At 45.4% G+C, this 104567-nt stretch overlaps 1 protein-coding gene across 1 annotated transcript; it reads right to left on the minus strand.

Moving 5' to 3' along the window:
* Nucleotides 1–409: 409 nt before the first annotated feature.
* STK10 (serine/threonine kinase 10) lies at nt 410–104309 on the minus strand. Its single transcript, XM_056851198.1, has 19 exons — nt 104154–104309; nt 66652–66816; nt 36459–36507; nt 34805–34954; nt 31128–31200; nt 29925–30119; nt 25422–25503; nt 23959–24093; nt 19190–19777; nt 16828–16958; nt 11549–11672; nt 7549–7728; nt 6126–6218; nt 5845–5974; nt 5197–5321; nt 3231–3419; nt 2584–2709; nt 903–1016; nt 410–573 (listed from the first exon to the last, which is right to left on the minus strand). The coding sequence occupies exons 1-19, from the start codon at nt 104307–104309 to the stop codon at nt 433–435; spliced, it is 2946 nt and encodes a 981-aa protein (XP_056707176.1). The 3' UTR covers nt 410–432.
* Between the last annotated feature and the right edge of the window lie 258 nt (nt 104310–104567).

The raw sequence follows: 104567 nt of genomic DNA on the forward strand, positions 1-104567 counted from the left end.
AACAGCTATGGTAATGGCATTTAGCAGTCTCTGCACATATTTTCAGTTTCTAGCATCTACTGCTTCAGTAGACAGTAAGAGAACACCAGGCAACAAATTCACTGTCAAGCAGTGGTTTTATAGCAAGCATCATGAACTCTGCACATGGCCTTATTAGCTTTCCCCCATGAAGCTCATTTGCAGCTCTCCTAGTGCAATTGGTCAGCAGCAGCCAGTGCCACTTCAACTTGGATCCATCCCCTCCAGTGGAGCCAGACAAGAGGGGGCACTCCACTGGCCACATTTGTTGTCTCACGAGCAGCTGAACAGGAGACACTGATCTGAAAATTAGTGGGCGCAGAACGAAAAGGGAGCCCCCGCTGTCTTTTGTTGGCTTCCCCCCCAATTGTGAACAGCTGAACAGCTGGCAAACCTTGCCTGCTAATTCAAGGGTTACGAAGTCTCTGCAGAGTTGAATGGGACAAATTTGGCTGGTTTGTTTGGTGAGGCTGGAGTGTGACCATTGGCCTCTTCACTGAGTCTGAAGAACATCTCCTGCTCGCGCTTCTTCTGATTCAGTTCCTCTTCCAATGCCTGAAAAGGGAGGAGAGTCACATTAACGGCAGTGACTCATGGCAACAATCTGGCTCCTCTCAGACACTCTACCAACCTTTGCACGCCAGACTCTCAACTGAAGAGAAAAATCAGACTACCCCAGAATAAATATCCCACCATAAATTTACTTGCAAAAACTCAGATATGTGTTTTCCTAACCCCTCCCCCCCACCACCAAAATTCCCAGGTTATAAGAACATATGGCATAGCGGTATACTTGATTTGGCAACATGATCAGAAATTCAAAGTAAACGTTGAAATTTTGCCACATTTAAAATCCGTGTGAAGTTTTTATTCAAAATTGTTACCTTCTTGCGCGGCCTCAGCTTATCTCGCCACTCCTTCAGGTTCAGGTTGTGGTTTTCATCCAAGGCCTTCAATTTCTGGGTCTCGTGTTCAACTAAAAGGTGACACTTCTCGTTCTGTACAGATTTAGCACCACAGAAAGAAATGCAAAAGTTTTCACAGGGCACATAGAAGCAATAGCAAACATTAGCAGCTGAACTCGCTTGTTATCTCTTTTCTCAGTAGGAAAGAGACAGATCTCTCAACTACAGTGAAGGCTCTTCTCATTCCAGATACCTTATTTTTCACAAAGCCAGTGAGTGTAGAATGCCATACAGGATAAGGAGACCAGAATCGAAATCCTTGCTCAGCCATAAAAGTAATTAGGAGGTTTTGATCAACATACCTCCCCTCCCCCTTTCTCTATACCAAGAAATTCAGCTTTGTGTACTCCCACTTTCAAAAGTGAGACAGATGAGAAAGCCAGAGACAAGGCCTTCTCTGGCGTGGCACCTGAACTTGTAGAACTCCTTCTCAGCTAGCTGCAGATGGCAGGGCCCCCTGAAGATTATTGTAATGACTGAGAAGGTTTATTTGGGAATAGGCGGATCTTAAGGTCTACAGGTCCCTGTCCACATAGGGTTTTAAAGATCAATACCAGCACCTTGAATTGGATCTGTAAGCAGACTGGGAGCCAGGTAGTAGGTAGTATTTGAGCTTCCCCAACTTCCCAGACTGTTTTAGCAGTCCTGTATGGCTCCTTCACTGTATTTTGATATTTTATCTTCACAGAAATTACATGGAACAATGCATACATCTTTGTTGCTTTATTACCTTTTATATCTTGCACTATGCTACAACGTGGCATAAAAAGTTTTAAATGCATAAATAATATGCCTCACAGGTTGGCTGTGAGGATAAAACAGGATACAGCCTTGAGTTCTTCGGAAGACGAATGGGATACGAAGGTCATAACTCCAGCTGGAGTATTGGATCAGGTTCAAGGTGCTGGTTTTGACCTTTAAAGCCTTACACAGTCTGGGACCTTCGTGCCTTCAGGACTGCCTCTCCTGGTACACCCTCCCCCAAAGAGCATTACGTTCACTGAATTATAACTAGTTGGTGGTCCCTGGCCCTAAGTGTGTGCGGCTGTCTTCGACAAGGGCCAGGGCCTTCCGAGTAGCATCAGGGCCCTGAGGGACCCTAAAAAGTTCCGCGGGACCTGCATGACAGAACTATTCCACCAGGCCTATAATTGAGGGCAGCCGCAGGTTGTCATCAGTGCTGGCCTCCCTATTCCTCCTCCACTGCTTGAACTTGTGCCGATGTCAACTACTTGGCTGTGCTTTCAGTGCCTATTATGATTGGTAGCGCCATCTTGTTACTTATATTTAAATGTGTATTATTATGTGACATTGTTTTAGAGTTTTAGGAGATTTTATGGTTTTACTACATTTTATGTTACCTGCCCTGAGCCCGGCCGGGAATGAAGCCGGTCTATATATTTAAACAAACAAATAAATAACATGGCAATACAAAAAATATGCTATTTTCCGGTTTTGTTCAGGAACTGTTGTCAGACAGCACAACCCAATTTTTCACCGAGGAATAAAGGATTACTGTACAGGCCAATTTACTGCATGTGACGCTCCTCTCTCCGACTAACATGCGTATCTATAAAACTGAGCCACAGTATGGAGTTACCTGTAACTGCTGGAGTTCATTCATGTTGCTCTCACACTGGGCAATCATATCCTTCATCTGCATCTCATGTTTCTGCTGCTGTTGCAATCGCTCTGCTTTCTGCCTCTTTTCCTCCTGCTGAGCGAACTGTAACATAAAGGGAGCACCCGTTATCATCCAGAGTATGTTCAGAGGAGCTCAAAAGTGCTTCTGAGCTAAAAAAAAATCTGCTTCTGTCCTAGGAGATAGGGTCCTAAAAGCCATGTACACTTTGATATCTGTTTGTAGGAACAATGGCCTATCAATAGGAGTTGATTTTAGAAGAGGCTGGGTTAGCTGCACTACAGGAGTCCAGAGTTATAACCCTCCCAGCCTTCAGCAAAACATAAAAGCTGGTTTCCTGGGCCTCCGTGCTGTTTGAACCCTCTTGGCGGTAACTGACCTCCTTCATTTTGCACTGGAGCTTAAATGTCAATGATGGCTGAAGAAGCTCTGTAAGTACCTATCAAGGCCCAAGTCTAGTAACTTCTGCCAGTACAGGCTGTTGAGAAGGTTCAGAGCACATTTTATAACCCTACAATCATCAAACATCTTCCTTCCAGGGACTCCAATAAATGTACAGCCGATGTCACAATCTAATCCCCATCTCTCCTTCCAGTAAACTCCACCTGTTTTATTTTTTCCCTCTGTTCGGAGGGACTTCCACTGGAATTGATATGGAGACTCTTCTTATACATGGCCATACGGGTCTTCCCTTCACTTCTCTGGATTTTGGGGAGACGGCCTCTCTCTTGCTGTTGCCGAATCTTTAGCTGTTCTATCATTCGCTGGTTATACCGCTGCATCTGCTCACGCTCCTGGAATGACAACAGCCATGGGTGGGGGAAGGAGGAGACAAGTTATGCAAGACAAATCATATTAAAAGAGGACTCTGGGACTCTTGAGGCATATTGCTAAACTAAAGAGCCCTGCATACAGCCCTCACCTCTCTGCATCCCTAACACATCTGATGTTTTCTTGAAGGAGCTGAACTTGCACCTTGCCCTGAAGATGCTCTCAGGCAAAATATACACACAGTCCAGGCTAGCCCAATCCTGTCAGATCTTGGAAGCTAAGCAAGGTCAGCCCTGGTCAGTATTTGGATGGGAGACCACGAAGGAATACCAGGGCTGCTATGCAGAAGCAGGCAATAGAAAACCACCTCTGAACATCTCTTGCCTTGAAAAACCCTACAGGTTGTCATAAGGCAACTGTGACTTGATGGAAACACACACACACAAAAACAGAGAAGAGACCGTAATAGATGGTGTCAAAGCAAGCTAATAATCCTTCACTAAAAGATGAATATGATTAAGTATCTCATTTAGACCTTCCATGATTTATGGCTTACTACCACATTTTTGATTTAACAAACTTGGTCTTGCCTGTAAGAAGCTTTCTAAAATATTCCTGCTGAAATATTTTTTTCTTGGCTTCTCATTTTAACAATGTAATTTGTGCAATGAATTCAGTCAAAGGAGGGGGTCCTCTCCAAAAAACTTGTCTTTTTGCTTCAAACCTGTCTCTGCCTCCTCTTCCTGAATCCATAGAGAACTGCTTCAAAAATGGTTATAGAGGGACAAGAGGCATATCAAAACAGCCAAGCATCATGCTTCTTTGCACTGTGTGTGTGTGTGTTAAGTGCCGTCAAGTCGCTTCTGACTCATGGCGACCCTATGAATGAAAGTCCTCCAAAATGTCCTATCTTTGACAGCCTTGCTTTGCACTGCTTCTGACTAAAGTATTCATCTATCTGTCCTTGCATAAGTGATACTATACCCAAAGGGGAAATTTACTATGTCTGCCTGAACAAGAAGCAACACAGCGATCTCTCACTTGGGCTCTTAGAAACTACTGGTGCAGTTTCAAGTAGTGATACTGCAGTACTTGCAAATAATGTTGACAGTCAGATTTACGCATTTTTACTCAGATTTATGCATTTACGCAGATTTACTCAAGTCAAGAACTTCATATGCTTGCACTGGTAAATGGGTTCACAATTTAAAATGAGCAGTATTTCTAGTGAATTTACACCTGCAGTGTGGAAATGGTGATCACATAGGCAGCTGGCCGGTAGCTATTTCGGGTGCATGCTTGGAACTTACTGGATTGTTGAGTTTGATGAGAATTGTAGTTTCGATTCATTTTGAGAAGTCATGAAAAAGTCCAGTTCTAGTCACTCCCAGCTGGAAATCATGCTGGGAAGGGTTGGGCAGAGCAATTTAGAGGGAAAGAGAGGTCTCAGTTATGGCCTACCTTATACTTAAAGAACCCTCCGTTGCATGTGGTGACTTCCCCTCCATTCACAAAAGTAAGTTTTGTGGCTAGGGGAAGGGGGCACTGTGGAATTCTCACAAATACCCACTGACCGTTTTCAGGTGTTCAACAGGATACATGCAAAAATGTGAGAAATTCTGGATCAAATACAGAGATGATCACACATCGCTAGGTTCAAGTCTTCAACACTTGCCCCAATACTCCATCTACCATTCAGCCAAGTAGCAAGCGAACCATTCTGTAGAGATCTGTTAAGGTTAATTTCTATCTGCTAGGTGATATGAAGTCTTATAGCTAGAAAAACCTAAGCTTAGCTACCTTCTCATGTTTTCGGAGCAGTTCGTGTCTTTGAAGGAAATACTGATCTTTCAGCTGCTGTTTAATAAGTTGGTGTTTCTCCTGTAGATGGTGCTCTTCTAGTTCCCAGACGGTGGCTTCCCGATCTGAGGAAGACAAAAAATAAAGATATATCATCACTTCACAAGGAAAGAAAAAAGTTCCAGTTCATGGGGCTCTGTCATTCCGAAAGAAAGAGCCTACTGCTCATGTTTTCTGTGGTAAAAAACAAAAACAAATACAGACTCCCCACAGAAGACAAAATACCACAGGACAGACCCTGCAGTGAGAAGACTAACAAGCCTGTTACACATCAGCAGATATCTGGTTAAGACTAGAGAAGGGTGAGATTTCTGTGATAACACCCCCGCTCCTGCTCATCTTGGATTCCAGCTTGACCAAACCAAGCTTTTTGAAGATAAATAATCAAAAAGCTGATTTGCTAGTAATAATATTAATGAATCATGTGTGAATTATTTCCTTTCATTATGTATAGTATTGTAACTTGTAGCTATGTCAGTGCTGACACGGAGGGAAATAAGCATTTCAAATGAAAACTGGTTCTTTCACGTTTGTTTTTTCTCTGACCACTTCCTTCCAAACCTATCTGAACAGGAGAAAACCTGTCACCTCTCATGAGCTGCTGTTTCTTGTTAAGGCATTCCCGCTCCTTGTCGCAGATCTCCTTTCGATTCTGGGTTGTGATATTATTCATGGCCTGTTCCAGATCCTCAGACTGTTTGGCCAGAAACTCCTGTTCCTAGAAAGGAAGAATAACGAAGTGAACGCTCTTGGATGGCACGCATCACAGTGCCTCCCTCTGATATCTTTTCACACACTTTGGGAGGTTGCTACTCAGAAGTGTCACAAGGGCCTTTGCCACAACATGGGCAAATGTATCCAGAATTTACCAGGACTTGTTTCTTCTGGGTAAACTCCTCCATCTTCACCTTCATGGTCCCCTTGCGCTGTTGCCGTGGAAGCTTTTCCATGTCATTCTTGACCTTAAAAAAACCCCACCAAGAGAAGGTCTTACTTTTCAGACTATACTCTGGTCCAATTGCTTGAAGTGATTGCACAGAAGAAACTTTTCACGCTGGTCAAATCACATAAAGGCCTGTAGGAATTATCCTAAGACTTTGAATTCTCCAGTTTTATGCTGCGCTTATTCATTCTGTTACTTCCTTGATTCTTTTTTGCTGTACTCTCTACCTCTTTCTCATTGATTTTTAAAACGTTTGTGTCTTGCCTAATTATACTATCCCCATTCTCCTCTTAGCTTCCCTTTTTCTTGTTTCCTCCATTTTCTCTCTCCCTTTCCACTTTCACACTTACAGCTTTCCCCCTCCTTTCTCCATCATGCCTCCTTCACCTGCCATTCAGCCCTTTCCCTCTGATTTCATGCATGCACCTGTGTGTGTGTCTTGAACTAAAAGCAAAGCAAAAACATAACGCACAGTGTGCTATTTATATTACCTAGGAAGCAAGGGGAAAAACAGAAGCAAAAATCAGAAATCATCTTTTATCTCAGTAATACGTGAATCAATTGTGAGATACTGCAATGGCAATAGTGAATGCTAGCTTGCTACTTTATTCTGATGTATATGCTTCTCCTAGGAAATAACTAATAAATTAAGATTGGAAGGCACTGTTATTGGGATACTGGAGGCCTGAAGCTGCAGTTTTGTCAGATTACACCCTTATTCAGATTCTTTCCTCTGCTCTACGTGTCCCTTCATTTCTCTGCCCAAGGTTTTATACTGTTCCTTTCCTTAGCCCCCCACTGCCTTCTACCCATCCTTCCTTGGGTGTTTCTTCCAGATGTGTCCCATTGCCTTTCCTCTCAGTCTTCTCTTTCTTCCTGCTCAGGCTTATGCTTGTCCATTCCCTTTCTTTAGCTGTCTGAAATACACTGAGAGCCAGTGGGGTGTAGTGGTTAAGAGCAGTGGTTTGGAGAGGTGGACTCTGATCTGGAGAACCGGGTTTGATTCCCCACTCCTCCACATGAATGGTGAAAGCTAATCTGGTGAACTGGATTTGTTTCACATTAAGCCAGCTGGGTGACCTTGGGCTAGTCACACTCTCTCAGCCTCACCTACCTCACAGAGTGTCTGTTGCGGGGAGGGGAAGGAGACTGTAAGCCGGTTTGATTCCTACTTAAGTGGTAGTGAAAGTTGGCATATAAAAAAACAACTCCTCTCTCTCTCAAATCTGAGTTTTTTGTACCTAACCTCCCGGTGATGTCAGCCTAGAAACAGCAGCAATTGATCAACAATGTAAGATTTGATCCCAGAATTTCATCATACAAGAACGTGACCCATTATTCCTCTTTACCTCCTTCTTTTTTTGCTTCAGCTGCTCTTGAAATTTAGCATACTCTCGCTCCTGCTCAGCCCGAATATGTTTTGCTTCTTCACGTCGGCGCGTAGCGTGATCTTGCTCCATCTTTTCAATTTGCTGCTTCTGCTGGCGTTCTAGATTTTCAAGTTCAGTGTCGTAAAATTTCTTTTTTGTCTACGCAAGAACACAGGGACCATTAGATTACTTATAGTCAGCTGAGAGTCTAGAACAAAGCAGTACCTGCATTGTTGGGGAATAAACCAAGGCCAAAGAAACAATAAGAACAACTTTGCCATAAAGATTTTTTAAACAGAGCTAAATCTTGATTTGAAGCACCTGTGTTATTCCATCTAAAATAATATCAGTCCTGCAGATCAAACACATTACCTGAGATTGGCATAATGTCATGGAATACCTGTTTCCATAGAAGCCTCCCCTCGCTTCCCCCCGGTCTGTTGTTGTGATCAGGGTAAACCCAGCTTTGAGTCCATACCATACTTAGGTAATGTTGAAGGGTTCCCTCAGTAGTGGCCCCTACCCTGTCAAATGCATTACCCCAAGACATTTGACCGGCCTTTTCAGAAAAAGTTCTTCCTAAGCATTCAATAAAGAGAAAAGTATTTATGGCTATTTTATTAATAGTATTGTTATTTTTTTTTATCAGACTTACATGCTGGAATTCCTGAGATTGTTTTTATAGTTATACTTGCAGTAGGGTTGATTTCTTAGGAGTGGCAACTGTTTTAACTATGTGTATTGATATTATTTAGATGTCAAGTTGATGGATTACTTTTATTCTTTTTAAACTGCTTCTGAACGCCTGCACTTCTAATACCGCAAAATGCACCACCTTTTGACACATTTAACTGCAGAGCCTCAGCCGGTATCACGAAAGCAGAGGAGACGGCTGCATCAGTTTACATGTGAAGCAGCAGAAAGGGAGAAGTGTTTCTTCAGTGGTAGAGCATCTGCTTGGCATGCAGAAGGTCCCATGTTCAATCCCCAGCATCTCCAATTAAAGGGACTAGGCAAGTAGGTGATGTGAAAGACCTCTGCCTGAAACCCTGGAGAGCCGCTGCTGGTCTGAGTAGATAATACTGACTTTGATGGACCAAGGGTCTGGTTCAGTATAAGGCAGCTTCATGTGTTTTTTTCTGCTTTGGCCATGGCAGCAACAGCAGCTATCATCAGCAAAAGCAGAACTGGCATAACAACCACATTGGCAGAACTTTATTAGTCCATTTGGTGGGGCTGAGCTGAAGGAACACCCAGTAATGGGGCACCTGGCCTTTAATGGGTCCTACCACTGAAGCAGCTCTTTGCCACTCACTTCCCATTTCGGATACTGCATTGCCTGTGCAGCCATTAAACACCTCCACCAGAACTATTCTGCCCCCAAGGAGCCTTATGTTATAGAAATACTTCAAAATGGAAATGCTTTTTCAAACACATGGCAACTTCATTGAGCATGACAGGACCAATTAACAAAACTGAGGAGCACTTTGTGGGTTATATCTTTAATAGCGGCGATTTTGCAAGGCAGATTTAAGAAGCTTCCAATAGCAGAATGGGTGTGCCCTTGTAAGTCAGGGGAATGGCAGTCTATAGAGCATGTTTTGCTCAGGTGCTCCTTCTACAAGGAAGCTCGTTGTAAGCTTGTCATTCCCCTGCTCAGCCAAATCACAGTCAGCTCAGATGTAGGGAGAATTAAGAGTCTCCTCTGGGAAGAGAATGCCCAGATGGCAAAACAGGTAGCCAAATTTTGTGCAATAGCAAATAATGTTTGACCCCCTAATGTTGGGCAATTGCAATTAGATTAAATCACAATTTGGTCAATTTTAGTCTATTATAAATTATTTGGAAATTTTAATTAGGAATGTTTTTGGTTGAACTGCTATAATTTTTTACCTTTTGTATAAACGACACATGTGTTTTACTGGCTTATGCTGTATTAATAATAAATCTGAATCTATCTTTAATAGTAGGAGAGGGATGCTAGTATAATGAATTCCACTGTCAAGGAAAGCTGGCTGTTATCTGAGGTCCCCCATTCCAGAAGTGCAGTATATTATCAGGATTTTTCTGGTTTGTGCAAAGGCTTGGCAGGGGCCCACTCTAGGCCCAGTAATACCTCCTTCCAGGGGTACCTGGGTGTACCTTTGCAATGTGCTCTCTTCTCCTGCTGAATCTAAACAGCATGCCCAAGTGAAAGGAGCAGGGGGGCCTCAGCAGTTCACCCTTAACATAGGCAACCATCACGCACACTGCTGTGAACAAAGGCAAGAGGACTTCAGCTCCCTGCTGCCCATAATATATGCAGCCACTGGTAGGTGGAAATGAGAAGGTCAGGGGTGGAGCCAACCATTCTCCAAGGACCCAGCAATGTGGTTAAAGAGAGGCAGCCCTCTAATCTGGTTAGGAGTGGTGGACTGTAACCCGGAGAACCAGGTTTGATTCCCAACTCCTCCACATGAAGCCTGCTGTGTGACCCTAGGCCAAGGCACAGTTCTCTCTGAACTCTCTCAGCCCCACCTACCTCACAAGGTGCCTGTTGTGGGGAGGGGAAAGGAAGGTGATTGTATGCCAGTTTGAGACTCCTTAAAGGTAGAGAAAGGGGGGTATAAAAACCAAATCTTCTTCTTCAGCAGCAGCCTTCCTCCAACTTAAGTAGTGCTCCCACCAATGTAGGAGCCACTCGTTGGAGGCAGTGTCCAAATTTTGCTCTGTGGAGTGGTAGGATCCCCCCCACTGCAACTTACTTCTGATGTGCTACATATCGTTTCAAGCATACAATTATTTTGAGACGATTCCAATAAAAGCACCGGACAATGGATTTTTGACATCTGAAGACATTTAGAATTAAGTTGACAGAAAAACGTGTTCCTGAACTGAAGATGCCAATCTTGTGCTGTCCTTTCCCCCTGTGATGCTCCCTCTGAAATATCTACCATGTCATTAAAAATTGTCTCCAGGAACAGTGTTTAATGCCAATCAAAGCCAGCATGTTCAGAAATGTTGTTTTTCTTCTTGACATTCCTTAATAGTGCTCACTGACTTGAAGAGAACTGCACCAGCTGGTTTCAGACAGAGGTTCCAGAAAGTTAACTAGTGTCCAGAACTTTCCATTTATTTCCAGGGAAAAAACGTTTTTAATAAAGCAAACACGAAGCTCAAATGGTTACATTTGTGCTGACATAGGGCAGCACTGGAGAGGAGCTGAAGTTGGACACAATGGAAATCTCTACTCAGGATGACCCTTCTGCTCGTGACAGTGAGGATGGTGCGGAGTTGTTTCCTGTTACCCCGGAAGGTCATTGCCCCAGAGTTGTTTTCTGTTGCCCCAGAAGGCCCCAGAACCAACAAACTGAAATTAAATCAAAAGAGTTTCCAGCTAAACATTAGGAAGAACCTCCTGACAGTTAGAGCGGTTCCTCAGTGGAATAGGCTTCCTTGGGAGGTGGTGGGCTCTCCTTCTTGGGAGGTTTTTAAGCAGAGGGTAGATGGCCAGCTGGCAGCAAGGCTGATTCTGTGAACTTAGGCAGATCGTGAGAGGGAGGGCAGGAAGGGTTGAGTCAGTTGTTTTTTACAAGCCCAGGGTAATGCTGATCACCATGTTGGGCTCAGGAAGCAATTTTCCTCCAGACCAGATGGACCAGGGATCCTGGAGAGTTTTTGTTGCCATCTTCTAGGCATGGAATAGGGGGTCACTGGGTGTGTGTGTGGAGGAGACAGTAGTGAATTTCCTGCATTGTGCAAGGGGCTGAACTAGATGACCCTGGTGGTCCCTTCCAACTCTATGATTCTAGTGCTTTTACAATAGCTATGGCCCATCATACAAGGAAAGCAAGCCATTCTACTCATGTTCCTTCAAATCTGTGAAGATTGTTCCAGCACTCGCATTTAGTAGTAGGCTGGTTATTAAGTTATACAGCATATGCTTCTCATTCGCCCTCCCCCAGCCCTGAAACCATTGCAAGTCCCCCTTCTCACATACATTCATTTCCTGTTCAAAGCGCTTCAGCATCTGCTCTAACTGCATGTGGTGTTTGCTGTTCAGCTGTGTCTGGTTCCGATGCTCCTCTTTCTGAAGCAGCCGTAGTTCACGCAGCTCCTGACGTCTATGGGTTTAAAGCAAAGTACAAACTCAGTTCACATCAGTTTCAAAGGCAGGGGTCCCCAACATGGTGCGCGTGGGCGCCAACATCTTTTCTGGCACACACCAAGTGTTTTTAGGAAGTGGGTGGGGCCAGGTGGGGCTTTTGCCCAGCAAGGCTTCAGGTTATTGGAGCTCTGATTGGCTGTGCAGATTTTTTAGAATGTTGCTTTGGCAGCAGCTGTTGCCACAGCACAAAGATCTGCACTGTGTTACTAAAGTTAAGCTGTGGCAATCGTTTTGTGGCTGGCTCCGCCTCCTGTGACAGCCATTTTGTTGCTGCACCCATGATGCCATGTCAGAATTCCAAATGGGCCTGCAGGGTCAAAAAGGTTGGGGACCCCTCCTCTAAGGGGAGGAAAGTGGGTGATGACAGAGTTTTCTCAGAGGTGCCTTTGCTATGTAATGCTGTGTCACAGAGAGGCAACTGGAGCCTGAACTCTCATGTTCTAGGTGGCAGGTGAAAACAGGCTCATTTGCCCAGGCTTTTTGGTATAACAGGCTTGTATCTGCGGGCAGCCCTTGCCAATACCATTCTATTGCCGAAGACGTTTTCTTGTATTTTTAACTCCATGATAAGTTTTCCCTTTGTATTTTATGCTGTTATTTCATCCTGCCATTGTATTCACATTATTGTGTATTGTTCTCAGTGCATTTCGGTGTTTTGTCACTTTTATTGTAAGTCGCTTCAGGTGTATTTTATACAGAAGTGGCAAACAACTGACCTCAATAAATAAATACATGAGCTCAAGAAAAGCTATCCTGATTCTCTCAGGGCAAGCAATATTTTAGAACTACCCACATTAATGAATCCATGGCATTTATTTATTTTATTAGATTTATACCCTGCTCTTTTTCCCTTGTGCTCCATGTTCCAGAACTTTACTGATAGGTAAATGCAAACTCTCTTAAGTCATAGCCACACTTCACCCCATTTTGACCCTTACAGGCAGGATACTGGGAGGAGATCATTTCCCTAGCCTTTCGCCTGCCCAGTGTCTCTATAGCCTTGAATTATTCACCTTCCTCACACAGACACTTTGAATAAATAAATATTATCCATGCTCAACTGCATTCAAATACAGACTGAAGCTCAACTACCTCAGTTAAGCACTACAAGCTGAATTTTTTAAATTTTATTTTGTTAATTAAGATTTAGAAAATTGGTTTTCTTTGTCAAACTTAGGTTAGATGTCCTGATTTTAAAAGTGCCATTCTGAAGGACGTGTTTTTGTATCAATAGGAAAAGGAATACCTGTGATCACTGCCAATTAGTTCATCAGACTTGCATCAAAGACAGATACTCTGAAGGTAATGTCCCTATCATATACTTAACAGCTATGGGTACCCCACCATGCAGATCAAAGAAACTGCAACATGGCGTCACCCAGGGCTAAAGGCACATACTAATATGAACATTTAAGAGGATGTTACATCCCTCTTCCCAAAACCAAAACTTGGGTGGGCCCGGCGTTGTGTGATGAAGGGGCCCGAAAGGCTGTGGAAAAATGTAAGGGGGAGGGGGATACGGGGACCAGCAGGCAGAAAGAAGAACTAGAATAAATGGGGAGGGAGAGCAGGGGCAAGGGTGGGAGAAGACAGCAAGGTGGAGGGGGAAATGGGATTTCCCTTCCCCACTAACCCTTGTCGGTCCACTGCTAGTAAATAACCTACTTCAGGAGGACAAGTTGCTCCCAGTCAAATCCAGTTCTTGGTTCCCTGTGTGTCTGACTGGGTTCCCTCTTTGCTTTTCTGACATCTAGCAGGTAGAGATTTAAGGCTGACACATAGTCCTCACTTTCCAGACAGGGAATGCCGCTTATTAAGTCTTTCTTATGCCATTGTTTCAGGGATTAGGGAAGGGAAAACGGCAACAAGAATAGGACCCAGAACCGCTAGCCCCAAAAACACTACCTCATGACTCTCTATTTGGTTGTCTTTTATTCAGAAGAATACTTGTACTACCCAGGTGTATAACAATGTGACTGTTTCTATTCTGAGTAAGATGTTGCTTTTTGTGTTATGTAACAGTTTATGTACAGCAGTATTTGTGCACTGTCAAGCTAGGATCTGGGAGATTTATGCGCATAACCCTGCTCTGCCATGAAGCTGGATGAGTGACCTTGGGCCAGACACTTTCCCTCACTCTAACCAACCTCACAGGGTTAGTGTGAGGATAAAATGGAGGTGGGGAAAATGATGTACACTGCCATGAGCTCTTTGGAGTAAGGATGGGATAAAAATGTACTGAATGAACAAACGTGTAATTTACAAAAGGGAAAATACATATCCTCAGCTGATTGAAGGCATATACCTGGAGCTGGGATTGGGCTGTGCTATTTTACCCACTTGCTGTGGTGAACATTAGTGAAACACCAGTAGGCCTGACTATGGAGAGACTATGGATCAGCTGCAGGCTTAAGTTCGCTTTTATGAAGAATCTCCTCCAGTTTTGGCCCAGCGAGCGCTCTCTTTCTTTGCCACCCTGCCACCGTCACTGACTAAAACATCCTAGAGAAGGGCCAAATGCTTCTTTCATAGGGACAGATCAAAAGGATTTTTATGAACGGTTAAATTTTACAGGCCATAATAGCCAGCACAGCCTCTTTCATTCCCTGTGAAGGACTGTACATACATAAAGACTATAAAACTGGGGTGGGGAGGCTTCATAAGGCTTTAAGAGTGTCTTGGCACACTGAATACTAATGTAAAACTCAAATTTATACAATCCCTTTCCAACTTTTTAAAATTAAAAGCTATGTAAGGAAATATACAAAGTGATTTAAAAAGCACCTGGGAGTGTTTCTTCCCCTCTGGCAGTTTGCAATAAAATAAAGTTAAAAGTTGTCACATCAACACAAAGCTTATTGACAAGAGCAGGTAGAACAAGGCCAATGACTGTATAATCTCCACCCTATTCCTTACATTTGATCTGAATTCAACATTTAACTGCAACCTTTAACTACCCATACCTGAGTAATAAGGGCCTTCACGTTGTTGTTACTTAGTTTCCAACAAGCCAGTGTGGTGTAGTGGTTAGGAGCTGTGGTTCAGAGCGGTGGACTCTGATCTGGAGAACCGGGTTTGATTCCCCACTCCTCCACATGAGCGGCGGACTCTAATCTGGTGAACTGGGTTGGTTTCCCCACTCCTACATACGAAGCCAGCTGGGTGACCTTGGGTGAGTCACACTCTCTCAGCCCCACCTACCTCCCAGGGTGTCTGTTGTGGGGAGGGGAAGGGAAGGTGATTGTAAGCCGGTTTTATTCTCCCTTAAATGGCAGAGAAAGTCGGCATATAAAAACCAACTCTTCTTCTTCTACTACTACTGCCTGCCATGGTAAGGTGTAGTATACTAGCTGCCATCTTGAGGTTAAACTAGATATGATTGCGGAGGGAATAGTGTTCCCATTTATAAACATTCCCATCCAACCACATCTGAAAGAAATGGTGGAGTGAAGTACTTTTTTTAAAAAGCAAAACTCACACATATACACACACAAAAAGCAAGGAAAAAGTGAGATAAACCCTGCTTTCCCCCCTGACTGCATTTTAAAGATTTTTCTCCCAGCCTGATACCAGAAGTTATCCAAGCTGGAAGAAAATCGATGAAAGCACCAGAGCCACAAGATAAGATGATGGACAGGGCAAGGTTTCCCTCCCCTTTGCTCATGTGTTGTTTTTGTGCAACAAGAAAAGCCACAAGCCTCATGCTTTAGACATGATTGGGTGGATCTGTATATAAACATGTGTGGACCCTTCCCACATTCACATGAAATATTGCTCTTCACCCTACATATTATTAGTTAGGCATCTGGAGACAGAAAAGCTAAATCCAGCCTACTGATAACAGCTTGGTGGTCCACCAACCACAACCACAGTTGCTAAAAAGAGCTTGTTAACCCCACAAAGCACAAGCCAACTTCCCCCAGAGGAAGAGGAATTTCTACATATAGAAGTTATGACCTCCCCACATTTTCTCCTCCTAGAGATGTTCCAGTTTTAGGCTTTCATCCGCAGGCAATTCCAAACATGCTGACCTCAGCAAAAGTGTGGGGGGAAGGGAAGAACCATTGTGTTTGGGGAGGGACCGTAGCTCAGTGGTAGAGCATCTGCTTGGCATGCAGAAGGACCCAGGTTCAATACTCGCCATCCGGAGAGTCGCTGCCAGTCTGAGTAAACAATACTGACTTTGATGGACCAAGGGTCTGTCTCAGTAGAAGTCAGCTTCATGTGTTCATGTGTCCTCCCTCAGCACTACACTCTGGTCCACTTTGTACTTGCCAATCATTATCACAGATTAAGTAATATCAAGGAGGTGCCAGTGGAGGATGGATGGGGAATCCTTTTTGGGGGCCCACAAAATTGGACCCCAATCTTTATCAATCTTGGCGGTGAATCTAATGAGAGGCACCAGCAGCTATGCTGCGCGTTTGGTGCCTATACCTTAAAAACAGCCACCCCCAGAGCCCCAGAAAGATTTCCCAAAGGCTATAATGAAGCTGAAGGGGGAGTTAAAATTTAAAGCCCTACAGAACCTGGTGTGAATGTGCCAAAGTGTCCCCCCCTGCTTTTAAACAGTGTTTTCTTTCTTTTCTACTGCTATAGCTGGCAATCCTGAAATTATCCTGAAAAAAGTTGATTTTTTTCTGGACTTTTTCCAGATGGGGACAGCCAGATAAAGTTTAAAACAGGGGTGTCAAACATAAGGCCCGCGGGCCATATCTGGCCCCTTGAGAGCTCTTATCCAGCCAGCGAGCCAGCCAAGGCAGCCACCCCAACCCCATTCTTGATCTAGGCTCGCATGGCCCGGCCCAACCAAGTGACATTTATGTCATATCTGGCCCTCGAAAAAATTGAGTCCGACTCCCCAGGTTTAAAACTCCTTTTTTGGAGGGCCTAAAAAAATGGCCAAAAAACACTGCTAAGGTATTTTCTGGGGGTTTTTTTGCTCATCTTTCCTGAATGCACACCCCATTACCATTTGTCTCATTCTTTACATTTTCACCTAAAAAACTATGATGTCTGAATAATCTCTTTGTTAGGGCCTATTCCCGGTATATCCTTTAATTTTTCCTGAGAAAGCCACGTATTTCCAGTTTTCCAAAAGTTTAGCTTGCCTGAGGAATCTCATCTCCTCATCTTTCTTCTCATCTTCACTGATGATTTTTGATGTGGTGACGCTCACTTCTACTCCATCCACCACAAATCTCCTGGTTCGTTTCAGTGTCATCTTTTGCGTTTTTGAGTCCTATATATATATATATTCAGTAAAAGAAACAGGGATAAGGAATTTTTAAAAAGAAATTGTTCTGGAGAGGAAGAGGCAGGGAAATTCTCTTTCAGCCAAACTCAAATTCTAAAATATAACCAACAATACCAATTGGGCTTATTTCCACACTGTATCTTCCATAGCTAAGCTCTAGTTGGAATGTCTGTCTTTTTTGTTTTGTTTTGTTAAACAGAACTAATTTAGGGATGGATAGGGGTAGGTAAAGCACAGCAGAAGAGCAAATATATTACCTGGTGGAATGATACAGGTAAGGGGGCTGTGGCCAACAGCTGTCTGAAGTTAGCCAATAGGCTGAGCCCTCAATATTTACTTATAACATTTACAGAGTTTCACATTTCTCTTGAAATAAGAAGCACTCAAATGCTTACTTGCCCCCAGAAAACATGACTTCAAAACACACACACACCAGATTCTGATACACAAAGGGAAAGGGAAACAACAAACTTACTATCAAGAGTGCATTATTCAACTTTGATATGAGCTCACCTTCACAATGACAGCTGTGTTCAATTAATCAAATGCTGGTTGAAGCCTGTCAGTCTTACTTCTCTCTGCCACTCCCTCCTTCTCTCTCTCTCACTGGTGCTGCCTCCTCCTCCTCCTCCAGTGGCTGATGAAATTAAGTGACTACCGTATTGTCCGGCGTATAAGATGACTGGGCGTATAAGACGACCCCCAACTTTTCCAGTTAAAATATAGAGTTTGGGATATACTCCTCCGCAGCCGAGGCCTGCCCCTTGCGCGCTCCCCTGCCGCCCCCCTTCGCTCGCCTTTTGCACAAGGGCTGGGAGCTGAGCCAGGCTGGGGGGGTGCGGCGCCTGTTCCTGGAAGAGCCCCGCCTGGGGAGTTGGTCACATTCTTGGCCGCGCTGCAAGAGCGGAGCCAGACGCACCAACGCGCAGGCGGGGAGGGAGGCGGGGAGGGAGGCGGGGAGGGAGGGAGGCAGGGGGGGCCGAGGAGGAGGAGGAGCACGCAGCCCGCCCGCATTCGCTCAGCCCCGAACCACCCTCAGTCTGGGCTGGAGCGCGGCTGGAGTGGGTGGGCAGGAGCCAGGAGGCGGAGAAGGACGTGGGGAGAGCGGCCGCCCCAGCCCCGGCCAGCCAGCCGCCTGCCTGCCTTGCGCCGCCACCGGAGCGCAGCTGAGCGCTTCCCTCCGTGTGCCCCAGCACGCCTGGCTCCAACTCCCAGCCGAGCAGCGAGCGCCCTCGCGGGGCTTGCCTCCCCTCCCTCCTCTGGCGGACATGGACAGAGCAGAGGCGGCTCCCCAGGCAGATTCTCCAGTCCGGCTCAGAAGTTTCAGCACCCGCCCTATAAGACGACATCCGACGTATAAGAGGACCCCCGACTTTTGAGAAGATTTTCCTGGGTTAAAAAGTTGTCTTATACGCTGGACAATACGGTACCTGAATCTTCAGGTGCTTTACCAACTTTCCCCAGCTAGAGCATAATGTGGTGGAAAAGACATTGGTAGCAAAGGAGTGGAGGAGAGAGGCAAGGCTGACAAGTTTTAGCCCACATTCCACCCGCCAACGCACTCCTCTGTCAGTTCTGTTGTGAAATGCAGTGATCACGCTGTGTGACCTCTTTGTACATTACGCCTGCCTTCTTCTTGGACACATACAGGATAAAGAGCTATAAGTACCACCTGTTTTAAGTGTTCAATATTAACTGAAGTAACATCATTGGCCTGTATGTTGACCAAGGCCTCTGAACCTGAAACATGCACTGAAACCCACATCAGTAGTCAGAAAAAGTGATCCTTGGCTACTCTACCAGTCATCCAAACAGAGGTCAGTTCCCCTTTTAGGGGTCAGTAACATCCTCTCCTCCGAGGCAATAGAGAGGAGATTTATCAGGGTGTAAGCTCACGACCTGAGTTCGAGGTTTCAGGTAGCCGGCTCAAGGTTGACTCAGCCTTCCATCCTTCCGAGGTCAGTAAAATGAGTACCCAGCTTGTTGGGGGTAAAGGGAAGATGACTGGGGAAGGCACTGGCAAACCACCCCATAAATAAAGTCTGCCTAATAAACGTCGGGATGTGACGTCACCCCATGGGTCAGGAATGACCCGGTGCTTGCACAGGGGACCGTTACCTTTACCTTTTAAGCTATAGAGGCCTCACTGAAAGGAGGATGATACTCGAAGGCTTGGTTTCCATGATGAATTCCAGTATTTGATCCCAAATGCTCACCTTTAGGGAGAGTGACCCACTGCCTCTGTTCAGAGACAAGTCAGCAGACAAGGAGTTGCTGAGATCGATGCTATCTGAGGCAGAGGTGCTACCAGAATCGGACTCCCTCTTTGAGCTGCCATTTTCAAACTGAGAGGACAAATTCAAACACCCATTGGCAAGTTTTTCTTCAGTAGGTATTTCAAGGAGGCTGCTCTCTGGCTGGCTTCCACCATCGGAATCGCCTTTGCTTGCTGGTTCACTGTCTTTAATCAGGTGGTCAAAGTGGTCCCTGTTCTCTGCTGGTTCTACTTTTTCTTCAAGGAGGTGCAACTGAAAATCGGCGGCTGGCTTTTCTTGGCTTTGGGGCAGATCTTTGCCATCCTCTACCCCAGACAAGTCTGAACCGTTAATGTTCTTTTCTGAGTTCTCGTCACCAACCCCTCCAATTGAAATCTGGTTGCCCTGTCCATTAATGGCTTCCTTGACTTGCTCCAAAGGTAACTCGGGTCCATTGGCCACAAGCGACAATGAGTGGTTTTCCAGAGACTTCTCTCCTTCCAAACTTAGTTGACTTGCAACAGAGAAGTCTCTCTTGTTGCCATGAAGCTGTGTGAAGAGGAAGAAAAAAGAGGAAGGTCAAGAATATGCCAAGTTCGATTATTTCTTGTAAGTAAAGGAGCAATGCACATGGGGTTGGATCCAGCAGCAAGGTCCGCTGATGGCTGGGGCTTTCTGACTTCTCCCATCCCTCTCCCAAAATGCTCCCTGAATGTGGTGTTCATGGAGGACAAGGAACCCTAAAGAATAGCATGAGTGATGAACAAGGGGTCTGTGATGGAAGGGAGGAATTGGCAACCCCCCTTCCTTTCATGGAAACCTACTGCTGGATCTAGCCCATGAAGACAAAGTAGAACATGGAGCATGAAGAGAAATCTATTACAAACAGAGCCAAATTACCCTCTGCAGCGGAGTATTCGTACTGTGAGGAGACTGCTGTGACCCAGCACTAGACAGATCATTTGTCATGCAGGGGTCTGTGAAGGTATGGTTTCCCCAGCAGATTCTCTGCCAACATTTTAAAGCCCCGTGTGAATATTCTCCCCCCCCTCCATCAGGGGGGAATGGGAAGAGAAATGTAGTGTAGCTGCTACAATATGGAGAATTAAGGGCTAACAGTTTTTACTCGGGCATTAGGGCTGTCGATTCGGTTCGTCCCGAACAGAAAAACAGCAGAATTTCCCCTGATTCGGCGCTTTTTAGTTCAGATGGAACCGAACTCAAAAAAGGCGAGAAAATGGGGAGCCGAATTCAGCGAGTTCGGGGTGTTCGGTGAATAAATCCGGCAAATTCAGGGTTCGGCGCAGCAGCATAACCGTCAGTTAGTAAGCAGCATTCTCCCGCGGCCAATCGGTGGCCAAGCTGGGTCTTCTTCTGGCCAATCAGTCGCAATTGAGTGCATGAGCCCAGCTGCTGCGCGGCCCGGGGAGAGAAAGAGAGAGTATCTGTTTGTGTGAGAGAGAGATCCCCCCATTCCATGGCTGCAGGGGGTGCATTTTTGGGGGTAGAGCCCCCAAACTTTCAGCATAGCTTCAGAGGACCCGTCTTGCAAGAACCCCCAAGTTTTGTAAAGATTGGATCGGGGGGATGAAATATGGGGCTGGGAAGAGATCCCCCCACCCTTAATGCGCATCTCTGACAATGGGGGTTGCAATTAGCAGAGCTTGCCTCCCACGCCCAAAGCTCCCAGCCCCGACAAACAGCTGAGCTATGGGGAGCAAGGGCGGGGCAGGTGCGAAGAAGATGGAACAGAAGAAGATGGAACAGAAGACAATAGAAGAAGAAGATGGAACAGAAGAAGATGGAACAGAAGACAACAGAAGCCATTTTGGGGCTTTTCTCTATAATTTTTCTCCTGTGTGTGTGTGTGTGTGGGGGGGGAAGCAGAGTCTGTGTGTGTGTGGGGAGGGAGCAGTTTCTGTGGGTGGGGGGGAAGCCAAAGGGGGCTTTTCCCCATTCTGCCTGGGGGGTGTGCCCCCTCAAGTCTCTCTCTTCCTGGTTTGAGGGGGGGGGGCTTCAGTTGTGTGTTGTGCCGGCGTAGGCCAAGGGCTGGGCAATGCCCGCAGTCCTCAGACGTGCGGGAGGTATTTAGCCCCTTTCGGAGCAGGCGACAAAGATTATGCTATCTACCAGGGTCAGAAGTCAGAGGCGTCGTCAAAGCAGGCAGGAGTCAACGGCCGGAAAGATCAATCAGAGGCAGTAGCAGGAACACAGAGAAACTGCATGGTTGCTTCCGCAAAATGAAAGCATGCCTGCACTACCTTTATCAGTCAGTGCACTTCCAAGCTAGGCTTCATCCTGAAAAGACTCAGCACCAGTTCTCTGTCTGTTTAGCCTCTCCAAGCGAGCACTCCTCCTTTTACCCTGCAAAACCACACGCTGCCGAGTCCTGATATGCCAATCAGGTTCAGGTGAGCTTGGAGGGCTACCATTCTCAGCTTCTGCAGCAGGGGTTGGGGAAAGAGTAGCTTCTGTCTGCCCTTGTTCCATCTCTCTGCCTAGCTGTGGTTCCTGCTGAGTTATTTCAGGCTCCTGTGCTACTGACTGCAATGGAGGTACTGAAGGCCCAGAGGCAACCTGTTCCTCCACTTCAGCTTCAGAGTCCTCCGAGTCCTCAGCTCCCAAGGCAGGGCCCATGACATGTGTCCTCAGGTTTTCCCTCATTCATAAGATCGGTTAGGTCTATTTTGATGCTTGCTCAAAACTGGTTTTCAAATTGTGACATAAAGAATGCATTTGCCTGGTCCCCAGTCTGATGCAAAAGGGGAAATTCTACCCCTCCTGCTCCTTATGCATAGCTAGCGTGCCTGTCCCTTTCCATGGTTTGCAAACTCCCAGGCGTCACATGTTGCTTTGCATGGTTGCAAACGTGTTGCTTTGCATGGTTTGCATGGTTGCAAACGTGTTGCTTTGCATGGTTTGCAAACTTCTTCGCACCTGCCCCGCCCTTGCTCCCCCCAGCTCAGCTGTTTGTCGGGGTTGGGAGCTTCCGGAGTGGGCAGCAAGCTCTGCTAATTGCAAGCCCCCATTGTCAGAGATGCACATTAAGGAGGGGGACCCCTTTTGGGGCCCATATCTCAGCCCCCCGGCCCAATCTTCACAAAACTTGGGGGTTCTTGCAAGAAGGGTCCCCTCAAGCTACGCTGAAAGTTTGGGACCTCTACTCCCAAAAATGCCCCCCCCCGGAGCTGCAGAAAGGCGCGATTGCATTTTTAATAGCTTTATTTGGCCGAATTTTACCCTGAACTCCGGATCTCATGCCGAATTGCACGGACCCGAAGCAGGGGAGTTTGGACTTCGGCATTTCCCGAATAAAAACGGGCCGAATTTTGCCGAATCTGAATTTTACCGGATTTTTTTCCCCAACAGCCCTATCTGGCATACATTATGGAGTTTTCTGCTCACAGTTTTGATCACTTCATATGACATGGTGGGCTGGTCAATAAAAGCCTTCAGGCTTTTTACAAGAAAACTGCATGCTTATAAGCTAGTAAAGACAGGACATACTCTGCGGCAGGCACCCTGGTTTCGGTCACTGGGATCCTGACAGTTCCTTGGCAAAGAGCTTCCAAGAGGCCATGTTCTGGCTTATTTTTAAGAACAATGGTAAACTGTCACTTGAGACAGCTCTGACAGCCTCTGTCGTGTTGCCATCGGCTCACGTTTTTACTTCCCACTCTATACCCTTTCCCACTCATTCCCTGTTTTAAGCTTTTAACGTCCAGTACTAGTTTTTCCCCCTTACACCTTGCAGTTAGGGCTAAGCATGCACTTTTTAAAAAGTAACCAAATTTTTCACCCAGGCAACCAAAATTCTGAACAGCGCAGCCATATCACCTCCACAGAGGCTTCCTGGTCACCAAAAATAAAACAAAAAGTTTTAGTTAAGTGTAAAAAGGAAAATGCCCCCATAGAACAAAGTGAGGCTCCGCCCCTAGGAATGACCCCCCCCCCCGCCGGCGTGGGTTTTCCCTTCTGGGAATTCCCTGCTGGCCTGGCTGCATTGGCGGCGGGGGCTGGTGCAGCTCTGCGGCTCCCCGGTGAGTTTTCCCCCAGGATGGCATAAATGCCCGTTATCCCAGGATAAATGGGCACTCACGCTGGTGTGGGGTCATGCTGGCTCCTAGGGAGTTTTGCCCCCTCCTTCAGGAATGCAGTCTTCATCTTGCCTTTTCACTCAGTACTGCTTCCCCAAAAATGGCTTTGACTGTGATTCTATCTACCTCAGCGCAGCCTAGTACCAGCCACAAGAATCAAATGAGTGGCTCTTGCTTAGCTTCTCAACTGACCCCAGACACACTTCGCTCATAGTGAAAGGGTAAGTGGTTAAAACCTTCCTTGCTCCTGGAACCATTCTGGTCACATTGAAAGCCCTGCCCTGTACAGAGTTTACTCAGAAGGCTCTTGTACAGGAGGAAAGGGAAGGCTGGCTTTCTGCCCACTGCATTGTTTCTCAGCGTCCTTAGCTGCTGTGTAGAGAAGCCTTTCCCCACTTAAGAAACGGTTTTTCCTGTCCACCTGCAAGGAACCAGCAAACCAACCCCCTTCCCCAGAGTGTGCCTCGGTCAAAAGTGGTGATAATTTTTCCTTAAATCCAGCTAGCTATATTTGTGGCAGCCTTTTTATAAACCATTCCTGGTCCTTCTTTATATGTGTGCATGGGTGTGTCTGTTTTGGTCATTTAAAGAACAAGTTTCTTAATCCATCAAGGTAAAAGGAGTAAGATTTACAGATGCAGATTCTGATGAGTCATCCTCTTCTCCTTCCTCTCTATTGTCTTCTATTTCCTCCATGACTTCGGCCTTCGCCTCTGCGACAAGTCTGCGTAGGGCTCGGTTACTAGTGACTTTGCTGACAAAGGGGTGCTGAAAAACCAACAATGTACCAGGTTAGAACAACTACTTCTGTCACAAAAGCCATGATGGGTCGAAGTTGACTGAGGTGGTTTGGATGCCTCTCCCGGTTGCTTTTCCTCCCCCATTCATTAATCTAGTCTTCCCTCCTTAGCAATCCAACCTGTGAGCCAGGAGCAATGGTGTGGCAATTTTTGCCCCGGCAAAGTGTATTTTTCACATAACAAGGGGCCGGTCCTTCAGACAGTGGTACAAGGGTCAGAAACACATTTTGTTGTATAACTTGACACCCATGTGGGTTATCATGCTCTGGCTAGTCATTTCACAGTTCTGGAGCATGTATGTGCCAGTACAAAGCTAGAGACTTACATACAAGAGCCACACAAAAGAAACATAACAGGCATATGGAATATCTGTTTTTACAATGTTGGGAAACTATTTTCTTTGTCCTTACAGGGGAAAAAAAACTACAGCAGAGACATTTACCACACCTTGATTAAAATTTGTCTGTATTGCTGACAAATTAGATTCATTTTTTTTCCTTCAGACAAGTATAAGGAGGTAGGCAGATGAGAGATATGGACATAATTTGAACAGATAGCATAACTGGTACTTGCAATGAATTTCCATTTATCTCAGGAGTAGGGCTGCAATCTGCATTGGACACATCTGCCCCAGGAGACAGGCCGTCTAATTAGCATACCCTACTGGGGAGGGGCGCTGGTCCAGTTAGGGGCCATGACTAACAAGAGAAGCCCACCTAATCTATACACCAACAAATCCCCAAACAAATTTAAATTATTTGGCTGCAGTCATACTGTGACAGCAGGTAGACTTCCCCTGACTATGGAAGATCCACTGATTTAGCAATTTGTAATAATCTCTTTCCCTTTCTGCAAATGTAATGAAATGTATTAGGACAGCCAGGGAATAGCTTGTTGCTGGGCAGAATCTCCCTGTGTGTCTGTGAGCTAGTAACTGGGGCAAGAGTCATGAAGGGTTACAGTAAACCATAACAAGAACTGGATAGAACTGAACTGTACTGCGCCGCCTCTATGTCTGGAGTGTTATCAACGCTACCCTGAATGTTGATGGGTTGTCATATCTTGAATTTGGATAAATATCCCTTCCTCAGTATGATCGGGGCTCAGAGATTTCTGCCCATTAGGGCCTCTGAGTCAGCAGCTGCAAATAAACTGTTTTCTTGAAATATCGATCTCAGGTCTCTCTCCCCCCACGAACCCCCGTTTACCGTATCAATACAAGCAGTTGCATGTGTATCCCAGCACCCTCACCAAAGATTATGCATTTGTGGGGTGGGGTGGGGGTTCTGCACTTACCTCCAGCAACTGAGCTGCATTCGGCCGTGTCTCAGGGTTCTTATCAAGGGCTGTCTTCAGGAAGTCGTTGAATTCTGGAGACCTTAACAAAATTTTAAAAACCACAAGGTCATCAGCAAGAACCACTGAAGGGGGAAAAAAGGACACATCCACCAGATAGCCTGCATTCAATTATATTCCCCTCATTATCACAAATTATGGTGGGTACTTGCGGACTGAAAGAAAAGTGCCTTTGAAACAAAGCAAGCACAAACAATATATATGTGAGAAGAGGACACAGAAGTATAGTCAGACTGATTGCAGATTTAGCATTTCCTTTAAGCCCAATAACAGCTGATCAGAAGCACGCTGCATGCTGTTACTGTGTTCCCAATTCATGCCAAAGCCTACAAAAAGTTAGCAAGCTCACATGATGACAATTGTAAGCTTGAGCCAATACAAAGCCTTCTGTCAGGCAAGTGACTGTAATGCTGCCCTGCACTTTTAAAAATCAATACAGAATTCCATGAAAGGCCAGGCCTAAACGCCGGCTAGCAATTCCTATGCAATAACAGGGGGAAATTCCATAAACACGTTTACCCACCGAAAATAATGTCTAGCAAGTTTTCAGCAACAAGTAGCATCCCACCTGCAAGTAACAGAATTGGGACAGGGAGGGAGAAAGGAAATAGCCTTGCTGCTACCCAATCATAAACATGTCGTCCCATGCAGAGTTCATACACCAGGTGATTGCACCAAAAATACTCTTATAAAAGAGTGAAACAAAAATAATAATAATGTACAATGCCTGGATATGGGCAGGGGATTACAATACTAACCCCATAAAAATATACAAACAATCACATGCCTACAATACTCAGGCAACCACATTCCACTTAATATCACATAAATCATTAATGTCCCTGTTTTTTGGCAGAAAACCGGCAAGGGTCATGCAATCATGAAGGAAGGGGAGAGGCCTCCAAGCAGCAAATGCGGAACAGTCATGTACTTCCCGCCATAACAACTGTGTCAGAGGGAGAGCTCCATAAGGAGGATAGCCACGTAGGCTTCAGTTGAGGCCTTTACTGCAAGGAGAGAACAAGTGCAGCCTTTCCTTTCTTTTATCGCAGCAAGAACTGAAGAAGTGTAAATTAAAGACACATAGGGCAAATAAATGGATTTGTCATTGCCAGCGTGGTATAGTGGTTAAGAGCAGGGGTTTGGAGCGGGTTTGATTCCCCACTCCTTCACAAGAGTGGCGGATGCTAATCTGGTGAACCGAGTTGGTTTCCCCACTCCTACAAATGAAGCCTGCTGGGTGGCCTTGGGCTAGTCACAGTTCTCTTGGAGCATTCTCAGCCCCACCTACCTCACAGGGTATCTGTTGTGGGGAGGGGAAGGGAAGGTGATTGTAAGGCGGCTTGATTCTTCCTTAAGTGGTAGAGAAAGTCGGCATATAAAAACCAACTCTTCTTCTTCCATCTGTAGAGCCCAAGCTTAAAGCAAAGCATCCAGGAAGATTTGGCATACCCTGGTCCATACTGATGGAGAAAATCTGGTAGATGGCAAGCCAACAACTCAGAGGTCAGGGGACCACTATGTTCTGTACAGTACTTCATTGGTGTTGTTCAATATTATTTGTATTCCCTACTTCCTCCAAAGAGTTTGGGATGACTGATATTGGGTTCTCTTGCATTTTCATGACAACCTCACACAGATTGGTTGGGCTGATAAACCCTTAGCCAAGGCCACTAGGGCTGTTGATTCGGTTCGGCCCGAACTGAAAAACAGCCGAATTTCCCCTGATTCGGTGGTTTTTAGTTCGGGACGAACCGAACTCAAAAATGGTGGGCAACCGGGGGCCCCGAATTCAGCGAGTTCGGGAGTTCACGAATAAATCCGGCAAATTCGGCCGTCAGTAAGCAGCATAACCGTCAGTAAGCAGCATTCTCCTCCCCCGGCCAATCAGTGGCCAAGCTGGGTCTCCTTCTGGCCAATCAGTCAGGATTGAGTACTGGAGGAATCAGCTGATGTGCGGCCCGGCCGGGGAGAGAGAGAGAGAGGGAAATCCTTGTGTGTGTGTGTGTGTGTGGGGGGGTGTGCTTGTGCACATTCACTCTTTTCGGTGGCTGCAGGGGACGTATTTTTTGGGGTACAGACACAAAACTTTCAGCAGAGATTCAGACAAGCCTTCTTAAGAGACCACCCAAGTTTTGTAAACATTGGGTCAGGGGGTCCCGAGATATGGGCTCCCCCCTTTTTTCTTTCCATGGCTGCAGGGGGCGCATTTTTGGGGGTACAGACCCCAAACTTTCAGTGGAGCTTCAGATGATCCTTCTTAAGATACCACCCAAGTTTTGTAAACATTGGGTCAGGGGGTCTTGAGATATGGACTCCACCCCTTTTCCCTCCCCCCTTTTCCATTTCCATGGCTACAGGGGGCGCTTTTTTGGGGATACAGCCCCCAAACTTTCAGCATAACTTCAGACAATCCTTCTTAAGATACCACCTAAGTTTTGTAAAGATGGGTTCAGTGGGGGAAGAAATATCGGCTCCCCCCTTTTCTCTTTCCGTGGCTGCAGGGGGCGCATTTTTGGGGGTGCAGATCCCAAACTTTGAGCGGAGCTTCAGACAAGGCTTCTTAAGAGACCACCCAAGTTTTGTAAACATTGGGTCAGGGGGTCCCGAGATATGGGCTTTCCCCTTTCCCCTTTTCCCTATTGGGATGAATGGATCAGCTGATCCTATGCATCTCCAGAGCAAAACGTCCCGTGCCTAATTGGAATCGTCTTAGATTACAAGTCCTCCCCAGCCCCTCCTGATGGAACAGAAGACAGCCACATTAAGACCCCTTTGGGGGCTTTAATCTATAATTTTTCTCCTGTGTGTGTGTGTGGGGGGGGGAAGCAGAGTCTGTGTGTGTGTGGGGAGGGAGCAGTTTCTGTGGGTGGGGGGGGAAGCCAAAGGGGGCTTTTGCCGGTTCTGCCTGGGTGTGTGTTCCCCCTCGAGTCTCTCTCTCCCTGGTTTGAGGGGGGGTTTCAGTTGTGTGTCTTCAGGTTTTCCCTCATTCATAAGAGCGGTTAGGTCTATTTGGATGCTTGCTCAAAACTTGTTTTCAAATGGTGACTTAAAGAATGCATTTGGAGTCCGATGCAAAAGGGGAAATTCCACCCCTGCTCATTATGCATAGCTAGCTGCCTCTGTCTCTTTCCATGGTTTGCAAACTCCCAGGTGTCAGGTGTTGCTTTGCACAGTTGCAAAGGTGTTGCTTACAAGGTTGTGTTGCTTTTGCAGTCGTGTTGCTTGCAGTTGTGTTGCAATGCTTTGCAAACTTATCAGCTGTTTATCGGGGCTGGGAGCTTTGTGCGTGGGCGGCAAGCTCTGCTCAGAGATGCACATTAAGGGTGGGGGGAACCCTTTTGGGGCCCATATCTCAGCCCCCCCTGACCCAATCTTTACAAAACTTGGGGGGTCTTTCAAGAAGCGTCCTTTGAAGCTCCGCTGAAAGTTTGGGACCTCTACCCCCAAAAATGCCCCCCCAGAGCCGCGGAAAGGCGCGGTTGTGTTTTTAATGGCTTTATTCGGCCGAATTTTTTTCACGAACTTTGAATTCCCGCCGAATTGCACGGACCCGAAGTGGAGGAGTTCGGACTTCGGCATATGCCGAATCTAAACGGGCCGAATTCAGCCGAATCCGAACTATACCGATTTTTTTTAATTCAACAGCCCTAAAGGCCACCCAATTGGCTTCATGAGTGAATGGGGATTTGCATACAACACATAACAGGAAGAAGAAGAGGAGAAGGAGGAGGAGGAGTTTGTTTTTATATGCCAACTTTCTCTACCACCTGAGGCGGAATCAACCCTGCTTACGATCACCTTCCCCTCCCCACAACAGACACCTTGTGAGGTAGGTGGGGCTGAGAGAGCAGCTCTTAATAGAACTGTGACAGGCCCAGGGTCACCAGATGGCTTCATGCGTAGGAGTGGAGAAACAAATTCAATTCACCAGATTAGCCTCTGCCACTCATGTGGAAGAGTGGGCAATCAAACCCGGTTCTCCAGATCAGACTCTACCGGTCCAGACCACCGCTCTTAACCATTACACCACAGTGGCTCTGGAAGACAAGTTTCCCTGACCCTGAGGTCTCTTGCAGAACTCTCTCACTGTGAAGATCCTACCTTGCAAAGGGCAATTTTACAGCCTTTGGAGTGTACCCGTACCACCCCACACAGTGATTTGTGAAGCCTTCCTCCAGGCTCAGGGGCCAGCGAAAGGCTCATTAGGTCAGAGAAAGGGTTCGAAGATTGTGGAGTGGAGTAGGTGGGTACAAGCCTATGAATTTTATCCCACTTTGCTGCAGATCTATCTTGACAGCTATGAAATGCGTAACCACTGGAACCCAACATGTCACTGAGCCTTCTCTGGGGAGCCAGAGAAAGGGACAGGCTGCTTTTGCACTCATGCTTGCATGTTTCCCATGCATGGGCACACAGACATACACAAAACACGTTTCTCACCACTTTGAGGGATAGCTAAGAGTGGGAGGGTCGGACTTGGCTATTTTCAGGAGGACCCTCATGGGATTGAGCTCATGATGAGGAGGTTCTATCTGGGCCATTTCTATCAGTGTTATGCCCAAGGACCAGATGTCAGCCTTGTAGTCATATGGGGTGTCTTTCATAGTTTCACACATTACCACCTCAGGAGCCATCCTAGAAGAAAGCAAAGGATAGTGAGTTCTGGCTTGGAAGAAATTACTACTGAGCACTGGTTTGCAGCAGTTGCCTGCCCCCCCCCCCAAATATTCTGTCCGTCTTCGGTCTAGAGATGACCACAGGGTGCAGAAATGTGACTTTGCAGACAGGCTTTGAATGAAGTTGTGGGGGGGAGTGCTTTGGTTAATAACCCTGTGCCAAGCACTTTAGGTTGCATTGTTTTCAGCAGAAGAGATGAGTGCATGCTTAATTCTTCCACTGAAATTCAAAAGGAGGTGAAAAATGGCTAATTTTAGCTAGCCATGACCCTCATTTCCCTTACCCTAAATCTCTTCATTCTCAGCTGACAGAGACCACAGAAAAACCAGCAGGTCAGTGACATCTGGAGTGGATGCTGCTTTAGCCCAAAAATTTATGCGGACTAATCACACCCCCTTAGAGAAATGGCTGATTTAGAGATTATGTTCCTGTTGCTTTCACGTCTGGAGTTGCTTCCAATAGACATTCCACCAAATAGTAAGGCATAGGAGAATGGGAGAGAACAGGCTGGGTTTTGTCAACGCCATAGCTGTAAGACATTCAGACTTTTCCCTGACCCAAAACAAGGAGCGAGTAAATGTGAGAGAACTTTTTATTACAAGAGACTGACTTAATTTCACCAAGCTTCTTTCCTTGTATCTATTTTCCCCAAAGAGGAAGTTTATGAGATTCTCAGAACTCTGATACAGGGACACTTTAAAACAATTATGAAAAAAACAGTGTTATCATCTAGGATTGCAACTTCGCACATATTTTTAACTTTATTTAAATACATATGAACAGACTACAGAAGAGCACTGAGATTATACTAAAATATCAAGCCACATGGTACACATATTTGCTCTCTCACATGGACAGTTTAAATCCAGCTAAATGGCAGATACACATAGCCACTCTCAAGCTAGAATGCCTGTACTTTAATTGTCTAGCAAACATGAATTCTTTACCCAGTCAACATTCACTCACCAGTATGGTGTGCCAATGAAAGAATCCCGTCTTTGCAAAGTCTTTATATTTTTGGCAGATACTCCAAAGTCCGCTGAAAAGAATACAATACATTAAATGCTCTCATTAAATCATAAAGGTTGCATTTCAAGGAGTCCAAGATGACTCAAACTACCCTCCCAAGCCATTTCAAGACACTCCCTCAAGACAAGCAAAAGAGACCAATGCCTGGACCAATGTTCAGAAATATTGCAAGACCAGCTGTAGATAGCATATTTTTCATACTTTGTCATCAGGAGACTGCCAAGAGCACATTCCAATTCAAACTGGGAACTCTACGCTACAGCGATACACTCTCAGTTAACTGAAGCAAGTTCTACCTCACACTTTAGAAACAAGTAAATACTACAAGACAGGCTGTCCCTTGAGGCAGGAGAGGGATCAGTTCCTGAACCTATCAGGTCTCAAAAACAACATTTCTTGTCAATCATGCCAAAAAATATTTTTTAACCCTGCCAGAGTAAGGAGGGGTGGGCACTCAGTGAAACCTTTCCACTTGGAATAAAAAAGCTCTTTGGTGTATAATAGGGCTAAGTTGCATAGCACAACCCTCAGCAAAATCCTAATACATCATTAATTGTTGTTGTTTCAACTTTGCTTCCTGCTATTGCTTGCAGTTCTATTTTATGTTAGGGTTATTCGACTTCGCCCCAGAATTTTCCACTTGAAAATGTCATTTCAAAGCAGGAGGTTTCAACTCCTCCCTCTGTCAACAACTATACTCTCTCTGCATCGAAAAAAAGTCTGGGCCAAATCAAAGAATGGCATGCTGGGGTTTTTACACATACTCATACTAATTAAACAGTAATGGATATTTACAAATAAAACCTAGAAATTATCAACTTTGCTTTTCTTGTCTCTCTTTACCTCTCCAGTCCTATGTTTTTCAATTTCCTTCATCTTCCTTCCTATCTGTACAGACTGGGATTCTTATAATGATGCCTTTTTGGTTCCTCTGCAACACTCCTCGGTTCTGGACAACTTTAATTCTGGCTGGTGACATAGCCAGATGTGGTACTGATGATGGCAAGACTAGTGGGGTGGACCAACAAGAGGATTTCTACAGATGGCAGGGGTGGCAATTTTTGCATGGAGAGGAAAGGAACTGGCATTATTTCCAATTCCCCACTCATGCTGTTCCTGGAGGTCTCGTTTTCCCCGGAAACAACATTTTGAGCTGCAGTGGGAACACAAAGAGGGGCTGTGGCTCAGTGGTAGAGCATCTGCTTTGCATGCAGAAGGTCCCAGGTTCAATCTCTGACATCTCCAGTTAAAGGGACTAGGCAAGTAGGTGATGTGAAAGACCTCTGCCTGAGACCCTGGAGAGCAGCTGCCGGTCTGAGTAGACAGTACTGACTTTGATGGACCAAGGGTCTGATTCAGTATAAGGCAGCTTCATGGGTTCATGTGTTCAAAGACCAAGAAATCCTGTTCTACTGATGGAAATCCTTGTCAATGAAAATTTATTGGATCCATCTCAAATTATGGTAACATTTACAAAGCATCAACAAAAGAAGTCCTGTAGAGTAACTGGTGGGCCACATAATTTAGCTCCCATTCTTTAAGTGTCACATCCAGTTCCTTACAAAAGACTGCTGTAGCAATCATTCAGTTTTGCCTGTTCCATATATGAAGTCAGCCTCCAGAGTTAACCAGCACAGCCTGCTCTAATAAAGAAGGGATGCTGAAATGTTTTATGCACAGAACACACAACCCCAGAGTAGGGATTCTAGAAGCTTACCAATTGGAGTGAAGAGTAAAAGTGTCACTGCTAAAAACACACAACCACACAGCCGCACTCCTTGGAATTTATGTTGGAAAATAGGTATGCATCATGACTAGTATTCATTTTGACTAGTAGCCATGGATAGCCCTCTCCTCCATGAACATGTCCACTCCCCTCTTAAAGCCAAGTTGGCAGCCATCGCCACATCCTGGGACAGGGAGTTCCACAATTTATGCGTTGTGTGACGAAATAACATCCTTTTGTCTGTTTTGAATTTCTCACCCTTCAGCTTCAGCAGATGACCCCATAATCTAGTGTTGAGAGGGAGAAAAGCTTCTCCCTGTCCACTCTCTCCATACCATGCATAATTTTATAGACATCTATCATATCTCCCCTTAACTGCCTTCTTTCTAAGCTAAACAGCACTAAGGGTTTCAACCACCCCTCATAGGGCAGTTGCTCTAGCCCTCTGATTCTTTTCCATTTGACATCAGGTAGCTGGAGTGGAAAATGTTTTGGTTGCTATGCTTTTATCAAAGTAGCTAGTAGCGCATCCCACAGAGTTCATAAAATGGCACAACTGCAATATGGACTCTGAATTACTGCTTCCAGGAAGCTGATGCATTGCAAAAAAATCTTGCCTACATAAAAGTCTAAAAAGAGAAGGAGAGAGATCTTCAAGCTGAATGTGAGTGTACAGAGAACTCCTCGCTACATTAGCTCCAATGAGTCACTACAAAGAAGCAATTTGTCTCTATCCTTCCCCTTAAAAGTCCCAATTTACTCAACTATCAAAAACTGACCTCCAGAGACACAGAAGCTGAGAGATCAATACTTCTGACAGTCTAGACTCTATTGTAATCATTCAGCAGCAGCGTGACTGAGCACAGAAATTATGTTTAAATACCTTTTTTATGCTAAACATGTATTTAATTTTCATGGCAGTAATTTGTAACACTTTTTTTAAAAAAATGTAAGCATTACCATGCCTAACAGCTTTCAAAGAAATATCTGCCCACCAGCTATAGATATGATCTTTCTGTTTAGAGCAGGGGTGTCTAACTCATTGGTTACGAGGGCCGGATATGACATAAATGTCACGTTGTCGGGCTGGGCCATGCCTCGCCAGCCCAGATCGGGACAGGGGGAAGTGGCAGCCTTGGCTGGCTCACAGGCCAGATAAGAACAAGGGCCCAGAGATACCCTTGGTTTAGAGTTTCTGTGTTAGTTATCCGGCAGTGGTTAAATAAATCATAGCAAACCTCAAAACCCATGAATTAAAAGCAGCCTGTGGATAAACCATGTCTTCCTGAGAAAGGTAATTTCACTCTGGCCCTCTAAGCAATAGGAGAGCATCGTCATAAGGGCAGGAGTGTTTTGCTCCCATTAATAAGCTGCTTTGCCTAGTCCCTATGGTCAAAATGGACAAACATACTTCCTTCTGTGATGGTCTAAGAAACATGTTTCCAATCAATTGACGGACAACTGACACCTTTTCAGTATTGTGCCATGCGCCACAGCCAAAAAAAAAATAGATTTTCCAGAATCCAAGTTCAAACTCCTGCTGAGCCATGAAGCACACTGTATTCCTTTGGGCACATCACTATCTCTCTATTCATCAGGCCTCACAGAATGTGGCAAGGCTACAATTTGGGGTGCCAGCTGCTCAGAGGAAAATTGGAAGGCAGGGATACAATTCTAACAAGTGATTATCATACAGCCACCATGCATGCCGTTTTCACATACAAACAAAACTCTAGTGTCTGTGTGGTCACAAAATAACCCCCAAAGTCTAAAGTATGTCGCACCCACTGTTTTCAGAGCGACTCAGCTTGCTGCATCCAAGGGCAAGGAAGAAGTTTTTTGTACAGATCTACTCATTTCTTGTACAAGTACAAACTAGATATCTCACCAAGCTTGATATCTCCCTCCTGGGTCAGCAGTACATTGCCTGCCTTTAAGTCTCGATGGATAATCTTCTTGTTGTGGAGATAGTTCAAGCCTTCTAGCATCTGGCGGCACATCACTTGGATCTGGGGTTCAGTCAGGCCTCGATCCAGCTCTGTAAAACAATTAGAGCAAGAGGCGATTGGAAAGGCTCCTAAACATAACCTCACCCAAGCGGCAGAGTTGGCCTCTCTCCTGAAACATCCATTGCATACTGGACTGTTTCAATTTATGTATTGGGATAGTGTTAATCCTTATGAATTACTTTGATTTTAAAAATTTATAACCCACCTCTGTCTTTGCTTGAGGCAGCTTACAACATGAAACTGATCAGTGGCAGATCCCAAAGGAAAATAAACTTGTCATTCTCCCAAACTCTACACTTTTTCAAAACATTTTACTGAACTTGACAAAGCTTAACTGAAAAAAAAGAATGATGGTTATCTTCATTTCCCTGCATACCAGCTGTCTGTATGACTGAAGGATATTCATCATGAATTCAAAGTGCACAGTTGGAATTCATTTACCAAGAGGGGAGTCGATCTTTTCCAATGACTAACCATGTATTTGTCTCTCTCTCTTTTCTGGAAGCCACAGACTGGAAATTCAGACCTGTGGTGTACGGGGGGGGGGGCGTCTCACCACCTACTACTCCGAGCGTAGGTGCCAAACAATGCAGACTTTGAAATACAGTTTGGATCGCCGCCCCCCCCCACTTCTTCTAAAGCAAATTCTCTATTCTGGAGGGTATCTATGAAACAGGAGACATTCTGCCTGATCAACCGGAGACTAAAATCCTGAGAAACTAAAAGCCCCCTTTCTCCTCTACCAGGAAGACCAGCAAATCCATGCAACCCCTGCCATTGCCGCTCTTCACCTTGTAACTCAGCCGTAGCAAATCTAAGTCACATTCCACTCCTACAAGACAGTCTTTGTACAGGTTTTGCTCATACAAAAGCAAGAGGAACAGTAACACTTTCTCCCTATACTGCAATTGGTCTTGGAGAGAAAGCACGATGTTTATTTGGTTGCCTGCTATTTTGTGTAAAGTAAAGCAGCAACAAGTATCCATCCTAAGGGCAGATGTCTTCCCTCTGCATCTACTTAATCTCTCATGGATATATGATGATCCTTCATATGTGTGCATGCCATGAGCTAGTTAAGATCTTCCCACTGGCCCAAATTATCAGTTCCTTCTGCAAGAATGGTCAATATGTCCTCCACTAAGAGCTAAGTATTCTCTGTTCACACTCCTTCCATAAACTAACAGGATCTGACAAAGGATTTCCAAAAAACACCTTTTCTATTGGTGTGCAGGACAGCCTGTAAAAAGTCTTATTTCAAAGGGCCTTTTTCTCAACTGCTGATATTTGATGAAAGACATTTGCTGACACAAATTGTGTGGCAGGTGCGTGGTTGGGAGATGAAGTTTTAGGGCAAAATTTTCCCTTATTTTTTATTATGGTGGTTTTAATACATTAATTTTTTTAAATGCTTTATATTGTATGCCGCCTCGAGCAATTTTCAAAGGCAGGAGTGGCTGGCTGTGATGGCCAGAGCTGATTTTTCAGCCAAAAGACCACAAAAGCTTTCCTGATTATGAAATTTAAGTCACTTACCTAGCATAACTGCATCCACTGCTCCACCAGGGCAAAACTCAATCATGATCTGTGTGTGGGGAAAGAGTGAAATTTTTACATGGGAGATAGAAACAATATTTCTTAATACGGCTCACAGATGACCAACAGCTCTGAAACATGAACAAGACGGTTGTTAGATGCAATACCAAGTTATAGTTATGAACAAGGTGATTAATTTCTTCCCTTATGTAACAGTGCAAGAGATCTTGGCACAAAATCTAATCAATGTAACTAATTGAAATAATGGTACTTCTACACCTTTGATAAGGCTCTTGGGAGGGCCTGTAGCTCAGTGGTAGAGTACCTGCTTGGCATGCAGAAGTTCCCAGGTTCAATCTCTGACATCTCCAGTTAAAGGGACTAGGCAAATAGGTGAGGTGAAAGACCTCTACCTGAGACCCTGGAGAGCCACTGCCAGTCTGAGTAGACTTTGATGGACCAAGGGTCTGATTCAGTATAAGGCATCTTCATGTGTTCATGTGAGTGTACATAACAATTATACATTCTGTTAGCAGGTGCATGTGATGGCAATCTGGCTGCACATCTGTCATTACCTTCTGAAGCTGCATGCTTGGTGGAGGAGGATGACCATCTCAGACAGGAGTGCACCTTTCTTTGGTCAAACATATAATCTTTCAGCAGATGCCACAACAATCCTGCAGGGTCAGCATTAATGTTATCCCTATTCTGCAGGTACAGGGCTGAGAAATAGTGATGCACCTTAGGTCAACTAAGAGGCAAGATCCAAACCAGTCTGGTTTACAGCTCTTCCTCTTTGCTACTACTGGCATTTACAGTTCCTCTTCTTTGCTACTACCTAACTGCCATTTGTCTGCCTTTAAAAAATTCCCTTTGGAATGTGCCTTCCAAGACCTCCCATAGAGTAAATGGAAGAAAGCAAAGCCTTGGCTTCAGAGCACAGGAAGCCTCCTTGCAGTTCTTCACTGTGATCCTGCACAAATACAAAATCAAAACCAGCCCACCCACCCCTCATACCTGGAGGCCCATCTGGAGCTGCCTAAAGGGTTACACACTCTGCATGTGTTTGTTTACAAGGTTTGATTGCAGCTTGAGAGCAGGGCTGCTCCAGATACTTGAACTTGCCAACAGGATGAGATTGTTGTCATAGTTGAGAGCTGACATGGTCAGAACAGCCTCAAATAAGCCTAAAACTAATAACGGTTCTTTCCTGCTTTAAGTTAATTTGATATTTACTGCTAAATAATTAGCAGTTCTCTTCAGATTTTGTCCTTCAAAATGGAACACATCCAACTTTTGAAGATGAAGCCAAAGTCAGCTGTCAGATTTTTTTTTTGCTGCCTATCTCTCCCCCACTAAATAGGAAACATTCCCGTGAACGCCATATGTTAGCCCTCAATTTCACAACTGCATTTCAATGATTTGGCTTATCACAGATGAAAATAAAATGCTAGCTTCTAATTGCAGGAGTACCTTACTTTGCAAACAGATCTGGCAACAAGTTTCCAAACCAGTTCATCATACACACACATAGACACAGACACAAAAACACAAATGAAGCTTGTATTACACAGGTACATTCGTCTTCATTTCTAACAATTGTCAGAAATTCCCACTCTCACAAATCCACCGCTCGGATGTAATTGGAATTCCCAGTCCCCCAACATTCTGCAGTTTTGCTTGCTCTATGCCAGAATGCTTTTTCATAGTCCAAATTTTGAAACCACAGTGTCTTGGACGCACCAAATTTCAACTTTCTGGGCAGCCTGGAAGCACCTTAGGCAGAAAGTGGCGTGTTGGTGAAGGGGTATACAACTATGCTACTTTCAAGTTTTCCTAGCAGACATGGTGCCTTGGACTACATGTACATGGCTTTTCTTATGTTCTTAATGCTAGTCATGATGCATACCTATTCTCTCCAGTATCAAAGGAGCATGCCTATTATATTAGGTGCTGCAGAACACAGGCAGGATAATGCTGCGGCAGTCGTCTTGTTTGGGGGCTTCCTAGAAACACTTGGTTGGCCACTGTGTGAACAGACTGCTGGACTTGATCCAGCATGGCTTTTCCTATGTTCCTATCCAATTACAAGTTCTAGCTCATTGGGAGGAGGAGGGGGAGGAGGAGGAGGAGGAGGAAGAGTTGGTTTTATACCCTGCTTTTCTTTACCGAAAGGAGTCTCAAAGCGGCTTACACAATCACCTTCCCCCACCCCCCCACAACAGGCACTTTTGTGAGGTAGGTGGGGCTGAGAGAGTTCGGAGAGAACTGTGACTGGCCCAAGGTCACCCAGCAGGCTTCATGTGGAGGAGTGGGGAAACAAACCTAGTTCACCAGATTAGTGTCTGCCACTGACGTGGAGGAGCAGGCATTCAAACCTGGCTCTCCAGATTAGAGTCCTCCACTCTTAACTTTTACACCACCCTGGCTCTCAACAAACCACCATAGCGATCAAGCATTAATCTTCGAGGCCAGACCATTGCGCACCACTACATTTAATAATAAAGCGGGTAGTTCATGTCAAGCACTCACAGACAAGGCAGGGATTTCTGTAGAGGATTCCCCAGATTTGCAGAAAAACACAACTTTGTAAATAAACCAAAAAAAGAGGACTGCCACCAAGCAGCTTAATAAGAACTGTGCAGGCCCCAGGAGGCACAGAATACTGAGAGCAACTGAGGGTAGTGAGGGGAATGTGGGAAAACCCAGAGAGGAGTGGAAACTTGCCTCCTCAAGTTCCTCAGAGTTTATAATATCCTGAAAGGAGAGATTGGGCTAACAGAGGCAATGTCTAACTTGCCCCCCTCCCCCCAGACAATGTTTTTACATCCCTATGGCAGACAGAAGGTAGGAGGGGAATAGCTCCAGTGGCATTCCTTACCAATCAGGTTTGGGGAGATTCACTGCTGGTCACACATACCAATAGACAGCAACCTTAAAAAGCAGATTCTGACATTACTTAGGCATGGGCGACCTTTTTGCAATAATGATATAAGCTCCAGTAGCTTTTAGATGCCCATAATGTTGTAACAAATATTCTAGTTGTGGCAAAAGAGTTTACACTTCCCACACATTGTAGTTCCACTTTCCACAGCACCTTCCAGCACAAGCAAACTTGTTGCTAGAGCTAGCATCTTTCCACAACAACAACAACAACAACAGGATACCAGTTTGTTGTTTTTGGTGGCTGTACAGTACAGCATTATCAGTGTGCTCATGATCAGCCACTTCACAGCTGCCCATGTACTGAACCTTAAAACCACAAAACCAGAATGCAGTTATTTACCATAAGTTGCTTGTTATAATGCTGCCCACTTAAGCACCTGCAAGAAAGTCTGTTGGTCTTATTTAATATTTCTGATGTGGGTCATCAGAGTATACTTTTGACTATAATTGCCCCATATTTTATGCCTATACATACCATACTCCCAGCTTTTGAAACTGAAGTGTGCAAGAAGTGCCTTTTCAAGAGCATTTTTTAAAACCCAGGAATGTCCCCGGATGCAGGGTTTGTTTGCATGAGGGATAAATGATTTCCTGAGAAAGTTAGACGTAGGCCTTATATGCATGGCTGTGTCCCTTGCGGTCACCCCTCCAACGACTTCAGGTCTTTGCTCTGATTATGTATTCTGTTTCCAACCGTCAGAGGTTATTTTGCTCTCCCCGAGTTTTCCCATATTTTGCCTGTGTTTTCAAATTTGAAAAAAAAAAGTCCCTCAAAACACGGGCAAAACGGGGAAACGCAGGGGGAAAGCGAAGCGACCTCTCATGGTCAGAAACGGCATGCATAATCCAAACAAAGCCCCAAAGCAGACAAGGGGTGACTGTCAGGGAAAGAGCCTTGCATAAAAGGCCTTAGAACAGAAGAATCTTTGGGTCTTGAAAGGGCCACAGAAGAGAGGAACAATGGCACCCTTGCATTTCTGCTTGACTTTCTGAAAACCCACACAACCATTCATGTGGCTGCCTTACCCCATGTCGAAATTATTATCCAGGAAAATGAATAATTGCCTTCATAGACCTCAAAGCTTCTTTGGTGTATTATACTGAATACTTCCCCAATCCACCTCCAAAGCTTGCCCATCCCATATACTTGGGGTGTTTCACTCCAGACATCCTTCATTCTTGCTATCTTTGTCTTGTACTGCTATGAATATCTGGTGATATCAATTTATTTTAAATCAAATGTCTGCCAACAGGAGGGTTGCTTTTCTTGACAGGGGTCCCTGTGCCTTGAATGTCAGAAATTCAATGTTCTTTCAGTACAAGCAGTCCAGGGATACTCCCTAGTGACATAGCTAAGTTTTTTTTTTTCTTGGAGAAAGACCTCTGTGTAGAGGACAACACACACACATTAATTTTGCAGCCGACTATTGATTAAACAATATGCTATTTGCATTGCACCATCAGTCTGAATATATAGATTTTTCAGCTATGGCCTCAGATTTGAGACTCCTCCCCTCCCTCATTTTGGCCTTCCAGAGATCTTTTAAAAACTGATTTATTTTGGGTGCATTTTTGTAGGGGTTCCCCCCCACCACCACCATTGATCTCCAGTTATAGGACTGAGTTATTTTTCCTTTACCAACTTCGGTTGACTTTTAGCTATTACTGATTTTCATATACCGTATATACTCGCGTATAAGCCGAGTTTTTCAGCCCAAAAAAAGGGCTGAAAAAGCCGAACTCGGCTTATACGTGGGTCAATACGGTAGGGTAGGGGAGGGGGGAGGAGGGAGAGGAGGGAGAGGAGGGAGGGGGGAACTTACCATTCTCACCGCCGCCGCTGGGCCCGCGAGGGTTCCTCCGGCCGGCAGGGGCCTTCTGCAGGGCCGGCAAGGCCGCCCCGCCCCTGCCGCCGGCCCCGCGAGGGTTCCTCCGGCCGGCAGGGGCCTCCTGCAGGGCCGGGAAGGCTGCGCCGCTGCTGCTGCCGCCGCCGACTCTCCTAGTGAGTAGGGGGTTCAGGGGCTCTTCCCCCTCCCCCCCTTGAATGGCACTGGGGTCGGGGTGGGTTGGGGTGGGTTGGGAGGTCCCGGGAGGCCGGCGGGAGGGTGACCTGGGGCAGGGGCAAGATCTTCCCTGCGCTCTAAAATGGCGGCCGCCATTTTAGAGCGCAGCTTTACCAGAAAAGGGAATTTCTTATTGACCCTCGGCTTATACGCGGGTCAATAAGAAATTCCCTTTTCTGGCCTCAAGTTTGGGGGGGTCGGCTTATACTCGGGTCGGCTTATACCCGAGTATATACGGTATGCTGGTTCATTGCCTTTATTATTACACTTTTATGTCATTCTGCTCTCTATGTGTTTTGTATACTGGCTTGAGTTGGTAGCAAAATGAGGTAGACATTTTCCAGATCAATAAATAAAATCAAAAAAATCTATATTAACATACCACCAGGGCTAGAAAGTCTTGTTTATATCTGTATTTTGTTCATTCTTAACAAAAGTACCGTATATACTCATGTATAAGCCGACCCGCGTATAAGCCGAGGTGCCTAATTTTACCCCCAAAATGGGGAAAAATTAGGCACCCGTGTATAAGCCGAGGGTCGGCTTACACAATGCCCCTGCCCCAGGTCGCCCTCCCGCCCGGTCTCCCGGGCCCTCCACACCCACCCTGACCCCAGAGCCACCCTAGGGAGGAGGGAGAACAGCCCCTGAACCCCTTACTCACCGGGAGGACGAAGCCCGCTAATCAGCTGGAGGCGGCGGCAGGGAAGGCACGCAGGCCGGAGGCGGCAGCGGCCGCGGGGCCCTGCCTGCACGCAGGAAGGCCCCGCTGGCTGCTCCCAGGCCACAGAGAAGGCGTGCGGGATGGCGGCGGCGGCGGTAAGTTCCCCCTTTCTCCCCCTCCCCCTCCCTCCTCCCCTCGCCTACCGTATTGACCCGCGTATAAGCCGAGTTGGCTTTTTTCAGCCCTTTTTTTGGGCTGAAAAACTCGGCTTATACGCGAGTATATACAGTATAAAACCTTACCCTTGGGATGAAACCAGAAAGAGTAATGCTTGTGTGGATATGGCATCTAGCGAATGGACCAGCAACCTGAGTTTTACAGGTTTCTAGTCCTTATAGCCGTGAATAAGAGTGCAAAGAAACATAGGCAGCCACTGATGGGCAAAATGGGGCCCAAGCAGTAATGGGGGGGGGGACTTCAGTGACCTGCTGCCTTGCTGCTATTCACTGGTTCTGTACCTCTACAAGCCCACCCATCATCCAATTGTCACATCCTTCCCTATTTCCATTCCTTGCAAAAAACAACCCTCAATCCTTTGTTTATTGTACACAAGATCTAAGCTTTCAGACTTATTTCAGTTAGACAAACCGAGGCAGAATTTGGCGTTTGGACACTTTAGGTCTATGCATCATCTGCTTAGATCTATCACATTTTTATCCCACCTTTCTTTCAGACACAATGTTGTGCAATAGTTACTGTCACAATAAGACTGGAGAGAGCTGGTTTCAAATCTGACTTAGCCATGAAGCTGTGTATTCCTGGATTAGACACTGTGGGCACTTTCACACATGCTGAATAATGCACTTTCAATCCACTTTCAATGCAATTTGCAGCTGGATTTTACTGTGTGATACAGCAAAATCCACTTGCAAACCACAGTTAAAGTGCACTGAAAGTGTGCTGAAAGTGCATTATTCAGCATGTATGAAAGCGCACTGTGTTTCAGTCTACTCTTAGTTACAGGGCTGTTGTACAATGAAAAATAAAGGGAAGAATCAGTTGAAGGAAGAGCTGGATAAAGATAGGAGCTCAGAGAAGCTTACGTGGTTCTTCCCCTTCACCATTTGATCCTCGCAAAAACTCTGTGAAGCAAGTAAGATGAAAGAGAAAGGCTGGGCAATGGTGTTTCATGGCTGAGCAGGAATTTGAACCTGGGTCTTCTTCTCAGGCTAACAGTCATAATAGTGCCCATTAGCCCTGTTAAGATATTTGCATAATTTGTTTCAGTTTACAGCACAGAGGGTTTAGTGAAGGGATAAGGATAATGAAGACTGCCAATAAATTTAGTACAATGAAGTAGAACAGCATGATTGGCACAAGATGCAAGCGAGAGCCCGGAACAGTGAATCTAGGATATTAATTTGCAATTAAGAAATGCCAGAGAGAGTGGAGACTGGATGTTTATGTTGCTATTTGAGCCATTCTAAGAAGCTTCCCAAAGATTTAAAAGAGATCAACAGTCTGATAAAGACTGTAAGGTTTACTATGCCTGATCAGCTCCAGACCCATTTTTTCACTGTGTGGCCTTTAGGTGCTCACATTCTGTGCAGGAAGGTGATGGGTCTTCCTCTGCTCTCCCTCAGCATCTGATAATCAGAGGTATATTGCCCTGTACATGGATTTTCTGTTGAGCTGTCATAACTAAAAGAAAAGGGGATAGCAACAGCAGAAAAACCCACTGCGACTACACTCTGCCATCCCATCCTACAGATCTTCCATAAGCATCTTCTTTCTGCCAAACAAATTATTGCAGCAAATAGATCAAGATCTTCTTGCATGACTCTGCAACTTTGGACTGAATGCCTGTCTGCCCCCATTCCTTCCTGCTTGTGTGCGTGCGGGGGGGGGGGGGGGTGGCTCAGAAAAAAGTGTTCTTCATGCCCCTGATGCCATGTATGCCAGACTCAATAACAAGTTTGCCACACAGATGGTACCCCTTCTAGTAGCCCTGGAGGCAAATCCATTCACAGAAACATGTTCTACGAGTATCTTTGCTACCGGTATCTTTGCTGCAAGGAGCCACATTCTGATGTAGGGGGGAGGGGAACTATGTATTGAATTTGAAATAACTAAGAGTATCACAAAGCTCGTTACTATTGGTTTAAAGCAAAAATTAATTGCAAAAACTAAGTTATGTATTGACCGATTGGTTCTTTTATTTCCATCCACAACACACCTCTTATCCAAGAGAGCATTGTAGTACCAAGTTGTAGAAGATACCTACAGCTCTAAAGTTATCGGTAAACGCCAGGATTTTTTAAAATCATCACATCACTGATACAGCCAGATATATAGAGGAACAGTTGCTGGCCTTGATCAAAAAGGTCATGGAGGATAGTTCTACTCATTAGAGACAGAGTTAGTGTCAGCGGTCAGCTACAAATGCTAAAAATGGAGTCTAGAGACCCAGAATAGAACAGCCTTGGAGAGGGGCAAGAAAAAAACTAATAACATGCTCTTTTGTAGATCAGAAACAGCCTAACCCTTATCAGTGGTTACTGGGTATTGAGGTCCAGGTGCAGAAGCAGCAGGGAACGGCAAGAATGCCCACTTTCACAGAAGCAAAGATATCATTCAAAGATGTGGTCTACTGGTGAGGGCCAACAAATAATTTATGTGTCTGAAACTTATAATTGCAATTTTTTAAACAGACTTTGTTATAACAAAAAGCAGCAATAATAAGTTAACATTTTTATATATATTTAAGAAGATATTCAAGTGTAGATAACTTTGTATGGCGTTTGAAGTAGTGTTGCCAACCTCCAGTTACTGGAGATCTCCTGCTATTACCACCGATCTCCAGCCGACAGAGATCAGTTTGCCTGGAGAAAATGGCCACTTTGGCAATTGGACTCTATGGCATTGAAGTCCCTCCCCTCCACAAACCCCGCTCTCCTCAGGCTCTACCCCAAAACCTCCCACCGGTTGCAAAGAGGGACCTGGCAACCCTTGTTTGAAATTATAATTATCCAAGAATGAAAGCACTTATCAAGTGGGACAACCAGCTATTGTTAGAGGAGATGATTTTTAAAAACTATAACTACAGGAAGCTGAATCGATTGAGAGCTTCTTAGAGGGGCCTCCTTGCTTGTGACCTGCTTATCTTTTGGTAAGATATTTTTATGGACTCATGTAATTGTTCTCCTTTATCTATGTAGCAGTACTGGATGGTTTAATTCCCCCCCCCCCCGTTAGTGTTAAAAATGCAAATAGTTATATGGTAATAAAGATAAAATGGAAGCAAAAATCCTCTAATAGTATTACTTGTGTACTGTATGCATAATGAACTAGAAACATTGTTCAGGTGTACTTCTTTGCAGGAATTTAGATCTGATATAGGACAGCTAACTAGACAAATAGAGTTTCTTAAGCGCACACCTGTATCTGAACCAGGCCTGACCTCAGAGAGCTGGGTTGAATTTCCCACTCAGACATGATGCTCACTGGCAATGCAATCCTATGCAGAATTATTCCAGTCTCAATCCACTGAAGTAAATGAGCTTACACTGGAGTAACTGTGCACTGGATTTCACTGTGGGTGTCATTGGACCAGTTGTTCTCTCTCAGTCTAACCTCGCATGCCGGGCTAATATCTTGTGTTGAAGTGCATCCATTATCATGCTGTTATTATACAAAAAACCCTTGCTTGGGCAGCAGCTACACAAAGGGACACATCCATCTGCATCAAATTTAATGGCTTACGCAAATCAGAATAAGCAAAGCGTATGGGAAAACACAAAGAACGGTACAGGAAGAGTGATGGTCAGATAACAGTTCTAGAATTATGGTCAAAATCAACACACAATAAGACTGCTGATCTGGTCACACTCAAATGTCACATAATATCAGGAGTTATTACACTGGTCACATATAGACAATAAGATTTCAAATATTTGGTGGTGGTATTGTACAATTCATTTTTTGCATTCTGTGTCTGATATCAAGCTAGTTTTGTGGGTGTAACTTTTACAAGTTGTACTAAGCCTGTGGAAACATGAGCTGCGCTTCAGCAAAAGAAGTGTGCACATTTTACTGTGCTGTGGGTACCTACTGTACACACTTCCACTCTCTTCAGTTCTTAAGACTCCTTTCATAAATGTTTTGAGATATCTGAAAGAATAGACGTTTATCCAGGCATGTGCTCATGCAGCCCTTTAAAAAGGAAGCTGTGCAAAGGTTCCCTTTGGGGTGGGGTTGACCAGCCCTAGAGGGGCTTGTGATCCGGACCAGGAGGGGAAATGGCTACAATCAGGACAAGGGAGCAAATGGGCTCTCCCTACCTCCATATGATGAACAATCATCACAATATTCATATGCTAGATAAGGGTTAGAACCAGAATGTCATTTTGTTGCTCTAAAGAAAAACTATCTGAACCCTACAGGGTCACCATAAATTGGCTGTGACTTGAACGCGGTTTACACACAAATGCAGTCTAAAGCAGTAATCCCCAACATTATGCAACCAACTACTTCACTGGAGCTAATTCCTCCTCAAAGCAAAGAACCAGTTGTGGTTTTCCTCCACCTCACTGGAGCAAGAGGTGCTCCAGAAGAGCCCATGAGGCATAATATTTGTGTCCACAGGAAGCATCCATTTGGAAACAGCTGCCTCCATCAGAGAAGAAGGTTTGGCTCCTAACATTTTGTGAAACCTCCCAATGTTTTGTGATTGGACAGAACCCCCAGGTAAGCCATTCTGCAATCGGTCCTACTTCTCCCCCATGACAGCCATTTAGTTGTGGCATCCACTACCTATCTGTGGAAGAAAAAAGAGAGGAATAATATAATTTATTGGAAGCGCTATGTAAAGGTTAAAAATATTTTAAAAACATTAAAATAGCACAATGGCATATCCTAAGGTTGACATCTGTAACCACAACCAAACGCGTTTCGGCCTATTGGGCCTTCATCAGTGGTTAATTAAAGGTAAATGTGTGCTGGCTAACATGGGTTTTAATTAACCACTGATGAAGGCCCAATAGGCCGAAACGCGTTTGGTTGTGTTTACAGATAGATGTCAACCTTAGGATATGCCATTGTGCTATTTTAATGTTTTAAAAATATTTTTAACCTTTACATAGCGCTTTCAATAAATTATATTTACAGTGTGTGTGTGTGTGTGTGTGTGTGTATGTATATGTGTGTGTGTGTGTGCGCGCGTGTGTGTTAAGTGCCGTCAAGTCGCTTCCGACTCATGGCGATCCTATGAATTAAAGTCCTCCAAAATGTCCTATCTTTGACAGCCTTGCTCAGATCTTGCAAATTGAGGGCTGTGGCTTCCTTTATTGAGTCAATCCATCTCTTGTTGGGTCTTCCTCTTTTCCTGCTGCCCTCAACTTTTCCTAGCATGACTGTCTTTCCCAGTGACTCTTGTCGTCTCATGACGTCACCAAAATACGATAGCCTCAGTTTAGTCATATTAGCTTCTAGCGTCAGTTCAGGCTTGATTTTATCTATAACCCACTGATTTGTTTTTTTGGCAGTCCACGGAATCCGTAACACTCTCCTCCAACACCACATTTCAAAGGAATCTATTTTCTTCTTATCAGCTTTCTTCACTGTCCAGCTTTCACACCCATACATAGTAACAGGGAATACAATGGCATGAATTAATCTAGTCTTGGTGGCCAGTGACGCATCCTTACACTTCAAAATCTTTTCTAGCTCCTTCATGGCTGCCCTTCCCAGTCTCAATCTCCTTCTGATTTGTTGGCTGCAATCTCCCTTTTGGTTGATGGTGGAGCCAAGGAATAGAAAGTCTTGAACAATTTCCATTTCCTCATTGTCAACCTTAAAGTTGTGTAATTCTCCTGTAGTCATTTGTTTTCTTGATGTTCAGCTGTAGTCCTGCTTTGGCACTTTCTCTTTTAACTTTCAGCAGTAGTCACTTCAAATCGGATATATATATCCACTACCTATCCTCAAAATTCCACAGGTGCCCACAGATTCAACAAGGTTGGCGACCCTTTCTCAATCTCACCTATCATTTATCAGATTTTTGTTAGGATGTGTGTTTATAGCTCTTTCATTTGGAATACTGTATGCAGTTCTGGTCACTGTATCTCAAGAAACACTCCACTGAGCTTGAAAATGTACAGAAAAGAGCAACCAAGATGATTAGGGGATTGTCAGGCTGCTATCTCGGTTTCGTTATTGCCTCTGTTTCTGCGCTGTACTGTCTGGCCAAGGTCGCATACCTAGGCCTGGGAACTCAGCTCCTGGGAAACTGTATTCAGCCTATGCTTGTAATCTCCCGCCTTTTCAGCCTTATATTATCTCCCAGCTAGTGAGTCTCTCATAGCTGTCATTTTATTCGTTTGCACTGTATGCCTATTTGACCAGTAAAAGCCATCTGTTTGGACTCTATATGACTTTGTGGTGATTTCTGGTTCTGTGGGCCAAGGGCTGACATTATGACAGCTAACTCTTCACCATTCTACTAGCCAGGCTGGAGCCCAGGGGGGTTCGCCTGCCACTTGGATGGGAGCTGTGCAGCTCTCCAGGTGATCTACTACCCTGGAGCCCTTCTCTGAGGATCCTACTCTGTTACAAGACTTAATCGCTGAACTTTTCCGGACTACCCGAGAGGTTTGCCGCTTGAGGGGACTGGTACAGAAACAGTGGCAATCTCTTAAAGGAACTCTCTGGATGTTGACGTCGGAGGATACTGATACTCGTTTAGATCTTCAAGACTTGGATCAATTACTGGACGATGCCCGGTTGGCAACTGAGGATTTACAAATCTTAACTGGACTTTTGGATAATCTTATTTCTCGAGAAACTCTTTCTACCATGGCGGGAGCCCCGCCGGAGGGTTTTTCCCTGATCCCGGATGCAGCCAGCTGTCAGGCTGAGGCCAAGCGAGTCGCTATTAGCACCGCTCTTCTCCTTGTGGAATGTACAAAGGACACCCCGGTAGCCACCTTGGCTCAAGTTTTGACCTCGACTTTTGGAGCCGAGGCACCCGCACTGGCGGTTCGAGTACAACCTCTGCTGGGCGGGGAACCCGACCCCATACTCTCACTCCTGGAAACAGAACTTTTGCCGCGCATTACGGCAGAGACTGCCCTAAGACTTGAGAACGCCAAAGTTCTTGCGGATCAGCAAGCCGCCGAAGTGGCTAAGGTCGCAAGAGAGAGAGAAGCTGCGGAAGCAGCCAGGGCGGCTGCAGCAAGGATTAGGGATCGGGCGAACGTGGACACGCGCCCCAAGGACAATGTACAAGGGCTATCAGGTCTGTCTTTTTCCCCGGCGTTTGTCCCGTCGCGCGCGACCCAACGCGCACGCCGTTTGGCTGACCGACGTCGAGACTCAGGAGAGTCTGAAGACGAGGATCTATATGGAGATAGCTCTCAATGGGCCACAAGCTTCCGGACCAGTAAACCTCAACTTACTGGTGGCCCAAGTGAGGAGGTTCATCTCTTACGAGCCCAGAATCGGGAGCTCTCCGACCGTGTTGATCAACTCCAGGAACTAATGGAACGTATGCTTCAGGAGAACAGGCAATTACAACAAACCCTGATAGCTCAGAGACAGCCCGTTCCGATACCGGGTCAGGGGGTACCCGTACAGCCACCCCAACCACCCGCTAATGTGCCTGCTCCACCCTTGCCTCCTGGAGCTCCTGTTGTTCCTCCGCCCGGACCACCCGTGCAACCGGGCCAACCTGCGCCCGGCCCTTGGAAGCAACTTAAATTGAGGACTACGTACGACGGATCTCTCGAGACTTTACCTTGTTTCTTGCATCAAGTGGACAGTTATATGCGAGAACAAGGACAACTTTTCCCCACGGAAGATAGCCGGGTGCGTTACGTAGCTTCCCTTCTGACAGGTAAAGCGGCTGACTGGATGGTCCTCCAGTTTGACACCCGCTCTCGTGCTATTCGTTCCCTCAACAACTTCATGACTGCCCTGAGAAGAAGGTTTGAGGACCCCTTCCTGGGGGAAAGAGCCAAAACGGAACTCTTACAATTAAAACAAGGCTCTGCTACAGTTCGAGAATTTGCCGATGAATTTCAACGACTGGCAAGTAAAATTGTAGGTTGGCCCGAGACCACCCTGATCCATCATTTCAGGGAAGCCTTGCATCCTGACGTTCTGAACTGGTCTTACATGCGGGGCGATCCCGATACCCTCGAAGACTGGATCCTATTAGCCGAGGAAGTGGAAAGCCGCCGACGCTTTATTTCTCTCGTCCGTCAAAAGCACAAGGAAAAAGGCACCCAAAAGCCTCAACCCAAGGCACCACTGCTCGTCCCACGAAATCCCCCACGTCCGCCCCAGGAACGTGAAGCCCGATTTCAGAGGGGTGCCTGTCTTACTTGCGGAGAAATGGGCCACTTTGCAGCCGTTTGCCCGCGCCGCCAGGAATTATTTCGTCCCAGCACGACAACCCGCGCCCGAGGTCGTCCACCACGCAGAGGCACCGCGGCCACCCGCAGCGCAGCTCCGGGAAGACCCACACCCTCTGCACTCCATGCCGGGGACCCAGCCTCCCTGCCTACTACCAACGACCCCGCCGGGTCTCGGATTACAAGTGCCCCATTGGGGGACAACTTTCCCTCTTCGGATGAGGAAAATCCTTGGATTTCTCCAGCCTTAAACCTGGAATCTCCCCTCGACTTGTCAAAAAACGGCTCCGGTCTGTGGTGAATGGAGCGTCTCCACAGACCTCTCAGGATCTTCCTATCAAACCGAATGCTCCTACCAAAATCAAAGAAGTGGACTCCACCGTCTACGTGGATGCAGTTTTACAACACCTTAACGGTGGCCCACAACTCCCCGTCAAAGCACTAATTGACTCCGGTTGCTGTCGCACTCTCATAAGCGAAGCCACTTTTGCTGCACTCAGAGCCGACTCTGAGGCTTTACCCGCCCCCGTCCAATTTGCCCAAATGGACGGAAGCCATTTCCAGGGGGGTCCAGTTGATCACCGCACCATAGGGGTGGCAATGGGAATTGGTTCCCACTGGGAACAAATAGACTTCACTATAGCCCCTATCCGATTTGAAGTGGTCTTGGGAATTAACTGGATTAAAGGACATAGTCCCAGTATTGATTGGGAAACAAACACTATCTCCTTCGCTAGTCCCACCTGCGACCAGCATCGGCAGAACTTTGCTCTGCTATATCCGCCCGTTCCAGCATTAACCTCTACTGCCCCAGCACCACCGGTTCTACCTGCTGTATACCGGGACTTTGAAGATGTCTTCGACCTTAGGGAATGTGATGCCTTACCCCCCCACCGGGCCTCAGACTGTGCGATTGAAGTGGTAAAGGACTGCACATTAACCAAGAGTAAGATTTACCCTATGAGCGCTTCCGAGCGCACTGTCCTCCGGGACTTTTTGGACAAAAACCTCGCCAGAGGGTTCATTCGCCCTTCGAATGCCCCAAACTCGGCCCCCGCGTTTTTCGTCCGGAAAAAAGAGGGCGACCTTCGCCTGTGCATTGACTTCAGAAAGCTCAATGCGGTTACCCAGACCAACGCCTATCCTATCCCATTAATATCGGATATTTTGGGACAATTACAGGAAGGCCGTGTGTTCTCTAAATTAGACTTGGTGGAAGCTTACTACCGAGTCCGTATCCGCGAAGGGGATGAGCACCTCACTGCCTTCTCTAGCTGTTTCGGAATGTATGAATTCCTTGTGATGCCGTTCGGATTAAAAGGGGCCCCGGGGGTCTTCATGCAACTCATCAATGAAATCCTACATGACCTTCTATATCGTGGGGTGGTGGTCTATTTAGATGACATTCTCATTTATTCGAAAACTATGAACGAGCATGTGGCTCTGGTCCGGGAAGTTCTGCAACGCCTGCGTGACCATCAACTTTTCGCAAAACTAGCTAAGTGCGAATTTCATCAAAGCAAACTCACGTTTTTGGGATACATCATCTCCCACCAAGGTCTTCGCATGGACCCCGCCAAAGTCCAAGCCGTCCTCGATTGGACTCCCCCCACCAACCGTAAGCAAGTACAACAATTTCTAGGATTTGCAAACTTCTATCGGGGATTCATCCCTAACTTCGCCCAGGTGGCTCTACCCATTACGGACCTACTGAAAACTAAGGGAAAAGTAAGTTCGGCTGCCTTACCCTCCGCAAAAATCCTATGGACTGAGCAATGCCAAGCCGCTTTTCTGGCCCTCAAACGCCTCTTCACTTCGGAGCCGGTGCTACGGCACCCAGACCCAAATCAAATGTTCATTGTGCAAGTCGATGCCTCCAATGTAGCCATGGGAGGGGCTCTCCTCCAGCAAGGACCGGATGGTCTTCTTCACCCTTGCGCTTACTTTTCAAAAAAATTTGCGCACGCTCAATTAAACTGGCCCATCTGGGAGAAAGAGGCCTCAGCAGTTCATCATGCACTGACTCTATGGCGGCAATTCTTGGAAGGGTCTAAAGTCCCCTTTGAGGTCTGGACCGATCACAAAAATCTAGCTGCCCTCACGGGGTCCCATAAGCTATCGGCGAAACAACAACGGTGGGCGGAGTTCTTTGCTCAGTTCCGTTTCACCCTGAAGCACGTCCCTGGGAAGCAAAATGTTCTCGCGGATGCCCTCTCCCGTTTACCACAATATCCGGTAAAACTCGAGAGACCCACCAACTCTCTGTTCACCCCTATGCAACGTGGGGCCCTACCTATGCTGGCTGTGCAAACTCGATCCCAGCATCAGCACGCCTTACCCAACTTACAAGCTCCGCCAGCCCAACCGGCTACCCAACCGCCACCGCAACAGACCGGCGTTCCCGCCCTTCCTACCCCTCCGGCCGCCCAGCCGCCTGCAGTCTGCGCGCCGCCGCACGTAAGCACTAGCCCCATAACTGTTTCTAAGATCTCCATGGCCGACGGGGGGGCCCCCTCCAAAATCCCCATCTCCGAGTCCTTTTTAAATGTCCTTCGGGACCAGTGCCTTTTAGAACGCTCCGCTCATACCCTACCTCCTGGTGTTTTGGAACAGGGAGGGTCCTGGTACAAGGACTCAAAATTGTATGTACCCAAAGCTCTCCGGAAGGACGTTTTACATTTAGCTCATGGAGCCAAAACAGCTGGGCACTTTGGGTTTCTGAAAACCCTTCACTTATTGCGCAGACAGTTCTGGTGGGGGGGAATGCGTTCCGACATTGACTCCTTCATCCGCAGCTGTCCCGTTTGTGCCGCTGCGAAACGATCGCAGGGCAAACCCCCGGGACTGCTACAACCTCTTGAAACGCCCAGCAAACCTTGGGAAGTGATTGCTATGGACTTTATGACTGATCTCCCTCTCAGTGGGGGTAAAACTGTGTTGTGGGTTGTTACTGATTTGTTTTCTAAACAAATACATTTGATTCCATGCGCAGGGATCCCCTCTGCTCAGAAACTGGCCCGCCTCTTCGTGACGCATATCTTTCGTTTACATTCGTTTCCGCGTAAGATAATTTGTGACCGCGGAAGTGGTTTCGTTTCTAAGTTTTGGAAAGCTTTCCTCAAGTTGGTGGGAGTGGAACAAGGGTTGTCTAGTGCATACCATCCTCAAACTGATGGTCAAACCGAACGTGTCAATGCTGTACTTGAATGTTATTTACGCTGTTATGTTAACTACCACCAGGATGACTGGGTGGAACTGTTACCTTTGGCAGAATATGCCTACAATAATGCCATGCATCAATCCACAGGTTTTAGCCCATTTTTTGCTGTGTATGGACAAGATTTCAGTCCTATTGCTCCTGCAGATGATGTAGAGGGGGAGGGGAACCCCGACATTGCCTCCTGGGCACACGCCCTCCGTACCACTTGGCCCTGGCTCGTTAGCAACCTCGACCGGGCCAAGCGTAAATACAAAGCGCAAGCTGACAAACATCGCTCCCCCGGGGGTGATCTGCAAGTGGGTGCTTTGGTTTACCTTTCCACCAAAAACCTCCGTTCCACCCGTCCGTGCCATAAGCTCAGTGCTAAATTCATTGGCCCTTTCCCCATCACCCGGGTCATAAACCCTGTCACGGTGGAACTGGCTCTCCCCAAATCCTTGAGGCGTGTGCATCCTGTTTTCCACATTAGCCTCCTCAAACCCCATGTTGCTTCTCCACAGTGGCATCCGGATCCACCCCCTGCGCAACCCATCATGGTGGGGGGGGAGGAACACTTCGAAGTCTCCAAGATCCTTGACTCCCGTATTCACCATGGCAACCTGCAGTATTTAGTCCGTTGGAAACATTTCCCCCCTGCCTATGACGAATGGGTGCGCGCACGGGATGTCTCCGCCCCCGACCTCGTCAACGCCTTTCACATTGCTTACCCGGATAAGCCAGCCCCCTTGCGAACTGGGAGGGGGCCTTGAGGGGAGCAGAATGTCAGGCTGCTATCTCGGTTTCGTTATTGCCTCTGTTTCTGCGCTGTACTGTCTGGCCCTCAAGGTCGCATACCTAAGCCTGGGAACTCAGCTCCTGGGAAACTGTATTCAGCCTATGCTTGTAATCTCCCGCCTTTTCAGCCTTATATTATCTCCCAGCTAGTGAGTCTCTCATAGCTGTCATTTTATTCGTTTGCACTGTATGCCTATTTGACCAGTAAAAGCCATCTGTTTGGACTCTATATGACTTTGTGGTGATTTCTGGTTCTGTGGGCCAAGGGCTGACAGAGGAAAGGTTGAAGAGTCTGGGACTTCTCAGATTAGAAAAGGAAGAGGAAACATGACAGAGGCTTATAAAATTATGCATGGGGTGGAGAGCACTGACAAAAAGAACTTTTTTTCCTTCTCCCAAAATACTAGAACTCAAGAGCATTCAATGAAGCTAATGGGCATTAGATCCAGGACGAACAAGAAATATTTCTTTACACTGCAAGTGATTACAAATGTGGAATTCATTGCCAGAGGATGTGGTGATGGCTACAGGCACAGACATCGTTAAATAGGGACTGGATAGATTCATGGATAGGTCTATCAGTGGCTACTAGCCATGGTGACTAAAGGGAACCTCCATGTTCAGATGCAGCAAACCTCTGAATACCAATTCAAGAAGCCATCATCAGGGGAAGGTCTCAGTTTCTATGCTCTGTTGTTGGATCACAAGAGGAACTGGTTGGCAACTATGTGAGACAAGATGCGGGACTAGATGGACCACTGTCTGATCCAGCAGGGTTCTTCTTATGTTCTCATTACTATACAAGAAATTAAGTCATGCAATCAGAAAAGGCATCCACAGCTCAGCAATCAGAGCAACACTTTTCAAATGATATTTTTAGAGGCCCAATTTGTTTGAATTAGCATTTTGTTGAGACAGCTTTGCAGCAACTTCTCGCCAGAGATACAATCCATTCAAACCTTTTAATACACAATCTCTACTCCTTTCACCAAAGGGGATTTAAACTCTTAGGCACAGCAATTTAACTGCTGAGAAAGCAAAGATTAGGGTTGCGAACTTGGCACCACCCTTCCTGTGTTAAGAATTCATGACCTTTGGTCCCTCCTCTTTCAAATTGGCAGCTCATTCAACTATTAATCCTACAGGGGGAAACATTGAAAAGTAGGGTGTGTGCCTATGTTTGTGACTGAGAGAGTGTATATCAGTGCAGTCCTCAACAGAGTCACACCCTTCTAAATCCATTTAAATCAATGGGCTTAGATGGATGTAATGCTACTTAGGGTTGCAAGGTATGAGCCTGAGAGACTGTATACTGTTGGGTGTGTTCCTCTGCTTCTCTGAAACTATCCCAAAATTTACAGCTAAATCTTCTGTGTAAGCTATCCCAAAACCGCCTCTGTCCCCAACACCACAATTTCTAAATGAAAATATGAAGCAACTCAGTGCAAGAACCTTGAAAAAAAGCTGATGTGTCACAGACAAAATACTTTCTCCTTTGTTTGGACAGATCACCAGTGTTGTACTTTCTTCTGGTGATGAGTGTAAATAGATAACTGCTGTTCAGCATGGTCTGCGTTATCAGATATGAGAGGCGTTGGTCCTGGGTGAGCCTCAGTAGATTAGTAGCAAAACAGATAGGAAAACTGTCGAAGGCTTTCATGGTCAGAGTTCATTGGTTCTTGTAGGTTATCCGGGCTGTGTAACCGTTGTCTTGGAGAGAGTTTAAGAATGAATAAGGCTTGGCTTCCTGTCCTAAAAAACCTCCAGACTAACAAAGACTATAGTCAACAATAGCCATGCAGATTAGCTTTGGACTTCACACATTAAAAGATCACTTCAGGATACAATGGTTCCATATTAACATACCACACCGTCATTAGCACATTATCTTGATACTTACAGGACAATGACTAGCACATTACTTTTGCAGGACAATGACTCAGCTCAAACCCAACCCCTTTCTGACTATATCTTCCTACACACTTGACACTGAGAGACACTGTCCTTCAGTGTTACTACTCTGAAGATGCCTGCCACAGTTGCTGGCGAAACGTCAGGAAAGAAAATTCCAAGACCACGGTTACACAGCCCGGATAACCTACAAGAACCAGATAGGAAAACTGTTGTATCACCTCCCTTTCTGGGTCTCTTGCATTTACTATGCAATTTTTAAAAAACTGAAGAGAAAGATTTATTTCTCTGTTCTGGGATCTTTTTAGTAAAATCAATATTTGTTTGAATATGTGACAGAACTTGTGGAAAGCCCTTTTCTTTTTTCTTTACAGAATCACAGGCAGAGTTAAAACAGCGAAATTTATTTTAGAGACTATGGTTACTGAGAATCAGTTAGGATCAGTAGGCTTGTGGAGAAGTAAACTCAGTTCCTCAAAGAACTGTTGAATAAAAATCAGATTTACTTGCTTAGTTACTTTCCTACAGTTAAGTTGAACTTACACAAAACATAGGTACATTCTTACAGTCATGTATAACAGTGTAACAACAGGCTTAAATACACATTCTTAGTATAGCAATCAAAAAGGGCAAGAGTCCAGTAGCACCTTAAAGACTAACAAAAATATTTTCTGGTAGGGTATGAGCTTTCGTGAGCCACAGCTCACTTCTTCAGATACAGCTAGAATGTGAATCCATTGGTCTTTAAGTAGAGGAACAGTATGTAAATGTGAATAGCAGGCTTGATTGGATTAGGTGTGATATGCAGAAGAGTCTGTGATGTCCAGGGGAGAGATGGGTGTGGAGAAATCAGCATTGGTAATGGGCCATGAATGCAAGGTCTTTATTCAGCCCAGGTAAATGCATTGACTTTAGTTTGAATATCAACCGTAATTCAGCAGTTTCTCTTTCCAATCTCCCTTTAAAATTCCTTTGTAAGAGAACTGCTACTTTTAAATCTGCAACAGAATCTCCTGGAAGGTTGAAATGTTCACCCACTGGTTTTTGAATATTGTGGTTTCTGATGTCAGACTTATGTCCATTTAATCTTTGTCTAAGAGACTGACCTGTTTGTCCAATGTAGATTGTGGAAGGGCATTGCTGGCATGTGATGGCATAAATCACATTAGAAGATGAGCAGGAATATGAACCTGAGATAGTATGGCTGACATTGGTGGGTCCAGAGATGGTGTTCCTAGAATCTATATGAGGGCAAAGTTGGCACCTCGGTTTGTTGCAGGCCTTGGTGCCAGAGTCCATGTTCTTGTTAAGTAGTTTATCATCATGGGTGAGAAGTTGTTTTAGGTTAGCCGGCTGTCTGTAAGCAAGAAAGGGACATCCCCCCAGTGCTTCAGCGAGGGAAGTGTCACAATCAGGCATTGGTTGTAGGTCCTTAATAATACGTTGGACTGGTTTTAGTTGGGAGCTATAAGTGACAACCAGAGGTGTTCTGTTGTCATTCTCTCTGGGCTTATCTTGTAGTAAGTTGTGCCTGGGTATCATTCTGGCCTTCTCAATCATCTTTCGCACCATATCTGCAGGATATTGTAGTTGCAAAAATGTTTGCTGTAGGTCTCTCAAGTGTGTATCTCTGTCTGAAGGATTGGAGCAGATGCGACTATAGCGTAGGGCTTGGCTATAGACAATGGATTGTCTGATATGGTTGGGGTGGTGGCTGGACGCATGTAGATACGTTTGCCGATCTGTCGGTTTCCGGTACAATGTGGTGCTTGTGTGTCCCCCATGGATCCGTACTGTGGTGTCTAGGAAGTTGATTTCTTGTTCGGATTAATTCATAGTTAGATTGGTGGAAGTCGTTGAAAGCCTGGTGAAATCTTTCAAGGGCTTCTTTGCCATGAGTCCAGACAAAGAAAATGTCATCAATGAACCTCAAGTAAAGGAGAGGTGCCAGTGGGTATGAGTTCAGAAAACGTTGTTCTAGATCTGCCATGAAAATGTTGGCATATTGTGGAGCCATGCGAGTGCCCATGGCAGTGCCATTGATTTGAAGGTATAAGTCCTTACCAAACCGGAAGTAGTTGTGAGTGAGAACAAATCTGCAGAGTTGTGTAGTGTTGTTGTCAGGGATGGTATTTCTAATGGCTTGTAGCCCGTTGTCATGGGGGATGTTGGTGTAAAGAGACTCCACATCCATGGTGACTAGAATGCTGTTTTCTGGGAGACAGTTGATGGACTGCAGTTTCCTTAGGAAGTCTGTGGTGTCTCGGACATAGCTGGAGGTATTAATGACATATGGTCTCAGAAGGGAGTCCATATATCCTGATACTCCTACGGTGATGTTTCCAATGCTCGAAACAATGGGGCGTCCAGGGTTGCCAGGTTTATGTATCTTAGGCAGGAGGTAGAAAGTGCCTGCTCGAGGTTCCTGAGGTGAATCCATATCAATTCATTCCTGTATATGTTTTGGTAATTTCTTCATGATTTTGTTGAGTTCTCGCTGGTATTCCTGAGTGGGGTCTGTGGATAGCAGCCTGTAGAAACTGGTGTTTGAGAGCTGTCGTTCAGCTTCTTGTATATATTTAGTTTTGTCCATTATGACAATGGACAACATGGAGTTCTTCTTTTTATGGTGTTGGGTGGGAGCACCATAAAAAGAAGAACTCCATGTGGACTCCACTTGAAGGCCGCAACACTACACTGGACATGTATATTGAATGTTTTTGCCGCCGAGCCCAAACTGAAATAATCAACAGAAAACACCACTCAAGATCCAATCTCAGCTGTACAGAGAAGAATGCCATAAGCAGCCTGAGAAACAATCCAACTATTATAATAAAACAAGCTGACAAGGGAGGAGCCATTGTCATAATGGACAAAACTAAATATACACAAGAAGCTGAACGACAGCTCTCAAACACCAGTTTCTACAGGCTGCTCTCTCCTCAGGGAGAAAGGCTCTGCTTCTATTGGAATCCAGGACTGCTCCAATGAATTGGGCTTGAGGGAATGGCACAAGCTTGGACTTCTTAAAGTTCACCATGAGACCAAGCTTACTACATGTGGTTAGGACTAGGTCCAAGTGGGAGGAGAGTCTAGCAGGACTGTCGGCTGTGACCAGCCAGTCGTCTAGGTACGGGTAGATACAGCAGCCCTGTCTCCTAAGGAAAGACATGACCACTGCCATGCATTTTGTAAAGACTCACAGAGCCGTGGCGAGTCCAAAGGGGAGAACAGTGTACTGGAAGACCTCCTTCCCATAACGAAACATAAGGAATTTTCGGTAGTCAGGGTGTATAGACACATGAAAGTACGCGTCTTTAAGATCCAAAACTGCGAACCACGTGTCTGGGGTAATGAGTTCCATCACAGAGGGCAAGGAGACCATGTGGAACTTTGAAATACGTAAACATTTATTAAGGAGTCTCAGATCAATAATGGGTCTGGATCCCCCATCCTTCTTCTCCACCATAAAAATGCGGGAGAAAAAAACGGAACAAGATAATGAAACTTTTTGAACAGCGCCCTTTTGTAAGAGCTCCTCTAACTGGGGGGCAAAATCCGGGAAGGGGTTATCCCGGGCCAAACTTGCCGAAAATAATTTGGGCTGGGCCTTCAACTCCAGGTGGTAGCCCTCTAAACAACTCTAAGGACTCAAGCATCTAAACAAATGGAACGCCAAGCATCAGCGAAGTGGGCCAACCTCTCAAGGAATGGGAACTCTCCTTGAGGGGTCTGCCACAATAGTCAGAAGCGCTGTGCCTGCTGGCGTTGATCCTTGGGGTGTGGGCTAGCAGTAGGCCTTTGCTTAAAACCTTGCTTGTGTGGCCCTGGTTGGTTGTGTTGCTGGTGAAACTTTCCTTGGGGCGGATACGGCTGAAAGCGTTGGTATCGCTGGCCACTGTAGGAAGATGAACCAAAGCTCTGCTGGCGTGATTGGAATCTCTCTCTTTGGGTTTGAAAAGTGGGAGTGATACCGAGCGATCTCGCCGTCTGTCGATCCTTTCTAATATTTGTTAGAAATTCCGTTGTGCCAGCAGCAAAGAGAGTATCACCCTCGAAGGGTAAGTCCTCGATCTGTACTCTGGTGTCTAAAGGGAGAGCCGTGGTACGTAACCAGGAATGGCGCCTTAAGGTGATCGCTGTGGCCATTGACCTGGCTGCTATCTCTGCGGCGTGCTTACCCGCACTAATTTCTTGTTTTGATAGGCGGGTAGCCTCCGCTTGGATCAACTTTAGTGCTGACTTAGACTCCTCGGGTAAGAACTCCAAATGTGGTGTGGCTTTCTCCCAGAGGAAGAGTTGGTACCCACCCATTATAGTCTGCTAGTCTGCAATACGGAAATTTAGGGCAGCAGAGGTATATGCCTTCCGGCCAAGGTGGTCCATCCTCCTGCTCTCCTTATCTGAGGGGGAAGAGTGCTGCCCTTGTCTTTGTCTGGTCTGCATCTCCCCAGTGACTATAGAGGAGGGGGGTGGGTGGACCATTAGGAACTCTGCAAAGTCCTGTTTGACCCTGTAGAGGTTCTCTATCTTTTTTGTTGACGGTGTGAAAGAAGCTGGTTTCTTCCACACCGATTTGGTGACCTCTGAAAGGCCCTTGAGGATGGGAAAAGCCGCAATGCCCGGTGAGTCGGGGTACAAACGGCTCAATATCTTATCCTTAGGTTTATTATCTAATGTTGCAATGTTAATGTCCAAGGCTTCGGCCATACGGATCATCTGCTCCATCCTCAATCTCAGGTCTTCGGATGGAGAGACGGCTTCCGTGTCACTGACCAATTCATCTGGGGACAGCTCTGAAACCCCTTCTGAGTTGTCAACTGATGCTCTAGTCTCTGGATCCTCGGGTTCAGACTCAGTCCTGGGGCTCCTCTGTGTGAGAGGATAAAAGGTCGAAGGCTGTTGTGAAATGTTGGGGGCTAAAGGTTTGCCTTATAGATTAATTTGTCTGAATCTGCAGAATTCGATCCATTCTTGCAGCAGCACTGGGGAGATGGATGGTTGAGCAGTAGGTGTCAAATAGGGTTGAACAATCCTCTTTGGATCCGAAGGGTTCGGATCCAGGGGTAGTGGTAGTTCTTCCAATGGATCCAGCTCCACATCAGAGAAGCAATGGAGTGGCGATCCCGAGTGGAAGGACGTGGTCCTCGGTACCGGGGTCAGATCCGGCTGCAGGATCATCGGATCTGAGGCTGTTGGTGCAAGGGTAGCTAGCCGAGAGGGTGGGCGGCTAGAGCTGCCGGTCTTCTCTCTATGTTTACTTATGCTTATGTTTCTTCACAGTGTGCGTCAGATCCGAGCTGGGTGACGGATCCGAGTGTCTCGGATCTGAGTTGGAGCCGGGGCTCCGGGAGGTTGGAGCCGAGTGCATGGAACGCGCGTCTCGCGGGGTGCCGGGATCAGCAGAGGGAGAGGGAGCTGTCAGGGCTGTCAGGGCTTTCTTCCATAGTTGAGGCGATTGGCGCAGGCGTTGCAAGCGCGGGTGGAGAATTTTTGGCAGATCTTGCACGTAGAGACATTATGTCCCTCACCCAGGCAGAGTAAGCATAAGTCATGCTGGTCCGTGTGCGGTATTTTGGTTGCGCACCTAAGACATAGTTTAAATGGCATCTTGGGGGCCATGCCAGCCCTCAGCACACGGCCAGGGGGATCAAGGCAAAGGTCGGCCTCCGAACAACTTGCAGGGTCGCTGAAGGGTTTGGACGGAGAACCCAAGCGATATCCCACGAATACACACTCACGAAATTGAAATTAGCTCCAAAAAGTAATCAACGCTGAGGTCTAGAAAAAACTCCATACTTGGCGGCGGCAAAGAAGGAACTGAGGAGGGAGGGGATGCCCCGCCCAGGAGCATGCGGTGGATCCAGCGGGAAGTCGGCCGCAGCCAAGGGGAGGGGCATCCCCAATTAGAGGTCTGAGGCTAATAAAAGTTTCCGGTGGCAGGCCTGCGCGCAGGCGCAGTCCCACATGTGGGGCTGCACCGAAGACTGAAAATGAACCCCCTGTGACAGCCACAGTAAAAACACTGCATTAAATGGGCCAGTGGTCTAACCATTGGTAGCTTCCTGACCCGTATAAAAGCTCCCAAGTGAGGCCTGCTTATGGTTCTAAGTGAGAATCACAGCTTCTCTTGCTGACCACAGACTGGCTTCATGTGGCTCCATCCTCTTGCACACAGAAGCCAGGACTGAGAGGAGTATTAAAAACCCTTGAAGTATAAAAGCTGTCTTACAGTCTGTGCCCACACCTCCTAAGCACTCAAGTGACCCCACAAGTCACGGCAGATTTCTGGTGACTTCACAGAACAATACAAAACCATCTTTACAGGAAGAAAAAACCCAAATGTCAACAGCTTGTCTGGCAAAAAGGCATTCAGTAGGTGGAATTTAAATAACTAGCTCTCTGAAAAACAGATTGCTTTCAGTTTGCGATTATTCTCTTACAATACAAGGACACTATTCACCAGGGAGCTAAGACATAATGACTTATTTTTTGTCTGAGCAAAAATAGCCTACAGGGGAAAATATTTGGGAAAGCAACCAATCAACCCCAACAGCAAGTTACAGGAAGAGGAAGAAAAAGGAACGGCATCAGGTTTAAAAAAATAGAGTATTTGGGTGTTACAGTTACGATCCTTGTTACAGAAGGATTCTGAAGAGCATTATCACCATTTCAACACCCATTTCAGCACTGCAAAGTGTTACCTAGATGTCCTCACAGCCCTTTTTTTAAAAAAATTATACATATATCTTTCATGGGACGGCTAGTGGTCTCTCATCCAAAGCACTGACACAGCTGTGGCTGACTGTATTATAGCATTAGGTAAGTTATGTATACTTGATTAAATGATTCCTGTTCAAAAGAGGTGGCTAGTTATGTCTAGATATATTTCAATTTGAACAAGCAAGGATAGCTGTAGAATATTTTCAAAAGGAGGGGCCGTGGCTCAGTGGTAGAGCATCTGCTTGGCATGCAGAAGGTCCCAGGTTCAATCCTCGGCATCTCCAGTTAAAGGGACCAGGCAAATAGGTGATGTGAAAGACCTCTGCCTGAGACCCTGGAGAGCCGCTGCTGGTCTGAGTACACAATACTGACTTTGATGGACCGAGGGTCTGATTCAGTATAAGGCAGCTTCATGTGTTCATGAGAACAAGTCAATACCAGGAATTGATGCACTTGTTTAATAAGCTTTCCTTGAAGTAGTATTTGTAAAACGGCACAATGATGTTTTGTTAATGCCTCATCATTTACATGCTGGTGCAAGTAACACCAAGGCTGATGTTCCATTTTAATGTAAAAAAATGTGTCTTTAGAGAACTGACAGACTCTCAAACATTTTTCCTTAGGACATGCCCGTGCTGGAGCTTCCTGCCTGCATGATTTCAACATCCCCAGTACAGCAAAAAGTTGGAGAAACAGCACCAGAAAGCATTGTATCAGGTTACTGCATCCTTCCCCCTAGCCACATTCATGTCATTACTCCCCCAATCTGCCATGTGGGCTACTTGAGTAAGCCATTGCTGCATCAGCACCTGCATGGATGAAGTACTCTGAATGAGCATACAAGAGTCCGAAAAGGAAGCTTATTTGAAGAGGAGTTGGTTTTATATCCCGCTTTTCTCTACAACAGAGTTTCTCAGACTTTATGAGTCATGAAGCACTTTTCAAAAGAGAAATTTGCCATGGAGCACTAATTTTCATCTAGCACCTATGTAGTAAAACACTTGACAGTTGTATTTTTCTTTCCGATCTCTTCATGGAGCATTAGGAGATGTTTTGCGGAGCACCAAGTGCTCCTTGGAGCACAGTTTGGGAACCTCTGCTCTACAAGAGGAGGAGGAGGAGGCGAGTTGGTTTTTATACCCCGCTTTTTCTCTACCTCTACAATCACCTTCCTTTCCCCACAACAAACACCTTGTGAGGTAGGTGGGGCTGAGATAGTTCTTGAGAACTGTGCCTAGCCCAATGTCACCCAGCTGGCTTCATGCGGAGGAGTGGGGAAACCAACCCAGTTCACCAGATTAGAGTCCGCCGCTCATGTGGAGGAGCGGGGAATCAAACCCAGTTATCCAAATTAGAGTCCACAGCTCTTAACCACGCTGGACATGACCTTACAGATGACAGCTTGTGGTCTAAGGATGAGCTTTCATATGAGAGGGATGTTGGCTGGCAGTAGGAAGCTGAGTGACAACCTTAGGTCAAGGACTGACCTAAGCAAAATGTCTCATCAGAACAAGCTGCCCTCACATACCTGCTTAGTTATTCATCATTTCAATTGTTTTAGAAAGACAGTCCATCATTTTCATTACTTGTATAATTGTACACAGTCAGAAGTTCCTCCCCCTACATCCCCTCTGAGTAATTTTTATACAGCTTTTAAACACTTTAAAACACTTACTAGTTGAGAATGCTAATTCAAAGAGATCTGGTTTTGACAGCGTTCAACTGAATAATAACGGGAGTGCAACCAGTGGAGATTCCCTACAATAAACTGCATGGGATCAAGGTAGTGTAGGCAGTCTCTGGGGAGTAACTTGTGAATCATCTCCCTTTCCCTAACATCTCTCTTCCACCCTACTGCTTAAATACTTTCTTTCAAAGAACCCCAAGTCTACTAACTCCTACCCAAGCATTCCAAGCTCTGCAAGCAGTCCAACCTTTTCAGTCATAAATATGTAAACTTGGAGAGTTTCCTTTATCTTAAATGTATCTGGGTTTGCAGAAGGCACATTCTTTGACTGTAGTTTTTTGGTTTATTAAAAAGCAAGGATGTTTTGACAAGGACCTCTACAGACACTAGTCAAGATTTAAGCTAGCAGGGAACAATCATACTATTTACATATGCACACAATTAATACACGGTCTCTTAAATAAAAACTCCTAAGGCCTCTGCTGCTTTTGGAAGTGAAGACTCATCACCCTTTCATTCTGGTCCTGTTAAGTAGTCAGTTAAGCCAAGAAGGCATTGGCTACAAAAGTATGAGGTGAATCAACTAATACGTATCTGAGAACTCAAAACCCGTATTACGCAGTGGATCATATAAGAAAGTCAGCCAAAACCACAGAATAAGTGAACCCATGGAAGAGAGAACACAGGCAGTGCAGGCCAGCAGAAAACCATTATTTTGGAAACTACAGTTCCATGCTTAGGACTGTAGCCAAAACCTGGTAGACTCAACAATACCTCAAAGACTCACACTTTAGCACCCTTATCCCCATGACCATAAATGGATTCCAGAACTCAAAGGGAAAATACTTAAAAGTGTGTGGAATATACTGATTGCCCACTGGAAACAAGGCAAGTGTTATTGGCTAGTACCTTGGCAATTTGACAGGAACATGATAAAAGTATTGAGTGTCACAAGAACACATGAAGCTGCCTTATACTGAAGCAGACTCTTGGTCTATCAAAGTCAGTTTTGTCTACTCAAACCGGCAGTGGCTCTCCATGGTCTCAGGCAGAGGCCTTTCACATCACCTACTTGCCTAGTCCTTTTAACTGGAGATGCCGGGGATTGAACCTGGGACCTTCTGTATGCCAAGCAGATGTTCTACAAACTGAGTCATAGTTAGTCCCTGTCCTACTCTGACATTTCAACAGATGCAAACAAAAATTAATACAGAGATATAGAAGCATGCGTGGCTGTGCAAAGCAAAATATCTCACTTTGTTGAAGGCTTTCAAAACAACAGAACATAAACATCAGAAAAATGGTAACCAACAAGGAATGCAAACTCTTGAACCAGGAAAACTTTTATTAAGTTCCAAAACAGAACTTCATTTTTATATGGAAACAGTCTTGCATTACAGCAAGCTGCTGAGTAGAAAATAAGGTATCTTTTTACAAGACTTTCTCAGTCTAGGCAAGTGAAGGGCCTCTGGAACCAAGACAGAAAAAGCAGGTTATTAAAACAAAACAAAATCCAGTGTCTCCTATCACAAAATAAAGATTGTGTCCTTTATCTAGTGTTAAACAAATATGAACTCTACATGCAAAGGTCACTGTATTTACAAAGACAACTTTATGAGCAAAACTAAGATATCCAAGGAAGCAGCTTTTCCCAACAGGGCCTCAAGACAAACATCACAAACCTAGTTGGAGCTCACTTGCATGCTACAGTTTTACTCTTAAGCTGTCCCTTGGTACCCTAGTAGGCCTATTCCAACTCTAAAGGGTCATGTGTAGCATTAGGGGTCATCTTACCCACAGTTTGCTGTCATAATAAAAGGCTCCCAGCAGCTTTACAATGTAAGGGTGGTCACAAGTCGCGAGGATCTCAATCTCCACCATGTAGTCCTCCAGTTCATCTTCATACTTGGTCTCAATGACTTTGGCAGCAGCTAAGGCGCCTGTCTCTCTGTTTTTGGCCTGCAACATAAAAGTCAGGGGAACATTATAATCAAGGATCACCACGGGCAAAAGAATAACTAACTCAGTGTACTAATCATGGTAGTTTCATGATTTTCTTACAGACGTAAGTATAACAGAGTTATTAGCATTATTATGGCCGTGACAAGCAAACAATCCTGAGATAAGTCAATGCCACTGTGATGTCACAAGTGCCATAACTAATGGCAAATGGCCAATTGTACACAAGAATACTATCTGGGATAAGGTTGAGAATTAAAATATTTTTTATTCATCCCCAACTCAATGCAGCAGGGAATGAACAATGCACCTACTCATCGACTGCTACATTATGTTCAATGTATTATGCCCCAGAGTACTGATTGTATGAAACCAGCTACAATACTGCTTTCTGAATTCCCAGCTCATTGTACCTTGGTCAGTTTCATCTGCCATCCTTTTTAAGCTATACAGTAACCATCAAGAGACAAGCAAGGGCTTTCAGAATGTATGTTGTAATTCAAACCAGAAAAATTTGAAATGACTAGTCCAAGACTTTTTTTCCCAGGTGCATGAATGCATGTTTACATAAACGACCCTCAAACCAATACAGTAAAGGCCTTGCTAGATAACCCTGAGCCATCTATGTATATGCAGAATAATGCCCAAGACCAGCAGTCTTCATCCTTTCCAGACCCAGGGGTCCACTGCCAGGTGGCACAGGATTCACTGAGTTGCAAGCATGTGATAGCATCATGTGACAGGAAAAGGAAGAACCAGAGTTGTGACCTCACAGCAATCAATGCTAGGTGTACTTAGAAATGTAAAACTTTTCAAGCCATGGGGGGTGTCCAATTTTTTTCAGGAGAAAATGGAAATTTTGGGAGATCTTGAAATATATTTAATATTTACTTTCTTATCAAACCTAAATTTCTTTTACTCACTGAACAACATAAATGAACAACATTTATAACTTAACATATAAAATTATACAATTTGGCATATTTTTGGAATATAAAAGTATAAATATAATGTTGTATTAAAAATATGATACCATAGCACATATGCCTTTAATTTTTGCAATTGGAGAAGTAGGGGGGAAAGTTGAAGGTAGAAGACAAATGGCACAGTGAGCAAAAGAAAGTATATTATCTGGATACAGACTTTCTCATAGAGTCACACAAGTTCCTTCAGTGGTTTCCCCAAATTTTCCATTCAAAAACTCCCCCCCAAAAAAGGCACTCACATCTCCAGGCGCACTGCAGTGAGGATCAAGCCAGGATAGGCAGGTTCAGAGATACTCATCTCTGCAAAAACTCTTTCTTGCCTTTCCCTCTCTCTCCTGCCTTGTCTAGCCCAGTCACGCCCCATTCTGTCAGCTGTCTAATATTCCTTTCCTATACTAGTGGCAGAGCCCCCTACTCTTGAAAGATCAGCTGTCCCAGGCAGAGGGGGCTCCGTGGAATAAAGCAAGTGTCATGCATTGGGGCCGGATCAAGTCATGTAGGATAAGACAGAAGGCACAGGAAAGCCTTTGTGGGAAAGGGAAGCATCTTTGCTATCAGCAGGCAAGCAGATAAGGACTGGCTGGCAGGGGTTGTCTGAACCCGGCTGTGCTAAAAGGAATACTCTCCACTGCCAAGTGACACCACCTTACTGTCCCATCGCTCCTTTCTGCATGAGCGGTAGGTGGTGTGAAGACTTTGCACACTATTTACACACCCATCCAAAAAAGCAGCAAGGACTCTACAGCAAGGGTGTTGAGCTCATTAGCTAAGAGGGCCTGATATGACATAAATGTCACTTGGTTGGGCAGGGCCATGCCTCGTCAGCCCAGATTGAGAGTGGTGGTGGTGGTGGTGGCTGCCTCTGCTTGCTCGCGGGCTGGATAAGAGCTTTCAAGGGGTTGGGGCCGGCCTGTGGGCCTTAAGTTTGACACCCCTGATCTACAGGGTTTTGTGCCCCAGCAAGTAGGTTCCAGTGCAACAGACTCCAAATCATTCCCTGGTGTTTTATGTACTGCAACTTTCTGATTTAGGGCATAGATTTGTTTCTCTCTCTTTCAGAGACATACAAAAGTATTTTCCAGCCACAACTTCATATAGAACACTTGGCAGGTTACAAGCCAGGGGAAAAAAGTACAGGAGAAGAAATGCTAAGGGCCCGGAGGGTGCAGTTCTCATCACTGTTGTTTCTTTTTAAAGGACTGTTTAGAAAGGCTGTGAGGAGAGTTTATAAAGGGATCCATTCCCAGCATAAACACTCAAGGTGGATTTGACTCCCATCGCATGCTATTAGTGGATGCACAGCTGCTGTTCTCATCTAAGAGCCAGTGTAGAGTGGCGAAAAGCATTCTGGAGATGTATACTGAGGGTGTGTTTGCACCACCCAGTTACTTTGCAAGATACATAGAGACAAGTCTATGCCTCTCTGTATCCCACTCCCCAATAATGTTCTTATGTTCTTCTATGCAGAAATACAACTTGCACCAGCAAAGAGCAGCACAAAACATATTTGCAAGTAGTTCAGCCTCTTGAATGAGGACAGCAAGCTGCAGTATTGTCCAGCCAGCTGATCTGTGCTTAATAATAGCTACAGTTTCTTGCTGAAATCCTTTCCAAGGGGTACAGAGCTGCTAACTAGGAAAGGTTTCAGACCTAGTTTGTCTCTCTCTCTTTTTATTATATTTACATGTCTGCTTGTTTTTTTAAACTACATTTTATCATGGTGGTTTGCTACAGAGCTGATGCATACCTATTCTCTCCAGGATCAGAGGAGCATGGCTAATATATTGGGTGCTATGGAACACAGGCAGGACAATGCTGCTGCAGCCATCTTGTTTGTGGGCTTCCTAGAGGCACCTGGTTGGCCACTGTGTGAACAGACTGCTGGACTTGATGGGCCTTGGTCTGATCCAGCAGGGCTTTTCTTAGGTTCTTATGTACAGAAGGCCTTCACTGGCAGATCTGTTCATTAGTGAGCATCCTATGCATGAAACTGCAAGATGTAGCCCTTCCCAGCCTGCTAATTTAAGAGGAAAGCAGGCAGCATAGCATGATCTCTGTTTAGGCATCATGCAAAAGCCCTTGAGGAAAGGGATCCCTCTTCAACGAGACACCATATTACTGGCTTCAGTTGAGACGTCGCAAAGTAAACCAGCTTGTCATAGGTTCTCCCGACACAAAGTTACTGCTACAGACACACCCTTAGAGTGTGAAGACACTTCCACCCATAACCCACGTATATCGACAGGTTTTAGCTGGTGTGTCCCTACTACAAAGCATCACTGAAGGAGAAAGACACAACTTATAGGGAAGAAGGAACAAGTGGGATAAGGTCTAGATATACTTTCCCTCATCTTCTGGTCTTTGTCCGAACACCACCTCAATAGGGCCAGACAGGGACGCCGTAAACTTTGCAGCAGATGTGTTCGATCGTCAAACTTACTATGTTTAACTGTGACTATCAGACATGAGCTGATCAGCAGGTCTGTTCAGCACCAAACAACTCAGATGCCTGTCAAACAGGTTTGCATCAGTTTTTTGGGGGGAGGGGAGGGAATGCATATGTGAAAATGTTGCTGATCCAAACAGCCTGGCAGCAATTAAGGTTCATAATGATTACTCAGACGAACACTGAACTGTAGGATTATTTTTAAACACTGTTGATTCATGACTGATTTATATGATTTGTAACTGATTTAACTGTTTAGTTAAACAATGGCCTTCCAAGCAGTGATTGTAAGCTAGTTTGATTCTTCCTTAAGTGGTAGAGAAAGCTGGCATATAAAAACCAACTCTTCTTCCTCTCTTTCATTTTATCCCCACAACAGCCTGGCGAGGTAGGCTAGGCTGAGAATATATGATTGGCTCAGGGTCACCTAGCAAGTTTCCACGGTTAGAACCAGGGTCTCCCAGATCCTAGTCCAACACTCCCTATACCACATTGGCTCACACATTGTGTGGGGGAAGCCCCTGTTCATATTCCTGCTCAGCTATCAAGCTGCCAATCCAGTCTCCACGCTGCTTTTAACTCTATAAGCCTTGACCATATAATTCTCAGATACCGGCAGCCACAGTCTTGTAAAACATTTACAGTATGTATCTCAATGCCAGCTGTTAAATATTGTACCACAGTTACCTCAGAACTGGGTTGGGCAATTGTGGAAAGCAACAACTGAACAGTGGGCACGCTGCAGGCACTGAAGTCATTTAAGGCTGCTGCGGTGTCATAACTCTTACATCTGTCATAAAGTGAATCTATAGCTCAAGGCAGGGAAAACCTTCTCCCCTCCCCACAACACTGGCCATGTTTCCAGTTTCTTCTGCTTAAAAAAGGGTAAGCATGGGGCCAATAGCTTATACCACCTGGGTGGACCAGAAACATAACCAGCGTGCAAAGTGCTCTGTTTATAATGTGTGATTTTGAAGCTGTATTATGAAGCTGTATTATAAGTAGACCAACCCGAGATGGATTGACTCTATAAAGGAGGCCATGCCCTTAGTCTAGAAGACCTGAGCAAGGCTGTTAATGATAGGACGTTTTGGAGGACACTGATTCATAGGGTTGCCATGAGCGACTTGGCAGTACTTAACACACACACAACCTGAAATAGTTAGACATCCCATCAGCGAATAAGGTACAAGCATTTAAAATATCATACACCAGCAGCATTGATATTTGAGCATTTATAATTATAAGACGGTGGCTGCAAGCAGTGTATAGGCAGGGCTGTAAACCCACTTATGAGGGTGGGATATTTTACCACAAGTTAGCTACGGGAAATGCAGCTGCTACCTATGTACCACACCCTCCATACCACTGCTAAATTCTGGACTATTAACAGAGTTTCATTTGTGTGGAACTGAGAGCCCCTCACAATGAGCCCTGCCTTTCCTTCCGTGGTTTAACAGAGTTTGTTTTTAAGACGAGAGGTGCTAGAAAAGGCTTCCTTTTTTATTAAATCTGTAGAAGGTCATTCATAGTCACACAGTCCCTTTAGCTTCAGACACCTCTCGGCAAGGCTAGTAGCAAATCTGCAAATCTGAGCTTTTAAAAACAATCCCTAATTCATTCTCAGTGTTGTTCTTCCAGAACTTGGAACCCTATGGGAAGAAAGGACTAGTCTAAAAGTTCAGCATGCCCTAATTTTATATGGGAAGGAATGGGTCCCCCCACACACACCATGTATATAGACATATTCATACATATATATGTGTGTGTGTGCACATGTCCACTCTCTGCAGAAGGTTTCTTGCCTAGAAACCCCCAAACCCAGACTATTTCCCTAGCTTCACATGCAACAAACTACTCAGCTCACAGACTCTCTAGCACTAGCAAACTGCTCCTTCCTTGTGGCTCTAGAACAGGAAGTGTTGCTAGAATCACAGGAACACATCAGACTTCAGTCAACAGCATGGAATCAACCACATTTTTGGCATTTATACTTTCCCTTTCCACATTAATTAGAAGAGCTCAGTGTCAGTTAAGAGAGAGCTAAGACACACGTTCCTTAAGCACTATGTATATGCCTCTATCGCTAATGAGAGAGAATTCTCTCCAAGAGAGAAATTTTCCTGTCCAAATGCTTTTCTCCTTGCACATCTGCTGTAGTAGAAAGAAGGTGCCACACACACTACTGGAGGAAGTTATTACATCACAACCCCCCAGAACACAGTATGAAGCCAGGCAGCCTTCCGAGCCAAGCAACCAGAGCAGCCTTGCTGTTTTCATTTCAAAGGAAGTGAAACAATGACCTGGGAAAATAAATCTATGTTTAGAACACCCCTGCTACCTTGGGGGGGGGGGGGTTGACAGTTACACTGCTGACATGACCTCCCGCCCTAGCACCTCCACAAACTCACTTAGGACCTCAAAACAGTCCACCAAGGAATGAAGGAATTGAACTTAAGGGTGGTAAAACTGAACTTCTGAACAGACCACATAACTGCAACCTTGGGAAGGGGCGAGATCACTGTCGGATTCGTTATCCTAGACATAATAATGGGAACACTAAATGGCTTGAATACACTGGCGTATTACCAGGGATGGTGCAGTAGTTAAGAGTGGTGGTTTGGAGCGGTGGACTCTGATCTGGAGAACCAGGTTTGATTCCCCACTCCTCCACATGAGCAGCAGACGCTAATCTGGTGAACCAGATTGGTTTCCCCATTCCTCCACATGAAGCCAGCTGGGTGATCTTGGGCTGGTCACAGTTCTATTAAGAGCTCTCTCGGCCCCACCTACTTCCCAGGGTGTCTGTTGTGGGGAGGGAAAGGGAAGATGATTGTAAGCCTGTATGATTCTGCCTTAAGTGGTAGAGAAAGTCAGCATATGAAAACCAACTCTTCTTCTTGGTCTATGACTTGCTTGTCCTCCCCCCTCTTGCGATAGCTCAGAATGCTCCCTGACTGCAGTGGAAAAGTTGAAGCTAGAAAGCTGCATGCTACAGGCCAAAACCCTTCCATTCATGGAAGCTCTCCAGTGGATCCAAGCTGTTACTTCCCACCATACTAGCCAGTGCGGTGTAGTGGTTAAGAACGCTGGTTTGGCGTGGTGGACTCTGATCTGGAGAACCGGGTTTGATTCCCCATTCCGCCACATGAGCGGTGGAGGCTAATCTGGTAAACTGGATTTGCTTCCCCACTCCTACACATGAAGCCAGCTGGGTGACCTTGGGCTAGTCACAGCTCTTAGAGTTCTCTCAGCCCCACCTACCTCACAGAGTGGGCGCCTGTTGTGGGGAAGGGAAGGTGATTTTAAGCTGGTTTGATTCTTCTTTAAGTGGTAGAGAAAGTCAGCATATAAAACCAACTCCTCTTCTTCTTCAAAGGAAAGGAAAACGAAAATGCTTGAGTGGTTCGTTTGAACAAAAATAAAATTTAACAGGGTCACAAAACGGAAAGGGGAAGAAATTAAGACTAGTAAAATCTCAAGAGAGATTTCCCAGAGAGGCTAGTCCAAGAGCAGCGCCTCTCCGAAGGTAAGTGTGGATAGGTGGAGACGCAAAACTGGAGGCCTTTCCTCGGCTTGGAAATGACAATTTCTGACACTAAATAGACATTTGTTATTTGTCCATTTGGGACTGTGTCAAACGATGCCACTCCTTGCTGAGAATGCTCTATTAATAATTGTTTTTTTTACTGACAGGAATAATATTTGCCTTATGGGTTTGAACAAAAGGGTTGACTTATTTGCGCCATTTAAATTGTATTAGTTAACACCATAATGACAAGAGAGGTGATGATGATAAAAGTGACATTTTGGATTTAAAAATCACTCAAGTTTCAAAAAGGAGAGATGTGTCTGACAAACGTAATTTTTAAAACCCACAGACGGTGTTCCTGCACTGTTAAAAATGCAAGAGTGTTTTGCTCAGAAATCCATTCGCTGATTCATGCCTATTGCAAGTAACCTACCAGGAAAAATGCCAAAACTCAAGACAGAAGACTAAATTTTTCTCCCCTTTCTCATCTCACTTCCCCCCGTTCTCAGACAGCACAAACCACCTTTAAAGGTTTAGCCCCATTTCTTGAGAACATCAATTTTTCTACTGAAGTTCAAAGACCTAAAATCATATAGGGAATTCAGCAGGTGCGTGCCCAGGTGCAAGAAATATAAACTACAAACCAGCTGGATTCTGAATCACCACAGTTCCATTTCAAGAAAACACTGGAGCAGGCCAACATATGGTCAACCTTCATATCAAAGGATATATAAATTTGAACTGCTCTTAAAAAAAAAAAACACACAGAGGAGCCAATGAATTACGACCGTAAAAGCAAGAATCCCATCACTTCTACATTCTGTGTAGCAACCAGCAGATTGAAGAAGCGTTCACCTAGACAGCAAATAGCTGCATGAACCTTGACTGTCTGTTAAACACGATAGTCACATGTCCCAAATCACATACATGGCACGGGTGAATGAGTGTGGGGCAGTGGCTGGAGTGTTGGACTAGGACTATGGGGAGCTGGGTTCAAACCTCATTCAGTCATGACTCTCACTGGGTAACTTTGGTCCAGACATTCTCTCTTGGTCTTGTAGAGTTGTTGTAAGCATACAAAGAAGTAGGAAGAGTTGGTTTTTATACCCCAATTTTCTCTATAAGGAGTTTCCAAGCAGCTTACAATCGCCTTTCCTTCCTCTCCCCACAACAGGAACTTTGTGAGGTAGGTGGGGCTGAGAGAGTTCAGAGAGAACTGTGACTAGACCAAGGCCATTCAGCAGGCTTCATGTTTAGGAGTGGGGAAACCAACCCTGTTCAATGGATTAGAGTCATCCGCTCATGTGGAGGAGTGGGGGATCAAACCCAGTTCTCCAAATTAGTGCCTGCCGCTCATGTGGAAGAGTAGGGAATTGAACCCGGTTCTGCAGATGAGTCTGCTGCTCTTAACCACTACACCACGCTGGCTCTCCATGCATGCCACCTTGAGCTCCCCAGAGGAGGGGAGGGACAAAAATGTGTTACAGATGTGCAACAGAACTTTATTTAGAACACATGCAATGAACTAGGAAGGAAACACTGATACTTCTATTTGCCCCTTTCAGAACATTCAGGGCAGATGTGTGCTACAGTGCTGGAAACAGAGAGCACACAGCTTTTAAAGACAAACGCCAGGTATAGACTACCTTTCAATGTGTGCTCACCACCCAGGGAAAGGGGGCAGGCAGGCAGGAGTGGCTGCTGAACACACCCTCCCCGTGAACGCAACATCTGCAAGGGGGCATGTGTGGCCCCTTCCTCTGCACAATCATACTCTGCAGATGACCAGACAATTGCTTGGAGGCAGGGGGTGGGAGCAGGGTGCTTGCACCTGCGCTCTCTCCCCTCCAGCCAGCGTTGGTGTACTGGTTAAGAGAGCTGGTTTGGAGCAGTGAACTCTGATCTGGAGAACCGGGTTTGATTCCCCTCTCCTCCACATGAGCAGCGGACGCTAATCTGGTGAACTGGATTTGTTTCCCCACTCCTCCACATGAAGCCAGCTGGGTGACCTTGGGCAAGTCACAGCTCTCCCAGAACTCTCTCAGCCCCACCTACCTATCAGGTTGTCTGTTGTGGGGAGGGGAAGAGAAGGTGATTGTAAGCCAGTTTGATTCTGCCTTAAGTGGTAGAGAAAGTCAGCGTATTAAAACCAACTCTTCTTTTCCCCCCTCCCCTTGGTGAGTAAGCATGTGAGGTGATTGGTCTGTACAGAGCTAAACCTAGGAGAATTTGTACGGCATTGTGAAGCTGCTTGCCTTGGAATGATACAGCAAGGAGAGCCCTTTGTAGTAGAAAAAGACAGCCTCCTATCTAGCAATAGAACTGGAAGGTGTCATCCAGAGGAAATAGCTTTGCATGAGTTAATTATAATAAAGTTTTTAGGAAAGCCACACCTGTCCCAAATCTGGGGCTGATACACACTCAGCATCCGAAAGCATAAATGAAACTTGAAGAGTCCTAGAAACAGCACAAACGCCCCAAGTTACGTTGGTTGTCATGATTCATGTCCCAGGCTATAGTCCTTGCCACACCTGTAGAACTACATTCCATACAGTACTCGTCCACAGCAGCATTATCTGGGGAAGGATCACATGCTCTGTGGTTTGTACAGAACGCTTGGAAAACGAGACATCCTTGCAACAGAGGAACTACCTTCAGGGCAAATATTTTGGTCCTCCACAACAATTAAAGAGCAAGTGCATTAACTGCATGAAAAAGTGGGAAGGTGCACTATGCTACACAGCTCTAATGACAACAGTGTTGCAGCTGAGCAGTTTTGATTTGTAGACACAGCTTTCTGAGTTCTGGTCCTCGACATCATAAAGAACAGCTCACCCTCCTAGAGAGAGACACATTCTCCCAGCAGCAACAGGAAGGGAAGAACCAAGAAAACACATCAAGAATTTTGTGGTGGGGAAAGGAAAATGACCAGCTGATCCATCACCCACTAAATCCCAACAGAAACCTAAGCAATGCATTAGGATGTAAGCACGAAGAGGAAAATATTCAGGGTTTAGTCTTGGGAGAAGAGTGGCAGCCAGACATGCCACTGTCAAATGCAGTAAGCAAACAGAGCACACTCATGAGATTTTATGCCGAGGGCAGAGGCAAATGTCATTTCTCGGTGAGCAGAGAAGGAATAGAAACTGGTCATTGGGGTTGGGAGGAGAAAGTAATACTGTAATCAAGCTACACCCCCTTCTAAATTGCCCAAGGTGGAAAACTTGCTTGGATTCCAGTAAAACAAGAAACATTTTGAAGAATGCAGAAGTACCAAGACCAGATTGCAAAAGGCTCCAGGTGAAAGGTCACAGATTTTTTTTCGCCCTCAGAAATCTGAATTAACCCATGAGCGATTGTGGAATCCAGAGGATGGCGTATCCATTCAAAAGACTGTTGGTAAAATACAGAATACTACTACTACTAAATAGTGATAGGTTCAGATAAACCACTGAAGAGCTTGCTGGCAATAGTGCCTGAGGCCTATGTGGTCCTTCCAATGACTCACATAAGTAAAAAAGAGAGCAGAGTGCCACTTCCAGAATGAACAGTTCCATCCCCTAGCTCTGAACAGAATGAGGACTTTCATGCGGTTACCAATTTGTGAGCTACAGGGTAGCGTTGCTGCCAAAACCAGCCCTTCCAGCCACAACTAAGAGAATAGGCACTACTAGGGCTGTCTACTAGGGTTGCCAACTAAGAGAATAGGTACTACTAGGGTTTGCACTATCGTTCTGCTGTGTGTTTGTTATTTATGTCATTTAGTTGTTTCTGGTTTTTATTAGAGTGATAGTTAAGTTTCCTTTATAGGTGTTTGATTGATATTCTTGAGCTAATGTGCTGCTTTTTTGCTTAACCTCCAGGTACTAGCTGGAGATGTGCTGCTATTACAACTGATCTCCAGCCAATAGAGATCTGTTCACCTGGAGAAAATGGCCGCTTTGGCAATTGGACTCTGTGGCATTGAAGTCCCTCCCCTCCTCAAACCCCACCCTCCTCAGGCTCTGCCCCAAAAACCTCCCGCCGGTGGCAAAGAGGGTCCTGGAAACCCTAGGTACAACTAAATTAATTACTAATGTAAAAAGGGGAAGTATTTTGAGACATCAGTGAACAGTGGGAATAAGTGAATGCTATCAACAGTTATAAAATCTTGATTAGGATTTTAAAAATGGCTGCCACAGGAGGTGAAGCCATGCACACATACACATAAGAGGAATAGGGAATATGAGCACACACATACAGCCTAAGAGGCTACTGGACTTATCAATTTCTTAAAAAAACCAGTGCTGCAAATGGTTACGCTACATGCTACCTTAGCACATGTTTCTTATTTTTTATCATCTCAAAAATATGTGGAGTTAAAATAAAACACAGAAGTTTTGTAAGGAAAAAATATTCTTTGGAAGCTAACAGTCTCATATAGTCATAACAGGACTAACAGTGTATTTGTATATCTAGTTAAATGTTCTAACATTGAAAACATCAAGCTCTTCAATAGAATATTTCACATGTGCTTCCTCCTCCCACATTTCCAATATTTCCATTGGGATAAGTGACATTCCTGCCTTTAGGCATTATGACAAACTGGAGGCTGACTGAAGGCTTCCCAAGCTTTCTATTGTGATTCCTATATGAGCAAAGGAGAGAGGAAGTTCATTACAGCAAACAAGCCATGTCTGTGCCAATTACAAACAGAGGTCTGTCATGCGAAGTGATGGTATTTTTTTACTCTGCTCTGGTTAGACCTCACCTAGAGTATTGCGTTCAGTTTTGGGCACCACAATTTAAGAAGGATGTAGACAAGCTGGAACATGTCCAGAAGAGGGCAACAAAGATGGTGAGGGGTCTGGAGACCAAGTTCTATGAGGAAAGGTTGAAGGAGCTGGGTGTGTTTAGCATGAAGAGGAGAAGACTGAGAGGTGATGTCATATAGAGGATGGTGCAGAGTTGTTTTCTGTTGCCCCAGAAGGTCGGAACAGAACCAACAGGTTAAAATTAAATCAAAAGAGTTTCTGTCTAAACATTAGGAAGAACTTTCTAACAATTAGAGCGGTTCCTCAGTGGAACAGGCTTCCTCAGGAGGTGGTGAGCTCTCCTTCCCTGGAGGTTTTTAAGCAGAGGCTAGCTGGCCATCTGTCAGCAATGCTAATTCTATGACCTTAGGCAGATCTTGAGAGGGAGGGCATCTTGGCCATCTTCTGCGCATGGAGTAGGGGACACTGGGGTTGCGAGGCGGAGGTAGTTGCGAATTTCCTGCATTGTGCAGCGGGTTGGATTAGATGACCTTGGTGGTCCCTTCCATCTCTATGATTCTACGCGGTCTGAATGTAACTTATTTGTTGTAAAAACTGCAATTTAAACAAAAATTCTGCTTATATCTTAGCAGATCCCCCAGTTCACCTACAGTGCAAACCTAGGCAAAGTTGCACCCTTCTAAGTCCATTGACTTTTATGGACTTAAAAGGGTGCAACTCTGCTTAGGATGGCATGGTAATATGGTAATGGTTAATAAATGCGGGAGGGAATAAAACAGGACCCCACCATTTCTTTTTTCTGCCAGTCACTCAAACATCTAACTATAGCAAGTTTACTTCTGGAGCGATGGGACAGAATATTTAATCATTTCCCCTTACATTTCTGCAAGTGAACATTCATTTCTGGGAAAAAAGTAAGCTTAAAATGGAAGCTTATAAAAAATAAAAGTGAGGAGGGTCTGTATTATCTCCAAGGAGTCTAGCCCATACAGGTCCTTGTGGCTTCATCTGTGTCTGCTCATTTAACTCACAGAAAATAGTACAGCTGATTAGCCACACAGAAATTATGCAGATCTTGACCTTATTGTTCCCTATTCTTTTCCACACAACCACGTACATTTTTAAAACCAAAGCCACAACTGCATTGGTCTGAGCATTTGAGGTTTCAAAAAAATATTGTGACCAAGAATAAAACAAGCACACCAAGCAGTGTGTATGCTAGCCTCTTGCTAAAATGGAAAAAATAAACTTTCACTTGCAACGTACTTATGTTACAATACATCAAGTAATTGCTCATTCAGATTATCTCAGGACACTGGGATGGTTAATTGCTTTCTAATTAATTCAGCGCAAGCTGTCTACATCAATAACATTCAACACAGAAGCTATGGTTAATGTTGACATTACAGCCAGATCATATGCTAAAATTAGTTCTCTCCCTCAATAGCCCTCAATAGCCAAGTTAAATAGTTACAGGCCTATGGCTGCAATCTTTAGTATCTGGTACTTCCCAGCAGAGCAACCTTTAACCAGCACAGTTCAGCATTACACTTGAAACGTCATAATTCATTACATATATATGAGGCTGGCCATAGCTTCTGAGCTCAGCGTGTATACAATACATGCATGTATGGTATGTGATAGTGTGTTACCGTTATACCCTATCTTTCTTTTACCACAGAATGCAAGGCAAGGCACATAAGGTTTCCAAGAGGCCTCCTATACCTAGGCACTGATCTGCTTAGCTTCAGCAAGATCCCATTCTTAAGTCACACCATGTATTTGGGAAACAAGCCACAGAGCTCTAAAAAATGGAAATATTGCTCTCCTAGGAAGAGACTGGGCAACAGGGAGTAGCATCTTCTTAAAGCAGGGTACCCAAAATGTTGGGTGATACAAGACCTAAATAAAATATTTTAATTACATTCCTCGGATGTGTGCTTGTACATTTCTAAATATAGCTTAGCAACACACACTTGGATTACATCTTATAATACATACACAGGCTGACATTAAATGATTATATTTGTTTATGAAATTTTATGTGTGCAAAAGATGTTGTATTAGACCACTGAAGAAGGCCTGAGGGACGTTCAGAGGTGGTTTGCTATTGCCTGCCTTCGTGTCACGACATGTGGTATAGCCTTCCTCGGATTCTCCTTCCTCGGATTCTCCCTTTAGAGTACAGAAAGAGGATCAGATCACTGAATATTCCCAGGTGTTCCTCATGATCATGGCAAGGAAAATGTATCAGGGAGACAGGTTCTAGCCTTCTCTTTTCCACAATATGCTAGTTGTCTTTATACAGGAAAGTTTTGGAACAGTAAATACTCAATCATGTGAATACCACCAAGTCTGAAATGAAAAAACCCAAGTAGGGCTTCATCGCAATTCCTCAGAGTCATATGTAGTTAAGTCAGTACAAAATATCCATGTGGAGCTTCCTCACCTCGGTCAGGGATAATATATTAATTCATTACATCTGACTTCACAAGCACACATTTCCTAAAAAATGTGCTGCATTCTCATCTCCATCTGTGTAACAGAAGGGGGCCACTGGAGAGTGCAAAACCAGAACAAGGTTGTATCTTAAGTATTCTTTCAGGGAAATCTCCCAAAGTGTCAGGTTAATGCTGAAGCTCTGAGCTGGAAGCAGAATGCCTTAAGATTGGAGGGTGTGCCTGTAGGGTTGTGGCCCTCTGGCGAAGTTGGCATACCACCGCCATAGCCACTAGGCCTTGCTGTTAGCGAGTTGGCACACTGCCGCTATACCATGCAAGGCCTTGGGGCAGTCAGGTAATGAGTCTTTGTCTTCACTCTCCCAATTCCCACATGTGCCCTTCTGAACAGTGTTCTTTGGAACCACTTATGAATGAGAGTTTCTCTCATAACAGACAAACAGAATGGTGTTTCTTTACATGGAGACCTCACTATTCAGCTTGAATTCAACAACTGCCAACGAGAGTACCAAAGTAAGTGCTGATTTATATGCACACAAGAGAGAATTACAAGCAGCAATCATGCTTGTTTTCTCTTAATAAAGCCTGACTCCATAAAAAGGGTAAGTCACTCTGAAAACTCCAACCATTTCCCTTGTGATAGTCAGCCCAGAATGACCCAAAGGCTGTAAACCAGAACTCCTCCTAGGGGGTATAAACCAGTGCCTTTTTTTAAAGAAGTGCCAGTACTCATATAAAAGATTGCATCAATTTCTACCAGTTACCGCCCCCCCCCCAGGATTTGGGAGAGCCCCCATAAAAGGTGCTGGTACTCTGTCCTGTTGAGAACTACCACACAAAAAAAACAACCCTGGTATAAACAATAATGTTCAGCAGGATCCCACACTTCGTAGGAGAGGAGCAATCACAAGAGAATGCTGAATGTTAAAGGCAGAACCACACATACTTGCTGGAAGTTTCTTAGCAACTTACTGTAGCAGATTTTCTAGAGAGGAAGTGCATCGCTGAACAGTGGGGTTTGACTAACTGGTATGAGTCAGCACAAGAGAATGGAGGTTAGACGGCCAAGGCTGCAGAGATTTTTGTTTACCCTTTGTATAATGTGCCAGAAATGTGTCAGATTAAGTGGGCCCATGCAGCAAGATGAGCTGCTCCATGTCCCTTCCTATATTAGAAATTTAACCACTGCTGGTGCCCTTTGATTGCTAACTGCTAATGACCCACAGGGCCATTTGCAGAGACAAGAGGGCCCAGGAAGGTGAGGGTTGTTGGAGAGGGAAGTGCTTTATAGGTGTTTATCTGCCATTGTTAGAAGCCGAGCCAAAATGGGGGAGCTAGAGTGCTTGGTGCAAAATGACAATTTATATATAGTGGGGGTCTCACAAACATGGTTAAATGGGGGAAAATCAACGAGAGATGGTCATCCCTGGGTATAAGCTTTATAGGCAGAACAGGGAAGGATGTATTGCATTGTATGTCAAAGAGGGCACAGAGTCAAATAAGAAGACATTAGGAGAATAAACTTCCCAAGAGAAGCAATACGGGTGGAGATACCATGCCCTAAGGGTTACTTAAAAGTGGGAATGTACTATCAGTCACTTGATCAAACCCTTGAGGCTGATCTTGAGTTGGAGAAGGAAATAAGAGAGGTGAATCAAGTAGAAAATGTTATACTAGGTGACTTCAACTACCCTCGCATTGGTTGGGCACAGATGTACTTGAGACATGCTGCATAAACAAGTTTCCCAGACAACATAAACAACTATGCACTGGAACAAGTAGTCACCGAGCCAACCACAGGGGTAGTGCTCTTGGGCTTGATCCTTAGCAGGGCTTGAAATGTAGATGTTGCATGAACTGGGTAACCACAATGCTGTTAAGTTCAGCATTCATGTCAATGAAAAGTGTTATCCAAACCAGATTCAGAGAAGGGGACATTAGCTTTAAAAGGGTTCCAGAAAGGAATAATGTGTAGACCATGCAGCCTCTGTATACCAGGGCGGATCTCAGTAGGGGTACCACATAACAAAATTATGAAGAGTGAGAGAGTGATTGCCAACACAAAAATACTTTACTGTATACAAAAATTTAAAAAATGTAAAGAACCTGCACTTAACACCTGAGAACTGATTTCCTAAGCAATCACACAGACACACACAGTGGCTGTTACCGCACTAGGTATTCCCAGCAATGTATTAAGAGTTTGAAAATGTTATTAAAAACATCACTTTAAAAGGGTTTTTGGATGCCACGGCTAAAAAATGGTTGGAAGACGTCTTCACAGCTAAAGGGGCCAAACAAAGTTCGAACAGTATTTTTTTATAACAGTTTCAAACTGTTAATACATCGGTGGGAATACATAGAAAGTGCGAACAGTATTTTTTATAACATTTTCAAACTCTTAATACATCGCTGGGAATACCTAGTGTGGTAACAGCCACAGACACACTCCTAAAAGAAGCTGCAATTTATAAAAGGGAAAGGGGAGGAAATGATGGAAGTTTTAGAGAAGCAATCTGGGGGTTGAGGCCTGAAGAGGTTCAGGGGTAGATACAGCGGAGATCCAAGGAACAGAGCAAGGAGCTAGCAAAACAAGGAGAAAAAGCCTACAGAGTGCAGCAGGGATTTATCAGAAGTAAAGCAGAGATCTGACCAGCAGAGATCTGGACCAGAAATCTGAGGAACAATTTGCTGAGTCTGGGGGTGCTTCTTTTATGGACAATAGATCCCTAGAGTAGGTAGGGGCTTGACCATTCCGATTTTGGATTGGGTCAAGACAAGAAGTTTAAATCTCCCTGTCTGGTTTAAAGTTAACTGCTGTCAAACGTCAGCAGGAAAAATAGGGGGAAATACCTTGATTATGCTACTGTGAGCCAGATCTGCATGAGCACAAAGAGCCTGGGTGGGGCAACATGATTAACATACTTTAATTAGTAGAAAAGAGCAAGAGTCCAGTAGCACCTTAAAGACTAACACAGTGAGCTGTGACTCACAAAAGCTCATACCCTGCCAGAAATGCTGTTAGTCTTTAAGGTGCTACTGGATTCTTGCTCTTTTTTTACTGCTACAGACAGACTAACATGGCTATCCATCGTGATCTATACTTTGATTAGGTTGAAGTGAGTTAGATCTTCATGGACTGGTGAATTACAACTGATAATGAAGCTCAAAACAATGCATTCTCCTGGACTGAATAGGGACCTGGGATTCCTGTCTCATTATTAATGCTGATTTCTCCACGCCTACTACCCCTCTGCATATCACACCTGATAATGTCATTTACCTGGCATTGACATTTACATGCTATTGCCATTGGGTGTGTGAATTCACTCTTCCCTGCTTAAGGATAGATGGGACTCACATTCTAGCAGTATCTGAAGAAGTGAGTTGTGACTCATGAAATCCCGTACTCTGTCAGAAATTTTGCTGCTGGACTCTTGCTCTTTTCTATGGACACAAAAGTCTGGATGAGGCAACGTAACTCCTGAAACAGGATGGAGGGCAAATTAATGACTTGAGAGCCCTTCTTGATTAAAAAAAAAAAAAAGGAAGAGGAACCAAGAGTTCCTTGAGCAATGACCTTTGGCTGGGCAGACACTTGCATGTCAGAATATTGGGTGATGTCTCCAGTGCTGAAAAGTCTTTTGTTATTGAGAATGATATACCACTGAGCTGGGGGAGATTGCACTTGTTCTGCTTTCCTTACAGCAACACCCTTCCTCTTAACTCCTGGGGACATCCAATGTCATGGCTGAACCCAGGTGCCTTTATGAGACTTTCCAAGTTTCAGATCCCTTGGTACTTAGGTTGAAAAAAGAGAGTGCCTGTAAAACAACTAAGTCCAATATAAGAGAGGAACCCTACTATCTACAGGGGCTGGAGGAGGGGATGGGGTCCTCACAACCGTTACCCCTAAAGTCCAAAAACATTAACATTTGATTCCAGAAGAAGGAACTTTACAAAATGAGGGGCTGCTAGCCATAGTGAGTAAAGGGACCCTCCAAATAGGGCTGTTGATTCGGTTTGGGCCGAACCGAAAAACAGCCGAATTTCCCCCGATTCGGCTGTTTTTCAGTTCGGACAAACCAAACTCAAAAAAGGTGGGAAATGGGAGAGCCGAATTTGCCGACTTCGGGGGTTCAGCAAATAAATTCGGCAGATTCGGCCCCCCCGCGCCTTCACGGGGCTTCCATGAAGGCGCGGGGAGGGGGCCCTTTAAACAGGTCTGCGCCTCCCCGGAGGCGCAGATCTGTTTAAAGGGCCCCTCGCGCAGAGAGCGCAGCCAGCCTTGCCGGGAGTCCTGGCAGGGCTGGGGGGGGGGGTCTGGAAACCCTCTGAGCTCTCTGCGCAGAGAGCGCAGAGGGCCTTGACAACCCCCGGCCAGCCTTGCCGGGAGTCCCGGCAGGGCTGAGGGGGGTCTGGAAACCCTCTGAGCTCTCTGCGCAGAGAGTGCAGAGGGCCTTGACAACCCCCCGTCAGCCTTGCTGGGAGTCCCGACAGGGCTGGGGGGCGGGGTCTGGAAACCCTCTGCGCTGCCTGCGCAGACAGCGCAGAGGGGCTTGTTGGAGGACCCTTTAAACAGATCTGCGCCTCCCAGCTGGGAGGCGCAGATCTGTTTAAAGGGCCCCCCACGCGCCTTCAGGGAATCCCCCTGAAGGAGCGCGGGGGGGCCAACTTTCCCCCGAACTCCGGATCCCTCCCGAATTTAGGGGATCCGAAGCGGGAGAGTTTGGACTTCGGCACGGCCCGAATAAAAACGGGCCGAATTTTGCCGAAGCCGAACTATACCGAATTTTTTTTTCAACAGCCCTACCTCCAAATTTAAAGACAGTAAACCTCTGAACACCAGTGGGAGGAGGCAATATCAGCCTTGCCTTCTGTGCTCTGTTGTTGGCCCTGGAGTAACTGGTTGATCACTGGTCTGATCCAGCAGGGCTCTTCTGATGTTCTTAAAAAACTTTCTTCAACAGTTCCTGTAAGTGGCAATGTGGCCATTTATAACCATTATTCCGGGGAGAAAAAAAACCCACAGTCAATGCTATAGATGTGAAGGCCCAGAAGAGTCAGGGGGAAAGGCACTGTTCCCCCACCCCGAGAACAAAATAAGAAAATTTGGGAAGCACTGAGGGGAAAAACAACAACACCCCTCATGTTAAATATTTTCTCCTTTGGAATGAGTAAAATGCTTGTTAAAAGTAAGTTTTACTCACTCAAATTGTGCAATAAAACAATGTATAGCATTAGAAACGGTAATTCCGGAATATACTGTAGACCTACAACCTAGTTTCAAAGACTTATTATTGAAGCGTGACTAAGTCTGTCCAAAAAGAACTTGCTACAATGTATATGATAGTATAGTACTGAGGAGTTCAATATTTTCAATTATTTCCCAAATGGTACAATTGTATATCCCCATCTTGGACGCACACCTTAACATGGTGAGGGGGGTTGAATGTGTCAGTGAAGAGTTCAGACTCGATCAAGAAGCTCAACTCCTAGCAGTCACTCAAGATGAAATGTCCACAGCTGAGACATCAGACTAAGATGCACTGCAATAGACCAAGAAAGGGATCTTGAGGTGGTAGTCGATAGCTCAATGAAAATGTCAAGCCAGCGTGTGGCTGCTGTGAAAAAGGCAAATTCCATACTGGCCACAATTAGACAAGGAATAGAGAATAAATCTGCTGCTATCATACTGCCCTTGCACAAAAAGTATGGTGAAACCACAGTGTACAGTTCTGGTCACGCCTAAAAAAGTATTGAAGAGCTTGAGAAAGTGCAGAAAAGAACCACCAAAATGATCGGGGGGCTAGAGCAACCGCCCTATGAGGAGCGGTTAAAACACTTAATGGCCCCCCTTCCCCGACTCACCGCCACCCAGCTGGCCGGAGAGGGTTTGAAGTGCTTCCCGCCTCTTCCACCTTCCCCGAACTTCCAAGGGCCCTCCCGGTTTCCAGCCCCGCCCCTTTGCTCTCCAGTGGGTGGTCTGGTCAGGGGGTCCATCTGGTGTCCGTCCCGGCCCATCTTCCCACCGGCCGGCCGGCCCGAGAGCTACCTCCCCCCGGTGCCTCCTCTAGGTCGCCCCGCTTTGGCTCCCCAATCCCTTGTTGTAAGGGCCGCCTGGTGCTGGAGCGTTGCCCTGCCCCGGGTCGCTCCTGGCCTCGCCTCTCAGCCCCGGCATGCTGGCTGGGAGAATGCCTTTCCGGCCCGCCCTCCCGTTGGGGATGGCTGTCGGGGGCCCTGTCGCTCGGCCCTCCCTGCTCGGCCCGGCACCATGGCTTGGCTCCGTCCACGCCGCGCTCCTGCTGCCTGTTCCCCGGGCTCGGAGATAAGTGGGGCGCGGGGCCTGTCAGTGTCCATCCGGGGCAGTCCTGGGTAGGGTCTTGAGGGAAGGTAGGAAGGAGTCCAGGTGGCAGCGAGGAGGAGGTGGTCTTGGATTTGCCACTCACATGCACATTGTCCCCATCCAGATTCTCAAAACTCTGCATGGGGGTTATTGGCCATTTATGAATGGGTGGTTTTGCATTGGACTTGCCACTCAGATGCACATTTTCCCTATCCATATTCTCAAAACTCTGCATGGGGGTTATTGGCCATTTGTGAATGGGAGGTTTTTAATTGGATTTGCCACTCAGATGCACATTTTCCCCATCCAGATTCTCAAAACTCTGCATGGGGGGTTATTGGATTTGCCACTCAGATGCACATTTTCCCCATCCGGATTCTCAAAACTCTGCATGGGGGGTTATTGGCCATTTATGAATGGGAGGTTTCGCCTTGGATTTGCCACTCAGATGCACAACTCAACAATAAGCCCCCCTGCAGAGTTTTGAGAATGCAGATGGGGAAAATGTACAGTGTTTGTCAGTCATTGTCATGATTTAATTTTATGGATGCCTTACTTACTTTTTTCCCTCCTCAGAGGCCATGTCTACCCACTGGCTTTCTTGGCGGTAGACCTGGACTCCGAGGAGGGGAAAAGTCCCCCTTCAGAGGCCAGGTCTACCAATTGGCTTCCAATGGCCTCCGGAGGCCAGGTCTACTGCCAAGAAAGCCAATGGGTAGACCTGGCCTCCCAATGGGACTCAGCCGGAGGCCAGGTCTACCAATAGGCTTTTATGGCTGTAGACCAGGCCTTCAGGCGAGGACTCCGGACAGGGAGGGGGAAATGGCAGGGACTTACAATTTAATTTTTATCAATAAATAAGATCATTATTAAGTATGATATCAAGTTTTATTCAGTGTACCTACCTATAGTTTAAGTTTAAGAAATTTGGCTCTCAAAATAAATCTCAATCATTGTATTGTTGATATTTGGCTCTGTTGACTAATGAGTTTGCCGACCACTGGCCTAGGGCTGTGCCGTGTTGCCGTAGTGCGCATTGGCACTTGGCAATAAATAAGTGGGTTTTGGGTTGCAGTTTGGGCACTCGGTCTCTAAAAGGTTCGCCATCACTGTCCTAGAGGCACCTCGTTGGCCACTGCGTGAACAGATTGCTGGACTTGATGGGCCTTGGTCTGATCCAGCACAGCCTTTCTTATATTCTTATGCCAAGCGCCCCCCCATTTCCACTTTAAAAACCCAGCATGTTTCTCATGGTTTAAAAATATTTCCAGAAATTTTACATCCCTACTCAACAGTGCAGAATTTCAGAGATCCTACCAGATATGCACTTTCAGGAGTAACCAGACCCTTTGGTCTTTGGTCAGAAGGTACTGATCTATTTCAGTACCACTGTGCAACTGTATCTGTAGTTCCAGAAGTTGCTCATGTTCTGAAACAGCAGGGAGATCATTTTGCCAGTATCAGTAGTTTACAGACCACACAGCCAAAGGTGGTAGATGGTTCCTTTACTAACTTAAAGTACACTCATGGTGGGGGTTCTTGGACAAACATTTAAGGTCTTCATGGGCTGGGGAATAAACCAGTCATAGGCTGTTACCGCACTAGGTATTCCCAGTGATGTATTAAGAGTTTAAAAATGTTATACAAAATACTTTTCGCACTTTCTATGTATTCCCACCGATGTATTAAGAGTTTGAAACTGTTATAAAAAATACTGTTCACACTTTGTTTGGCCCCTTTAGCTGTGAAGACGTCTTCCAACCATTTTTTAGCCGTGGCATCCAAAAACTCTTTTAAAGCGATGTTTTTTATAACATTTCCAAACTCTTGATACATCGCTGGGAATACCTAGTGCGGTAACAGCCATAGTCCAAAGACAGTGAATGTCTTCTTGACCAGAACAGTAGGAAGAAAATACTGGTTATCTTTCAGCTGTGTGATCATATTATTTATCTAGAATTTGTGAATGGGTGGGGGAGTGAAAGGGGAAAGGGAAGGAGATCAGGAAGTAGAGTTTAGGAGGAAAACAATGAAATCCACTTTTATTCATATTTAATTAAAGGTGGGGATGAGCCACACAGGTGGGAGAAGAAACCTGTTTCCAAAAGAATGGATGAATTAAATAGAGTAAGATAAAAATTGTAGGCTGATCATTAAAAAACAAACAAAAAAACAGCAGTAATGTTAACACTTATTAGGAATGTAATGTAAAACCAAATGATCACAAAACAGTAACAGTAAGCAATTATTTATCTGGCTGGATGCTCAGTACAAAAGAAGTGGTGGGGAAAGATGCTTCAGTGCATGGCAGACCAGCCCAAGCTGTTTATAGTCTACTTTAAAGGGGCCTCTACATGTAGCCACCACTGCTTAGGACTGGTGCCTAGATGTAGTGGTTAAGTGAAGAGCATGAACCTTGAATCCCAACAAGACAGAGGTGGTATTAGTTGACAAGACTGATATGTTAGAGGGGACGACTACCTACTATGGATGGGTAATTTTCATTTGATAGATCTTTAATCAACCACATCCAAAAAACACATGGTTTCTCCCCAACTTCCACCCCATTTTATTCTTACAACAACCCTGTAAAGTAGATTAAGCTGAGAGAATAACCAGCCCATGGTCACCTAGTGAATTTCAGGGTGAGTGGGAATGTGAACTAGGGCCTCCACAGGCCTAGTCAAACCACTACACCTACTGGCTCTAATACTGTTCTGACACTGAGACTTTGGGAGTCTTCTTAGATCCATCCCTCTGGCTAGAAAGCAAGTTAGTCCAGTGGCCAAAAGTGTTTTACCCCTACTACGATTGGTACATAAATCATCTCAATATTCAGTTCAAGGTTTAGTTCAAGATGCTAATCATCACCTTTAAAGCTAGTATGTGTGATGGCAGCTCCCATCACATTATCCAGTCATGTAGGCAGGTGACAACAACTGCTGCCTACCTCTTCACTGTGGGTGCCCCTACGCCATGGAAATGACTTCTTGAGGCTGTTAGGAGTGAACTCGCCCTTGCAACTATAAATATCTATCTAAATAAGTAAATCCTACTGAGTAAGAAAAGGAATAACATTAGGGAGAGAAACTCAAAAAGAAACAACTGGTGAGATAACAGCAAACTTAAGACTGACCCACAATATCAAAGCCAATACCACAGATTTCAAGCAGATGGAACAGTCAACAGTACTGAAAGCTACTGATAAATCCAGGAGAATGATGGAGAAAGAACATTCAGTTTTATCTAGGAAACTAAAAAGTGCAGTTTTAGTAGTATGAATGGGATGAAAGGAAGATTGACGAGGGTCAAAGGGGGAATTGGAAAATTAATGAAGCATAGACATTTTAAAAACAAGCATTTCCCTGGAGATGAGGCAATGGCTTCATGGAAGATGGCAAAATTCAGATAGGGGGCACTCAAAAAAAGACTGAAGTGAACTAAAAAGTGTATAGGGCATTGCAGGGAGTACAGAGCAGCAGAAGTGACAACAGCATAAAGGGGTCATCTGTGCACCAACAGACATTATTACTTCGCCAACTAGCTTAGTTGAAGGTACACTTCAGAAGGTAAGACTACCAGTCATGGAACAAAGCACTGGTTACATGACACTCGCATAAGGAAGATCATTACGATTAGTTTCAATTTAACTAGGACAAGTGAGAAAAAAAATAAGAGACACAAATCTGAATTCAAGACAAGAATGCTTCCATAGTATTCCCATTACATATGCCCCCCCTCTTAAACTCTATAAATCCCAGAGATTGTGAAAGCCAGAACAATGAAGGATTCAACTAGACAGGAAAATGGGAATAAATGAAAAGGGAACCACCAGCGTGGTGCAGTGGTTAAGAGTGGTGGTTTGGAGTGGTGGACTCTGATCTGGAGAACCGGGTTCAATTCCCCACTCCTCCACATGAGCGGCGGAGGCTTATCTGATGAACTGGATTTGTTTCCCCACTCCTATACACGAAGCCAGCTGGGCGACCTTGGGCAAGTCACAGCTCTCTCAGCCTCACCTACCTCACAGGGTGTCTGTTGTGGGGAGGGGAAGGGAAGGTGATTGTAAGCCGGTTTGAGTCTCCCTTAAGTGGTAGAGGAAGTCGGCATATAAAAACCAATTCTTCTTCCTAGACCCAAGTGAGACAGACCAATTCAGTCACTGACACATTGGCCTTTGAGACCTTACACCCCACATATATTAAACCAATGTTAAGCACTTGGTTGCCATTTTCTTCTTATAAATGTTTGCTAAAGTTGCACCATAAGGGTAAAAAATGTCAACCTGTGTTTGCTTTCAAATGTAGGCTGCTGAATAAGCAGTCTGAAAGTCTAGCAGTTGGAGAAGAGGACTAACAATCTTGCAATTAATTCCTGGGACTACATCTCCTACTGACATCCCTTTGCACTGCTCCGTGGGCCAGTTCAGATCACAGATGGCCACAGAGCCAGCGTGGTGTAGTGGTTAAGAACGGTGGTTTGGAGCGGTGGAGTCTGATCTGGAGAACCGGGTTTGATTCCCCACTCCTCCACATGAGCAGTGGAGGCTAATCTGGTGAACTGGATTTGTTTCCCCACTCCTACACACAAAGCCAGCTGGGTGACCTTGGGCAAGTGACAGCTCTCTCAGCCTCACCTACCTCACAGGGTGTCTGTTGTGGGGAAGGGAAGGTGATTGTAAGCCGGTTTGATTCTCCCTTAAGTGGCAGAGAAAGTCGGCATATAAAAACCAACTCTTCTTCAGAAATGGCCACAACTTCCCTTCAGTAGTTTCCATGATCACAACAGCATTATTTTCAGTCTCTGCATTCATGCAGCTCCATTGTCCAGATCCAACAGCCTGCAAGCTTCTCTCCGTATTCATACATAACATGCTGTGACCACCAGCAGCATGGTGTAGTGGTCACTAATCTGGATTAGTGAGCAGTGGACTCTAATCTGGAGAGCTGGGTGATCTTGGGCTAGTCACAGTTCGGTCAGAACTCTCTTGACCCCACCTATCTCACAAGGTGTCTGTTGTAGGGCGAGGAAGGGGATTGTAAACTGGTTTGATTCTCCTCAAAAGGTAGAGAAAATCAGCATATAAAAACCAACTCTGCTTCTTCTTGCCATTACTTTGTTGTTCTGGGTATTTGTGAAATATCATGAAGAAACACAGTGTTCACTAACAGTGTTTTCTTTCTCCACAAGCCCCAAACAAGAAACTTAAAACTAGTACCCTTTATATGCTATACTTATTTAGAATTATAACCATCCCAGTGTTTGACTTAAATGGATGATTTTATGTTGAATGGAGGCAGAAGATAAAGAGAATGAGCATTTTTATTACAATTCAGGCAAACTGCTAGCTGTTGTTGAAGTTAGTGAACAGTATAATTTGAGTGAAATATCACTTAAACAGGGCCCTTAACAGAAAACCCTGTCACCAGGAAGTTGCTTCATTTCATTGTTCGCAGCAAAATAAACGGCAGTGCCACTGACCGCGCTACCCAGAGCATATCCTGTCCCCATCCTGCCACGCTGAAGTTATCAGGGGTGTGGGTGTTCTCAGTTGCAACCTCTGGAGCTCAGCGATAGCATTTCACAAGAGGCACTACTATGATAACAACGGTCTCAGGTTATTACAGCAAGGGAGGGGACACTTTTAGGGACAAATTAATGTTCACAACATCGGAAGGGGTGTGTGTTTAACCAGACCTCTGCAGCAAGGCCTGATGGTGTGTACTGCAGCTCACTCAGCCTTCGTTTAGATCTTCCAGAGCTTTTGTGTTAAAAGTGCATTCAGCTTTCACAGATTAACATCATCTTGAGCATGACAACCAATATGGGGCTGCTGGCCAAAACAGCATGACTGTATCGAATCCCCCCCCCCTTTAACACAGACCAACCCACTCTTTGTTCTGACTTCATGAACACATGAAGCTGCCTTATACTGAATCAGACCCTTAGGCCATCAAAGTCTGTACTGTCTACTCAGACTGGCAGCAACTCTCCAGGGTCTCAGGCAGAGGTCTTTCACATCACCTACTTGCCTGGTTGCTTTAATTGGAGATGCTGGGGATTGAACCTGGGACCTTCTGCATGCCAAGCAGATGCTTTACCACTGAGCCACAGCCCTTCCCCTAAGGGAATTGAAAGAGGGACAGTGCCCTGGGAGTCCCAGGTTTTCTCGACTTGCGCCGCCATTATCCCAGGAGTAATTATCAGAAACACGTTCTTACAGAACTCCAGAGAGGATGATAAGAGAAGCCCTGCTGGATCAGGCCAATGGTCCACCTAGCCTAGTACCGTTTTCAACAGTGAGCAGTAAAATGCTACAAGCATGATCACAGGTGTTTCACTAATCCCCACTGGGAAAGCCAATGAGGTGGAATGGGGACAGAGAAACACAGACAGTAATGAGGTAGTGGAAAGGACTAAGTGAAGCTTTCTAGGATGGGCAGGAAGGAACTGGCCATGTGAGCCACCATTTTCAGCAATCCTTACACTAATGAAAGTCCACAAGCCAACAGCTAAGGGCCATTAGCCAGATCAAGGAAGCTCATTTCACCATTCTCACCTCATGGTGGGAATGGCGCAACCACACATCCATGTTTTACGGAATTCATGCTAATGTACTAAAAAGAGCGCCCATGATCACTTTCAGACTAGATTCCAGCCAACCATTTACATTACAAAGGTTGCCTTTGTGATCAAAGAAACTGAAAAGGGTTGATTGATGTTAGCTACATTGTCCAGACCTCAGTACACTGCAGTCTTCAAAGATCCTGTGATTAGAACGGATTATCCATTGAAAGCAAACTAAGTTAAGATGTACCTACCTGTGGGGCCTGGCCCTGTCTGCAAACCTTGTAATTGTTTGGAATGGATTTTGGAGAGGATCAACGTTTACACGTTGTTTGATAGATACTGAAACACAGTCCACTATTACATTACATTCCACTAAGTGCTGCACCTGTCAGCAACATACTGGACCACTCCCTCCAAGCAAATATATCTGTTTAAGCTGAAAAACCAATACTTCCTTTGACTCTCATGCCTATTTGCCAGGTAACCAGAAAGTCTGCTTTTAAACTCTTGTGTACTCCTCAGCAAAAACTGCTTTTCACAAGCACAACATATCTTATAGTAGTAGTAAATAATACACCAAGCCATGCAAATACAGCTCTATCACAAAAGTCAGTTAGAGAAAGCCCAACTACCATGTATTCAAATATATATTCAACGTGTGTCCTCTAACATAATACAAACATCCCCAGTGTGCACAAATATAAACCAAAATAAATGCAAAACTACCACAAAAAAATCAAAATTCATAATACAAATTGATACATCTAAGCATCTCATATCAGGGCACCAGCCTCAAAAACGATGCATGAGTTCCAGAAATAAACACAAATGTGCAGAACAGTGTCTTAAGATTAAAGGAAAATTTGTATTATGAATTTTGATTTTTTGTGGTAGTTTTGCATGTATTTTGGTTTATATATGTGCACACTGGGGATGTTTGTATTATGTTAGAGGACTCATGTTGAATATATATTTGAATACATTGTAATTGGGCTGTCTCTGACTTTTGTGATACAACATATCTTATAGACAGGCGTCTACTGTAAAGAGGGGTTAGCAGCCGGATCAGGTTGACGCAACTCTTAGGAGTTACTTCTGCTGCCCTATTGCAAGCAGGCCACTATTATTCAGCTAAGAAAGTGAGACACCCATTAAAATATTTCTACACTGAAATGGCATTCAACAATGAAACCGTTTCACCACATGCTCCCCCCGCATCCCTTTGCCCTTTTAAAAACAAGCATTTCTTTTGTACCCAGTTTTCAGAAGTTGTTCCCAGAATGCGATATGTGCTTTTATATCAAATTTCTCCTCAACACACATGGGCATGGGGAAGATGACAGAGAAAAATGAAGCTGAAGATTCTCATCCTGGCTAGACAAGTTTAACATCTGATGTATAGCTCTGCTGGGGTTTGTTTTTGTATTAAATAGGGGAAATATTGTACAGAAACTCATGCAAGCAGCCCTGATTTTAAAAGAATTGCATTCAGGGCCTGTTACCTGACTTGGCATGTACTCAGAATTCTTGTCTCCTGCATTTGGGGCAGGTGTATAAGATGGATAGGGCCTGCCCAGTACCCTACTTGGGACAGGTAAAGTAAAAACTGCAATAATTGTCAAGATGTCTGCTAGGTGTTGTGAAATTAATCCAATCCTCTTGTATTTTTGACTGGGCCCCTGGCTTAGAGTCTCTGTCCCATTTCTTGTCTGAGAGTGCCATCAGAGCGTGCCAGGGTTTAGAGGTAAAAGAAGAAGAGTTAGTTTTTATACCCCATTTTTCTCTACCTTTAAGGAGTAAAGCAGCTTACAATCACCTTCCCTTTCTCTCCCCACAACAAACATTTTTTGAGGTAGGTGGGGCTGAGAGAGCTCTAAGACAGCTGTGACTAGCCCAAGGACACCCAGCTGGCTTTATGTGTAGGAGTGGGGAATCAAACATGGTTCTCCAGATTAGAGTCCACCGCTCCTAACCACTATACCATGCTGGCTCTCGCTGGTACTTGACCCTGTTACCGCTCTCCTACTGGGCCCACCCTGCTGTCTCCACTAAATTATTTGGGGGGGGGGAAGGGAAATTATGCAGACATCTGTGGGCCTGCTCTATACTTCATAGAATGGATCAGGCCCTCCTCAACACACAGTATTGCTAGACATGCAAGATGGCTTGTACACATTACAATTTCAATACCTTCAGAACTGCCTCACCAAGAATCCCCCCCTCCATTTCACCAAGCAGATGCTTTGCCACTGAGCCATGGCCCCTTCCCCCCACTTTGTCTGAGGGTGTACTGACCAGCATGAGCAAAATTGGAAGGGGCTCAGTGGATTGCATCAGGAAGGGCAAGTGGGGAAATCTGCTGTTCAGAAAATGAGGGTGCTGGATGTCCCACTGGATGCAACTTAAGCATACCTATGCGCCATGCTCTGACTACCCTCCCTGGGCCATCACAGACATATTTTTACTAGCCTTCCTTACTTTTATTTGGATCCATTTATCTCTGCTGCCAGGGCTATCCATTTTCCAGGAATTGTAAGTACCTAAGGAAATAGGTACGAGGAAATCACCTATGTGCCATTCCTAGCGAGGAGGCAGGTTCTCTCCTAATCTTTATCACCCTGATAGTGATGAAGCTGGGGGGGGGGGGTAGACAGGAAAGGGATAGGCCAGGTAGCATTTAATTTGCAACAAGACAAATGTATTTGATGGCCCCACCTCTCTCTTTTGCCCACTGTAGTTCAGAAAGCAGGGAGGTCAGCCACATGTGTGCATTTTTTGTCTCTGCCATAGTAGCAGCAGCAGGCAACCCAGCAGCAAAAGAGCATGTCAGGATGACTGCCAGTAGCATTCTTAACTATGTGACCATCTCTGGGGATTCTATCAAGAATACTATCAAACATACAGTGGGGGCCAATGGCCTCTAAGCCTGCCAGGCCCCCTCCCTACCACTTAGTGCTCCCATTCAGTGACCCAAGAGAAAGGCAGGGAGGTCCTCAGTCACAGCAGGAGAGGTATAGGAGGCTCCTGAGGCATACCCTATGACATCATCGAGCCACCGGAGCCTACGGGCCTTTGGGTACACCCGAGTCCTTCCAAACGTTTTGAGCACCAATTTGGGCATCCGGTGATTTCAACCAGGGGCCAAAATGATGCTGCAATTCTCAGACATGCACACAAGTCAGAAATCTGGCAAAAAGTTCAATACACATGGAGCCTGCTGGCAATTTCTAAATACCATATAAGGTTATTTAACTCCTGCAGGGCAGTACACTGTAATTTTAAAGCTCATTTAGAAAGACAGTTGACAGGAAAAGTCTCTAATGCAATTTGTGGCCTCGGCTCTCAATATGATGACAGGCTCATTCATCCCATAAAGTTTTTTGTTTTGTTTTTTTGGAAACAGACTGGAAAGGCAGCTACCGCTGAAGTCAAACCACAGAAGGGTCAAATACTCACAAGTGCCTTAACTCCCACATGGACCATTTCTTTAGAGTTCTTGATCCCAAGTACTTCAGCATTACTAGCAGTGGTAACAGCAGCCAAGACACTGCAAACCTCTTTCATAACCAAAAGGCAATTATATACCAAGCAGGGTAACAGTAATATCATTAATTGTTCATATTTGCACAGCCTGGAAAAAATAAGCATGCTGCCCTGTCCAGCAAAGTCTATCATGCTTATTTATCACCATGATCAAGAAATATAAAATCTCCAGAAATTCTGAAGCCATGGAAAAAAATCAGTTCATATGCATAATTTACAGCTTAGCATATGAAGTTGTACTGTTTAGCATATTTATGGAATATATAAATATAAATGCCTACTTTTCTGTTACCTGAACATATGCACCTTATTTTTTTTCTACCTCTTACATGGCAAACACTAACAGTAGAAAAAAATAACAGTTTAAAATAGAAAGTGCAAATTTTGTAACAAACAATAAAAATATGTTATTTGGACAGAAGCTGTCTCACAGTCACAATAGGAGTACCAGCATACCTGGATATCAAGTTAAAGTTTATCACACTGAAAACACTGAACTCTTTAACAATTTATCATCTTTATATATATATTCTGGCATGTTAATTGTGGACAAAATTAGTCACACGTAAAACAGTGAACATATCTTTGAAAATACGTTGTATGTGCTTTTCCCCAGGCCTTTATATTTCTAGCCAAAAGCTAAGCTGCATTCCCACTGTTTTTAACTGGTTAATGGGACTTTAAATAAGCAAAAAGTGAATGAGAATCAATTTGAGGGACATGAAGGGAAGGGGAACACACAGAGTAGGTGGTGATGCCAGTTCCAGGCTTTTGGGGTCTTCTGAGATGAACTTAAGCCTGGAAAACACAAAAGGCATAAAGTGAGAATTCTCAAACTGCAATAGGATTCACACGTCAGACTCTGGGCTACTGTAATCACTCATCTCCTGGGCTTTCTAGTCTGGACAGGTGAGTGACTGCAATACCCAGTAGCACGTGAATCCAATCTGCCTTTGACCATTGTGGGTACACCATGCAAAATAAGCTAGAGCAGATGGGCCTTTATTGGTCTTCTGGCCTCCACAGATGCCCAGTCTCACCACCCTCTAGAACACGGGTCCCTAACATGGTGCCTGTGAGTGCCATGGCATCTGCCAATGCTCCGTGGAAGGAGTCGCCATGAGTCAGTTTTGACTCAATGGCACGTTCTTCTTCACGGTACTTATTGGCAAAACTTCAACACTCTTTAACAGTTATAGGCCTGCTAGCTTATTCTACCCCACTATGTGCAAGTGATAACTATAACACGCCTTACATTTAAATTTTCCTCACATGAACCAGATCTGAACTGGTTGAGTCATGTGTGCCAGATCAATTACTAAACCTTTACTGACCAGTCTGGAACAGTTTTAGTTGCAGCTGAACTGAAACCAAACCAACACATGGTTGACTACTCCCATCAACAACACTATGAAGAAATACAGAAGAAATGAGGCCACCATGGAAATGGAACCTTTCAATCAAATACGAAAGAGTGTGTGGGGTGGTGGTGGCAGCGCTCGTTCTTTGGCCTCTGTTTGAACAATGAAAGTTTTGCTTGAAGATAAATCATGTTTAAAAATTCACAAACAGGGTATGGAAATAAAAACAGAAGAACCTTATGTGGGCTGTGATAAGTGGTTGATAGTGATAACAATTACTGAGAAATTCTGTAGTCTGCTATAGCAAAATAAACAAATCATGTGGCATCTTACAACTCTATTGTATCATGAGCTTTCCACAGGCCTGAGCCCATTTTCTCAGGCATGTACAATTCCTGGAAAAATGGATAGCCCTGGCAGCACAGATAAATGGATCAAAATAAAAGCAAGGAAGGCTCATCAAAATATCTCTTGTGACGGCCCAGGCACAGTATAGTCAGAGCATGGCACATAGGTATGCTTAAGTTGCATCCAATGGGACATATCCAGGATCCTCATTTTCTGAACAGCAGACTTCCCCACTTGCCCTTCCTGATGCAATCCACTGAGCCCCTTCCAATTTTGCTCATGCTGGTCAGTTCACTCTCAGGCAAAGTGGGGGGAGGAGGCCAAGGCTCAGCGCCAGAGCATCTGCTCGGCATGCAAATAGTTCCAAGGTTCAATCCCTGGCATCTCCAGTTAAAGAATTTGGCAGTGGATGATATGAAAGACCTCTCTCTACCTGAGACCCTGGAGAACCTGCTGCCAATCTGAGTAGGCAGTACGGACTGTGATGGACCAAGTGTCTGATTCAGTATAATCATGTGTGAAAGTGAGAATCTGCAGTGGGATAGGAAAATTTGTGGAAGTGGCTGCCCCCTCCTCCAGAGACTTAAATGCCAGGGCTTGTGTGGTTGAATACACGTCACTGTTGGATGCTGAGCTATAGCAGATATTGGCAGCTAGACTGGTTTGTCCACAGGGGGTAATAAGAATAGCAAATGACTGGATATGGCACCATTGCTGTAATAGAGCAACAATGTTCAGATGCAGCCTTAGAAGCAAATTTCATTTAATGAAACATTTTTCAAGCCAATATGCTTAGGGTTGGGCCACAGTACTCTCAGAGTGACATATTGTTCCGCCTAGTATTATAAAGGAGGTTATGTAGCTCAGCATTCACTCTTTCCACTATTTAATCTTCTCTTTTATTGCTAAGTGAAATCTTTACATCAAACAGGAACTGGCTATACCAAAGTGTATATGACTGCTCAACAACGCTACAGAAAGAAGAGTGCTGTGTGTGTGCTCAGCACTAGCAGAATAAAACTTTTGTCCCTCTACTACTGTTCCTACTACTGTTTATGAGCAAGAGAGTTACCGATAATATAGTGAAAGAAATGATTTCCAGTTAGTTGAAATACCATATCAGTCCTGCAACAGCAAACACTATGTTGCCTCCACAAAGCATGCAAAATTCAATGCTTTTATTTGGAAGCAAGTATCCATTTGTCAAATGCCTTGTCTGCACCATGACAAGAATGAATGCTCATTACTGGAGCTAATGAGACTCCCCAACGCATCCATTCCTGGTTCAAGCAGCCATATGAATGCTCATCTTCTAATGTAGCTGGAGGAAGCATCAGACGGCGCCATATACAATGCTCCCCAGATAACATCTGCCCACGTCTTAGCTGCCAGAATCACATAAGAACCATTAATGAATGGAATAAACCATATCAGACCACTGTAAAGCTAGTCCTTCAACCACTGAAGCCGTTGTGGCCCTACATCTGTTGCAACAGCCAAAAACTATACCTCATTTCTCCCTCTTGTATATAAATCAAGCAGTCCCAAAGCCTATGAGCCATTTCAGCAATGTCAACCTCCACTGTACACTGTTCTCACTTAAGCACAAGGATCCAAGTCAGTTTCCTCTGTCCCTCCAATCTACAGTTTGGCAGAGGGCCATCACCTCTCCATGCCTGCACCCTAATTAAAACTTGGGATTTTGCGAACAATGTCTCCTGGAAGTCTCTCCTCCATTTAGCAGGATCTTCCCCCACAGCAAGGAGACTAGAAGGCCTCTCATTAGTTTCTAATCAGTTACTAATGAGATCTACAGCGCCAACTCAGAATCCCCAAAAGGATTTATTAAACAATTGATGACATTCAAACTGCAAAAAGGGGGGACATCTCTGGGGCACAAAGAAGTTTGCACTCTTAAGAAATTACTTTTTGACAAAGTGAAAATACCTGGCTAGACAGGAAACAGGAATTTATCAGTATATCTCAAAAGCTTTATAAATACAGGTGGCCATTGGCAAAAACTGAATCAAATTAATTGATTCCGTTTATCTTTTTATTTAAAATATTTATTTAATTTAAAAAATTTCTACCTTACAGGAACTCAAGGCATTATTTCCTATATAAATAATACTATTAATATTAACATAATAATATGTATTATTTACTATGTAAATAATAAAATACAATAAAATACATTAAAAACCAGTTAATATCAATAATTAAAAACCCGGTAGGCAGAAGAGCTAATCAAATGCTGCCATGAATAAAACTGTCTTCAGCTGCCTCCTAAAGATTGAGAGTTATGGGGAGGTTGTTCCATAACAGTGGGGCTGCCACTGAAAAGGCCTTCTCACATGTGCCACCAGATGAGCTTCCTTGGTCTATGGGACAGTCAATAGGGCCTTTCCCTGTGATCTCAGAAAACGGTCCTTCAGATACCCCAGTTCCAAGCTACATAGGGATTTAAAGGTCAAAAACAACAGCTTGCATTGGGCTTGGGATCAAAAGCTGCTGTAACTGTAATCACATGATCCTGGTACCTGGCCGAACCAGCAGTCTCTAGCCAAAGCATTCTGCTCTAGCTGGATCCTCTGAACACTCTTCAAGGGCAGCCCCAAGTAGAGTACATTGCAATAGTCCAGGCTAGATGTAACTAAGGCATGGATCACTGTGGCTAAATTAGACTATGCCAGGGATGAACACAGTTGGCTCACCAACTGAAGCTGGGTGAAAGCACTCTAAACCACAACAGCCACATGATTTTCCAAGGTGACCACTGTGTCCAGCAGTGGACCAAAGGTCTGAACTTGGCTTTTCAAGGGGAGTGAAACCCCATCCAAGATGGGAGATCTCAAGTCCCTTGGTCTGCCTTTCTACTAACTCAGAGCAGTTGTGCAGAGACCATGCAACTATGGTAGAGAGAAGTTGTGTAGAGACCACACAACTACGGTAGAGAGCAGTTGTGTAGAGACCACACAACTACGGTAGAGAGTAGACCACAGTAAAAGATTGCATTACAATCTTAGGAAATCTCACAAAAATATATTGATCCCTACTTCTATGATAGGCGTCATCTTTCATCCTCTTTAGAAGGATAGACACCATCCTCTCCCCATGACTATTTCAACACACATCGTTTCAAGCCAATCTGGGCCATTTGGGGAAGGAAGGATATAATTGTTTCTGCTTAATCAACCAATAAATACAGTTTCAGAACCAATGTACTTGAAGCCCATAATGTGCTTCCACAGCTATAGAGCAAGTCTGTGAAAGTCCTTCACACAAAACAAAACAAGGTGCATGGGCTACCACCACACACACAGACTGTGTCATATAACCATATGCACTATACAGGCTGGTTTCCAGAACTTTCTGCCTAAAAGAGTGCAATAATTGTGGAATCCAGGGGGATTTCTCAGAGAATTTTTTTTTTAATCCCATTCAGAGGTGGCATCCTAAGAGTGTGCTGGGACACATCCCACCAAGGCTTCAGCTAGGCCCCAGGAGGTTCTATCCCAACTACAAGTCCATTACTAGGACAAGGCCTATTGGGAACAATACAGAATATTCAATTATTCCAGAAAATAGTACGGGATTGTGTGGCGGCGGCGTTCTAAACTGCTACTGGGCCCAGGGAAATTATGCTTGTGCCCTGCACTGGGCACCCACATAAACTCCACGCTTCCCAAGGTGTGAATCAGCCCTCTCAGAGAAGGAACACCAGGATTTTTTTTTAACAGCCACCTTACTAGCCTGAAACATTACTGGAACAGGGCCACGTTTCCCGCCTTTGCGGGGCGACTCTTTGAACCACGGGGGAGGGGGGGGGTTAAGGCCGTCCCGAGGTCAGGCGGCGAACCCCGGACGTATTTGGGGATGTCCCCACACACTCCCGCGAAGGCGGCTCCTTCTGCAGGAGAGCAAGCGCGACTCGTACGCTTGCGAGCGAGCAGTCCCGAAAGCGGCCCTCCTCCTCTGCGCCCCATCCAGAAGCGCTTCGCGGGCGCCTGGGCGCGGGCTGGTCGCCGAGGGCTTCAAGGGACGCCCGGCAGGGCCGCGGGACCCCCGACGCCCACCTACCCTCCCTCCCTCCCTGCCGCGTCTCCTCACGGATTGGCGGCTTCTCTTCCCAGGCACCAGTGGCGGACCGGGCCGAAACAATATTGGTTGCCGGGAGACAAAAGGCCCCCCCACCCACAACTATAAGGCTATCATTTAATTTTTTTTAATTTGTCACACATTCTCTAATGTTGCTAATTCCCAGTGGGTCGCCGTGTTAGTCTGTCTGCAGCAGTAGAAAAGGGCCAGAGTCCAGCAGCACCTTCAAGACGAACAAGAATATTTTCTGGCAGGGTGTGAGCTTTCGGGAGCCACAGCTCACTTCTTCAGATGCAGCTAGACTGTGAATCCATTTGTCTTTAAAGACAGATGGATTCACATCAGATGGATTCTTTAAAGACCGATGGATTCACATTCTAGCTGTATCTGAAGAAGTGAGCTGTGGCTCCCGAAAGCTCCTACCCTACCAGAAAATATTTTTGTTCGTCTTTCAGGTGCTGCTGGACCCTGGCCCTTTTCTACTACTGTGAAAAGGTAGACAAAGCCGGGAAAGGGGCAGTATTTCATTGCGGTTTTATGCAAGAGTCTTGTCCTGTCAGCCAAAGCGGTCCTCCTCTCGCTGGCTGGCTGCGCCCACCCTCTGGCTGACTGCTGCAAAACTGCCTACAGAAGACTGGTCTACCCCTGAGGTATCTGAAGGAGTGAGCTGTGGCTCCCGAAAGCTCCTACCCTGCCAGAAAACATTTTGGTTAGTCTTTAAGGCGCTACTGGGCTCTGGCCATTCTCTAATGTGGAAGGGGTCCCACTTCATCAGAGGCCTCCGGGGCCCGCTCGCCACTGGGCCAGCTGGCCAGCCCGCCGCTGCCTGGCGCGACCCTCGATTGCCTCCCCGAAGAGGTCCCCCCCCTCTCTCTCCTCGCCCGCGTGGCCCACCTTGTACACTTTGCCGAAGGCGCCGTCGCCCAGCTCCCCGACGATCTCCCACACCTCGTTGGGGTCCAGGTCCCGGCGGACGTGCTCGTACTCCTTGGACCTGCGCTTCTCGAAGGTGGAAAGGCGCAGGATGCGTCGGAAGTTGGCGAAGGCCATGGCGCGGCCGGAGACGGAGGCGGCCCGGACCACGAAGCCGACGGGCGAGGGCGGAGGGGCAGGGCAAGGGGTCCGGCCAGCCCTCCGCGAGCCCGGGGACCCTTCGGAGGGGAAGAGCGGCGGCGGCGGCGGCGGGGCTGCGGGAGACGCCCGGGAAAGCGAAAGCATCCGACGGCTCGCTCGGCTGCCGCTGCGGAGGACGCCTCCTCGCAAGAGCGCGCCTGCCCGGCTCTCTCTGGCTCTCTGAACTGCCGCCGG

The sequence above is a fragment of the Euleptes europaea genome, chromosome 1, assembly GCF_029931775.1.
Source record: "Euleptes europaea isolate rEulEur1 chromosome 1, rEulEur1.hap1, whole genome shotgun sequence".
Lineage (NCBI taxonomy): Eukaryota > Metazoa > Chordata > Lepidosauria > Squamata > Sphaerodactylidae > Euleptes > Euleptes europaea.

Coding starts and splice junctions, on each gene's coding strand:
- STK10 (XM_056851198.1), bottom strand. CDS start 104,309: ATGGCCTTCGCCAACTTCCGACGCATCCTGCGCCTTTCCACCTTCGAG. Junction 30,120..31,127: donor TTCATTGGCACACCATACTG/GTGAGTGAATGT, acceptor GCTTTCTTCTAG/GATGGCTCCTGAGGTGGTAA. Junction 7,729..11,548: donor GCTTTGAACAGGAAATGAAT/GTATGTGAGAAG, acceptor GTTCTTGCGTAG/ACAAAAAAGAAATTTTACGA.